This window comes from Cupressus sempervirens, chromosome 2, assembly GCF_028749045.1.
Source record: "Cupressus sempervirens isolate cs-2001-9-10 chromosome 2, ASM2874904v1, whole genome shotgun sequence".
NCBI classification, from domain to species: Eukaryota; Viridiplantae; Streptophyta; class Pinopsida; order Cupressales; family Cupressaceae; genus Cupressus; species Cupressus sempervirens.
Window position 1 is genome coordinate 250956421 of NC_143119.1, and position 144179 is coordinate 251100599.

Here is a 144179-nt window from a genome sequence, read left to right on the forward strand (position 1 = left end):
TACACAAATCTCCACAATCTTTGCATTGATTTTTGATACATTTTACTTTGAACTCATCCAAATCTTCTAATTTATCACATAATATAGACTTCACAAATTATGTCGTACTACTAGGTATTATCATATTAGATTTAGTACTGCCCTAATGTTTTTATATGATTGCAAGTATAGACCACATTCAACATGCTTTCAACAACAAGTTTGACGTATCTTATTTATAGGTACAAAGAAAGGACACAAGGTCTTAAAAATTATGTGACATATTTTCACATTTGAAAATTCTTGCTTGAATGTTTGAATAGTTCACTTTGTCTTATATCTATAAAATGTTTTGAATGTTCAATTTTTGCCCCTGTCTCTTGATCTTAAATTTGTATAGTATCATTTCTATTGGAAGAAACACAAGATGATGTGGAACAAAATTCACTAACCTCTCTTTTTACTTCTTCAAAAAAAATTTCTTTTCGAGGAATTCTACAAATGTTCACCCAATTATTTCAATGTTTTCATCTAACATATTTCTTCTCCTAATATATCTTCAAATAGTTCTTCTAGATATTTATAGTAAATTAGAAATTGCAGATACTTGTATTCTCTATATCAACTTTCTACTAGATATTGTAGTCATCAATGCTCTATGTACAATGCTTAAATCGTCTCCTCGAGTTGTGTTTTCAATTTTGTAGTTTGCAAATTTTCAACTATTGTTTTATTAAAATTACATGCATAGTTTTTCCTATTATCAACACTCAACAACTCCAAAATAGGACTCATCTCTTTTCTTCCAAATAACTTGACAAATAATTGTGTCTTTCCGAATATACTTTTATTTTTGAAATATTCATAGCACATTTTTTTGTAATACTTTTTAATAGTGTTCTCAAATACCATATGCTTGGATGGAATTTGACTAATGGGTAGATCCTCAACCATATCTATCAAATTTCCTGCACGAAATAATATGTTTCTATTGTTAGAACTACTAATTTGTTCCTCTTCATGAATCTTATCCTCTTCATGGATTTCAATAGGTTGGTTTTGATTAAGTTTGTTCAACCTTTCATTTTGTCATCTCTTATTCTATCATATTTCCTTGATCTAGCCTTTTTATGCCCCATTGAATACTTTGATCTATAGATTTTTTAATTTTTTTGATTTAACTAAATACAATTTATTGGTTCAATTTAGAGCATATAAAAACTACGTGAAAAAAAAAACCTTAATGACGATCCTTCATAATTGTCTTTCCAACTCCACACAAAATCCAATAAATAATTGCTTCAAAAAATATTTATTTTCTAATAATATACATTGCTTTTCGCTAATTACTTGATTAGAAAATCAATGAAAACAATTTTTTTTTTTTATATGAGGTCACCATGTGACTGGAAGTGTGTTGAGTTGGCCTAGGTTACAACCAAAACACTTTTGGGCCATAACTGTTTTGGACATAATGGTTTTGGCCGAAACTATCTATGTGACATCCTATGTGGTAGCCACACAAACAAAAAGTTCATTTTGAAAACTTCTCACTTTTAAGGCTAATTTCTCCATCAAAAAATGAAGTTTTTTCAAAAATTATAAATACCCTTTTGTAAGTCTCAGAGTCAAGATTATGGTTATTTAAATTTTATAGTGTTTTGAATAGTTATAATATGTTATAATTTTAAAATATTTGTAGTAGGTATTTTAAGATTTAATAAGATGTCACTTCAAAAAAAGGCAAAAAATAGTAAATCATGTAAAATTTTTAAAACTTTATATGTACCTCTAGAGGAGAGAGTCTTCTAAGAGAATATGTAATTTATTTTAGAAAATATGTAGATTTGATAGGAAAAGTTTGGTGGAAAAATTTATTTCAATTTCTGATAAGTTTGACTTTGAACACTTATAATAGAAAAATAATACATTGATTTATTTTAACCACTAGCTATAGATGTAAACTATAACATATTGCAAAATTAGAGAAAAAAATGATAATTTGCATATATTTGTTTGGCGGGAATGAAACTCTATATTTTTAGCATTTAAAAAAAATTAAAAGTAGACTTAAAAAATAAAAAAAATGCTAAAATTATTACTTAGTTTTTAAAAAAGAATTACAGGCACAAACTTCATCAAATTTTACACATTTTATCAATTTACATCATCTTTAAATTCTAAACACAAATGCCACTTTTATGTCATTACAATGAACAATTTAAGTTGTGAGATCTTTTTTATTTATAAAAGGTGACATAGGTTTGTGCTTTTACCCTAATGCAATCTTGCATCAACTATTCTAAATTAGGTTAGGTCTTAACCCCAATTATGCCTCTCAAGTACTCAAAGGTGCCCTTAGCTAAAGGTTTTATGAAAATGTCTGCAATATGCTCCTTTGTACTAACATACTCTAATCAAGAAATAAAACTTTACTGCAATGTTCTTAGTCTTTGAATGTAACATTGGATTATTTGACATATTAATTGTGCTTGTGTTATCACAATTAATGTTAATAGGTTCATTAAACTCAATATCAATTTCTTGGAACATCCTCTTCAACCAAATGATCTAATTACAATTGTTTACTACTACTACATACTCTACTTCTACTATAGATTTTGATATGCAATTTTGTTTCTTATTTAGCCATGAAATCAATGTTCCCCTAAAGAAGAATTCTTCACCACTTGTTCTTTTCCTATCATAGTATTTACACATAAGATAAAGTTATGTGATATGTCATACCATAAGCCATAATTAGGTGTACCCTTCAAATATTTGAATATCCTCTTTAGTGCTACCAAATGTGTCTCTTTAGGATTTTCTTGGAATCTTGCTACAATCCCAATTGCATTAGATATACATGGTCTTCTGTGAGTCAAATACTACAATCCTCTTATCATAAATATGTATCTTGTTTGTTTTGCACTAGGAGATTCATCTTTATTAGACAATTTACATTTTGTAACCATAGGTCTCCTAACCGGTTTTCAATTCTCTAAACCAAACTTTGTCAACAAATCCTTAATATATTTAGTTTATGATATGAAAAATCCATCCTCATTTTGATTTATTTGCAAACCCAATAAATATTTTATCTCTTCAATAATGGGTGAACCCACAATAATGGGTTCCACTTTAGTGGGACGAACAAAAATGAAAAAAATTTCAAAATTTCAAAATTGAGTTTACCATATGTTCTTTATTGTGTTCGCGCGAACTTTTTTTTTAATCATGTTCACGTGAACATATTTCGTATGTTTGCACGAACATATGTGATATATATGTTCACGCAAACATGATTTGCATGTTCGCATGAACATAGGTTCACACGAACATGGTAAACGTGTTCGCGCGAACGCCATGTTCGCACGAACATGCAAAATCACAAAAATTTTAACCTTTTTTTCTTTTTTTCTTTTTTTTGCTCTTTTGACTGCCATAATTGTAGGAGAATGATCTCCTACTGTAAAATAAAAAAATTTCAAAATGTGCTTCTTGGAGCAAGCTTTCCAACGACTATAATTTTATTACATAATTTAATCATTAAGACTTTCAAATATGAGTTTAACTCATTATAGGTTCATTACCGATTGAACATCAACCGACTTTGACACCTCGGGAAAATTAGTAAATTAGTTCAATTTTTTTTTGAAAAATATGGAGGCACTGGCTTATTGAGATACATTTCTATTCAAAAAAGAAAAAATGGTTTATGATAAATTGACTTCAAATTATCTGTGTCAAACGGAATGTATGTCTGAATTACGATTCATGTCACTTCAAAACTTCATAAACTATACAATATTCAACAAAAATAAATCAAACCAAATGCAGACACTGGATATTGATGCTACAAATCCAACGCAGAAAGAATTACTTCATTATCATTTCTAGAAAAAAAAGTTGTGTGAAACGGACTGTCACTTTTGAAAATATTGAATTTTATTATGTACCACTTTTTGGAGGAGATAAAAAAAATTGACATAAATAATTATTATTTTTAGATTAAAAAATATGGTTACAAAGTAGGAACAAAGTACTCAAAATCACTAGTTTATGTCATCTTGAAATTATTTATAGTTTTGGAGATATAGTCACTTGAACGTGACGTTTGCTGCAAAAATATTGATTTCAGAGTCAAAATTGGTCAAAAAATGGAACCCATTATTGTGGGATCACCCTAATAGTCATCTCAAATTCATTCTTCATTTCTTTTGAGTATTTCTTACTAGCTTCACCATTTCCTCCAAGAATAATGTCATAAAAAAATACAACAATAATTAGTAATCCATCATCATTCTTTCTCAAGTACATGTTATTGTCTGCATTACCTTTCTTCAAGTCAAAATTTCATAAATATTTGTCCAATCTTTCTTACCAAGCTATAGGTGCTTTTTTAAAGCCATACACTGCTTTCTTCAATCTGCAAACCATATCCTTATCCTTATCTTTTGTCAGGGAAAATCCATTAGATTGTTCAATGCAGTCTTCTTCCTCAAGATCTCCATTAAGAAAAGATGACTTAACATCCATTTGACAAACTTTAAAATTCTTGTTAGCTATTATATAGTCATAAATTGGAAGCACTCCAATTTAATGAAGGTTTAACACCTATTTAATGTGAGATTGTCAATCTCCTTTCACCTTCCCTTCTTTCTTCCATTTTTTGTCCTTTCTCCTAGGTGGACTTGGGGTAAAACCTAATAGATCCTCCTTAATTCTCCTATTTTCATTGCATTAAGCTTGAGGTCGGGTCTACCCTTCTAGGTCCTCCCTTCCTTTCATTTAATCACTTAGAATCTTCTCTCTACATTGAAACAACTATATCTCAAACTTTGTGCCTAATTTCTAGTATTTGAGACATGTTTTGGGATCCCAAAGAGATCCTCTAGGTTTTGGGCCCTAGTTGTTAGGCGTATAGTATGATTATGATTAGAGAATCAAGGAGCAACCCTTGATGGGCCAATCAGGACTGTAATGTGTCCTTGATTGGGCCCTATTTTGGGTCCTCTTTTTGGATATCTATGGGGTGTTAATTCCTAGTAGGTCAGCCTGTAGGAGTTATTCTATTTTGATATGTATATAAGCCTTTCTATTTTCTCCATTTCCTATCTGATACCATATCATGCATCCACAATCTACAAGGGCATACACACAAAAGAACTCTAACACTCTAGCACTCACATATTCAAGCCTTCAAGTCTTTAAGAATTCTTCAAGCATTCCTCCATTGAAGATCAAGGATTCAAGCATTCAAGAAATTGTGGGAGTCATCTTCAAGTTCTCGTTCAATCTATTCAAGACCCTTTGTTGCATCTTCTACATCCATTCATCTTCATATTCTTTATCCAATTCAATTGGTGAAATAAGCACATTGCATTCAATTCAAGAGATCCTACTATTATACATTTACTTTACATTCATGTTATTTTACTTTTTTCAATTCAAGGTAAATTCATAAATTGAGACTTGACTAAGGAAAACCCCCCATCAACAACAAAAACCCTTTCTTATTATAGGTTGAGGATGTCTAATCGATGAAAAAGTTGTTGATCTCAATACCATTTTTGTATTTTTTCAGAATTGTGAAATTAGAATCAACATCATACTCATTTTGTTAGGGCCAATTGGGTTACCCCTAATGCATCAATGGTGAATGGGTCACCCCTGATCATCTAGTTCAGCCCTGTCAAACCGTTGAGTGATTTTTGGGTTTTGTCTATGATTTGATCCATTATGATCATTATGAGAAACATAAAAATAGGATTCTAAAGGTTTTTCTATACCTTCTTTGTATTTTTTACATATTCTCTTGTATCTAGTTGTATCTTATCATATCATCTAGGGTTTTCAAGGATTTAGTTATCTTTCTCCTTATTCTTCCTAGGTCTAGTTTGCAGTAGCGCTCCTTACTTTTTTGGTTGGCATTGATATTTCTATATCTAGTTCTTTAAATTTGGGATTGAAAGGGCATATCTCCTTGCCTCTCCTCTCTCTATTTATGTGTATGTGTGGCTATGTGATGATTCTAGGTTTTGTATCCTTGATTCACATTTCCAACACCACAACTTCATATGCCAAAAATGTTCTTACCGCTTCTAATTTAGCAATGAGGGAAAAAGTTTCCTCAAAATAAATTCCTTCTTGTTGTGAATAACCTTTTCATACTAAATTTTATTTGTCCCCTACCACTTGTCCTTTCTCATTCATCTTATTTCTAAGATCCCACTTACTTCTAATAACATTCTTATCTTGAGGTCTAGGAACTAATTCCCAAGTCTTATTATTTTCAATCTACTCACATTCCTCTTTCATAACATTTATCCAAAATTCAACTTTACAAGCTTCATATGCAGTTTTAGGTTCAACTTGAGATATAGAACAAATTTCTTCACTAGCCTTATTTCTTGTCATCACTATTTTTTTTTTCACTTCCAATGATTTGATTCACAGGGTGATTCCTTCCAACATAGCTAGGTGTTCCTTACTTTATTCTGATTTATGATCTAGGTTTCTCTCTCTCTATTTCTCTTTGTATTTGACTATGCAAATCAATGTCAGTCTCATAAAATAACTCCTACTCAACATTTGGATTATTAATCCTTTTATTAGTATTTTCATCATAATCATAATCAAGTAGCCTTTCTTAAATTCTAAGATTTTCATATCCAATGGCCTATAACACAATGTAAATCACAAGCCTCTCATCTGGGAGGTCTTGGGTTTGTCTGCACATAAGCTCAACACATAATAATAATTAATATCAATAAAAAATAATTATAAAATAACAAATAATCCATGCTTTGACCTATTACCTAAAAAAAAAAGCCTATGAGTTTTTCATCAACATTCATATTAGCACTCTCAACAATAGTCTTCAATCTCTGATTAAAACACCTATATGCCTTACTCTTCAAATAATATCCAAGGAACATACCTTCATCACTTCTAGAGTTAAATTTCCCAATATCATCATCTCTTTTGATGTAACACATACTTCCAAAGATTCTAAAGTACTTCATAGTAGGTGTATGTAAAAACCAAAGTTCATTATATTTCTTACCCATACCTTATCTAATCTACACTTTGTTCATTGTGAATACTGACATGTTCATTGCTTCTCTCCAATAGATATGTGAAACATCATTGCTCTAGTTGCTTCTCCAACTAACCTATTTCTCTTTTCTACTATCCCATATTGTTGTCGTGTCTTGGGGGATGATAGATATCTCTTTATTCCATTATCTTCACAAAAGATGTTAAACTCAATTGAAATGAATTATTCTCCTCTATTTGATCTCAAACACTTAATCTTCAAGCTAGATTCATTCTTTACCCCACTCTTACATAACTTGAACTCCTCAAAAGCTTCATATTTTTCTCTAAGAAATGCTAACAATATCATCCTTGTAAAATCATCAATAAAAGGCATAAAATACCTTTCTCCATAGAATACTCTTGCTCTTGTAGGACCACTCAAATCTGTGTGCATAATCTCCAACTTCACTGATGTAGCAAATAATTTGTTTATAATTGAACTCTTCTTCTATTTAGCCATCACACATTCCTTTCAAATCATGTTATAAGGTTTCATAATATTAGGAAAATCTCTAAGTGCATGTGTAGCGTTAATCTTCACAATGTTATCAAAGTTAATGTGATAAATCACTTATGCCATAACCAAATTTCATCCAATTTTGCAACCAAACATGTCATCTTAGTAGGATTCAATTCAAATACATTACCTCTTGTCCTTGTACCAGTACCAATAAGCTCACCATATTTATCCTTGATTACAGAAGTCTTTTATGTGAATTGCAATTGATATCCCTTGTCCACAAGCTATCCAACACTCAAAAGATTATGTTTCAATCCATCAGAAAATTGAACATCCTTAGTGTTAGTCTTTCCATCAAGTGTAATATATCCTTTTCCTTCAATATGACATGGTCCATTATTCCATCTCTAACTATTCCTCCATCATAAATGTTAAACTCAACAAACTTATTCATATCTCCTGTCATATGGTGAGAACAACCACTATCTATTATCCAATCAAACTTGTTTTTTCAATATGTGATGCTAAGATTTTCTCTTCTACTACTTCTTCGTTCATTGAATTTTTAGGACTTTCTTCTTTGATAGAAACAAATCCAATTTTATCATCCTCATCATAAACTTCTAATAAATTTATCACCTTAAAATTGAATTCATCATCTTCATCATAATAGAAGCAATCTTGTGTAATCTTTGACTTATAAGGTTCCCTAGGTCTTTTCTTCTTTACTACCTTAGGACATTGTGATGAAAAATGACCAAGTTATTTGCAAGTCTAACAAACACAAATTTTCTTACCTTTAGGGGCTCTCTTCATAATCAATGCAAGTCTATCAATCTTCTTATCGTCCTCTTGTTTGATTGTCCATTCTCTAGCATAATCTCCACTTGTGCTCACACTCTTTGTAATTTTAGCTCTATCTTTATGTACACTAAAGGTTGTCTCTATCCTTGTCACTCCTTGGTTCTACTTCAAATATTGTCTCTATCTTAGTATCTGACAACATGCTTAATCTATTGGACCAAATCCCGTTGGTGCAAGAAAATTCTTGAAGGAAAATGCAACGAAGGCATATAGGCAAAGTGTAAAGGAGATTTTTAATAAGTCCTCAAATAAATGTGACTGGTCACGATGATGCCAACATCTACCACTGTTGCACATTTTCCTTGTATATCCTCAACATACAAATAGAAATGACATGGAAAGTTTGAAGATGAGAAGCCACGACATATTTTCCTGCAATGACTAGACATTCCACATGGTCAATGAGTGTTTGAAGGATGAAACTGGTAAGGAGAAAATTGCGCATGATATGTCTTTCACAATGTCCAGGCATAGATGGAATAATCAAAGCATTTGCAGGAGGATTTCAAAGTCTTGGAGAGGACACATTAGTTGGGAGATTAATAACACAAATACTATCTATGGAAGTTGGCATTCTATGTGAGTTGAAGGTTGTCTTGAATGTTAAGATGGATAGAATGACAAGGCACTTAAACCGTTTGTCAAATGCCTCACTGGAGTGCGACAGAGGGTGATGTATTAGCAAGATCATGTAGAGGCATCTTTCATTACTAACCAAATATTCATCAAAAATTAGAAACAACTTGCATCTAGACAAAGTACTTGATATTTGTGAAACAATGTCTCAAGGTAAATATGTGCCAGACATAGAGAGTGCAGACTATCGAGTATCCACAATGAGATCAATCTTTCTTCATATGCAATAAATCATGCTAAGTTTACGAGTATGCGAGTAAGGAGAGAATTCTCGAACACATCAATAGTGAGATGACTGCATTCGATTACACATAAAGTTGACTCACATGGAAATGTATTCCGAAGTTAGTAATTGATTTCTATAGTTAAAATGTATCAATGCTAATTACAAGTTTGCGAATAGTGATCGCTTTTGGTCAAAGGTAAGGATTTGATAATTTTTTGGTTAATTTTGTGGAGGTTAATTAATTTTTTCTAAAATACGTAAATGAGAGTTGGTTATTAACTCAAATGAAAGGGTAGTTATCTCACAAAGTCTATAAATACAAGGCTATTTGTATTGTAAAAAGGGGAAGACTTTTTGGACTTGGTTGAATTAGGGAACACTTATGTTGGAGTTTTGGTAGCAAGGAAATTTTTGAAAAGTATTTATAGATCTTGTTCTTGTAATTAGAAATTTCTCTTATGTTCTTGGTATGAGGAAATAAAGGGAAACACATTTTTGGTTCTCTTTCTTCAAATCTGAACTATTGAAGTGTTGATTCTTCTTGTAATGGATGTTTTCACGATATTATGTAAATGTTTAACTACTATTGGATCAACATTGTGCTAATGATAATCTTTTAGCGTAATCCTTGATTGTTCTTTTTAGCGGTTTAAGTTAACCAAGGAAAGCTTTGACATCGTTTGGTGCATTGGTTATAAGTAGCTTTCTTTCTATATTTCAAAGTTTGAATACCTTTTTGTTGAAAAATGAAATTTCATATCTTACAAGGAAGCTTCCCCTTTTAACATAGAGGAAGGTCATGTACCAAAGGCCTATCCAACTATTGGAGAAATTAATTTTCCACACACATTCCATTGGGAAAGCTACATATTTTAAAGTGACAAATTTGTTTACCAACACAACCAAGGAAACATCTTTCCTTTATAGAAAGTCCTAATAGCTAATCGAGTCAGCCTTGAAGCTTTCCTAATGTACAATGAATAATATAGGACCATCATAAGATATTACAATTAGGTTCCACATGTTACAAAACATATTACATCAATTACATAATAGAATCGACCTCCAATGAATAACCCACATGTTATCCTTCACAAGTCTTCATATAATGAAAACTACATAACACCATCTTAAACATAGCATCACAAACATCTTTTTGACCAAAATCCAAGCTCATTAAACAAGCTACAACCTTGCCAAAAAGATACAACATGAACAACATCATACAATTTCTTGCAAATTGTCCTACAACTAGACTCCTATAAATCTTCCATAACTCATTAAAAAAATCATAACTCTTTCTGTGAACATAGACATAGCATCTATGAACATCCAAGAACACTCTGCTAGCCCCACTGAGAGCAATTTAGTAACCTCCAACCTCACTAAATAAAACTGTTTAGAAAGTTAATATGTTGATATCAATGACAAACTAAGTCATAAAGACAACACATAAGCACTCATTCATCTCCAAAACACTTCTAAAAATCTCCCTAAGGCATTCATGACAATAGTCATGATGCAAATTGACAATATTGGTGCAATAGCATATTTTTCAACATCTTTCTAAAATAAAATAAGCAAAAATAAAATGGAAAAAATAAATCTATAACACTTGTATTTGAAAAGGGGCTTACCAATGATTCTTATTCCAAGTGAAGCCTTTGAGACCTATGTCCACTTCTATTTTTCAAACATAAAATATGGAAATGATAAAAATGAAAAGAGGAAGAGAAAGGGGTCCACCTCTTTAAATGAGAGAAACACATTAGTACAATTGATTTTTGTTTTCTTTTGTGAATGGAAACAAATCAAAATGTATTATTTTACTCAATCAACTTATTAAACCATTAGGTAATGATTTCCATTCTTTATTAACTAAATATGCTAAAATGTTATCTTTTGATTGTTTTCAAAAGGAAACATGATGAGATTCATGCTAATCCATATATAAATGATGCAAGTGGCAGAAAACCTATATTAATTTTAGTTAATCACAAATAGATTCAATTTACCTTGTATACCTATATTAATTTTAATTAATCATAAAATGATTCAATTTACCATGTATATATTAAAAAATATATTAATGCACTAAATTTGAATTTCTTTAAATCTTTTGAATTTGTAGTCAAAACATGTACTTGTGATCAAATTAAAATAAAAGACCACATTTCAAAACTATTAATTTATAGGTGATGGAAATTATTAATGGATATCCCAAAACATAGGCCCAAAAATATGAACCAATAATGTGTCGACTAGTTCAAGTTAGATTCATGTGGCTCTCTTAAAGAGTGAAAAAAATAATTAACTCCCTAATAAAGATTTTTGACCCTTATGAAAAAGGGGGTGATTGCAACTCCAAATGCTCTATGTAAGAGCTCTAATGATGTATATCACTTACACATGTCTATATTTTGTTGGTCAAAAATGCTACTCCTGGTCCATTGGGTGGTTTAGTGTGCTAAGTAATCAATTTCTAGTTTTTTTCAATAAGTGATACTTTCATTTAATGAGTGATCAACATCACAACACTTTACAACAACTAAATAATGATTAACATTGTTAGGAATTTTGAGGCTTGCAACATTTTATTTTAACAATTGAGTTTTTATTGTGTACTTTGAATTTGTAGTTGGAAGAGAAAATGTACAACCTTTCTTGCTTATCGAATTAATTGTGCCATCAAATGAATTAAAAACACAACCATTATTATACCTTCTTTTGTATATGCATCTATAAGTTTTTGTATGTCCACCATGTGACACATGATAAGTTGTTGGTGCCATATAAAATATCTTAACTGACACAAATGTATTCAATGACTTTTGTCTTCAATATAATCATCATTACATGAGACAAGAAAATAAGAACTAATTATTGAACTAGCTTACATCTCAAGGAAATTTTAAAACAATGGTAGACTTTTTAAGTCTCTCCAATCTTTCTCTTGACATATGTATCATAATTGTAAAATATCAATAAAGCCTTTAAAGTCTCCAAGCATATACGTATTTGTAAAAATATTTTTTTTATCAATAAAGCCTTCAAAATCTCCAAGAATACACATAATGACAAAAAAGATCAAAGATCTCCTAATTTTGTCTCAAATTATTTTTGTTCATAAAAATAAATTATTTTTCAAACTCTAAAGTTGATGTCATATATAGATTTGAAAAATATATTGATTTAATAGTGGTGCATGTAAATCATAGGGAGCAAGGGAAAACTTGCATCAACCTATAATGGTAGAAGCCATTTTATTTTGTTGTAATTTGTATTTAAGAGTCATTCATTTTAGAAATTCTCTTACAATAGTAGAAGAATAAATTATATCCACTTATGGTGATAAATAGATGCATACAATATCATAATTTAGTTTATGGACTTATACTAGTTTGAAAAATTATAAATATAATGGACCTAAGGGAATAACATTGAGAACTAAACTTTTTTTTTCATTGTTAAACACCTCTAGATGCTGAGAGGGGAGAGGGTAGATCAACATGCAATAATACAATATTCATTTCCCTTCAAAAACACTTATAATTCATTCTAGTGAATAAATATTTTTGTTAGACATAGCATATTGGTGCTCACATTGATTGTCATTGATCTCAAAACATCAATTGTTAGGGTCCGTTTGGTTGTAGGAAGATGACGAGAATTGGCTTTTACATAACCCAATTTTGGAAAAAAATGTGTTTGTTTCAAAATTGGCAAAATGGAATTAGAATGCCTAACTTCTAATTTTTCCTCAAAACCAAGTTATGTGACTTCCCTTTCAAGACTAGGAATTGAGTTTTGAAACTCGGTTTCACTTTTTGAAGAGTCAATCAAAATGAAATTGGAAGATTTTTGGTTTCTGCTCATATTTTTTTGGTGCCCACCCCATGAATATATTTTTACTTAGTTGACCTAATATTCTTACCATTTTGTTGTCTCTGCATTTTTGAATGCTTCACTCTGCATTTTCATTGGTTTGAGTTCAGATTCTCTTTGTTTTTCTTGTGTCTGACATTGTTTTAGCATTTTAATTTTAGAGGGTTTTAATTGTGTCAGCATTTTAGTTTTATAGGGTCAGAGTTTTCAGCATTTCCAGCTTGGAGCTCTGTACATCTTCATTGAACATTCCTAGGTGCTCAATAAGGTGCGTGTGTTTTTTTTGGGTTCACCTTTTCTGGGCATGTAAGAGTTGGGGAAGTTGCTTTTAAGTAGATTTGTGATATTTTCCTCCTTCCATATTTTCTATTCTATATCGTGTATTTTTAAATACAAATCGAACTATATGTTGGTGATTTCATTTTTATGCTCTTGAACTATATTCCCATATATATGTTTTGATATGCTGGAGCCATCGATGAAGTTTGTGAGTCTTCAAAATTTTGGTGTCATAATCATCGTGTGTTGTTCTAATCCTTCAAACCCTTCAATATCGTTTCTGTAGGCTTCTATGTCATTACACGATGTAGAAATTTAGTATTTTGTGCTCACATATTTCATATCTACATATTATTGAAATAGAGGTATGTAAACAAGCTCTTGTTTCCAATGAATGACCACAATGTCTCTTTTCAATATTTTATACCTCATAGTTCACATAGATTTGGATCACTAGATTCTTCACATCAGTAATGTCCTCAAGAAGGTTAGAGAGGGTAATTAAATGGAGGTTATAATTTGCCAAATTTAGGGCTTCATCAAATAGTTTGTGAACTCCATTGCATTACAATGTCTAATTTCAAGGGCGGGGGCCCTAGCTCGGTTGGCTAAATCTTTCCTGTTGCAGGGGGTTGGTCATGGGTTCTAGTCTCCCCCGTCCTCGTGGTACCGGTGGGCGTGTCGCGCCAGCGCTACCGGTCACGTTAAAAAAGTTTACCAGGCGCACTGCAGTTTATAGGGGAGCCGTGTTGCACTGATTCCTGTAGTCTGAAAAAAAAAAAAAAATGTCTAATTTCATACTCCACTTAACTATACCATTATTGTTCTATTGTTGTGATTTTCACCATGTTTTGTATTTAAGAAATCGCTGTACAATTTATCAAAAAAACCCTTGTTCTATCACAAAACTCCCCATCATATCATTGCATCTGGATATCAATGGAAAATTAAGCTCTTTAAGCTATGTAAATTCTTCTCCTTCTGCAATCTATTTCATCTCGACGATTCAAATTAAGCTCTTTAAGCTATGTAAATTCTTCTCCTTCTGCAATCTATTTCATCTCGACGATTCATTTTTATTACTGTGCTTTGAGTAAATGCTTCACATTCCAATAGATTTTTATCATCATGGCCAAAAAGATAAATAAATAAACAAAGTTTGTATATAGATGAATGTTTGTACGCCATCTCAAATGCATCTTATCAGCCATTTTTGTGATTTTGGGCGAATTTTTTCCCAAAATTTAGGTTGCTACATAGGGTTTCGAGCCCTGCAATTATTCTACCCAATTTTTAAATAAATTTTAGGCTGGTCAATTGGATTTCAAATCAAGAATTAGTATGTGTATTCTTTAATGATTTAATTATCCAGATTACCAATAATCTCCTAAATTCTTTCGAGATTTGCCCTGGTAAATTGGAGTGCAAAACTCTCATTTTAATTTTCACTCTATATTATTCTCATCACGCTCCTATTTCTGTGTTAATCATTCAGTGTGTTATGAAATCTCACTATAAACATACAAACCATCTTTTTTTATCACAGAGCTCCCCATCATATCATTGCATCTGGAATTCAATGGAAAATTCAAAGAGGATTCAAGTACGAGGATATCAAGTATGTACAATTTATCAAAAAACCCTTGTTCTATCACAGAGCTCCCCATCATATCATTGCTAGAAAAAATTATTCAATTGGATATGAAATGGACACTCTATTTTTTATAATAAGTTTTAGTATTTTTTTGACAAGCAAGAATTTGTAACACTGCTTTAACTTGCAACTACTTTTCATTGACATTTTCTTGGAATATATCTATTGCATTTCCCAACATTCTACGTGTTGTTCTTTGTTTCTAGATCTCTCCATGACATGGCTTTATCCCTATCACATTCATTGAAGCTTTGTTTTTCCCTAATTTTTGTTTGCATTTATGATAGCTAGACAGATTTGTGACAGTTATACAACTCTAGAGAAATCATGAAGTTAACAGAGCTCTTGATAAAAGCGAATATATCTATGTCAAAAAAAATAGTGATCTCTTCTCTATGAAATGTCCAATGCCCTTTTCATCCAATAATGAACTTCATCTCTATCGAAACAATTAAGTTAGACCTCTAAACTAAACCTCACCAAAACTAGTAATAAAATATTGTCAAGCAATGATATTTTCTCTAGAACACAATGAGCACATATTCTTTCAAAAATCATGATATGCAAAGGAAAGCATCGTTTCCATCAGTTTGTGATTCTCTATATTTTAACTATTATTACTTCATTAAACATTATTTACAAAGAATATGCCAAATGGCACTAATGTAGATGAATAATGTAGTACTAGCTAGAAATAGCTATGATGAGAAAGGTAGACAGTCAGAGGAACTATTTATCTTGACTTAGCTCTTTGCACAATTGCTTAGTATTATAGTTCAAGTCTTTTCATGGATAAATTCCTTTGACAACACATGCTAGTTCCTCAATCCTTCTTTCATTTTTACTCATTTAATCAAATCTAGATCTTGTAATATCTACCTTTTTTTTTATAGCAATTTTAAGAATGAGACAAGAGCTATGTTGATGGAAATTTCTTTTGTTTTTTAATTTGGGAGAGTCTAGTCAAATATGTTTATCTATATTCTTAAACAACACATAATTCTCACTCCACAATATTTGTCTCATCACTTGTTATCCACACCAAACTTGTATGGAACCTCCCAACCATTTAAAATGCATAAAATAGATATTTCTTGGGACTCTTACTAAAAGTTTGATAAAAAACATTATTGTCTAGATAAGATGATTATATATTAGAAAAAGTTCATATATTATTGATGTTTGGATCATAGTTTGCAAACTCTCTGAGAATTTCCCATGTAGTCAAATACTATATTCTCATGTATAACTACAACCTTTTTAAAGATTACCAATGACTCCTATTAGAGATAAAAGATTCTTGGTTGTCATTGTTAGGAAGACCAGATTAATTCATGTTGTTTTTGCTATTCTTGCTTTCCTTGCGACATCTATAACTAGGGATAACTTTAAGTAACCCCCCCCTCCCAAAATTTATAAAATTGTGGCAAATCACATGTCATTTGGGTGAAAAAAAATTAATAGTGTTGGCAAATTATGCGTCAATGGATGGATATTTGGTGGCGATTTTTTTAATAGTTTAGACAATTTTTATAAAATAATGGCGATTATAATTTTTGTTTTTAATAAAATTATTAATATTGATGGCGAATTATGTTTTGAAATATGGATATTGGTTGGCGAATATTTTAATAACCGATACCTTTTTTATAAAAAGGTGGCAAAATTATTTTCCAAATAATTGAATTAATTTATTTGTTATGGCGAATGGTTTTCAGAAAGTTATAGTTGGTATAGCTATTTTCAAAAGATGGGAAATAAGTAGCCTAACCTAACATACCAACTTACATTAATTATTGGCCACTACTATTGTAATTATGTTAAATGTATTATTTGAGAAATCAGACCGTCTAATGATCCAAGATCAATGGCTAAGGTTTAATTTCGGCCAACATTTCTTGAAGGAAGAAGAATTGTCGAGGTAGTCATCGAAATGTTGACACGTATCAAGGTAAGTTATATGTGGAGTACAGTGCACCCGGAAAGAATTAAATGCCATGTCAGTGATAGCGACATTCTCTCACTAGTATGTGAAGCCTCAACCTTGTTCAAGTGTCTGGAATGGTGACACATTTCTGTCTAGCGTGTATCACTTAAGTTGCAGGAGATAGTATATTGATGTCTTGTCACTATTAATTACAATTTACAATTGGCCTTTTCCATCGGCGAAGCGGCTTCACATGCATTACAGGACATGCCATAGTCCACTAGCAGTAGTACTATTACTATTAGTCTTAATTACAATTGGCCTTTTCCATCGGTTAAGTGGCTTCACACACATTACAGGACAATGGACGGTATTAGTGTTTAATTACAATTGGCCTTTTCGGCACGTACTTGCAATTATGTTCAAGATTTGAGAATATTTGCAAATTTAATGTAATTGAAATGGCAGTCGGACGGAAACAAACAAATAATCCTTGCCATCCTGCCCGCCAAGCTTATTTATAGGCGTTTGAGCTAATTCTTTCATCATTGCTCATCTCATTTTTGGTAGTTGATAGGTCTAGTTTGTTAATTGTTTGTTAATTTTTTAGTGTTAGTTTGAACTTTGCAGTAAAGATGGACAACCCTATTCGCCTGAGATGCATTTTGAAAGAGGAGTAGAAGGCCTTTCTAGGTTGCGTTCCTGAGGAAAATCTCTTGTCAATTTGCAATGAGGTTGTTCCATGCTTTGGTGTGAAGTTTGTTATTGCTGCTGTCAAAATGGTTCTGGGGCATGAGTTTTTGAAGAATGAGAATCAATATCGTGTCAACAGTGACATTACGTCACAATTTCTAACCTCCTTGCTTGACCTCGGAGAAGCAAGGGCCAAAATTTTGCTGCTCCTGAGGAAGATTTTTAAAGTAGTATATTTGGGTAATGACATTGAAATTGTCGCTCATGCAGTTTCAGGAGTGGGGATCCCTTGGGCGGGTGAAGTCCACAAGCTTCTGGAACTTGGCCAGAATGTGGTCCTGCAACCATTTTTACTGGGCTTGATTGCTGGGTAGTTGCAGCACCATAGGAAATGCGTAAGAATTGGGTTGAATTTTATTCGAAAATTGTTTTTCCTGGATGAAGTGGAAGATAGCAACAACTGGCTACAAGAATTCACAACCATGGTTAATTCTGGTGGTTTCTACAACGAATAGTATAGTACTTCTAGAGTCTAGGGTTTTCCCCCAATTTTGTAAATTTGTAAATTTCAAGAAATATCAATGAAATTTCTCAAGTTTCAGTTCCATATAAAATTGTATTTCATTGTTTTAACTTCTTATGCTTACTTATGTAACATTGCAATATTTTGCATTTTTTAATTTTCTATTGAATTGTTTATAAAAGCCTATGTGAATATAAAATATTATTAGTAAACTAATGGAATCACCTAGTTCCATATTAGTTCTATAATCTAAAAATTTCATTGATATACCAATGTTTGCAAAAGGTTTATTAATTTGCATATCAAATATTGGTTAAAATAAATCAAAAAATTTACTAATTTTAACTTCAATTAAAATAAATTCTAATTAGGTACAAAATAATTTAAATATTTTATTAGAATATATATAATTATACAAATATACATTTAAAATAGTTTACTAAATTATTTAATTTTAATTTTTAATAACCAAGTTAGTGAAGAAGGTTCTAACCAATCCTTCTCTAGATTTAAAATTGTATAATTTATAGATTATTGCATATCAAAATGTTATCAGAATCACCTAGCTTAGGATTAACCCAATAAACTCTTTTTTCTTGAATTATTAATTTTTTTAATAATATAATTATTTCTTATTCAATTTACAAATTGTGATATTGAAATCTATGTAAAAGAAAATTTATGTCAAAAAGTATGCGAGAATCTAGCCGAAAATAAATGAACATGGAGGTAGCCTCTGAGAAAAGAGGTCTTATAACACTAAATAAAAAGAACCAATTATCATTCAGATAAATAGTATAGATAATATATGAGAATAATAAATTTATATAAAAACTTTAGAAATATTTGATAAAAAGAAAAATAGTTTATTTTCATTGGTTGGTTGATTCTAAAATAATTTACTTATTGTGCAAACTAAATGCAATAGTACTAGCCTACCGGCAAGTACAATAATATACTAACTATACTCGTAATTTAATGGGAGTAGGACCCACGACCCACGGGGCCACCACACCATTCATCGGTGCCGTTGGATGTTTATAGATCAATGACCGAAGTTGAGTTTTGGGATGAAAGGAAAAAGAAACCCTGTCATTACAAATGCGTCCTAGAAACATGACAGGTGTCACTAAACTCCTCGGTTGACCAAAAAATAACAATGTAGTTTCAATTTGGTGATGACGTGACACTGACATGTTTGACTCGTGATGTGAGTCATCTTGATACCTGACTACCTTAGTTAATGGGAGTGGGACCCACAACCCATGGGGCCACCACACCATTCACCGGTGCCGTTGGATGTTTATAGATCAACGACCGAAGTTGAGTTTCGAGATGAAAGAAAAAAGAAACCCTTCCATTTCAAACGCGTCTCAAAAACATGACACGTGTCACTAAACTTCTTGATCGACCAACAAATAACAATGTAGTTTCAATTTGGTGATGACGTGACACTGACATGTCTAACTCGTGATGTGAGTCATCCTGATACCTAACTACCATAGTTAATGGGAGTGGGACCCACGACCCACGAGGCCACCACACCATTCACCGGTGTCGTTGGATGTTAATAGATCAATGACCAAAGTGGAGTTTCGCGATGAAAAGGAAAAAGAAACCCTGTCATTTCAAACACGTCTCGGAAACATGACACGCGTCACTGCTCAGTTAACACATTGACATAATCACATTCCACTTGCAGTTAATAGTGACGTTATGAATGACATTAATACATTATGACGAGTTAGGTAACACTAGTGGTCCACGATTCCACTCACATTTATACTGAAAGTGTACTGTGTGACAAGTGTATCGACTATAGACTATAGAGTACAGATTGTACAATTTTGGCGCGTTAAGTTTCTTTAATTTTGTAGTTATACGTTGTTTGCAGATTTAGAAATTAGAAAGGGGTTACAAATTACAATTTACAAATTTACAGTGCAACAAAGTTACGTATTCTTAATTTTTGGGTTGAGGATTGTGGTCCGAGGAAAGCAACAAACTACAGTCTCTAGACTCTTAGCTCTCTACAAAAATTGAAACTAAGGGCAACATGAACGTGAACGGGTAAGTGTAACTACTAAAATCCTGAAAAATTATGTCCCGCATTTTAAATTTTACAACTTTACTATTTATATTATATAAAAAAATTTAGTCTGTAAGGTTTTAATTTTGAATCACCCTTGTAGGCTTGTAGTTGTATTTAAATATTTACCACGATGGGCAAAACAAATACCAAGAATAACATGGGAAAAATAACATAATTCCACAATATGCTTAAAACACCAGGTTTCAGTGATTTATTCCATGATATACATGATCCTGTTATTCATGGAAATAAGGGTATAATGGAGATAAGATTTGCACTTGAAAACAAGTGGAACGATCCAAATAAGGCTTCAAAATTTTGTTCATTTAACCCTAGTGTAAATGCAACTGCAAATAAAATTGCATCGTGGCTAGCTAGGTCGGCACACATGGCGTTACCTCAAGTATTCCCTTGCCCAGAAATTGTTATGCTCTGCGCTGAAAATTATGATGAAAATAGAAAAGCAATTGTGAATAAAATTACTCAGGAGGAAATTTTGTCCATAATTGAGAGTGAATTTGCTAGTATGTTGAACCTAGGGTTTCAACAACAACATTCAAACGTACATATTGACTTGGGAAAGCTGGCAGATGATTATGAAAAATTAGATGCAGAACAGAGAGATTCTTATATCAGAGGAATAACAAGCGGTTGTAGGCTGAGTCCAAATCACATGCCTCCTTATGATTTTGAATTTTTTGTGCCATGGGCACAGGACAATATTTCCTTGATAGCAATTTGTTTGGGATTGGATAGTAACAAACAAGTGGATGCTAGCATTCTTGAAATGCTTTATCATATTCATTTTAAAAAAGAACCAGTAAGATATCATTTTATTGAGCACATTGTTCGTTGCATGCAAGATCAATTACTAATGATTCAAAGAGGTTCAGATAAGACATTTAGATTCACAACCTACTTGTGCTATCTTCTCCTAGCAAAGCATCGTGCATTATTTGAGGCAAACAAGCTTTGTAGTCAGACTGAAGACCAAAATCCAATATATGAGTGGACACCTCATATAAGGATGATTGACAACAGAAGGAACTACAACAATTTTGTAGACTTCTTTTTGGCAGCAATGTACCATAAAATTACAGGCACTCCAATGCCTAGATTGCTTGTTACTTGTAGAAATTGCATTCAACTTGAAAGTGAACTACAATTGGCTGACTGGTACTTAATGGAAGAGTACACTGTGTTAAGGTTTTACGGTTCATGGGTAGAACCCTACAAACTTCCAATACATGTAACAGAGATGGTATTTGCATTGGAATATGTACGACAAATGGAGAGCACAGATGTACTCTTTCATGGTCAGCAAAAGAAAATGATATTTCCCTCCTTGCCATTCTCCTTTGGAGGGTTCGCATTTGAGAGAAGAGGATTCAAAGTGGCAAAAGCCTTTTTTTCAATTTTTCGATTTGATGTAGACAGTCACTGGCAGTATGATCCATTGAACATAATTGGAGCAAGGCTTAAGGGCATTGGGACTTCTGCAAGCAAATATCAACATGAAAGTATGCCTTTGATTGAAAATTTTAAAAACATGGACTCCTGGGAGGAGGTCAAAAAATAGATGGAGAAATATGTTGCTGAAAATAATATGTCAATACAAGAATTGTCATCACAAATAATGGCATTGCACAAATAGAAAGGAAAAGTGTAGGGCATGACATCATCCAATTTTACAAGAAAGCTGATAAACCATCTACAAAACCTATTCCAAAAGAGCTAATGAATGATTGTATAGATTCTGGATGGAGTTGAAGAAAATTTATCAATTTTGGGAAATGAGGAAGAATCTCAGCGAGCCAAAGACCTCTTTAGATCATGATGAGGCTGAAGAAGATATAATATTTGATGAATTGTGGAATAAGGAGCATCCAACTGAAGCACATCACAGTGATACTAATGATGATTACAATGACCAAGATTCTTTGAATCCCTCATCCAGTACAAAAATTCAGATAGGAGTTGATGCATCCACCAAACTTATATATAGCAAAGGGGCAGAAATTGTAGAAAAAATGGGCTACCAAGGTTTTGGTGGTCTGGGTCCCAGTGGAGAAGGGGTTTGGTTACTATCTCAATCACCAGCTGTAGCACCAAAAAATGGTCAGAAACCAGGCCTTGGGCATGGAGATCAATCATCAACTCAGTCAATTCCATCCACATTGGATTCATCTCAGTTAATTAAATTTGTTCCTGCTTCATTTACAGTTCCACTTCCAAGCACTCAGATTCAATCCGAATCAACTGTCACTCCCACAGCTGTAGATATCATGGGTACAACTACAACTAGTGGTCCGAAAAGGACATTGTATATAGATGCAAAAAAAATTGGTCCCAGAGATCAAGAAAGTGTAAAGAAGCAGAAGGTTATGACAAGTATTAGTAGTACTACTAGTACAACAACGCCAATGGTGACTGTGAGTCCAACAATTGCCCATCCTTCAGGACAAAACCCTCAAAATAGTCCACAAACCCCACTAATGGGTCTAGGTGTTGGTTATCCTCATGGTATTGGTGGAAGGTCATACATCAGAGCAAGTGCTACTGCTATTTCACCATTCAAACATTCAATTGTCTCACAAAATCCTGATTTTTGTTACAATGAATTTGTAACTAACTATGAAAAATCAAAAAACAAGAAGAGACAAAATAGTAAGGCAATGAAGATGGAAGCAATTGTTGTAGCTCGTGATGCAGAACCTGCAACCAACAGGCTATTTCCCACATATGACCCAGATAAAGATATGATGGAATTCATGGTTGTTATGCCCCTAGCTAGAGACAACAATCCACCAGAGAGTCAGTTAGATCCATCTGAATTTCAAGTTAGCACCCTCGAAATGGATTTATCCAAAATTAAAAATTTGGACAAGATAAATGTGTCCAAAATGACCAACCAAGTGGTCTACAGTTTAGTGATGAATTTGGAGAGAGAGAAAGGAAAGCTTCAGGGCACAATAGATAAGTTAAAGGCGGACCTGGCAAATGTAAAGGCAAGTGAGAAAGCAGCAGTAAAAAGATGCAAAGAATTAGAGAAAAAGATAAAAAATTCATCCTCTGGCTCTAAAGAAGCAATTGAATAGCAAGAAAAAATGGACGCAGAACTGAAAACTCTGAGGGAAAATTTGGAAAAAATGGGAAAAAAACTCCAGGCTGAAAAACAATCTTCAACAAAGTTATATAGAAACTTGGAGAATGCTGCAAAGGTAAACAATAAGTTAAATAAAGAATTGGAAAATGAGAGGGTAAAAACAAAAGAGTGGGAAGAGAAAGCAAAAGGGTGGGAAAATAAAGCAGAGCAAATAAGAAAACATAGTGAACACCAGTACTCAGAAATGAAAGAAGACCTAAAGAAGGAAAATGATACTATTAAAAAATATGAAAATGGCTTGAATGACCATGTAAATAATACATTAAATCAAATAAAAAATTACTTCTGGGGGAACATAAAGACTTCTGCTGATAGGTTGTGTGATTGGTTCAAACTCTACAAAGCTCTTATAGATGTTTTTGGGAAGCTGAAAGAGCAACTTGAGGAGAACAAAAGTTTTGGTCAGAGATAGAAAACTGCAAAGTGGATTATGGAAGAAATCAACAGCACTGCTGACAGGCATTTGGCAAGCAAGGGAATTCAGGACCGCATTGGTTCAATAATAAAGGCGACCTCTGTATTTCATAAATGTCAAAAACTAACAGAAGCAGAAGAATTTCTTGCTTTATTTGGGCCAAAGCTCGCCAAGATGAACAATAAAACAACAAAATTGATATCTCTTGGTTTACCGAGTCCTGGACCTGATTTCTCAACAATGGGTTTCGTTGGAAGAGAAGTTTACAAACAAAAGTTGGAGGACCAAATAACCTCTGATTTAGGCAACCTTCCTCAGGACAGAACTCATGAATGCATTGCAAAGTGCATCAAAACATTCACAAATTTGCATGCACTAGTGGAACAAACATTGCTTGAAACTCGCTCTTCCAAGTATGGAATGCTGAGGAGAATGCAGGGCATTTACCATAACATCATAAAATTTTCCCTTTCAACTGAAGAAGAATGGAGCATACTACAGAAACTTATAGTCTGTATGTGAAAGTACTTTCAGTTTCAATCATCTCTATATCTTTACTATATATGAATATCTTTCATATTATCCTACATACTACAGTCTAGACTCTAGAATTGAGTTTAAAGTAACAAGTTTGAACTTTGTTTTTTGAACAGGATCAATGTTGCAGTCTTGCAGATGCTATTGCCTATGCTAAAATTGCTAATTTACTAAACCGGCCTGTCAAATGCAGAAATGTACAACTAAAGTTGTAGAGATGTTTTAGACTTGTAGATGTCTTACTGATTTAGATTTTGAGACCACATTAGGCAAATCAACCTGAAGCTGTTGTTGCTCCCTTTTTTCTATAAAAGGGAATTCAGGGTCATTGGCTTACAAGAATTGTACCATATTAGCTGAATATTGCAAATGAAAACCATTAATAATTATTAATTGTGGAATTGAATCTATGATTCTATCTAATTTTCATGTTTTCCAATTCAATGTATGTTGAATAAATGAATAAAATAGAAAATAAAATTTCATTCAGGAATTTCAAATTCAAATATGAATGATCATTGATGACATGATATAAACTACACTCTACAGTAATAATACTCTTTGTTCTCAAATTTTAATGATGAAACATAATACATTCTAATTTCTTGCTTTTCTAAAATGAACATTGAATGATAGGATACCATATAGAAGTTAATAAGTTCAAAAAATACCTATTGGTTGCCACTGCTAATTTAGCAGAAATTTCTTAAATTTTCCAATTCATCTCTATGTCATCATCATCATCTAGTTCTGGTAGTCTAGTTGCTTCATTGTTCTCTTCATTTTCGTTTGTGTCTTCTTCAACTTCAAGTTCACTCTAACCTCCACTTCTATGACTCCGACTCCCTATCCCATGGCCAGTGCCACTACCAACTGTACTTGTCCCACTTGGAGTCGCTGTAGGAGATTGGTTAATGGTGTTGCCCAGTCCCACCCTTCTTCTTTTGCATCTTTTCTTCCAGATTTCAATTTCTTTTTGAAAAGGAAAAGTATTGACATTATACCTAGATGTGTATACCCTCAAGCATGATTCCAAATTCTTGTCTAGTTTGTTTCTTAGCTTTGATTTTAGGAAGCCCAAAACAGTGAAAACTCTCTCATCCTCCACTAAACCCAATATCATGGTTTGACATAGATCAACAAGCTTGAAGTGCTCTAAAATTTCTTCACGCAACAATGTGCTCTGTTTTAGTTTTGTCCAAAGCTTTGTTGTCGAGCCCTCTTCATGTGGGTTACGTATTAATTGATATTGATGCTTCATGGTCCTTGCAAAGGTGCCTGATTGCTGTCTAAGAAGATCCTCATCTAATATTGCGTTGATAGTCACTCCATTGAATTCTATAGATTTGCAAAATTCCTTTATCAAAATCAACAGCCTTCTACGATAATCTTCCTTATTGTTGAAGGACCAATATTGAGGAAACACAATTGCCATGGCCTCAAGCAGTTGATCATATGGGAATCATGATATTATATCAGAGGAAACTCTATAGGCTATGTCCCTTGTAGTAGATGCTATAGACTTGAGGATCTTGGTAAACTCTTCCCTTGTAACTCTTGTAGCTCGCTTCTTTGGGGCACTGTAGTACATTGGTATTTGAAATCCCCTTACACAAACACATAAATCTCCATTTTCAACGATCTTTAAATAATTATCAGGATCGTCCAAATTTGTTAGTTTTTGCCAGTGATTAAATCTATCATCGGATAAATTTAGGTCAGTATGATAGAGACTATCGAGGACTCGGCATGACATTTTATGCAACTGAGCATATTCTACAATATACATGGCTCTTTGCTGGGCTTTTTTCATAATTAACCTCATTTCTTCTAGCATGGGAAGAAGAGATGCCAAATTCAAAAGTTTCTCTATATTGCTTAACCTTCGAAGCAGGTCGCCACATCTCTGATTTTTTGCATTGTCCCGATTTTCGTACATCAGTCCAATCAAAGATTGATATTCGGAAAATACTCGATGTGCTAGTCCATCCAAAGAGATCCATCTGGTATCAACATCTTTTAGAAGCTTGTTTCCATCGGTAATTCCATCAGCAAAGTGTTGAAATTCCCTAAAACACTTGGGACTTCGACAAAAATATGCATACAACTCTCTTACTAAATCTTCAACCTTGTTTACTGAAGGAAACTTCTTCACAACTCTAAAAGCAAGATTCATCCTATGGGCCATATAGTGAATGTCAACAACATATGGTGAACAAGAAGCTGACATCTTTGTGCAAAGACCATTCCTTTGACCTTGCATTACTGAAGCTCCATCAGCTCCAACACAGACCAACTTCTTCGCTATTGTCAATTCATCCATAGCTCCATATTCAATTAAATTTCTCTTTACTAACTGCAATAAAGTTTCCGCTATCGCATTGTCTCTCAATTTAGCAACAAATAGTAGATGTGGTTGGCGAACATTATTCTGTACAGTATAAACATGCATGCATACCCATGACGTATTATCTATTGCCTTAACTTCATCTAAGGACAATGCAATAAAGCTTGACTCTTTTATTTTTCTTTGTACATCCTCTATTTCAACCTGCGCAATACAACTTGCCCATTCCCATCCACTGTTTATCGACCAATGATTGACAGGATAGTTAGGAACTTTCAGAAAGTGTAAAAAACCACTCATTTTTGGATAGTCTGTCATTGGACGCCCTCTGCTCAAAATATAGAAAACATTACTTAATTGAACAACTTTTCCACATTCTTCTACTTCACTTGCTTTTGCAAAAATAGCATTAATAGAACCTTGAACTTCACCAGGCTTCATTTGAAATTTTTGAAACATATAATATTCTTCAGCATTCCTTTTATGTTGACATTGCTCCTTTGTTTTATATCTTACCACTTTTATTTCCTTACCATCTACAGTTGAGGTTTTGTAAATCTTACCAACATGTTTCTCTATGGTGTCTATTTTAAGCTGCAACCACTTTTCCTTTTTATACTTCCAACTACAAATTGCACATTTGCATTCTACTGGTGGCTCACCTACAATTGGATTGTCCACGGGCTCAATGAATGGATACTTTGCTGCCCAATCAAATTTAAATCTCTTGGCCATCTCCCACTGACGATCAGTTTTTTCTTTCGATTTTCCTCTCCCTTTAGTGTCACTGTTACTGTTAATTGCACCATCATCATCACCAAAGTTGATTGATTCATCGTGGTACTGGTTATTTACTGGATATTCTTCTTCAAGGTCATCTTCATTAGAGATATCAGGTTCTGCAACTCTGTCACCAGATTAATTAGGCTCCCCAATTTGTTGAATGGACTACTATGTAGGTTGAGATTGTACATGCTCCTCTGATGATGTACCTTCCTTACTTTGACCAACACTGTTGCATCTACCCCTGCCAAAGTATGAAGATATATTTTTGCATTTCGTTGGCCTCTCTTGGACATCTCCACCTTCATTAGTCCTACTCCTCTTCCTATTTAAATTTGACTGTGACATCTCCATCAAATTAAGGCTGCAATAAACTACTATGGACTCGTAGTCGTAGTCATTCCAGTTCTCTACTGATCGCAATACTATGAAGAAGGCTCCTTTCGACATGTTTCAATAATGAAACTCATGTCTTAAATAGAAAACTACAAATAAACCATTTTCATTTTGGCGAATGGGCCGACCGTTACATATGATAAGAACTAATATTTGACGAAGCCCGCGTAATTTCAAGTAATCAAGTGGGCAAATATGGTAGGAATTTGGGACCCCATTGTGTGTGATGCATGGTGAATTGGGTCCTAGGACAAATAAAAATTTCACATAGGAAAATGGAAATTTAGCGAATGATGATCGTTGAAAGAGACACTCAATTAATTCCGTGGCGAATAAGAGTAAACATTAAAGAGAAATATGGGCGAAGAACTCGACTACCAAACTGAAATTATGTAATAATAGTGGCGAACGTTCTGACCACTATATGAGTATTTTATAAAATCTGGGCGAACCGGTGAACTAGTATATGGTGTTTTTTTTTGCCAATTTCTATAGCCCGATCGAGACATATTCGCCATTTGGCGACTAATTGCCACTAAAAAAATCCCTTTCTATAACAATATCTGCTCAAAAAGATAGAAGAGAAAGACGTAAGTGCCAAAGAGACAAAATTCCATTTTATAAGTGAATTGTCCATTCTAATGAGATAGATTGTCATGACCAAATTTGCATGACTAGAGGGACTTTCTTTCATCTAGCTGATATTCTAAGGCAAAAAACCAACATTCAAGATATAGTAAACATAGGGTTGAATGAAAAACTAGTGATGTTCCTCCATACACTTGGCCACAATCTGAGGAATCGTAAGATTGCTCACAACTTTGGTCACTCAAGAGAGACAGTTAGCTGACACTTTCATAAGGTCCTAGGGGCTATCTTATCTCTCCACGTTGATTATCTTGTACCTGCTATTCTAAACACTCCTACTGAGATTATTGGGAATATCATTTTGATTCATACTTCAAGGTATATCTCATAGCTCTACATGCTTGCTTCACATTTAATCATATTAGTTGATATTTACTCATATTATTACACATTTGAATCTCATAGGATTGTATTGGAGCAACTAATGGATCCCACATACTAGTTACTATCAATGTCGAGATATAAGCTAAATATTATGACAAACAAGGCCACTTGTTGCAGAATGTTATTGGTGTTTATTCATTTGATTATAAGTTTCAATACATTCTTGCTGGTTGGGAAGGGTTTGCTACGGATAGCTATGTTCTTGCTTCGGCTCTCTCCAAAGAAGATCCATTGGTAGTTCCCCTAGGTATGTCAAATCTACTTGTAAATGATTTTATAGTGAAGTTTATGAGAAATGAGGCAAAATTTTGACAATATTCATTTCTATACATTTTTTGTGGGAATTTTTTTTTAGTTGATGCTGGGTATCCAAATGTTCTCAAATTTCTTGCCCCTTATCGATGTATACATTATCACCTAAAGGAGTTTTCAAGATAAAACCAATAAACACTACATGTGAGTTATATAACCACCAACACTCCTCGCTTAGGAATACAATAGAGTGTACATTTGGGATTTTGAAGCAACGTTTTCCTATCTTGAGGTATGCAACGTCTTATCTGATAATGACACAAACAATTTCTTTTTTAGCATGTTGCATATTACACAATTTTATAACTATAGAGGATGGTGTTCCATCTCAAATAGAGGTAGAAGAGGATGATGATTGTGATGGGATAAATGTACCATTACTTGAGACATATGGGATGACTCAACAAGATAGGGATGATTGGGGAAAGTTTCAAGATGAGATAGCTAGGAGGACATGGGAAGACTACATATATTGTGCTTAGTTTTAATAAATCAACATGAATAATATATTTGTAGCTTCCTAATGATATGATATTTGTGACGTTGATATGTCCTTATTATAACAAAATTTGATTGTATAAACCAAAAAAGTTATGCTTAATTTCTATTTATGTTTGTTCCTTGTAATCCCATGAAATATTTGACTTCAATTTTCAAGTAGATGGTTAAAATGTATTTTCTCTATTGTTCTACATATATTTGATAAAAATTCTTGCAAATTTTGACTTCATTTCTACACTATGCAATTATGGTTTTGAGTTTTTTTTTTCACAGTTTATACTTTTTAAAACCAAATATATTAACTATTTACACTTATTGGGTTCCATATTGGCTAATGATAGTGCATTGATCTTACCTTTGCTATTATCTACCATGTACACATGTTTTCTTTGAGTGGATCTTTGTTTACCTGGCTATATTTTCCTCTTTTGTTTGGTGTGAGCAATTTGTGGATGATTGAAATGAAATGAACGTTTTATGATGTTATGAATGTTATTGTCGATAGTTGTGAATGGTTTCTGATTTCAGTTAGAATCATTACATGCAATCTTTATATCTGATGAATCTATAATCTCTCTAGCTTCATTTTATAATATCCTTTCAATATTCAAAATTACTGGCTGTTATGTGAAGAAACACTGGCTGCTATTGTAATACTGGTTGTTGTTTCAAGAGGAGGAATTTTGTTATAATGTGAAATATTGGTTGTTGTTGTATGTTTACTGGATTTTTGAGCTTATAAGTGGTATAAATTCAAAATTTCAATCATGGTCATTGAGAAATCTTTTAAAGTGTATGTGTACACCTTATAGAAGTTGTGGTTGAAATTTGAATCATAAAAAGGATAATAGTAATCAAGTCATATAAGAATCTTGGAACTTCCATATCTATCATTTCATATTGAAACATTCTATTCATAAATGCATGATGTTTCAATTTGATAACTTGAATTTAAGACTGTCATGAGAGATCATAGTATCTACTCAAAATAATTATTTATTAGGCTTCGTTAGTAGTATATTCTTCTTGTATTAAGGCTTGTAAAGTTTCCCATGTTCACTTAAAAAATTGACAATAGTTTTGGAACTACTACCAAATGTTGAATACATTTAAAAGCGTTCATTTACTTTATAATTTTGCAAGTTTTGGAAATGGCGGGGTATGTTTGCATCATGCTCAAATAGTTGACAGGTTTTAAATATAGTGTTGAATTAATTTTATTTTACCTCTAAGAAAAGAAGTTGGTGCCTTTAACCTTGGCATCTGTGGTGAAGAACTGGAAAGGGGTCTTAAAAATGCCTTTAACTTTGAAAATATTATTGCATATTGTTTGTTGGAAGACTTGAGCAGGAAAATTAATTTTACTATTGCATTTGTCTCATTATTGAACTTTTTGTCATTTCTTTTGTCACATCTTCAGATGTGTGATAGGTCTACAACCATTTTCTTTATATTTCATGATGTTGCTAGTATAGAATTTTGTTTTTTAATTCTCTATTTCTTAGAGTGTGTTGAAGAAGGTTTAAAACTCTGTTACTAACTGGTTGATATATAATAAATTTAATTTATTATGTTTGTTTTGGTCATATATAGGTTGAAAGTATTTGAAGTTGTTGATTGATTGTGATGATTTTAAAATTTGTTGAATAATGGATATTGGAATTTAGAAAACCCAATTGGCTTCTTCTTCGAAGAAGGTAGTTTGGACTAGAGAAATGGAGCATAAGTTTCTTGACCTTCTCGCATAGTAGGTCCAAATGGGTTGAAAAGGAGAGGTAGGGTTTCAAAAAGAGGCATGGACAACAATTGAAAATAAGTTCGATGCTGATTTGAAACTAAATCTGTCCAATGATAATTTTAAAAACAAGCTCAAAACATGGAAGGTTGGTTATAGGATTATGAAAGAATTGAAAAATGTGAATGGGTTCACGTGGAATGAGACCACTCAATGTATGGATGTTAAGGAGAGGGTTCATGATGAATTGATGAAGGTAATATGATCTTTAAATTATTTTGATTAAGAATAATCTATCTTATTAAGTCATAACTAAAAGATAATAAACTAATTCATTCATGATGCCAACATACAACGAAAAGATTTCAAAGGTGCCAAGGTGTATAAGAGGCAGCCGTTCCAATACTTCAATGAGCTAGCCTTCATTGTGGGAAATGACGTAGCTGAAGGTACAATAGCTACAACAATGCATGAGACTGAAGAAGGGAACCTTATGGATGAGGCCCTTGATCTAGATGATGATGGAGATTTTTCTATGTCGATTGAAACTCATATTGATTTGGATGAGGACATGAACCCTTTCAATCAATCTAGTGCAACCGACAAAGAAAGAGTGTCACCATCATGTTCAAGAAGGGCAAAGAGGAAGAAGGCCAACATGGTTGGTTCGATGGATGCAATATATGAAGCCATCAATAAGTTACATTAGGGTCTTACAAGTACTCAACATATATCCATGGATGAAGGACATATTGATTCAGTTAATGATAAAGTGTATGATGCTCTCAAAGCCATTCCTAATCTCAATGAAGATACAATGCTACAAGAATTTGATTTTTTTTTGATCAAGAGCACAAGAGCCAAAGGGTTCTTGAGAATGAGTGAAGCAAAAAGAGTGAACTATATACAATTAAGGTTTGAAGATGATCTCTAGATAGAACATATCATAAAACTCTTGAGATTTAGTTTTACCATTAGAACTTGAATATTTTGACATGATAGCTCAACATTGGCTATCACACTCTACCAGTTTTTGTTGAGTTTTAACAATCATAGTTTGAGTGTCAAACTCTAGTATTGTCATTGTTTTGGAGTACATTTTATATTTTTTTGTTAAGTTGGTGTTTGCAATTCTGCCAATTTTTCTTAAGCTTATATAGATGAAGGAATCCATTCATCTAGGAAAGTTTGATTACTGCTATTTGAATGTTTGATTGCTATGTATTTGGCAAGAGAGAGTAGGCATAGAGCTACACAATTAAATGTTTTATTTTCTACTTACATTCATTGTCTCTCTCTAAATTGAAGATAAATTTAGTAGTATTCTCTATGATTGAATTAATTATGTGGGTCTCACTATTGACATCATACAATAGGCATGGTGGACTTGAGTGATATACAAAGTCCCCACTCCCTCTACAAATTGAACGCTCATTCCCATTCTACTCAATCACATTCAATTCTACTCCCTCATCTGAGTGAGTGAGTAATCTAAAGACTAAAAGTTAAGGAAACTATATTGCAAACTTCAAGACATAACAAGTAGCAAGAGAGAAACTAGGCTGAATAATGGTTAGGCCCCAAAGATATAGAGGACTTCTCCAAAGGCACTAGGGCTCATGGATCTCTGAAATTTGCCACTCTTACTTGTAAATTACTAACTTCTTTGCTCACTAGAATATCCTTCGAATTCATGGAAGCACTTTTCTATTTTCTATAATTTCTTTCTTTTTATGTTATTGCAGATGTCTACAACATGAAATTCTTCATTAGATGAAGTGATTTTTTTAATGAAATTTGATCTTGATGTGCTTGGTTATTGAATCCACGTATTTTTCTTCTTATATTTTTGCATTATCTCATTCTGATTATGGATCATGGAGTGTGATATGAAATGCTGATGTTAAAAAAAACCTTACACAATCAAGTCCAGAAATAAAATTAATCTGATAATGTCAATTGTCTCTTCCATCTATTTCAAGAATGCAACCCCTCCTCTGTTTTTAGTATTGGTGATTTTGTTGAATTTTTTGTTTAAGGGTGGGTCTCAGCATTTGAATCATAATTTTGTTGTGCTAGTATATTTTTCCTTGCGATTGATTTGGTATATTTGTATTTGACATCCCCCATACTTGTTCTTAATGCCACATTCTGACCAAGTGAGGTATATCCATTGAGATTTTGATGTTGCAGTACTTAATTTTGTGTGTGTGTTGCTACTGTAAAAGAGTGGAGATCCTTGTTATTTCCATATTCTTGGAGATTTTTATTTTGGAATTGCTAAAACCAATTCATCTATCATGTTGTTGAGTATTACATGTTGGCATGATATGATAATTTGAGTTAATTTGAGTTTAGAATGCCCCCATGGTTGGATTTTTTGTAGGACTTCAAGTTCTTGAGTTTCCTGAGCAATTTTGCATCCATTTACATTCCTCTTTATCAAAGAGATCTTTAAATTTCAGAGTTGGGATTTTGATATCTACATTACAACTCCGAAATTCTCCAATGATGATTTCATTTATACAATACCCCATTTTAGGGAGGGTTCATTGTCCTATGTTCCTGATGCAAATACTATACAATGCTAAATTTGCTTCACAAACTTCAACTTGAAACCCCATTGCTACTTAAAATTGTTTGCACACATTCAAAAGCTAAACAATCTCAAAGTTTTATAAAACTTGAAAAGTTAAAAAGTTCCCCTAGTGTTTAATCTTATTCATCCAAAATCTTACACATTTTGTTTGTTGCAGCTTATGTATAATTATGATGATAGTTGTGTAACTCATGATATTTTGCTCCATATAATTTCTATTGCAAGAAGACCCTAATCTGGTTAGGGACATTTGAAACAATAGAGGATGCAATGGGGACATATGATGAAGCTGCAAGACTCATGTGTGGTTGGTCACATTTATTTTAGTGACCACATATATAATCAAATGTGTACTAATACATTTCAATGTCTAGTAATATGATTATATATGTTTGAAAATATATGGCACCAAGATCCATTATAAAGAAAAATCAATTTGTTGGAGATGGAATTAAGTTTATCTAAGAATTTTTTCTATATCTTCATATGGTGAAAAGTATTTCTCTATAATTTAATTCTTTATACAATCATTATCCAATTAGCTTTCACAAATGAAAAATGAACTCTCTTTTTTAGTGGTGATTAGGCCTTTTGTTTGGTTTGTTTCACATTTTATCAGCAACAATGCATTTCCATGACAAATAAAATTTACTAGAACGCAAATATTTTCTTCTATCTCTTAACAATGTTGAACAACCTATTAAGTTTCATGAGTAATGGTAAAATGAACTTTAGAGTGGCACATCAAGCTGACTTTCTCCACATGGTCCTAGGTTTAGCAAAGTGTTAGTTTGGATGATTCACTGTATTCCTAATATAGTTGGCATTAATACTCTTGTTGTCTATATTGTATTTTCTTTTAATCATACTTTCTTCTACTTTTCTAGAAGTGAATCTTGAACGCTGATAGTAAGATAGAAAGGGAAATGTGTTCATTGAAAGGTAGGGTGTTGTTGGTTTGGTTTCTTGCTTATTATTAATGTTCTATTAATAGATTATCAATCTTGCTGAATATTTGTAAAATCAAACATTACTCTTTTTTTGTTATCTTTCCAACTTTTGTTATCACTCCTCAAATTTCTCTTGAGATGAGATTTTATGCATGTGAAATATATTGATTTAATTTCAATTATATAGTTTATTATAATATTCATCTTATTAATGTAATATTTGATGATGCGTTATTTATAATAGGTTGATGGCATTGCTCAATGTGCCAATGTGCCAATGTGGTGTTCCATGCTTGTTAAAGACATCGCACACACCAAATAATCTTGGGTGTCAATTTTGGTGTTGCTCTAATAGGAAGAAGGTTGTTGAAGAATACAAATATATTTTTGTTATAAATTACTATATGGACTGAACATTATAGTATGAACTAAAGAATTTTTTTTTTGTAGGAGAATAATGGATGCAGACACTTGGTTCAAAGGTGCTCCATCTACAAATGTAGTACGGGACGAAGGAACTAAGTGCAAATTTTGTAAGGCTCATGAGGTGGATAGGGCAATGACAAAGGTAAAAATTACTTTTCTATGATGCCTTCTCCGTATTATGTTTGGACTTCCTTGTTGGGACCTTATGCGGAAAATTCATAAAAAATTGAATTTGTGTAAAGATTGACCATATTGACAGATTTTTATAGATAAGACAATTTTTTTGTAGTGAATATTTTGGAGTTTGTAATGTATTTTTATATGGTAAAATATTAAAAAATGTTTTTAACCTTAATGTACACATGGAAATTTTTATAGTAATATCATAATTAATTTGTTATTTTTGACTAGTATTTGTAATTTGGAAAAAATAACCTTATTCACAAATAAATAAAAAATCAATATTCAATAAATTAATTTAAAACAAGAATTAAAAAAAAGTTTTAAAAAATTAATTAATTAATTATTTTTAAATCTATAAAAAAAAAAAATTTAAAAAGAGAAAATTATTAATTAAAATTTTTAAAAATTAATTTTAAAAATCAAATTCCAATTCCATTTTGAAGAACCAAACACATAATAGTGTATCTTCCTACTCATCTTTAGCATGAACCAAATAGTTCAAGTAAAATCTGAAGAAAAAAATGAACCAAGATTTGCAAATCTTTGATTTGGCTAAATCGAAGTTTGTAAAAATCCAGATTTCTACAATTCCACAAACAAAGGGACCCTTAGTGACATATTTTGGCATGGGTCACTTAAATAGGTGATAGCATGGTTATCCTATCAAAAAAAGAAGGAGGTAATGTTTCCATATAGCTCTAGAGGGATAATTGTGAGGGCTTAAGGGTTTGGTAGTTAGAATAGGATGGTAATGTCATAATAAGACCTTTTGAATAATATTTGATCAATATAAACCATCAATGATATAATTTTGCCCAAGTTGACAACTTGGCAACTCAAAAACATATGCAAACTAACCAACAAACCTGTTAGTAATCTGGTTTGTAGGAAGTTTTAGGAAGTTGTTTAGTTTATAGCCAGAGTGACTAGTCTAGGATAACTCAATTCTTAAGGGTTTAGATTCTAGTGAGAGACCAATCTAGGGTAACTCAAGTAGTTTGACTAGGTGTTGAAACTCCCTAGTATGTAGCTTGAGTCTCCTCCATAGATTTTGTATTTTCTTCTGGTGGATGTTAATTATTGTTTGTTGGTTTTATTGTTGGTGGTTGGTACTTGTTGATGATTGTCATTTATTCATGGTTATTATTCTTTTGACATTTGGCATATTACAAGTTGGTGTTTTTTTAGTGGTTATTCATCATTTTTTTGGGTACTTAGTTTGGACTTGATATATGGTTGCGACTTGGGTATGTGGTTTTGATATTGTCATTTCAAATTTTGTTATCTTTCTTTATGAGTAGTTTGTGGTACCCTTGAGATAGAGACAAATTTCAAGATTCCTTGCCTAGGATTTGATATTCTTGTGTGGATCATAAAATATCCCCCTTGCATGAAAAGAGTGGGTAAGTCTAGGTTACCATGAGTTTGGGAGGTAGTGACTTCTTACCATTTGGGTTCCCATATAAATTGACATTAATACTAGATGTTCCGTTGATGTAGTGTACTAATTGTATTCTTACATCTTGGAGACTTCTATTCAATTCATGTATCTATGTATTCATGCAGCTTGAGATCCTCCAAGATGATTTAATATTGTATTCTACCATACTTATGTGATTATTATATACCCTGTGAAATGTGTAGTGGATGTACTTTATTGTATCAATTGTACTTACATATTTGCTTATGAGATTATGTATGTATTATCTCATTATGACTATAGACATTGTACTTAAAGATTAAATTTAAATAATGAAACTTTCATACATGTTATTCAATATGAAGGAACCCTTGAGAAATGGATATTGTATTTACATTGCTTATGTGTATTTGATGTGTATGTGTTATATTGTTTCTACATTATTAACATGATATATAAAATTTAAGAAAATAATGGTTTATTAAATATTGTAACATAATAGGTTAATTTCTCTTGGGTTCCCTTGTGGGGCATTACATAATATGTGCATATTTAGATTCCAAAATTTGTATATATAGACAATACTGAGCTTGATTTGCAAATATGGACATAAAATTTTATTTGTATCCTAATGTGTACGATTTGATAAAAAATACATATAGAACTTGTTTTTGTTACATTTCTATCTTATCATTCATGATGTGATATATGCAAAAATGTTCTCATTAAATTCAAAGTGAAAAATAATACTGTCTTTGTGCTTCCATATCCAATTTTACTAACTACACATTCAAAAATTGAGCAATTGCATAGGTACTTCTATATTTACTATTTACAAAACCCCATAGGTTCAAACAAATATTATAAGGGGGCTTGACATGACCCCATAGATTCAAATGGATCATGTGTAGGTGCTCCAATTCACAAGAAATAATATATCAAAGCTTTGCATTTTTATACCCTTAGTGAACATAAGGGACATTGCTAACAGGGTAAGTCAATGAACATTTTAGGGTGCCCAAAGGCAAAGAAAGACCATGCCTAGGGTAAACATGTCCATTTTCACATGGTGGAAGCAGCGGTTCATGGCCACAATGACATGAATATGAAATGAGTTAGGTGGTCATTATTTACTAAGTGTGTTTGATGACTTTTGCATCAACAAAAACTAGTCGCCCTGCAAAAATAACTTTGAGTCTTCAAATATTGGGACAATATATTATAGAGGGCCCTAACATGAACCCCTAGTCTTGAAAAAATCATGTAGAAGTGTCCTAGTTTGCAAGAAACTGTATGTCAAAGTTTGCAATTTTTTTGCCCTTCCCAAAATGAAGATATATGGATGTGATTTAAGTGAAAAAATTTGCACAATGATGGAAGATTGTAGTTTACTATTTAAGGAGGTATTTATACCATTTTTTGTTGTTGGTGATGTTGATGTTGGTGATAGTTGAAAATGAAAGGAAGAAGAATATAAAAGGTAAATCAAGAAAAAATATGGTGATTAGATCAAGAAAAGGAAGTGGTAAAGTGAAGTTTGAGTGTGTAAATCAGCCACACAGTGATCATAAGGAAGAAGATTGAGCGAAAGAGAGATTTGAACAAGCAAGGTAGTGCTAAAACCATTAGATCATTTGATTTTTACTTTTAGGTTATGTCATCAAGCATTCTAGGGTGCCCAAAGGAAAAAAGAGACCATGCCTAGGGTAAACTTTTCCAATTGGACATGGTGGATGCTTCTTTGTATGCCCACGATGAGAATAACATGGAATGAATTAGTTGGTCACTATTTACTAAGAGTCACTAAGAATCACTGGGATGTGATATTTTTCGGACATAGCTCTAAGCCCATGGGAGGAACTGATGAATGGTTAGGTCATACATGATTATGTTGTGGAGGCCTACAATAACCTATCTCAATTTTGGGATATTCACCTTCAGTTTAATTTGGCATCCCTATCTCAATTAATGTTAGAAGTTGGGATGTTGCTCAGTTGAAAAGAGAAATATTGGATATATTTCAAACCATTCATTATAGGATCAAATATTCTTCTCCATTAACTCTAATTGGTAAGGTAAACACTAGTTCCAACCTCATTTTTTTCATGGAGTCTCTCTAATGTTCTTGAGTACATTGGACAAAATTATCTCTAAGGGTCACTAAGAAACATTGGGATGTGATCTTCGTGCTGACATATCTTTGAGATCTTGCAAGGTATTGGTGAATGGTTAGGTTCTACAAAATTATAGTGTGGAGTCCTACAATAACCTAGTTAGTTTTGGGAGATTCACCTTTATTTTAATTTGGCATCCCTCTCTTTACAATTGTCAATAGTTGTAATGTTGCTTAGTTAAAATGAACAACATTTGACATATTTAAAACCATTCATCATACGATCGAATCATCTTCTCCATTATCTCCAATTGGTTGGGTACATGCTAATGCTAACCTTGTTTCACCCATGGAGTCCATCAAATTTTCTTGAGCACACTAGTCAAAATTGTCCCTAAGGGTCACTAAACAACATTGGGCTACAATCTTTGTGCAAACATATCTCTAATCTTGTGTGAGGTATCAACAAATGGTCATGCACTATAAGATCATATTTTGCATGCTTACAATAAATTATCTCATTTTTAGGACAAACAAGAACTATCCCTAAGGGTCACGAAGAAACATTAGACTATGATATTTGTGTGAACACACCTCTGAGATTGTATGAGGTATTGATGAATGGTCAAGTGCTATATAATTGTGTTGTGGAGGCATACAATAATTCATCTCAATTTTGAGAGATTCCCCTTATTTTAAATATGGCATCCTTATCTCGGTTAATGTTGCTCAGTTGAAATGAGAAACATTGGATATCTTTCAAAGCATTCATCATGTGATTAAATCATCTTCTCCATTAGCTTTGATTGGTTAGGTAAATTCTAGTGCAAACCTAATTTTGCCCACAGATTCCCTCAAAAATTCTCAAGCAATAGCACACTAGACATAACTGTATCTAAGGCTCACTAAGAAACATTTGTCTACAATCTTTGTGTGGACATGTCTTTGATCTTGTAGTAGATATTAATGAATAGTCAATACATGCTACATGATCATGTTGTGGAGTCTACAATAACCTATCTCAATTTTGGTATGTTCCCCTCCTTTTTAATTTGGCATCCCTATCTTAGTTAATGGAAAAAGTTGTACTGTTGCTTAGTTAAAATGAGAAAGATTTGACATCTTTTAATTTGTTCATCATGGGATCAAATTGTCTTCTCTATTAGCTCTGATTGGTCAGATAAAAACTAGTGCAAACCTCATTTCACCCATGGAATCCCTCAAATGTTCTTAAGTACACTAGATTAAACTGTCCCTAAGGGTCATTATGCAACATTGGGTTGTGATATTTGTGTGGATGCATCTTTGAGATCATGGGATGCATTGAATAAAGGTTAGGTTCTACAAAATCATGTTGTGGAGGCCTACAATAATCTATCATAATTTTGGGAAAATCACCTTTTTTTAATTTGGCATCCCTATCTCAATTAAGGTTAAAATTTGCAATATTGCTTCGTTGAACTGAGAAACATTTGATATCTTTGAAACCATTCCTCGTGAGATCAAATCATACTCTCTATCAGCTATGATTTTCTAGGTAAATGCTAGTGCCAACCTCATCTTTTCCATGGAGTCCCTCGAATGTTCTTGAGCACATTAGATAGAATTCTCCCTCAGGGTCACTAAGTAACATTGAGCTATGATATTTGTGTGGACATATCTCGAAGCTCAAGGGAGGTATCAAAAAATAGTTAGGTGCTACAAGATCATGTTTTGGAGGCCTACAATAAGCTATCTATGTTTTGGGATATTCACCTTCATTTTAGTTTGGCATCCCTATCTTAGTTAATGTCAAAAGTTGCAATGTTGCTCAGTTGAAAAGAGAAACATTGTACATCTTTCAAATAGTTCATCATGGGATAGAATTGTCTTTTCCATTAGCTGTAATTTTTTGGGTGATGCCAACCTCATTTTTCCCATAGAGTACATTGAATGTTCTTGAGCACACTAGACATAACTATTCATAAGGGTCACTAAGAAATATTAGGGTTTAATATTTGTACAAATATATCTCCAAGATTATGTGAGGAATTGACAAATGGTCAAGTGCTATATGATCATGTTGTGGATTCCTATGAAAAAGTGGCATTTTGTAGTGTGGCTTCATCTTAGAGTGGTAGATTGCATGGCTCTATCAATACCAAAAAAAATTATTCAATCTTCAAGTCTATCAACATCTCCAATAGAAACAAAAGTGAACCAGACATGATGACCATGCTTCAACAAATGTTTGTAATCTCACATGTATCCATTTCCTTGTAGATAGATGGGTGTGTGGAGTAGAGATAATTAATGGTCAAATTCAGATGATTATGTGTAAGGCATGGGCATGGCCTCCTTATGTGTTTTCCTACCTTTAGCTCATCTTTAAAAAATTGAGTAAAATGCATAGGTCTTTTTTGAGATTTCAAGATGGTTTTGTAGTAGGCTCAAAAGTTATATATGTTTACTAAGGAACCAACTTGAGCTCTAGTATTGAAAAATGCCCAGTTCTGTAGAGGTAGTATCAATGAGCCATGGATTAGAGTTCTATGTCTTGGGATTTCCTCAATAGTTCAAGCTTCACACAAGACATCTATAATCCATTCTTAAGCTTCCAAAATTGAACTTGTCTCATACACACTCAAAAAAAAAAACTTGTTCTAGACATTTGTAATTTTGTTGTCATTTCATCTCCCTTTTTGTGCACTTAGATTTTATATAAATCCACTGAGGTGATTTCTATTTTATTTAAATGGAAGAATGTACATAGCTTCTATTTCCCAAAAATAATTAGTCCTAAGAATATTTAAAACATAATTTTTAGAAGTATTCAATTTGGAAAGACATGGGCTCAGAAGTTGTGTTGTCTATAAATGTATTTCAGAAGAAGTCGTGTTGTCTGTAGATTTATTTTTTTAATAGGTGCTCAATGAAGAAGTTGTTATTTTAATTCCATTAATATTGTTACATAAAATGCTGAATCAATTTATTTTAATATGAAAATTATTCTGCTTCTTAAATCTTGAAATTGGGAGATTCACCTTCATTTTAATTTGGCATCCCTATCGATTAATGTCAAAAGTTACAATGTTGTTCAATTGAAATCTTTCAAACTCTTCATCAATGAGTGAATCATATTCTCCATTAGCCCTAATTAGTTAGGTAAACACTTGTGCCAATATCATTTCACCCATGGAGTCCCTCAGACGTTCTCAAGCACATTGGACAAAATTGTCCTTAAGGGTCACTAAGCAATATTGGGACATGATCTTTGTGCAAACATATATTTGAGCTCGTGGAAGGTATTGATGAATGATTAGGTGATATGAGATCATGTTATAGATTCTTATAATAACTTTTCTTAGTTTTGGGATATCCCCCTTCTTTTTTATTCGACACCCTTATCTAAGTTAATGTCAAAACTCATAATGTTGCTCAGTTGAAATGAGCAACATTGAATATCTTTCAAACCATTCACTATGGAATTGCACCATTTTCTCCATTAGCTCTTATTAGCAAGGTAAACACTAGTGCTAATCTCATTTCACCCACAAAGTCCCTCTATTATTCTTAGGCACACTAGATAGAATTGTCCCCAATGGTCAATTTGTTCAATTTTTATAATTTCACACAATACAAAAAATTGTTACACATTTTTAATTTTATGTCATATTACATAAAAATAAGTAGCATATGAATTTTATTACATTATCCTTGCTACAATAAATTTGATAAACAAGTTACATTTTTATTACATTAAATAATAAACATTCACATGTTTGATTAAGTAAGATGAAGTACAATTTGGTATGCACACAATGAAAAAGTTGGATCGAATTTCAAGTTATACATACATACATACATACATACATATATAAATGAATAATATCATGTACATTAAAAAAAATAGCATACATAGAGTTACAAAAAGATGACATCTCATTGGTCAATGTTGATATATAATACAAATACAAATGTCAAATATATATAAATGTCTTTTGATGACCACAACTACATCTATATATCTCTATCAATATCTATGACTTTATTTGATCATCAAAATTGAGCCTCTTTGAAGCAATAAATGGCTTGTCGGGTGTTTGCACATGAAGAACTAAAATGCTAAATCAAGCATCTTATCTAAAATAATATCAAAATGACTAAATATTGGACTATAATTTGTTGGTAGTTGAATTGTTGATTGCCCATGTTAGACAATTGAGAGTTGGGGGGTGAATCTATTATATTTAGTTATCCTACAACTCCTTCAAACAATTTCAATACCAAACAAAATTCATTAAAATCATAAATAATCACTCACTGTACTCATTCAACTTATCAATTAACTCACTCAATCACTTTACCTAAATTGTTCTATTATAACCCATTGACAGTAATAAAACTTAGTTATTATTGAGATTAACTTAGTTGTTATTGAGTTGAAGTAAAATGAAAATAACATGTAAAACAACTTGAAACATAACAAAAATAACACATTTGACACCTAGATTTTTAACATGGAAACCCTGTAAAGAGAAAAACCATCTTGGTCCGAGAACCCAAAATTATCACTCTCTAAAGTGAGCTTTGTTAGGAGCCAACCTTTTTAAAGGTTTATACACACATTTTTAATGTGACCTTGTTAGAGAATTTGCACCAATAGATTATCTAGACCTTATCACTCCTTGATCCTATATAAAGAGTGGCTTTCTCTCAAGGAACTACAAACACTACTAATCGATGTTACCATATAGGATTTCAAAGACTTGTCAAGTCTACTCAGTCTTCAAGACTTTCTTCTAAAATTATTAGAAAGTAAAAATATACATGATCTACTTAGGTACACCACTACCTTTCTTGTTCAGATCTCCTTTATGCTCAGTGTCTTTTTGAGCTCTCACTGGCTGATTTACGATTACACTTTCTCCAACTTTTCCCTTGTCTTTCCTCTACTTTTCTTAGTTCACTCGGATCTACTCTTCTTCTTAGACTCCTTCAATAATTTGCATTCATAACAAATTCATCAGCATTCAACCAACAACCAAAAACTATCTTGAATATCTCTTTAAATAGTCATCTCTATGTTTCCAAATTATTCCTATTATTGTTTCTTAATCATAATTGTTGATCTTAGATTGATACCTCATGTAATGAATCTAGACAATTGGAAAATAGAACTATCATAGAACTTTGTGTCCATTCCTATCCTTCTTCAATCTCCATCATCATATCTTCATTGAATTTTCCTTGGCATTGATCTTGTAAAAAACTTTAACTCATGCCTTTGAACATATTGAACATTTCATATTTTCATCAAGAGTCAGCCGTAGATTCCATCTTCCCAATATTATTCTTCCACATGTTACTTGGTAAATATAACCTTTCACTCAGGTAATATAGCACTCCGTTAATACTTTAAGCTCATTTGAGCACTAGTGAATTTCCAACTGTTTAGTGAGCATTGCAATCACTCGATGGATAATATCTTCCTTCTTTCACCTTTTTACTTAGTTAAGCTTGTGTAGCTCAATACAATACAATATTACATGATTGTAAAATAATCAAACCAACATTACATTATCACTATCCAAATCATTCAAGTGCCCATTGAATACAATACTCATCAACTCTATCTTCAACACACTTTATTCAAATCCTCTTCATCAATCAACTTGATATGACACTCTACTAAGTTAGCATAATGTCTAGCCAACTAAGAGTTGACATCAATTACAACATAACAACTGATATGACTCTTTTATAGACATTCATAGCATCATTAATTGCATTATCAGTCAGGGCCAATGATCTCCCCCTTTTTCATTGATGACAACACATTGTTTGAAATGTAATGCACACTAGGTGACTGAGAGTGGGGGGGGGGGGAGGATTGACTTAAGAACCACTTAAAAATACATCCACTTAATTATTTTTATTTAATCTACTTTCATGCATGAAACATAAATTAATAAAGTAACAACACCATAACACTTTGACACAAAAATTGGTAACCTAGAAACCCTCCAAGTAGAAGGTAAAAATGGGGTGGTGATGACACCCACAATGCTTCACTACTGCAGTAATAAAGTTCTCTTGTTAAGACTTACAATTGATCACTTCTGGTGATCTACTTAGTTAAGAGTAAGTAGGACTATTAGGTCCACCTTGTTAAAGGATTTAGGAATGATGCACCAATTAGGATGAATTAGTGGATTGATCTCTAATATGCAACTCTGATTTTTGATGAAGATTCTTTGAAGTAAATTGATCACTTGATTATGATAGATGATCTCTTCCTTTCCTTATGTTGCCTGTAGCCTTCTAAATATTTTTCTCTTCCATATTCACTTGAACATAATGTTCTTCAACTTATATTGCTTCATTTGGATTAAAAAAATACCTTATACTTATATCCATCCAAATAATTCCATTACAGGTCAACTACAACATAAATAGTTCCAAAAATAATTACCAAGTCAGCTCAGTGTTGTAACTTAGGTCCAATGGCTTACATGGGTGATACAGAAGATATTCAGGCAACACTTTCACCTTGGCTAACTCTAGCACTCAATCAATATTGGATGCTCAATTCATATTGATCACTTAGTAGACTCTGCTAACTCGATTCACACTATTTTGCCTGCTTGATTATCATCTGGGAACAAGAATACTCTGCTAACTTGGTTTACACTAGAGCCTTGTAGATACTGTCAACTTGGTTAACACTACATCTTGGTGGGAACTATCAACTAGGTTAACATTGTAACTCAGTTGACACTACATCCTTCATGTTATGTTAACATTGTTGACTTGATTCATTCAGGAGCTCAATAAACACTATTTTCTGGTAGCTCAGTCACTACTGACTTCCCATGACGACTAAGTATTTTGGCACTAATTGACAACATATATTTCCATTAGATTAACAAAAATAATATGTAATTTTACATTACATTAGATAATCAAAGGTATTCATTGACAACAATACAAATTTGTAGTTATTTGTCTTCATCAATAGGTTTTCTATACTTCAATATGTATCATTACTAGCAACAATCTTCATCAACATTTGTCTCCCTTGGGGTATGATATTTTCTTAGTTCATCTTCATATTTATGTTTACTAATTCTCTCTCCCTTTTTATTCTATTGATATTCTCTTGCTTTGATAGAAATGCCAAAGGTCATTATAAATTTCAATATGAAACTTATAAAACCTTGTAGTTATCCTTATACCTTGCATGTACAAGTTAAATCAATTTCATCACAACCATCTTCACAACTTTAGGAAATTCCTAAAGAGTGAACTCTTGCATCAATTCCATAAATATATTTTAGTTCATCCATGAATTGATGCAACATGCATCTTCACCTAGTGAATTTTAGATAGGGGCAGGATCCCTAATTTACCTCTTAGATACTCAAAAGCATCCTTAGGAAATGATTTAGTAAATATGTCAGCAATTTTCTCTTTAGATTTCACATATTCAAGCCTTACTCATTTCTCTTGTACTTGCTCCTCAAATAATGATAATTGATTGATATGTGCTTTGTTTTTGCATGCATCACCAGATTTTTTGAAATATTTGTTGCACTAGAATTATCACAATAAATAATAACAAACTAGATTATCTCTTATTACATACATTCTAATAAATACCTAATCCATACAATATTTGAACAATTAATTGTAGCAAAAACATATTTAGCTTCAATAGACGTAGATTGTGAAATACAACTCGATTTCTTATTTATCCATGTTATCAATATTTCTCCTAAAAAGAAAGCTCCACCACGTGTTTTTTCTATCATAAATTTTTTTAACCCAATCAACATTTGTGTAGACCTTAAGATTAATATCATCATCTTGTTTATTCCATAAGCCATAATCTTCATCCCCTTTTAGGTATATGAATATCCTTTTTATAGCAGTCATGTGTGTCTCCTTTGAATTAGATAAAAAGCTTGCAACAATTCTAACAACATGTGCAATATCTGGTCTACTATGTACAACATACTATAACTTACCAATCATGGATCTATATTGTGTCTCATTTACATCTCCTATAATTTCTTCTTTAGATAGTTCCACTCCAGTCACCATAGGTGTACTAAGTGGCTTAGACTCATCCATCTCAAATGTCTTCAATATTTCTTGCACATTAGATTGAGTCACATATATATATTTCCCTATTTGATGAACTTATAAACCAATTTTATTTTATTTTAATCTCACCAAACATTATTATCTCAAATTCTAAGCTCATTTGATCAATACATATCTTACATAACATGTCATTTCCTCCAAATATAAATATCACCAACAAATATTTCAAAAATCAATGCCATATCATAATATTTGCATTTAAAATATAGATTAGTATTCTCACTTAGTCTAGAAAATCCAATCTTAATCAAATAAAAATGTAGCTTTTCATACCATGATCTCAATGCTTGCTTCAATCGATACAATGCCTTGTTCAACTTGCAAACCATGTGCCTTTGATAAGGTTCAATGAATCCTTCAAGTTATTAAATAGAAACTTCCCCTTCAAGTATTTCATTCAAAAATGTACATTTGACATCTATTTGATAAACTTTTAACTTTTTCTAGGTAGCATAAACCAACAATGTTCTTACTCCTAGTCTAACCATAGGTGCAAAAGTCTCTCCATAATTTATTCCTTCTTCTTGTGCATAACCTTTGCAAACCAATTTTTCCTTGCTTCTTACCACTTCTCCATTCTCATTCATATTATTCCTGAAAAATCCATTTGGTTTGAATCACATTCTTGTCAGCATGTCTCAGTACTAATATCCATGTATTATTCTTCTCAATCCGATCAATCTCTTCATTCATAGCATTTATCCAATCCTCATTATTCAATGCAGCCTTAACTATTCTTGGTTCAAAATCATCAATCAAATAGGTACAATCTCTTAACCTAATTCTTGTCTGTACTCCAGGATTTCTATCATCGATAATTTATTTAGGGGAGTGGTTCTTTCTCACATAATTTTCCATGCAGGTTCATTTCTCCAATTGTCAACATTTTCTCCACTCCATAAGGGTTCAAGTTCTTGGTCGGGGTGTACTATTTGATGCTTGGGTAAATAATTTATTAATTTGTGTGATATTGTTGGATACTTAGTGTATCTCTATTAGAAATCAGGTAGTGTATCAGGTGCCTCTTCATACACATACACAAACTTGTTATAATATTCAAGTTCCTTCTTGTTTTCTACATCATTCTTCTCTGCAAACTCATCAATTCTTATATTTTCACTTTCAACCATCTTGTTAGTAACTTTTTTCAAATATTTATAAAATTTTCTCTTAGATGAATAACTAAGGAATATATCTTCATCTCCTTTATAATCAAATTTAACATTCCTTGCATCCTTTTGAATATAACACCTACTTCCAAAGAGTTTTAAATAACTTATATTCAGTGTATCACCACACCAAAGTTCATATGGTGTCTTGTTTGTTGTTTTCTTTAATTGAACTCAGTTGAGAGTGTAGACAACAATACTAATTGCTTGTCTCAAGATTATATGAGAAACCTCCTTTTTCAATCATCAATGTCCTTTCACAATCCACATTCGACCTATTTCTTCTCTCAAAAATTCAATTTTTTTGTGGTGTCCTCAGTGTAGATTACTATCTCGTAATATAATTCTCAACATAAAAGTTAGTGAACTCAACAAACATAAAATCACCACTCTATCAAACCTTAAGCCTTTCAAAGATTTTCTAGTTTCTTTCTCAAATCTAGCTTTATACCATTTGAACATATCAAAACCATGTGATTTCACCTTCATGAACATAACAATCATCATCCTAGAGTAGTCATCAAAGAAATATATGAAATATGTCTCTATAGTAAGTGTTAACACCTATTAGTCCACATAGATTAGTATGCACCAATTCTAGGTTATCATTAGAGGTATGTGTCTTTCTTGAAAAATTAGATTTTATCATCATACTGAGATTACATTCTTTACACTTAACATTCTCTGGGTTTTGCAAATTTTTTAAGCCTCTTATTCTTTTCTTTCCACTAACTTTTACCATGTTCTCAAAGTTTACATGACATAGCCTTTTATGCTATAACCATACATCCTCAACTTTAGAAAATAAAAATGTCTCAAGAGTAGGGTCAAGATAAAATAAGTTACCTCTTGTTTCCATTCCAGTTCAAATCATATTTCCTTCATCATCAAAGATCTTGACTTTTCTATTATGAAATTCTACCTTAGAATGACCTGAATTATTCAATTGAGCAACACTCAAAAGATTGTACTTTAGTCTTTATACTAGCATGAATCATCACATATGATCTTATCATTCAACATTAGTGATCCTCTACCTTTCACTGAACATGGAACATCATTACCTATCTTAACAATCTACCATCATCAATTTCTTCAAATTTATCTAAATTACTTAGATCACCAGTCATGTGATGTGAGCAACTACTATCTATGATCCATGAATCATTCTTGCTAATATGTGAAATAACAAAAGTTTCACTTTCATACCTTCCTCCATTGGGATCTTCCTTGATTGCAACATATACCATCTCAATTACTTCCTTTTCTTCATTAGTATTGGGCTCGGTGTATTATTCTTCAACAATGTAGTATGATTTCTTCCCCTTGTCTTTTTTGTCCTTGTTCTTCTTGTACTTGTAGTCTTGCTTATCATTTTTGTCACTCTTACTTCAGTTGGAACATTTAGCATCCAAATCACCACCCTCATTATCTTGGAAACAAATCAGGGGAAGTTTACCTTTGTATATACCTTTACCTCCTGAAAACCTTCTTGCAAGAAATAGTTCATCCAGGTCATCTTCATAATTTGATTCATTTTGTTCCTCACTTTTCTTTTCTTTTTAGGAACTTCCAATTGTAACCATACTATTGTCATTATTGGTCAATTCAAATGTAGTCAACTAACCAACTAAACTATTAAGTATCAATACATTGGTAGGCATAGCTCTCACTTCTTGAATTGAACAAACTTTGATAGCATAAATAGGTAGAAGAGTCTTGAGAACTCCTCTGATAGCTTTGATAGCCATTGATAACTCCTTTGATAGCTTTGATTGTGCTCACAACTTCTTTGATTTAGTTTACATGTCCAACATTATCACCTTCTTTCATTCTCATTTTATCATACCTTCCTCTACAACTTTCAACTTTAGTGCTCCTTACATTATCATCTCCTCTATGTACAAGTGTCAATTAACCCCACATTTGTTTGGAAATATTGTGATTCTTTATATTATCAAACTTGGCATCATTGAGTACAAAATTAATCTCAATCATCAAGATATTTTGTTTCCTCTTCTCATTAATTTTCTTCATAGTTAGAGGGCCAATAGGGGTAGCGTATTCATTTTTCAGCCAATATGTGACATTGTCTCCAATTCTAGATAGATGCAACTTCATTATGTCTTTCCATGATGAGAATTTCTCCTTGTTCAACCTTGGCACCTCTCTCTTATACGTCTTGTCATCTTTAGCTCAAGTTCCTTTAATATTATTTCTCCAGGAACTATTCTCTAATACAAATTATTAGATACTTAAGAACGGGGGTGAGTCAGTTATGTTCAGTTATCCTAGAACCCCTTCACACAATTTTAGTACCAAAGAAAATTCATTAACATTATAAACAATCACTTGGTGTACTCATTCAACTTATCAATTAACTCACTCAATCACTTTACTCCAAATTGTTCATTCATTGTTTTGTTATAACTGATTAACAACAATAAAACTTAGTTATTACTAACCATTTACTTAGTTGTTACTGATTTGTAGTAAAATTAAAATAACATGTCAAGCAATTTGCAATACAACAACAATATCACATTTGACACCAAGATCTTTTACATGGAAACCCTATATAGGGAAAAACCACCAGGGGCCGACCACCCTAAATTTTCACTCTTATGAAGTGAGCTCTATTAGGAGTCAACCTTGTTAAAGGTTTACATACACATTGTTAATGTGACCTTATTAGAGGATTTATACCAAAAGATCATCTAGATCTTTTCTCTTCTTGATCATGTCTAAAGAGTGACCTCTAAATGACTTTAAAACACCACTAATTGATGTTACCATATAGGATTTTAGAGACTTGTTAGGTCCACTCAGTTTTTGAGATTTTATGCTACACTAATTAGAAAGAAACAATGTAAATTATCTATTTAGGTATAACACTACCTTTCTTGTTTAGATCTCCTTTTTGCTCAATCTATTTCTAATCTCTTATTGGCTAATTCACACTTATACTTTCACCAACTCCACTCTTATATTTTCTCTACTTTGGTTAATTCCTCTGGCTCTACTCTTCTTTTGAAAATCCTTCAATAATTTTCATTCTCAACAACTTCATCAGTATTCAACCAGAAACCAAAGACTATCTTGAACATCTTCTTAAATAGTCATTTATGTGCTTCCACATTCTTCCTATTATCATTTCTTAATTATAACCACCGATCTTAGATTAATACCTCATGTCATGAATCTAGACACTCAAAAAATAGAACTTTCATAGAGCTTTGTGTCCATCCTTATTGTTCTTTAATATCCATCATCAGATCTTCATTGAATTTTTCTAGTCATTGATCTTACAAAAAACTGACTCGTGCCTTTGAACATCTCAAAAATTTCATATGTTCACCAAAATTCCACCTAATATTCCATCTTCTCAATCTTATACTCAGTGAACATAACCTTTCACTTAGGTAATATAGCACTAAGTAAATACTGAACTTGCTTGGGCAATACTAAATTTCCAACTAAGCTTTCCAAATTGCTCGGTGAACACTGTAGTCACTTGGAGAATACTATTGTCCTTCTTTCACCTTGTTACTTGATTAAGATTGTGTAGCTCAATAAAATACAATATTACATGATTGTAAAATAATAAAACCAACATTACATTATCATTTTCCAATTCATTCAAGTGCCCATTGAATACCATACTTATCAACTCTGTCTTCAACACACTTTCTTCAAATCCTCTTCATCAATTAGCTTGATATGGAACTCTACAAGTTAGCATAATGTCTAACCAACTAAGACTTGATATCAATGTCAACATAACAATTGACATTACTCTTTTGTCGAAATTCATAGCATCATCAATTATATTATAAGTTGAGATAACAACCTGATCTCTTCTACTACACTTGGGTTCTATGATAAGAGTAATAGGCTCCATCATGGGTGAGCAAGACTCCTAACAAAATAAAGAGGTATAGGGATGATGGGTAGTCTTAAAGGTGCATATAAGAGGAAATACAAAAATAATACAAAAGGTGTTATATTCAACATATACTAATAACAAAAAAATGCATGGATTAAAAATTGAATGCGTACCCAAGCCTTGACTAGATTATGTGCTGCTAGAAGGCGCAACGACTAACATATTGAGATTTCCCATGTTGCTAGTAGGAGAAAAAACTTGTGATGAATCAATTATTATATTTTTTTGCATGGTCAAATACAAAATATGTTATAGTCAATAAATACAAGAAAAATAAAATGCATGAACTAAAACACAAATATGTATTGGAGCCGCAGTTGGATCTCATGGGCTGGTAGGAGGCACAAATAGTGATGAATTTTGTTAGTAGGAGACACAAATTATATGGTAAGTGATAAAAAAATGTTAGCATTATAGATATAGGTATTAGTGATTTCTTAAAAATACAAAAGCAATCCAAAATGAGATCACAAGAGGGTTTAAACTATGAATATACATGCATACCTCTAGCCTTTGTTGTGATCGACCTCGTATTGATCGAGACTCCTAATAAAATGAAATGGTAAATGATTTGTATGAATTTTTGAATGGATTTGTAATATGTAAAAGACACTTATTACAAGTTAATAACCTAAGTTGTTGACAATCACTAAAAAAATAAAAAATATATGTACTCATCTGTAAATGCATATGTTTAACATGTGTATAGAACAGATGCATACCATAACCTCACATGGTTTTCCTATAATCTTAGGAGGTAGTGTCATTGATGAGGAAAAGATGACCATTTCTTGTATGAAAAAACATAACATGTTATGATTCAATGCTAGAATTCAATTTACTTCTTCCCTTTCCTGAACATCAGTGGTGTCAGGTGCATTCATCAGCTCTATAAAATGCAATTATTTTTGCATATATACACTAAAAAGGTTGGGTATATTTAAAATTATTGACTACATGTATATGTTCATTCATAATACATTTCAAATTATAAAATTAACTTGTACTAAATACATTTTTGCATTTGGGTGTGCTCATTGATTTATTTCTCTTTTCAAGTAAACTCAAGCTACATTGGGTACCCTAATGTAGAAACAAAAATAACATAAGAGGAATCAATATGATACAACAAGAATTTAATTAAACTAATGAATAATATTTGTGCAAAATATGATACCACAAACATCTCTAGGCCAAATTCAATGACAAAAAGTGTGACATCATCTATTTGGGAAATTTGAGCCCTTAACAAGCCCTATAAAATAGTTAAGAACATTGTAAGAAATCAAAGGGAATGTTATTTGTGTTGATGAGAAGTATGTGATAGTTATAGAGTGTCAAGGCCTAGTACAAGGAGGCCTGACCCTTGGGGTTGCTTCGAGACTACAGAGTATGTTGTTTGAATGACATGTTATTTAACTCAGTTTTAAGGGAGATATTTTGTTTTCTTGTTGATTGTACAAACCCTTAAATTGGGGTAAATAAAGAACAAATAAGATGTAAATTACTACATTTATCCACATGAAAAATGACATGTAAGGTACACCAAGGTCACAAGGTGATCCTAAATGAATTAGAGGAGAAAACAAAGACCACCATGGCCATTTTTGCATGTAATAAGACTTAAAATGTAATATAGTGATGTAATAGGGGTTAAGTGCATGTAATCATTTCAATATTGAAAATATAGGCATATATGACCTTAAGGGATAAATTTAAGGTTTTGGTTTGATAGAATGAATATTTGGATAATGAGTCATATTGTAAAGTCCATGGAGGACCAATGGATACAATAAGATCCATTTTAGGGGTTGATGAGGCATATAAATGTCTCAATTTTGATATATTTTTATATAGTTTGAACTCACTCTTTGAGCCTTGTGAAAAACATTTCTGACATATTTGTTTTAAATACCTTATGAACTTATGCCAAGTATGGCTAGAACCTATTAAACTTATGGACAATGGATATGACATACCTTTCTTGATATTATACATAATGTGTAGTATTTCATATAAATATTTTAAGCTATGTTCTAATATCTGAGTAAGAGTAGGAATTTTGTTGTGCATATGCTTCAAATGTTTCTAATTTTTAGGAAATGGAGAAGTGGTGTGAAGTGTGGTGATGACCAACAGACCATATTAAAGAAAGGAGTAATGAAGAGTGGTCATGGCACAAGAAGCGCATATTAGTTCTGAACGATGAGCCATGTCTATGAGGAGAGTAATTAGAGGAACTAGGGAAGACTTTAATTGCTATCTTTCCTATGAACTATTATTTCTGCTACTCAATCAATGTTTAATGTCATGGTTGACATTCTGCCTTCTTTTCTGGTGATGTTTTTTTGTAGCTTTTATGTTATGTTTGTAATAAGTACCCAATCCTCTATATAATTGATTTGGGGGGGATTGTTGAGATAGATAGATAGATGGATAGAGAATGATACAATGTTAGTTTGAGATTTAGAGTTATCTTCTTCTTGTTGTTGTTCATGCATTATTTAGTCATGTAATCAAAGAAGAATTTCAATGAGAAAGTGATTTTGGAATACTTGTTGTGTTCTTAGTTAGTTGAAGCCAACCAAGGGGGCCCACTTGGGAGGTGGAACAGATTTAGGTAGAGTAGATTTATTTCTTACAAATTACTATATTAGTTCCTATAGCATTGTTACTGTGAAAGTTCCTACAACACTTGTGGAAAATAGTCATAGTGGATGTTTGAATTATTATCTAGCTATAAATTTCTCTTTTGAAGTTTTCTACAGTTATCTATTGTTAATCCTAGCATGTTTACTATTTTGTAGCTGTAGTATAGTTTCCTTTCATGCATTTTTCTCTTCGGCAGCATAGGTGTTAAGACTATTAAAGGAACTTAGTGCACATATTGTGCTAACCCATTTCAAGTCCTATGTCCCTGGGTTGACAATTCAAATGTATTTTCATAAATGGAATAGATAGTTCTTAAAGTGGATATGTTATCCTTGAGAGAGGAATAATGGTGTGATTATCTTGACCTATTGTGGAAGCCATACATTTTTGGTGCCATTGCCAGGGATGGTGTCAAACTAGGAACCTTCATGAGTCCTCTATTTTTAGATTAGTCTATTAGAAACCACAAGATTGTGTGCTTGATTAACAAGTCACCAATTCAATTGCATGCATCGAAGAGGAAGACAATGAGATGAATATGGGAGATTTCTTCCACGGGTGTTTGTGAATCTAAACCAAGAAATTGAAGAAGAAGCCGAGTTTCCTTTTGAGGATGCAAGCCCTATTTTTCCTACAAAATCATCCTCAAGAGAAGAACCTCTAGATACAAGTGGTCTTCAACCTTTTGCTGAAATTTTGGCTAGTTTCCTTGATAGTACTATTCCAAATCCACCACTTGTTAACAATCTAGTACCCAATGTTCCTTTTCAGCAGCAACCTCATAATCTAATGCCTCTAGTAATGGCACAACCTACTTTTCCATTTCCTCTTCCAAGCCTCATAACTAATGCTAATCTCAAAAATATACCTGCAACTTCTCTTCCAAAGTTTTATGGCCTTGAAACTGACCCTGATACTTTCTTGTTTGAGTTTGACATACTCTATCATAGCTTTGACTATAAAACTGATTCCCATAAACTCAAGTTGTTTCCAGCAACACTGAAAGAGTCAGCTTTATGATGGTTCATAGGCTTAGGAGCCAATGCAGCAGATACTTGGGATGAAATGTAAACTCTATTTATGGACAAATACAAAGAGTATTGCAAAGTAAATGATTCAAAAGGAGATGATATCTTTAGAATATCACAAAAGGAGGAAGAAACGTTGGAAGACTATGTTTCACATTTCTTGTATACACTACAGAAGAACCCTTAGCATGTGTTGTTCAAAGATTCATGAAACCTAGTCTTCTTGAGAGGTGTGAATGATAATTTTCTAGAAGCATTAGACTTGATGGTTGGTGGAGATGTATATCAATCTTCTTGGGATGACCTTAAGAAAATCTATCTTAACTACTCAAGGTCAACAATAAAGAAAGGAAAAGGACACTGAACTATGGTTACTAAAGAAATCAGTCAGGGTATTTCAAAGCTCGAGATATCTAATCTTCTCTCAAATTTCAAGTAGGACATCATAAATGATGTCACTACATATCTCGACACAATGACTATAAAGAAGAAGCATGCAAAAGCTGAGCTACAAGTAGTTGAGTATTGTCCACACTGTCGGAAGCAAAAGAAAGATTGTGAATGCAAATTGGTCTCTAGCATGCAAAACCAACACCTTTCAACTAAATACATCAAGATAAGTGTAGAGGATGAGCAAGTATTCTTTGTTGCTCAACATTGGCCATGTACCCAACATCAAGGTATGCCTCAAGACCCTTTGCAAAATTCAAATTTCTATGGTAATCAATAGAAAAACCATAATACCCAAAGTCCTTCACAATATAGTCAACCTAATTGGAATAATGCTTGGAAAACTAATCCATAACAACCTCAATGGCCTCAAAATTGCCAACCTTCCTAGACAAACCAACAAAACAATCAGTGGCAGAATCAGTAGAACCAATGGGAACCAACCCAAGGGAATTATTAGTCCACAAACCAATGGAGAGGACCTCAATAATGGGCTAACCAAAATACTGGTAACCCACAATTACGACCTCCTATCCAACAACTTGCCCTAATGCCATGCAGGTGGGACCTCAAAAGAAGACTCAATTACCTTCACAACCTCAGCCAAATCCAAATAACTAGCAACAACAACAACCTATGTATTATACTGATACTCAACAATACTCTACATATGCTCTAAATGTTGTAGATATACACTTCAGATCGGGTACAACCCTACCAGTCCCTAAACCACCTCTTATAATTGAAATACTAGATACCTCTGTAGCATCAGAACCCATAGCTTCTAAAGAGGTTGACCCAAGTAATGCCACTAGCTCAGCTCAAGCTCAACCAACAGTTTAACTTTTTGTTTCTAGAAAATCTTATACAAAATAAACCTGCACAAACAAAGGAAAAGTCTTTTGATATCATTGATCAGTTAAAGAACATGCATGTCCAAATTCCTTTATTCCAAGTCATTAAAGATGTTCCTATTTATGGAAAATCCATCAGAGAAGCCTTTTTGAAGAAGCCTAGGAGGAAGAAAAAGGATCCAACTATAGTCCATGTTGTAGGACAATTGGTTGATATTATGTTAGGAAAATTGGTCATTCCTAAATATTCTAATCTAGGAAGTCTAGTTGTGAATGTAATTATAAATGGTCAGTCTATTAAAAATGTTTTAATTGATCTTGGTGCTGCTATAAACATTATGACTAAAGATACTATGAAAAAGCTGAATATTGAAGGGTTAAGAGCTACCCCAACAATTCTGCAACTTGCAGATAGTTCTATTGTCACTCTTGATGGGATGATAGAGGATATTATAGTAACCCTAGACTCTCTAGAGTACCTTGCAAATTTCATGATCCTATCCTCAAAAGTCAATTTATCTGGTTACCCTATCATTTTAGGATGACCATGGCTAGCTATAGCTGATGCAAATATAAGTTGTAGGTTAGGGAATATGACCATATCTAATGGTCAAACAACAAATAAATTTGATCTATATCCTCCAGTACAACCACAACCAGATTTAAGTACATAAGTATGGCCAAATTTAGGGGATGGAGAAGAAGAGTTAAATTCTATAGCATAGCTTATGATGTTACATAGACAGTCTTTTCTAAAGCTACAAGAAGAAGATTCAGTAATTCAGAGTATTCTTCATAATACTTGTTTGGTAGAAAAAGATGCATCTGACAGTTTTGTCTTAGAATTAACTACATATGAGGAATGTAATGAGAGTTGTTCCTTGCTCAAGGAGCCAAACATTATCTATCAAATTTTACCATGTGAACTAGATACAAGTCCAATCTCTAAAGCTGCTATAGTTGATCTCACAACTACTGTTGAATTGTCAAAAGGTCATAATCTCCATGTCAATCCCATATTATCTTCTACACAGATGAAATAGTTAATAGAGCTTCTACAAAAACATGAAAAGGCTTTTGCATGGGACTATGGGGATATGAAAGGGTTGAGTCCTACATTATGCACTCATAGAATATACATCAATGAAGGGTTCCTACCACTCTATCAACCCTAAAGAAGGATTAATCCAGCCCTTAGAGAAATAGTTAAAACTCAATTGCAAAAATTGCTCGACATTGGTGTTATCTATCCTATATCTGATAGTAGATGGGTGTCACCTTTGGTCATAGTGCCTAAAAAGTGAGGGAACTGGTAGATTTGTGTAGACTATAGAGAACTGAATAAAGCAATAAAAAGGATCACTTTCCTTTACCATTCATTGATCAAGTTATGGACACTCTGGCTGGTAAGAAATATTTTTCTTTTCTAGATGGGTATAGTGGTTATAATCAAATAAGTATAGCTCCTAAAGATCAAGATAAAACCATATTTACATGCCCATGGGGTACCTTTACATATTATTTTTTACCATTTGGCCTATGTAATGACCTTGCAACCTTTCAAAGAACTATCATTAGCATTTTTGTTGATATATCACACAATTGCATGGAAATATACATGGATGATTTCACAAAATTTGGACTCACCTTTGAGGAAGCCTTGATGAATCTTGAAAAGGTTATTGTCTAATGCAAATAACATAATCTATCTCTCAATAGTGAGAAATCTTTCGTGCGCATGTAGGACAGAGTGTTGCTTGGTCATTTTATATCAGCTGTAGGAATACAAGTGGACCCAACTAAGATAGAGGAAATCCTAAAATTGCCCATACCTACAAAATCAAAGGATATAAGATCATTTTTAGGTCATGTTGGATATTATAGGCATTTCATAAAAGACTTCAGTAAAATAACTAGTCCTTTGTATACATTGTTGACTAAGGAAGTTGAATTCATTTGGACAACCAAATGTAATAAAGCCTTCCTGTAGCTCAAGAAACTTCTCACTATGACACCCATTTTGAAAGGACCTGATTGGTTAATTCCATTTCATATCCATATTGATGCATCAGACTATGTTGTAGGTTTTGTATTAGGACAAAAGCCTGCTAATATTGAAAATGCCACCTACTATATTAGTAAAAGTCTTCATGGACCCAACCTGAACTACATAGTAACTGAAAAAGAACTTTTAGCTGTAGTCTATGCATTGAAAAAATTCAAACATTATGTAACTAGATATCCTATTTTTGTTCATACTGATCACTCAGTTATAAGGTACTTAATGAACAAATTTTCTATAACTGGTAGATTGGTAAGATAGCTCTTGTTGTTACAAGAGTTTGATATTACCATTATTGATAAGCCAAGAAAATCCAATGTAATTGCTGATTATTTGTCTAGACTACACATTCCTAATGAAGATCCAACTTAATTGAAGATAATTTTCTAGATGAGCACTTGTTCCACATAGCAACTCATACACCATGGTATGTAGACATAGAAAATTACCTAGCTACAAATAGAATGCCCCTACACTTATCTCAAAAAGAAAGAAGTTAGCAGAGAAAAGTTTTCATTATTCCTGGATATCTCTTCTATGTTGGACTAGATTAGGTCATGAGGAGATGTCTCAAAGAGGATGAGATATATGATATATTGCATGCTTGTCATGATGAACCATATGGAGGCCATTTTTGCAGGGAAAAGAATAGCACTAAAGGTTCTTACAACTAGATATTATTGGCCAACCTTACATAAGGATGCAATGACTTACACAACCAATTATGAAAAATGCTAGAGGATCGGCCAACCATCCAAAATTGATGAGATGCCACTTAATCCATAGATTATAGTCACACCTTTTGATAAGTGGGGTTAGGTCCAATTGATCCACCATCAAATGGAAATTCCTACATCTTAGTATGCATGGATTATCTAACCAAATGGGTGGAGGTTAGAGTAATGAAAAATGTAAGAGATGAGAAAGTAGCTAAATTCCTATATGAAGAAATATTCACTCATTATGGAGTTCCTACATTATGGAGTTCCTAGAGAACTTGTTATAGATCAAGGAGCCCAATTTACATCAAACTTGATCACTGAGGTGATGAAAGAATACAGTGCAATGCACCATAAATCTAGTCCCTATCACCCTCAAGAAAATGGGCAAGTAGAGGTCACTAATAGAGAAATTGAAGCCATTCTGACTAAGATAGTGCACATACACAAGAAGGATTGGACAAGCAGATTAACTGAAGCTATTTGGGCATACAAGACCACATGGAAAACAACAACTAGATTCACTCTATTTGAACTTGTCTATGGTAAAGAAGCAATGTTACCTATTGAATTTGAGCATAAAACACTACACAATGCTTTGGAGTTGAACATTAGTCTTCCTGTAGCACAAGAAGAAAGACTTCTCCACTTGAATTCCCTAGATGAAATAAGGAAAACAACTGTGGAAAGAACAAAAAACCTTCAACAATAGCAGAAGAAGTGGCATGATGCACATATTTGTAATAAATAGTTCAAAGTAGGAGAATGGGATCTATTATACAATTCTCGCTACAAAGAGAATCCAAGGAAGTTGCAGACTTGATGGTTAGGACCTTATGAAATTCAACATGTATTTGATAATGGAGCAGTGCAACTCACACCAATTGATCCTGTCTAATTCAAGTTACTTGTAAATGGCCATAGATTTTGCCTCTATCATAAACCATAAACAAAGGATGAGTTCCTCCAGCAATTCCAATCATCTAGTTTACCAGCTCCTACAAACATAGTTCCTATAGCAGAAGGTGAAAACCTTTTTCTTGCAACCACATCATGATAGACTTTTCACGAGCCCTCATAATAAAACCTCATTTGATATGAGGTCCATTCTTTCATTCAATTTTCTCTTTCTTCATATCAACCCATCTCATTTCTCTATCTACCATCCACTCACACTCCATGTCACCCACACACTCTATTTTATTACTTCCAATAAATCATTCTGTTAGCACCTTTTCTGTGGTCACTAGACTTTGACACATCATCAATCTGTATGCAGTCATACACTCTCAAATTTTCAAGTATAACAATTTCTTTACTCTTTATTCATTTTTAGCACATAGGTTTTTCTATTTATATCCAATACTGCATTATATATATCATATAAAGCCTTATGTCAGTTTCTCATTCCTATGCAATTTTTTTTTGAAAGTGTGGACACTTGTCAAATTTTAGTGGGAGACCAAGAAAGTGTATTAATTCCTAAATTTCATCTCCACATTATCCTAAGTCATGTCCATGTCATGGGATGTACTTTGGTAGTAGTTAGATATCTTTCATTAATTAAACAAAAAACTTTCTATATCTATCATACCTTTTCATTGCGATTTTGGGAAAAGATCACTTGTACTTGGCATGATTGAAAGGACTAAGAATTATTGTGAGAACACCTTCAGATTAAACATTGATGTCCTTAATAATTAATGCATCATTATTTTACATGCTAAATGCAATGGATTCTTGTTAAGGGCAATGGTAACGACATTGCTCAGAAAGATTAGTTTGAAATTCAGAGAAGAAGGAATTTGTAGAGACAAAAAGTAGAAAAAATTCTTAGAGTGGTGAGAGTAGAGGAAATCAAAGTTGGACATTTTGAGATGGTAGGAAAATTAAAGAGGTATTAGCTAGTCATCCATAATATTTTTCTCGCAAATGTTGAAGCAGTCCAACAATTTTATGCTTGTGGATGGCTTGGCTATTTCTTACAATTAACCGAGTACAATGAAGAAGTGGCACTAGAATTTATGACTACATTTGATGAAGGAGAAGCCATAGTATGGGGACTAAGAGTGATTTCTACTAAGGAGTGGATAGCTAAAGTCACAAGATTACCAACAGTTGGGGAATATTACCCAAATGAACATGATGCTAGGTCTTCACAGGCACAATGCACTCAACTAGGCGACCCTCAAATGGACATTACAAAGAAAGGGTGTAAAAGACTTTCTCTTCCAACTCCATACTTAGAATTGGCAACCCACATTATTAGGTATTTGACCTATGAAGCTAGGTTCTCAAACTTGCATGCTCATCATTTTAAATTGTTCAGTTGCATAAGACATAACATGCAAGTTAATGTTCCCAATTTTTTGTGCAACATGTGTATTAGTGCTAAGGAAACTCAAAAAGGAAAGGCAAATTTTGTTTCCCATAATGCCCTCATTAAACTCCTAGTTGAGAGATATCTTAGGGATTCTTCTCCTATTTCATGGGTATAATTTTTTGAATTTAAGACCTTACAACTATAAGCCAACCCTATTCCTCAAAATTTAGGAAATGAGGAAGAGATCATAGAGTTGAGTCAAAATTTAACTATAATGGAAAAAGAACCCTCTCTTGATAAGTTCGTTGAACCTATTTCAAAGTATCCTATACCAAGTTCTTCTACAAATAAGGGAAAGTGTAAGATTAGTGAAGAAAGTCCTACCCTTGAAAAGGAAGCCAAAAATCCCTTTGTTAAGGTAACAAAAAGAAAAAGGTTTGTTCCTGCAAAAACTACTCCTGTCACACCTAAACCAAAGTGGACTCGTAAAATAGTCGAAGCCATAGAGGTTCTTGTGTGTAGAAGCCCTCGTATGTGGGGTAGAGTATCTCCAATTTCTATTGAAAATCCAAATGCCCCAATTTCAAAGTCTCACATAGAATCAGTAATATCCCAAATGATTCTCCTATGCAATTAGAGCCCCAAGATGTAGAAACACATGAAATGTGCCTATCAAGGAGACACCACAAGAGAATTAGGAAATGTGTAAATCGAGCCCTACTACTGATCTAGAAAAATCCCCTGGCAATGATCAACCCACCATGCTACTAGTCCCTAAATATTCCAATATTTCTGTTATACCTTATAAATCTTCTTGGTACACCCAACATTTCTAGCAAGTTTCCAAAGAACAAAAGATGAAATATTAGGCTCAAGAATTTTCATCATCTACAATCCATTTGATATTGTTTGGTCTATACAATCTTTTTTTTTTTCAAAAATCCTTATGGAAGGAGGACAAAGATCAAATGTAGAAGGTAATATTTGATAGAGATAAGGAAATTGAATCATTAAAGAAACAACTTTAGAAATAGAAACATAAGATGAATAAAGCTTTAAAGCTAGCTAATTAGGTTATACCCTGTAGACCACCCCCAATGGTGTATGCTATTTGTTTGAAGGAATAGTTTCTATTATTTTAGTTGATGATGACAATGAGAGACATTGAATGTGAATTTAAAAGTGCTCAAGATTTTTATAATGTGTATTAGAATTTGCCATCATCACAATAGAATTTGTTAGGTGAGCTCTATTTGCATAATTTTATAATACCACAAGGGACAGAGTGGGATTCCCTATTTTACATAGGTGATGTTCACTTAAGAGCTTTCATGTCATGGATGCATAATGAAACAAATTATTATAGGAAGTTGGATACTTATAGGGATCTTGAGAAGTCTGAGCCATTACCACTCTGGGCTGAATCCCATAAGCCTTATGACCTTTCGCAAGATTGGTTCAGATTAACTTGTCGGAGACCAAAATTAGAAATCAGAGTAAAAGTGTTTGAAGAAAGGGAAAAGGTTTATAAAGACTACCAAACACTTCCAAATTTCATACAACTGAGAGCAATTGCAGTGCTAAGAAATAGATGGAGTCGACTGCCAAAATCTTTCAAGAAGATTGAACCATGCAACCCTATTAATTTTGAGGTAGTAGTGAATATAGTGGCTAAATATATGCAATTGGGAAGGCAAATCAGGAAATAACTATGGATGCCACTAAATTTTCAACCTCCTACCCTTTTTTGGTCCTTGTATGAAAGCAATGCTACTAGGTTAGATCCATTACTTGAGGAAAACTTGGGTGAGCATTGGAGATGAACCATAGGATATTTCTACACCTTCAAAAGTGGGAAATAGGGGAAGACTACAATGGGAGATTTTAGAGCAATGGCAAAGAAGTACAATGCTTGAGGATAAGCATCTACATAGTGGGGGGTAGATGATGAGGCATATTAATGTCTCAATTTTGATATAGTTTTTATATAGTTCGAACTCACTCTTTGAGCCTTGCGAAAAACATTTCCAACATATTTGTTTTAAATACCTTGTAAACTTATGCCAAGTATGGTTGGAACCTATTAAACTTATGGATAATGGATATGACATACCTTGCTTGATATTATACATAATGTGCAGTATTTCATATAAATATTTTAAGCCATGTTCTAATATTTGAGTAAGAGTAGGAATGTTGTTGTGTATTTTTTCGAATGTTTCTAATTTTTAGGAAATGGGGAAGTGGCACGAAGAGTGGTGATGACTGATAGACCATACTAAAGAAAGGAGTAATGAAGAGAGATCATGGCACAAGAAGCACATATTAGTTCTGAATGATGAGTTGCATCTACGAGGAGAGTAGTTAGAGAAATTGGGGAAGAATTTAATTTCTATCTTTCCTATGAACTGTTATTTCTGTTGCTCAATCAATGTTTTATGTCATGGTTGACATTTCGCCTTCTTTTTTGGTGATTTTTGTTCATAGCTTTTATGCTATGTTTGTAATAAGTACCCAATCCTCTATATAATGGATTTGGGGGGGATTGTTGAGATAGATAGATAGATGGATAGAGAATGATACAATGTTAGTTTGAGATTCAGAGTTATCTTCTTGTTGTTCTTCATGCATTATTCAGTCATTTAATCAAAGAAAAATTTCAATGAGAAAGTGATTTTGGAATACTTGTTGTGTTCTTAGTTAGTTGAAGCCAACCAAGGGGGCCCACTTGGGAGGTGGAATTGATTTAGGTAGAGTAGATTTATTTCTTGCAATTTACTATATTAGTTCCTATAGCATTGTTATTGTGAAAGTTCTTGCAACACTTGTGGAAAACAATTATAGTGGATGTTTGAATTGTTAGCTAGTTGTGAATTTCTCTTTCGAAGTTTTCTACAATTATCTTCTATTAATCCTAGCATGTTTACTGTTCTGTATCCATAGTATAGTTTCCTTTCATGCATTTTACTTTCCTACACCATGGGCATTAAGACTCTTAAAGGAGCTTAGTGCACATACTGTGCTGACCCATTTCAAGCCCTATGTACTTGGGTTGACAATTCAAATGTATTTTCCTAAATGGAATAGATAGTTCTTAAAGTGGATATAGTATCCTTTAGAGAGGAATAATGGTGTGATTATCTTGACCTATTGTGGAAGCCATATAGGTGTGCCAATGCAACAAAGTTGTAAAATTTGTCAAACTTGAGAGCCATGTTGTCAAGTTGACACTTGACAATATTAGATTAAAAAAAAATCAAACTAAATAAGTGGTTGGGTGGTTTATTTATGAATCTCATAATGGGGGTGTTGGTAACTATCAAAAGCACAATATTAAGACATACTACTACTAATGGGATCACATTGGGAGTGATGTAAAGTGTTGGATTTATTCAAAGTAAAGAGTGAGAGTGTTCTCCTTAATGATAGAGTTTGGGGAAGTCCAAAGATAGTATTGATCCAAGGATAGAGTCTATGAGTGAAAGGATAAAAGTTGCAAGCAGTCATAATAGATGAAAAGTTGATCAACATAGTGACCAACTTTTTGTTGAATCTATGAATGGGATCACTAAATTAGTGGTGATCAAAGGTTGATGGTAATCATTATACGGAGTCCAATTATTATGGAGAGTAGGGAGATAATTTCTAGGTCTTGTGAAAGCATTGAATGATTAGGTGGCTTTGATGATCAGACCTAGGAACTTGGGGTAGATCTAAGAAGATTGAACTAGTTGGTTACTTTGAGGAAAGATGTTTTATGTGAGAATTTATTCTCACAAGTAACTAGATGAATCAATCCTTGTGCATATTAAAAGGAATATCATGGACCACTAGGCTCTACATCATAAAGACTCATTATGAATGAATAGGAAGTGGACATGGGATAACCCAAAGAATTGTGGGAATGGTAAAAGCCTTGCGAATGGTTAAATGATGCCATTAGAAATGTAAGATATTTTGTGGATAGAGATTGTGATCAATCTAGTAGATCAATAGATTGATCCTATGACATAGCATTAAGGGGATGTGATACTTTTGGATGCAATCAATAATTATGGCTTGATATTGGGGTGTGATTACCAAATAGAAATTTTATCAAGGTTTGAATATTTAGGTGTTTCAATGTTGAAAATGAGTTTTGATGCTTGAGGATCATGGCCAAGGTATATGCCCTACATTATTGTTAGACCTTGAAGATGTGGGAAGCTCGATTGGTTAGTTGAATAATAGTGTTGATCCAAGAAGTTAAATTTGAATAATGACTTTGGAAAGGGGAGATGCTATCAAAAGTTGCATCTCCCAACTTGAGGGTTTGGAAACCATTGAGTCACCTTAGTTTGGATTTGACAAGTTTTTAATAAGCATTGTAATCCATAGTCAAAGGTGGAGTTGGGTTTGGATCCTTTGAAGGCATACTTGTGCATTTAGGTACATCTAGGAACCTAAGGAGTTTGACTCATTTAAAAAACCAATAAAAGAGACTTGTTTGGATACCCAAACCTCTACATCATATTAGGAAAGAATATTTAGAAACCAATGTATTCTTGTATTTTAGGAATATTTATACAACTTTACCTCAAGTGTTCGCACCCCCAAGTGCATCTAGCAAAATGAATACTATGTGGTATTCTCCTACTACTTGTTGCACCCTGCATTGCATATTGTTCATGTATCAATATAGAGTATTCTATAAATAAAAAGTTATTCACTTTTCTGATATTTAGGTGACTAATTAATGACATGTCAAAACTTAAATAAACAAACATTTGTCTCCTCTCTAGGAAAGACCAATATCGTCATCAAATCATTTGTGATGGACATATCATTAGTTTTAGATATATAGAATCTACTCCCACAATGTATACACGTATGGGGTATCAATCTATCCTTATTCACCTTAGTATTTACCCCATCACATATACCCTAGTAGTTGGGACAATTATGCTCAATGGGCTGAGATGAGTCTAATGATGAATGTGATGATGATGCAGGTGGTGTAGGTAAAGGATTGATTACTGAGAGGGGTGGGGGGTAAATTATTAATCAAAAAATTCACTCACTTTTAACACTTTTCAATATTATTTACCGATAAGACTTAGTTGATTGAGTTCTAACTATAACACTTTTATCAATTAAGTACATAGACATTCACATACAATGGTAAAAACATTCACACAATAGTAACACTAACATTTATCTGATGTAAACCCAATTTGGGTGAAAAAGACAGTGTGAGAATGGTTTTTACAAATGTTGTACTCTTTTGAAATATACTATGTTAGGAGCTTGATTGGTTAAGGGTTGCAAAACATTTTCAAGTGTACCTTTTTATAGGATTTTCCTCTAGAACTATTAGGATCTTTACTCTACTAGGAGTAACCTTGCCAAAGGATATCAACACTCTAATCTAATTATTCTACCTTGTTATATGTTTTACAATAGACTGATTAAGGCCACCCTATCAAGGGATTTCAACTATTACAATAGTGAGAAGATAACATAAATACAATGATCATGGTTGGAGTGGGTGGAGTTGGGGAAATGAGCAGGAAATTTGGAATTCAAATTTCAAATGGGACTATTGTAGGCCCATTAGGAGAGGGAGGTCAACATGAGGTAACTGTGGGGGGAAGATCAACAAGGGAAGGAACCAAATGGAGGTGGGGTACCTGGGGACCTAGGGGGGAGGGGACCCAGGTCTATTGTTTCTATCCTGATTCTTGTCAAAAAATGGTCAGGTTTGTTCAACATCAAGCTGCCCAGTAAGTCTTCTTTCCCTCCAATTAAGAATGTCTTCATTACTGAGTAAGGCTCGTTTATTTTGGAAATCATGGATCAAATCATTGATATGAATATATCTAGAATGGAAGATACCCTTGTGGGGAGATTCTTGGGAGCCAAACCAAATATTTGAGATAGTTAGAGCCTTTTATAAAAGGAAATCGATTTTGAAGGGACAGGTTGATGTTGGTGCTATGTCAAAAGGAAACCTTTCCTTTTGCTTCTCATGTGATGATGATTGTAGAAATATCTTGTGTAGTGGACCATGGTTACAGGTTAAGCATACCATGATCTTACAAAAGTGGATCCCTAACCTAAGTATTCAAAATGAATCAATTGTTCAAGCCCCTATTTGGGTTAAACTACCAAGAATGCCACTTGAGTTCTGGGTAGAAGACATTTTCCAAGGAATAGCCAATACCTTTGGAGAGCTTCTATCAATGGATCTAGTGATGCTCTCAAGAAGGAGTTTGACTTATGCTAGAATTTGTGTGTGAGTCATTCAAGGGGTTGATATGCCAGATTCCATTACACTTCAATCTAAAGTAGGATCCTGGCAGTAAAATATCAAATATGAATCCATCCCATTTGCTTGTTTCCATTGTAAAAAGTCAGGGCATTGGACAAAGAAATTCCCTAATAATGTCAATATCCCAAAGAAATTTAGAAAAGAATGGGTTCGAAAAGGTATCAAGGAATCTAAGTCTATGGCAAAAAAACTCAAATAGAGAAGGAGGTGAAAGAGGATAATATTATCCCCTAAGCTAAGTCTATTGAGTCGAATAGTAAGGAGAATAAGATCAGAAACTCTTCTTAATGGATCAAATCTTAGTTCTAGAGAAGGACCCAACTAATATCCCTACACATTTAGTGATAAAGGACATCTATGAAGGTGAAGGTCATAGTAGAAGGATAGTAATGGCAGAGGCAAAGGAGATATATGATGTGAGTTTTGTTGAAAGAGAGATGTCAGGTGTTAGTAGCAAGAGTGCTATTAATATAAAGGAAACAAAATATCAAGTTTCCCAAAATTGTATTATTCTTGGACTGGGTCTATTTGAATGCTCTTAACACCGAGGATAATAGGAAATCACCACCCAAGGTTGGAATCTTAAACCCAAAAGAAGATTGAACACCCAAATGGGGGGATGTAGAAGATATTGATATGGCCCTGTAGGGTGGGGAAGAAGGAAATGGAGAAGAATGGATAGATGTGGAGAGAGAGAGAGAGAGAGAGAGAGAGAGAGAGAGAGAGAGAGAGAGAGAGAGAGAGAAGTGAAGAATAAGAAAAAGGAGAATAACCAAAAAAAGAAAAAAAGAAAAAATGGTTATTGGAAGCACAAAGAGCAACAAAACAGGCAATGTTTGTTATACTCATATACCAATAGGGAAGCCTTCAAATAAATAAAAAAATAAATATGGAAGCAAGAAAAAGTATAGAAGATGTTAGTCAAAGGACTATCTTGGACTCAAAAAAATTCCATAAGAAATGAAGATCATCTCATGGAATATCAGAGGATTAAATAATCGTCATAAGCAAGACATGGTGAGGAATATGATAAGAGATAACAAATTGGATATTGTGATTCTTCAAGAAACAAAGATAACAAAGGATAAAATAGAAAGTCTTTTTTCTTTAGTAGTGTAAAATATTAGGTGGTGATGCAAATGGGACCTGTGGTGGTATGGAAATCATATGGAATTGTAAAAATATACACAGGGAACTTATATCTCAGAGTAGGAATATGATCAATGTCAGATTTTCCAATACTAAGGACATCACCTCTTGGGTGCAAACTAATGTCTATGCAACCAATACCAAATGAGGAAGGAAAGCTTGGTGGATAGAAATTTCTAATCATAGGAGGGACTTTGTGGATGAGGACTGGGTTATTATGGGGGACTTCAACACACCTTTGAAAGAAAATGAGAAGGTGGGGGGAAGTCAACCCAATTTGGACACCAGAATGGACTTGATGAAATTCATTTATAATCATATGCTTCATGATACAGACCTGCAAGGAATAGACTATACTTGGACAAACAAAAGAATGGGTAAGGATCTTATACAAATTAGACTTGATAGAGTGCTTATTAGTAATGATTGGTTTCAAAGTTATAATTTCTCCTTAATGGCTCATGTTAGAGTGGGTTCTGATCATTATCCCATTTTTCTTTTGGATGACCCTATCTCTATTAAACGACACTTTCCTTTCTATTTCCAAAAAATGTGGATTTTACACCCTAGTCTAGAAAATCTTATAAAAGAATGGTGGAGGGTTAAGGTTCAAGGAACTGCAATGTTTAAAGTTGCAAACAAGCTGAGAAATGTCAAGGATAACATTAAAAGATGAAATAGAGAAACTTTTGGGAACATCTTCAATAGCAAAAGAAAGATTCTACATGACAACATTCAAGTTGAGGGATATGAGATAGTTACTAGAGAGGAGGACTCAAAGTTGGTCGATTTACATGATATTATCACCAAGGAGGAGATTTACTGGAAGCTGTGATCTAGGAAAGTTTTTCTCAAAGAAGGGGATAGGAACACAAAATATTTTTATATGACCGCTATGAAAGATAGAATGGTTTACAAAATTTCTAGTTTAAAAATTGTTTTTTATTAAGGAAAATAGGTTTTAATGGGGCCCTAAAACCCTACAAAAGTAAAAGAAAAACATAGATAAAGCACTTAAAGTATCATCAACATAAAAGCCACTAACAGAAACAATAACCTCCCACAACAAAACAAGAAAAAATATAAATAAATAGGGAAGCAGAGCAAAAAAACCATGACAGGCCCAAAAAGCCAAGAGAAAGGCTCGGGAAATTTATCTAAGGATATTTGCAACCCAAATCTCTAGCTTAGTCATTCTTCCAACTGCCTCTTTTAGGTTTGAAAGATCTTTCTCAAGTTCCTGGATGTCCTTTTTCTTTGTGTTAGATCTAGTTCTCTTTCTTGAACCATCCTCTTAATTCTTATCCTTCCCACTATTGGGAGATTGGTCATCCTCCTTACTGTCCTTATGTTCGTCAAGTTTATTTATGAGGATCTTTATGTTGTCAGTTGATTCTTTTACAATGTTATAGCTTTCCTCAACAATTCTCTACAAAGTGCCCTCCATAGTCTGAACTCTACTCTTCACTTCCTCCACTTTGTTATCCATTTATCCATTTTTTTCTCCTTTGTTTTCCTATTCTACATGCTAAAATTATCCCTTTCTAGTCTATCCATTCTGTATTTGAGCTCTTGGATTTCATGGAAAGCCCATTTAGTGGTTTGATAACTCTCAATAGAACTATTTTTAGCATTATTAAGCACATCGATCTAAGGGTTTTCCTTTGTGATGTCACTCAAAATAACAAGGGCAGGGTCAATCAGCTCCTCCATTTAAATTTTTCCTTCCTTATTCTCCTTAACCAGAGTTTTGATCATCTCTCTCTTGAGTCCCATCCTTGCAGAAATATTATTAAAATTTCTCTAAACCACTTTCATGTCTTTGCCCGAAATTATACATGTGTACTGGCTAGACCCAAATTATTGTTCATTCTTTTCCCCACTCCTTTTCTTCTCATCTTCCTCATTTCTATCCTTCCCCTCCTCTTGCCTATCCTCCTTACAGTCAATATCTCTCCCTCTTTTCAAACTTCTGTTAGGCTTGCCCTCAAAATCCTCATCTTTGTTGGCAAGCACCTTAATAGTGATGTTTCTCTTTCCACCCATTCTCTCCTTACATTCCTCTCCTCTGAGAATATCTTCCTCCCCATTAGCATTCTCTCCCTTAGTGTCCATGCCCTCTGCCCTCTCATTATAGTCTCTATTAGATGAAATCTCAAAGCACTATTTAGGTTCATTATTATCCTTTTCCCATTTTTTCTCCACTTTGATTCTCTTTTTCTCCTTTTTGTGTTGTGGGGTGGCATCCTCCTCCATATTTGAATGCATGTATTGGCTATCCTCGATATCAAATGGGGTACAGTCCTCTCCAAACTCATCTGAGTCAGCTTTACCATCCTTCCCCATCTACCTATTCTTAATTTCTTTCCCTGTAGTCCTAGCCTTAAAAAAATTATACATTAACAAAAAAAGCCCCTCATGGAAGGAAGGATTACCTATGTTCTTCTCCCTATAGTCATTGATATTCTCATTAATAGAGGAATATAGGAAAAAAGGAATAGAAATCTTTGCCCCATACCTAAAGTGGTTAAGAAGCATGAAATGGTGAGTGCAGAGGCGATTGAATCTCATGTCAAGGGAAATGTACTTGATGATGACCCTTAACACAAACCTCCATTGTGGCTTGGTAGAGCTCAACAAATAGTAGGTGCTTCTCTTTACTAAAGCCTTATTTTCCTCTGCATCCTTAGTCAAATCAATCACCACCTACCTAGAAATCAATCTTTATAGAATTTCTTCCTAATAATGGGTATTCCATTCACCATAGATATAACCTCCTCCATCACCATGAAATCCACTCCATCAATCTTAACACTCCCCTCATTCTAGCTCTTGACCATACTATGCATAACAAAGGGTTTCCACCCATGAAGCCACTCAATGAAAGTGGTAATGTCACATTTTTCAAAATGCTCCACACCTTAGAATGTTGGTGCCACTTCTCTTATTCATCCTTAGGTTCCCTCCTATGTCTTTTCCTCACCATGATTTTGTTCTCTCTACAAGATTTTCTTCTAGTAGTAATGTTCTTCAAAGGATGTTTCCTATTAATATGATTTGTTTTTAGAAAACACCTTTTCACTTTCTGTATTTGATATCCAAAATTGAGCTTCAAAGTGTGATGATGGAAAAAAATGTATTTTGTGCTTTGGCTATCATACTTACACATCATATTTTGGCACAATTCCCATAACATGTAACCTTTCATAAATAACATTTAATGATTCTTGATCTTCCTAGGATCCTCTCCCTTTCTATCAACTCACAAATTTCTGGTAGAATATTGTGCCCTTTCTTCCCCATTTTCAATTCATCATTCTTGATTTCTTACTTCGCCAACCAATCAGCTACTTTATTGGCTTCCCTATACTCATGAGCCAATTATATATTATCAAAAGACTTAATGATTTGAATGCACTCTTTAATAATATTCATAATCGTCCACAAAGGCTCATTCTTCTCAATAAGACAATCTATAATATTCTTAGAGTCTCCTTCAAGCCATAGATTTTTGACTCCCATGTCCCAAGCTAGTTTGAGAGTTTGATGAGCCATAGATGCCTCTACATAATGGTTAGTTTGCATACCCAGAGAAGCCAAGATAGCAGCAATACCTTTTCCATGGGTGTTTCTGATGATTCCACCCACCCCAACCTTGCCAGGGTTGCCTTTGGAAGCCTTGTCAAAGTTAGCTTTACACCAACCCTCTGGAGGGAGTGTCCACCTACAATCCTCCCTCTTAATTTTGTCAATTTCCTTTGTGTTTAGAAGAGGGTTATGACCTTTATTGGTAGTGTAGTTTTCTAACAAAGTGTTAAAGATTTTGTGGAAGATAAATTTAGCATTAGTTTCTTTCTCCCTAAAAATTCTATTGTTATGCTCCTTCCAAACTCCCCAATAGACATGAGGCATATTCCATTCCCACAACCCCTTATTCATGTCCCCATAAGTGCCAATGTTCCATTTTTCAATAAGAGATCTAAAGTGTTATTAGGAAAACACATCATGTCATCTTGAAGAAAGATAGGAAATAGGACCATTAATCTCTAGTGAAGTGATAGTGTATAATGTTATGATCCATACTCTCACTATGGTTTTTATAAAAAATGCATGTATTAGGCATTAGATTCCCCCTCTTGGTGAGGTTTTCCACCATCAAGATACAATTTTGTAGTATTATCTAGAAAAAAATGTTGATTTTGGGAATAAGGCTAGGATACCAAGCTTTAGCCCAAACAAGGGTAGTTTCCTTATTTTGCATAGTTTCATAACCCAAGGCAACAATTTAGTTTCCATCCTTTATCACCCCCAAATAATGGCATCTATGTTGGGCAATAGAGGAATATGCATTATCCTGTTCATTAGTGGCTTTAGCTCTTGGGATAACTTAGTCAGATTCACCCATTCATTGTTATCCCTGTAGTTGCTCACTTTAAAACCATATCTTTCCATACATAAATTTTCACATCTGTTAAATGACTCAATGTTCCATAATGGCCCTTGTTCCATTTTTATTTCTCAATGGCTAAGCCCTTCATCCTTAGAATTCCATTTTAGATGTTAGATCCCCTTGGGTCAAGGTCCCTACTAATGAACTATTTGAAATTAATATTAACTACATACTTGTCCTTCAAAATATCCCTGCATTCTCCTATGGAGTTGAAAATCCTCTATATCTATTTATCTTGAAGCATCCTATTGAACTATTTCAAATTCCAAATCCCCAAGCTTCCTTGCTTTTTGGGTCTACAAATATTCTCCCAAGCCACTAGTGGGTACTTTTTATTTCCTTCAGCACTAGCCCACAAGAAATTCCTCTGAATGGATTCCAAAGAATTAGGCACTTTTGTAGGAATAGAGAAAAGACTTAAAGCATATGTTGGAAAATTTTGTAGGGTAGATTTGATTAGAAGCACTTTCCTTGCCGACTCAGGGTGAGGCCTTTCTAGCCCACCAACTTTCTATTAAACCTATCAATGAGGTTATTCCAAAATAGGTCAGGAGGTTTAGTCCCTAGAGGATGCCCCAAATAAGTAGAAGGAAGAGAACCAATGTCACAACCCAAAATGCTAGCAATTTTCCTTTGCCTATCCACATGGACACTAATAAAGAAGACCAAGCTTTTGCTCCAGTTAATGATTTGACCAGTGGCTTTAGAATATGTGTTGAGAATTCTCTTCACATTTCTAGCTTCCTTCATTGAAACCTCTCCCCCTAAAATGGTGTCATCCATGAATTATTGATGGGAGAAAATCAGTGGAACGGAAGAAGGTTTTAAACCCACAATTTATCCTTTGCTCCTTTGGTCATGAATCAATATTCCCAAGCATTCCACTAGAAAGATAAAAGGGATTGGAGAAAGAGGGTCACCGTACCTAAGACCTCTAAAAGGTTTAAAGAAATCAGAGGGGGTCCCATTAACCATCACTGCAAAAGAGGGGGTGGTGATCAGTTGATAAATAATCTTTCTAGTTTTAATATTAAAGCCAAAATCTTCTAGCACTTTATCCAGGAACATCCAGTCCACCCTATCACAAGCCTTTGAAAGATCAAGTTTAAGAAGAAAGCCTTCTAAGGAATGTATTACCTCATGCACAACAATGATGGAATCAAGGATTTTTCTACCAAGGACAAATCCTGATTACTGAGGTGCAATAATCTCTGACAATAATTTAATAATTCTATTAGTGAAAACCTTTGAAAAGATCTTGTAAAAAGAATTACAGAGACCGATAGGCCTAAAATTATCAAAAGAATCTATACCTAAGACCTTAGGAATTAAAATTAGAAAGGTAGCATTAATCTTTTTTAGCATATTCCTACCTCCAAAAAATTCTTGGACCACTTTAACAAGGTCATTTTTGATGACTTCCCAATACATTTGGAATAAAAAAGTTGGGAACCCATCTGGGCTAGGAGATTTTTTAGTAGGCAAAAAAAAACTGACTCCTTAATTTCCTCTAAAGCTAGAATAGGAACTAATTCCTTATTCTATGTAGCAGTTAGCACACTAGGGATGGTATTAAGAATTTCCTTTTGGTCGTCCTCCCCCATGTTTAACTCTGTGTAAAAGTGAATGCTATTATTATTAAGGATGATGAGGATATCAAAGGGGAAGCTATTAGATTTTTTAGTGGACTTTTGGAAAGAGAACCTCAACTCGATAAGGAAAATAGAAGGATTTCCCGCACTGTATTCCCAAGAGCATAATTGAAGATTAGAACAATGACCTTACTACTATTCCTTCTAAAGAGGAAATTAGAAAGGCTATATTTTCCTTTGATGGAAACAAGGCACTTGGCTTAGACAATTTTTGCTTTCTTTTTTTCCAAACTTATTGGCACATCATATAGGAGGATGCCATCAAAGGGGTTAAAGAGTTCTTTGGTTCAAGAAAACTTCTAAAAGAACTGAATGGAATTTTTATTGCCCTGATTCCAAAAAAGCCAAGGGAAGATAGTATGGATCAGTTCAGACCCATTAGTTTATGTAACTCTTTTTATAAGATCATCTCCAAAGTCCTCTCTCTTAGGATTTTGACCTTTTTACCATCTCTAATTTTGAGACAACATAATGGTTTCGTCCTAGGAAGGAAAATTTTGCACTCTATTATTTCAGTCCATGAAAATATTCACTCTCTCACCAAATCAAACAAAGAAGGGTTTTTTATTGAAGCTAGATTTGTCCAAGGCCTATGACAAGGTGGATCGAGACTTTTTGAGCTATGGTCTAGAAGCCTTTAGTTTCAATAACAAATTCTTGGATATAGTTCACATGCGGATCTAATTTGCCACTTTTTCTATTTTAGTTAATGGGTCATTGACTCCTTTTTTTTGTGCCTCTCGAGGCTTAAGATAAGGAGACCCTTTATCCCCTATCTTATTTGTTTTAATTGCGGAATGTTTGGGAAGATATGTGAAGAAAATGGTTCAAAAGAGGGATTTTTTGGGGTTGAGACCCTCGTCGAAGGATCAAAATTTCTCACACCAACAATTCATGGATGACTTAAATATGATGGGAGAAGCCTCAGTTAAAATTCTAGGAATATTAAAAAGGCACTTGAAGATTATGGGCAGGCCACGAGCTAGACTATAAATTGGAATAAAATCTCTATTTATTTCATTAATGCTAATGTGAAAAGACAAGCTAAAATCCAAAGAATTATGGGGTGTGAGGTGGGTAGCTTTCCAGGGTCTTATCTTGGCTTGCATGTATGCCTTGACTCTCCTAAGTCTTTTTGGAGCTCTTTGATTGATAAAATCCATACTAAGTTGATTGGATGGAAAGGCTCCCTCCTTAACCAGGTTGGTAAGATAATTATGTTGGAAATATAAGAGGAGTAACGGAGAGGGGAGGGGTGAATCAGTTACCACTAAAATAAATCCTAGATCCCTTAGATGTCAGATCAAAACATAAACACTACTAAAAATAATAATACTTGGTAAACCCATAGGCACTCAATTTATGATGTAGCTCGATAAACACTGAAATAACAACTATAACTCAGAAAATGCTTAACATGAAAATCATAAGATGTTTTTTGTGTTTAACCTTAATAAACTTAGTTTCATACACATGAAATAAATAGCATGAACACAAGTGACACCAAGATTTAACGTGGAAACCCAACTTGGGAAAAACCACCAATTGTAACTAGTTACTGATTTTCACTCTTTTGAAGTGAGCCTTGTTAGGAGCCAACCCTATTAAAAGTTACAAAATAAACTAATAGGTGTGACCTTGTTAAAGGATTCAATCACCCTATTAGGAGTGGTCTTGTTAGAGGTCTTTAGATACTTCAATCTACGAATACCACCTTATTAGAGGATTTACAAATAGTTGTTAAGAGAACTCTATTAAGAGATTTAGATAATTGCTACAATGGTTATAGAGTAACAATGAGATGACCTAATTTTTTATGCAACTAAATTGCTGATTATAGATCTCAATTCTAGCTTGTATACTTGATCCTTCCTAATCGAATGTATCTTTGTAGCTCTATAAGGATATTCTACTTATCCTTCTAATTCACTTCCTTTGAGCATCTTCTATTCTTCCATACACTTGCACACATTCAATACTCAACTTGACCTTATATTTATACCTTATGCATTGTCAAGTCAACTTGAATATAACTTAGAATAATTAATATTTATCTCCTCAGTCAGATAGAACCAACAAACAAATCCATTGAACTTAATATGCCAAAACAAGAAAATCCTTCATTAGTCCACCTTGCTCAGTAGGCACTAACTCAGAAATGATTTTCCTATATTAACCAAGTGAACTCGGTTAACATTGCATCTTCACAAAGTTCCTTTGGTAACCAAGTGAGCTCGGTTAACACTAGTTTCATCCAACATTTCATTTGCTACCTGAGTGAACTCGGTTAACACTCAACTTTTGCAATCTTTTCTTTGACACCTAAGTTAACTCATTAGTCACTGTCTTCTAAATTTGGAAAAATTTGGAATGCTCAAAAAACACAGGAAACTATCTTCATTGTCTGAGTGAGCTTGACATATACTGACTAGAAAAGATATAACATTTTGTGTAACATCAAAGAAAATACAAAATTGACCAATTATTTTCAACAAATTGGTATGGAAAAAAATCAGAGAAAATTCTTATGCACTGGTATGGAAAAAAAGAAGAAGAATGGCCCTTCTTTCTTGGGACAATGTCTACAAGCCCATTAAAAAAGATGATCAAGGGTTAAGAAAGATAAATAATATGAATGATTTCCTACTTGCTAAGCTCATTTGGAGACTCTATAATGATGTTGGAGAATGGAAGGACATCTAGAATAAAAAATATAATATAGAGAATAAAAGCTTTCACTATTTCCTTAGTAGTGATGATGTTCAAGGTGGTTTAACTATTTGGAAATAGGGCTAGAAAATTAAGTAGATAATCAATAAAGGGGTGAGATGGAAGATGGGTAATGGTAGGACTATTCACTTTTGGGATGATATTTGGATTCTTGATCATGCCCTTAGTTCTAATCAATAATGGAATGGCTATATGATGTAATGCAAGACTAGGTTTGGGTCATTTGTTGTTGACTACTGGGAAGCTGAAAAATGGGTGGATTTGACTAGAGTGGATGACTCTTTGAAAGACCTTAATAAAATGCTCAATGTTGTCTTTTTAGTCAGCGAGGATGACTCTCCCATTTGGAAGTTTAATCCTAATGGATTATTTTTTATCTCCTCTCTGCATTGTAATACCTTTGATGATTGCTATGAACCTTGCTTAGCTAATGCCTAGTTCAAGGGCATCCCCTAAAGTTAACATCTTCTTTTGGATCTTATTGTAGGACAAAATTCTCACTACTAACAGCTCAAAAAGTAAGGATGTTGTCATGTTAGCAGATGCTATCTCTACAAGAAGGAGGAGGAGTCGGTCAATAACTTGACCATTCATTGTTCCTTCACTAGAAACTTATGGGAAATGATTGTTAGACTATTGGAAATGAAGTTGGTTCTCCATTAAAGTATTTAAGATTTGTTCTTAGTTTGGAAATTGCCTTCCTGTAATGCCTTGATTAACAATTTATGGATTTACATTTTACCTTATTTATGCTAGAGTGTCTAGAAGGAAAGGAATGATAGGATCTTCAGGGGTAAGGAGTTAAATTCCAATCAAATCTTTCATAAGATCAAGAGGATGGTGACTAAAATTTTTATGATAAGTGGTAAATTCCAAGAGCCTAAAGATGAGTGGAAAACCAAAGTCATTAAGAATTGGAATGTGGAAGGGACTAGTTATCCTCAAATTGAGAGAAGTCTGAGAAACTATGCTAGATGGGACTGCTCACCCAAGGACTAGTATAAGATTAATTTTGATGGGGCCTCAAAGGGAAACCCAAGGATTTTGATTTGTGGCATTACTATCAAAAATGATAATGGGTATAGTATTGGTGTAATGGCAATCCCTATTGGACAGAAAACTAATCACATAACAAAAGCTAGTGCTTTGCTTTATGGACTTTTATATGCAAAGAATATGAATATGGATAAAATATGGCTAGAAGGGGATTTTTTAAAGATCATCAATTGTCTTAAAAAGGTCACTATAACCTCATACACTATTCATAATATTATATGCAAAGCTATAAATTTGATCAATGCCTTTGTTGAATGTGTCTAATCATAATTAGAGAGAAGCTAATAAAGTGATTGATTGGGTAACAAATATGGCTTATAAAAGTCACATGAAGATTATATGGAATAATGGTAATGATATCCCAATTGATGGGCTATCTCTGATGGAGTACAATAGGATTGGAAGTAGACAAACTTGTTTTAATGATGAAGGTAATGACAATGAGGAGTAATTATGAGATGTGTTGGAGAGGGGGTTTGGGGATGGTGGTTAAGTATGACGCAACTACTTACTTATTACCACACAAGTTGTGGTTGCTTTTGCAAAAAGGAAAAGCTTTTTGTGACTTGGAAGTCGAGAATCTGAACTTGTTCAACCTCTTTGGGAAGATCAGAAATTTTTACAAAATCAAGAACATAGGAGGTAGGAGAAAGAGGTGTGAGCTCGAGAATTGTCAGGAGTGGAAACAAAAACTAGAGATATGGGACATCTTGGATTAGGGAAATATTATGAGCTATCTAGATAAACTAAAGAGAAGTAACCTGTCTATCACTGGGTAGTTTCTCAAAACTTGGAAGAATGGTACCGTTCTGGTTGGAAATCAAAGAATGGAGTTCATGGAGGAAATCATTGCCAAAGCCTTAGGCCTGGACATGGAAGCGATTAAATTCTATAGGGACAAGAAGATGTCTAACAAAGCTATGGATGAATTTGTAGAGTTGGCTAAGGAGAGAAAAAGGTTGGTTAAAATTAACAATTCCTACTTTTTCCTTAATAATATTTCTAGAACTTGGAGGTTTGTTCTATTTGTTTTGATTGAGTATATTACCCTAGATGGCCATTATACCAAGATTTATAGCCACCATTACATGTTGGTTAATCACTTTAGGCATGGGGTTAGGATAAACTTACCTTTTTATCTTTGGCAATCTCTAGATAGTACCATTTTAATCCTCCAGAATTTACCCAGAAGGGGATCATGCTTGTCATGAAGGTCCGATGGTTCTGATTATGAATTTGTTAAAATCAAAGAAAGTGGATAGACCCCATTTCAATAAAAAGACTTTGGATGGTGAAACTGAAGGGAGTGACTTAGAATAGGCCAATGATGAGGAAACTAAGGAGGAAGAAGCTAAGCTAGTGGAGAAAAAGAGAAAGAATCTAACCCCTTAGGGATCGTCTTCTAAGAATAGGAAAATAAATGAGGGGGGCTATGAGATAGAGACTGGCACTAATGAGGAGAGTGCAAAGGAATAAGAGAAGAAGAGTAAGGGAAAAAATATTATCATGAGAACAATTGGTAGAAGAACAAAAATTAGAAACAAAAAGAAGAAAAATGAAAGAGGCATGAACATCCCCTCTGATGATAATCCCCTAACTCAAAAGAATGAGAAGGATATGAGAGGTAAGAAGAATATGCCTCATGCGGATGTTGAGGACAAAGATAATAATGATGTTGATGTAGAGAAAGATAAACTAGACCTGGATGAGGATAATTTGAATCAGATATCTATTTCAGATGATCATGGATATATGATGGTTGTCTTTGGTAACCCTAGTGTGATGAGGAAGGAAATTAACAATATAAAGGAGCAAATGTAAGATCTTAGAAGGGAGTTTGATCATCTAAGAAAAACCTATAGGGATGATAATACTTTAGGCTCACAAATTCAATTGGGACTATTAAAGATGTCACTAACATAATGAAGAGATTCCCATCTCTTGAAGTTAAAACCAGAGTAGTTGATCAAATGGTGAAGGACATGCATAAAAAGATTGATATTTTGGATAGTAGAGTTGAGGGCACTGAGAATGTTTTGAAAAACATTGTTGATCAGAGCTACTCCATTATGAAAGATATTGTTGATAATATCAAGATTATGCTGGATAAGTTAGAGTGGGGGAGAAAGAACCAGGGCACAAAGGAGATGGAGGATGATCATGGCCCCAATAAATGCACAAGGAAAACTTTAAGAAGACAAAGGTCATGGATGATAAAGAGATCTATGGGATGAGGGCTTTTGCTATGAACATGAACATTTTGGCTGATTAGGCTACTAACCTATTGAAGACCTTATAGTTGTCATGTTGTTCTCCTACTATTTTCTTTCTATTGTTTTTTTGGTGTCTTTGTTTTCTACCTATTATTTTAGGGATTTTGGTTCTGGCTTGTTTATCTTTTTGGTGCTGATGCAAAGTTTCTCTTGGACTTTTATCATTACTTTTCTTTTCTCTTTGTAAAAGGTTTTGAGTCCTTTGAAAACCTATTTCTACTTAATCAAAACAAAAATACAATGATCTATAATTAGCACTTCCTTTCTCTATTAGATCCCTTATATACCATTAACTATTCTTTAATGATCACAACCCACTTTCTGCTTATGATCTTCGACAACTCTATCACCAACCTTCTCCTCTACTTCCTTCTTTCGACCACTTCCTCTAGTCAAGATGCCCTTTCCTGACTTCCTATTTTCCTTAAGTATGTCACAAACCATAAACCTAGATCCAGCGATCACCATAACATCCTTTCATCCTTGTATAAACTTCTCGAAAAATCTTCATTGTCTTCACCTAATGCAAACTTGACTTTACTACTTCTTCAATTAGATATTTACTTATCTAAAAAGTCTTTGTATTTGATAGTCTAATAAGATATTTCACCACTTAATATTGCTTCCATTGATTGTTCTAGTTGTTTCCTGATAAGCCTCCTTCTCACTATTCTTTCTTAGATCCTCAGTTCCTCTAATAATCTATTGCCAAAGATATGGTAACAAGATGAAATAATAACCAAACATTTGACATCAATGAAAAATAGTATAATTGATGAACATACAATACATAAGTTCCCTTTCTTCATCAACAACTTGTAGATCGGTTATACCAAAAATATCTCTTTTTGGCATTAATGGGAAATAATAATAAACAATTTCATTTAGTGCCAAAAAATAGATCTCCCCCATACAATATGATCTTTTTTATTTTCTTCTTGATAATTTCTTCTCCTTTCTCTTTTGTCTTCATATCTTCTCCCCCTTTAACAATAATGCCAGAGGCAGAAATCCTTTACAAAATTGCTTCATATCCTAAGTGTGTTGCTCCTATATTCTCCTTTTAGACTACTCTTTCCTTGAGCAACCCACACTTACATTAGTCCATGCAAAAGATATTCTATTAGGCTCTTCACGAATTGATGCACACCATGTCTATGTATTTGATTTATGATAGGGGTAGGAACCCCAACTTTCTTCTCAAATACTCAAATCGTTCCCTTGGTAGTGGTTTTGTAAATATAGCAACAACTTGTTCCTTTTTGGGAATATGGTCCAGTCTGACTTCTTTATTTTGTATTTTCTCTCTCATAAAATGATATTTATGTTTGGTTTTTTAGTGCATTACTACATTCTTAGATATATTGATGGTATTGGTGTTGTCACAATGTATAAAAAATGGATCTTCAATTATTTCTTGTATTCCTTCCAGTATCTATTTCATCCATGCAACTTGTTCACAATTGATTACAGTTGCCACATATTCAACTTCTACAGTAGATTGTGAAATACAATTCTGCTTCTTACTTGTCCATGAAACTAACTTTTCTCCCAAGAAAAATCCTTCTTCACTTGTGTTGTTTTTGTCATCAATATGTCCTACCCATTCTACATCTATATATAGACTTAAAGGTCAAAGTCTCGTTTCTTCTGATACCATAAACCAAAATCTTGAGTACCTTCAAACTATCAGAATATTCTTTTAACTGTTATCAAGTGTGACTCCTTTGATTGTGATGAAAACCTTGTAACAATTCTCTTAGCTTGAGCTATGTTATGTCTACTATGAACAACATACTACAACTTCACAATCATTGATTTGTACAATGTTTCATCCAATTCCTTAGATTAATTCTCTTTAGATAATTTACAACTGGTAAATATTGGTGTACTTATAGGTTTATACTCTTCCATCCCAAATGTTTTCAATATTTCTTTTATGTAGTTTGACTAAGTGATGTAAATACCCTTCTTCATCTAGTGTACATGAAGTAGATTTATTTATTTATTTCTCTAATCATAGACATCTCAAACTCATTCCTCATTTCTTCCACAAATGACCTACTTAATGCTTCATCTCCTCTAAAGATTATAGCATCCACAAAATTTTTAGCAATTAAGACTCTACTTTCACTTTTAGTCTTAAGATATAGATTATTTTTATTAGTCATTAGATTACGAATCTAATTTTGATCAAATAAGAATGTAACCTCTCATACCATTCTCTCGATGCGTGTTTTAGTCCATATAATTCCTTATGTAATTTTCATACCAAATATTTGTCTTGCTTAGTGACAAACCCTTCAGTTTGTTCAATATATAGTTCCTCTTCCAATAATCTATTCAAAAATGTTGATTTCATATCCATTTGATAGACTTTAAATCCTTCAAAGGCCGCATATGCCAGTATTATTCTTACACCTTCCAATCTAGCAACTAGTGCAAACGATTCTCCATAATCTAATCTTTCTTCTCATGCATAGCCTTTGTAGACCAATCTTGCCTTATTTCTTATTACTTCTCCACTTTCATTCAGTTTGTTTCTAAAAACCCAACTTTTTCCTATAACATTTTTTTCCTTAAGCCTAGGAACTAGTGACCATGTATTATTTGTCTCAATTTTTTCCAATTCTTCCTTTATAGCTTGTTTCTAGTCTTCACCCTTTAATGCATTTTACACCATTTTGAGATCTATTTTTGATATTACACATATCATGCTCCTTTCTCATAGTTGACTTCTGGTTAGCACTCCTTCATTTTTGTCTCCAATTATGTCTGACAAGCCATGGTTGATTCTCATGTGCCTTGGTGTCACAGGTTATGTGTTTTGATTTTGCTCCTCATTTTGTACTCGTTGTGGTGTTTTTGATTGAGTGTTGTCAATATGTTGTGTTTTTGTCATCTCAGGTTCAATGTATATCAACTCATTTTATTCCTTTGGTTTTCTTCTTCTATTTTGTTCAAAGAATTCATCTATCTTCACATTAGCACTTTCAACTAATTTTTTTGTCTTCAAATTTAGACATTTGTGTGCTTTTCTTATGGTTGAATATCCTAGAAATATTTTTTCTTCACTTTTAGTGTCAAACTTTCCATTTCTTTTATCCTTCTTAATGTAACACTTGCTTCCAAACATTCTAAAATAGCATACATTGGGTGTTCGTCCATACCAAATTTCATATGGAATTTTATTTACTCATTTTATGAGTTCTACTTGGTTAAGTGTGTAGACTGTTGTACTAATAACTTCTCTCTAGAATTTGCTTGATACATTGTTCTAACTTAATAAAGTTCTTCGACATTCAACTATGGATATGTTTCTTCTTTCTCCAATATCATTCTATTGGGGTGTCATAAGTATTGTCATAAATATCTTTTGATTCCATTTTCTTCATAGTATTGGTTGAACACATTAGATGTAAACTTATCTGCTTTATTTGATTTGATGTTTTTAAAAGTTCTTCTTGTTTCTTTCTCTACTCTAGCCTTGTACTTTATAAACATCTCAAATGCTTCTGAATTTTTCCTTTAAGAACATGACAAACATCATCGTTGAATATTTGTCAACAAATAATATAAAGAATTTATTTCCATGATAGTTTTTATGACCAATGGGACCACAAAGATCTATGTGTACTAAATCCATTATGTTCTAAGTTGATTCTTTACTTGAAAAACTTGAACAAGTCATTTTTCCAAATTGACATTCTTTACTTACAACATTTTCAGGTTTGTTTACTATCGACATTCCTCTTACACTTTTCCTTTTTCTTACTTTTTCTAGATTATCAAAGGTTACATCACACACTTTTTAATGCCATAACCAATTTTTTTCTATTTTATTAATTAGACAATAACATAGTGAGGTATGTATCTTGAAGAGATTGCCTTTTGTCTATTCACTAGTAGTAAGCAGTTTCCCATTCTTTACAAATATTTTACATTTTCCATTACTAGAATCCAATTTGAAACCTTTTTTATTCAATTGAGAAACACTTAAAAGATTGTATTGTAAACCGTCTATTCAATAAACTTCATCACACAAAATATCATCAGTTAGATTGATTGTGCCTTCTCCTTTGATTATATAGGGTTGTTGAAAACAATTGATTAATTGTGTATTATATTTGATATTATACAAAATATCATATCATTGCCAGTCAATGTATGTCAAGCTCACTCAGGTGATGAAGACAGTGTCCTGTGTTTGCTGAGCTTTCCAGAGTTTACCTAGTTTAGAAGACAGTGTCTACAAAGTTCACTCGGGCAACAAAGAGAAGTTTGCAGAAGATTGAGTGTTAACCAAGCTCACCTGTTTAATGAAGGAAATGTTGGATGGAACCAATGTTAATTGAGCTCACTCAGTTACCAAAGGAACTTTGTGGAAAAATAGTGTTAACGTAGTTCACTTGGTTAAAATAGGAAAATTGTTTTTGAGTTAGTGTCTACTAAGCAGGGTCGGCTAACAAAGGATTTTCTTGTTTTGGCATATTGAGTTTAATAGTTTTGTTTGTTGGTTCTAGCTGATTGAGGAGATGAATATTAAGTATTCGAAGTTGTATTCAAGTCTACTTGACATTGTGTATGATATAAATATAAGGTCAAGTTGAGAATTGAATGTGTGGAAGAGAATGGAAGATTTGAAGATTCTTAGATGAAGTGAACTAGAAGGATAAGCTAAATATCCTTGTTGAGTTGAAAAGATGCATTTGATAAAAAAGGATCAAGTATACAAACTAGAATTGAGATTTGTAATTAGCAATTTAATTGTATCAAAAATTAGGTCATCTCATTGTTACTCTCTAACCATTGTAGCAGTGATCTAAATCTCTTAATAGAGTTGGCTTAACAACTATTTGTAAATCCTCTAACAAGGTGGCATTTCTAGATTGAAGTGTCTAAAGACCTCTAACAAGGCCACTCCTAACAGGGTGATTGAATCATCTAACAGGGTCACACCTAACAGTGTGTTTTGTAACCTTTAATAGGGTTGGCTCCTAATAGGGCTCACTTCAGAAGAGTGAATATCAACAACTAGTTGGAATTGGTGGTTTTTCCCAAATTGGGTTTCCACATTAAATCTTGGTATCACTTGTGTTCATGTTATTTCTTTCATGTGTATACAACTAAGTTAAGTAAGGTAAATCATTGATAATATCTTAAGACTTACACACTAAGCATATGTTGATTTTCAATATTTACTAGTGCAAACTAAGTGCCTATGTGTTTGTCGAGCATCAATATTTTCAGTAAATTTTTTGTGTTGACATCTAAGGGATCTAGGATTTATTTTTTTGTTAACTAATTCACCCCTCCCTTATCAGTTAATCCTCTTATATTTCCAACAATTGGTATCATAGTGTCTTGGTGCTTGTAGAGAAAGGTTTCAAGGATGTAAGGAAAAGATTAGGATATCTTACAGGAGAGAGCTTCCCAAGCTGAACAGAGATAACTCCAAGCATGGCAGGAACTTATGAAGTTTCACTTGGCAACCATCAGTGATTTAGATTTTAAATACTTGGAAAATTCTTATGTGGCTCCTACTAGAACTATGACTGTTGAAGAAATTGCAGATAAAAAGAGTCATAACATCATGATGATTGACATTGCATAAGCTCTCAACTATGTTGAGTTTGATGAGGCCAAAGGATGTGCTATTGCTCATGACATGTGGACCAAACTAAAGGATATCTATGGAGGTGATGATAACATAAAAACAGCCAAAGCAGAAAGCTTGAGAAGTCAGTTTGATTAGATGAAAATGAGAGAGGATGAAAACATTGCAAAATATGTTGAAAGAATCAAAGCCAGTGTCAGTGCTATCAAAGCCTCTAGAGGAAAAACTGAAGATGTAACAGTGGTAAGAAAGGTACTCATAACCCTTCTTCCTATCTATGCAATTAGAGTTTCTTCTATTCAAGAGATGAAATGTGATCCAAATAACAAGATAACTTAGGATGAACTAGTTAGAAGATCAATTGCATTTAAACTAGATAACTGTGATAATTATACTCCTAGTTCTAGCAATCTTGAGTCTACATTTGAAGCCAAGGTATCACTCTAGAAGAAAGCTAAAAATTCTAAAAGAAAACAATCTAAAAGAGAAGAGGAAGATAGTTCTAATAGTGATCTTGAAGCCATTGAAGCATTTCTTGCAAAAAGATATCCCAAAGGAAAAGGAAAGTATAAAGGTAAAATCCCTCTAATATGTGTCTCTTATGAAGAAGTTGGACACATTGTTGTAAGGTGCCCAAACAGAGAAGACAAAGATGAAAAGAAGCACAACAAGTACAAAGGAAAGAAGGATTTCAAGAACTTCAAGGACTACAAGGAAAAAGGTAAGAAATCTTGTTTTATGGCTAATGATTCAAATAGTAGTGAATATGATGAAATGGTTTACATTGTTGTAAAAGATGAATCTGATGATGAAGAAGATAAAATGACACTTATCTCTCATGTTTGCAAAAATGATACATGGATTATTGATAATGGTTGCTCACATCATATGACTAGTGACAAAATAAAGTTTGAACATATGGAAGATTATGATGGTGGAAGTGTGAGATTTGGAAACAATGAACCATGTTGCATAAGGGGGAATAGTTGTATCTCACTAACCAATGAACTTAGATGTGATCATGCTTATTGGGTTGAAGGATTGAAGCATAGTCTACTGAGTGTGGCACAATTGAATAACATTGGATTCAAGGTAGAATTCATGAATGGGAAGGCCAAGCTACTGGATGGAAAACAAAATCTAGTTGGGTCTAGAAAACAAACAAAAGGTAACCTATTCTACCTAGATCTCAGTGAAAGTTCATGTTTTATTGCTCAAGTAGAAGAAAGATGGTTATGGCATAAAAAGGTTATGTCATGTGAAATTTGACAATCTAATCAAGATAAGAAATAAGAAAAGAGTAAGATGTATTCCTAGTCTAAGGAAATCTAATATGGGCCTATGCAAAAATTGTCAAATTGGTAAGATGGAAAAGACAAGTTTCAAAAGCAGGGACTATCATTCTGAAGAAGTCTTAGAGCTAGTTCATATGGACTTATGTGGACATATTAGAATAGAGAGCTATAGTGGAGATATGCATTTTATTCTTTTTTTTGATGATTAATCTAGAATGATGATTGTAATGTATCTAAAAGAAAAGTTTAAAGCATTTCAAAAATATAAGTGGTATTTGGCAAGACTAGAAAAAGAAACTACAAAGAAGCTAAAGTTTTTGAGATTAGATAGAAGTGGTGAATTCATTTTTAATGAGTTCAATGAATTTTGCATTGAAAGAGGAATTAAGAGACAAGTATCAACTCCTGGTACACCTTAGCAAAATGGTATAGCCGAAAAAAGGAATAGATCCATCATGGATTCTACAAGAACTTTAATGATAGAAATGAGTGTTGCAATCAAATACTAGAAGGAAGAAATTAGTATTGTAGTAAATACCTTGAATATACTACATATGAAGAAAGACTCAAATCAAACTCCTTATGAACTATGGTATAGCTACAAACCTAATGTAAGTTACTTGAAAGTATTTGGTAGCAAATGTTATATCTTGAAGGAATCTAGGAAAGGTAAATTTGATGTCAAAGGTGATGAAGGCATATTTCTAGGATACTCCTGCAGAAGCAAAGCATATAAATTTTTGAATTTATCAACTCATAAGATCATAAAAAGTGCACATGTAAGAATTGATGAGTTTGCAGAAAAGAGTGAAGAAGAGAGCAACAAAGAACTTGAGGATTACAAAGAATTTTTCTACTATGAACCTGATACATTGCCAAATCAAACTGGAAGTTAGTAGACTTCATCTCTCGATTCCCCAAAATCTCCAAATGCTATCGAGTTGTAACTAGTGCAACCCGAGTTATAGTCTGAAGGACTTGAGTCACAGTCAGAAGCTACCAAGTTGTTGCCAGAGAAAATTGAGTCTAATGGACTCAAGTTGCTGATAGTGGGACCCAGGCTTGATATAGAAGATCATGGCAAGGTTAGTGGAACAAATTCTAAATCCAAAGTACCTATGTTAGCAAGATATGTCAGAAGGAACCATGCACCGAATTAGATCATTGGAGACAAGTTAGATGGAATAATGACAAGAAACAAATTGAAAGGTACACATTTTCTTGTTGAATTTGAACCTAGATCAGTAAAAGATGCTTTGGATAATGAAATTTGGATTGAAGCTATGAATGAAGAAATAGAACAGATTGAGAGTAATAAGACTTGGACTCGTGTTCGTAGACCCAAGGATAAAAATGTAATTGGCACAAAGTGGGTTTTCAAAAATAAGTTGAATGAAGATGAAGAAGTGTCTAGAAACAAAGCAAGGTTAATATGCAAAGATTATTCTCAAGACGGTATTGACTATGATGAAACCTTTGCTCGTATTGCTAGATTAAAGAAGATGTTATAACTTTACTTGCTTATGATGCACACAAAGGATTTAAAGTTTATCAAATGGATGTAAAATCTACATTCTTGAATGGAATTCTTGAAGAGGAAGTTTACATAAAACAACATGAAGGTTTTGTGGATCTTAGAAAAAGGGATATGGTCTGTAAATTACACAAAATATTGTATGGTCTCAAGCAAGCTCCCAGAGCTAGGTATGAAAGACTTCATAACTACTTGATAAAGATTGGTTTTCAAAGAACAAATGATAACAGCAGCCTATACATCAAAGAAGGACTAGACAAAAAGATTGTGTTGGATGAAATATTTGTGGATGACAATTTACTTATAGGAAATGATGACTTATACAAGACATTTTTAGAAGAGATGAGTAAATAATTTGAGATTTATATGTTTGGAGAGATAAAATTCTTTGTTGGATTGCAGATCCAATAGAAGAAATATGGTATCTATATTACTCAATCCAAATATATCAAGGAGATACTAAAGAAGTTTGGAATGGAAGATTCAAGACTAGTTGGAACACCTATGTCTGTTGGACATAAGCTTTCCAAAAATGATGATTCCAAAGAGCTAGATCAAACCACTTATAGATCAATGATTGAAAAATTGTAATATGTAGTGCACACAAGGCTTAATATTGCATTAGCAGTTGGTATGGTGGCAAGATGCTTAGCAAATCCCAAAGAAAATCATATGCATGAGGTATTTGAAGGGTACTGAAGACTATCAATTATGGTACAAGAAAGGAGGCAATCTGGATTTGAAAGCATTCATAGATGTTGATTGGGTAGGAAGTGTTGATGATAAGAAGAGTACTAGTGGTGGAGCATTCTTTCGTGGTAAAATACTAGTGCCTTGGACAAGCAAGAAGTAGAATTGTATTTCTCAGTCTATAACAGAGGCAGAATATGTGGCAACGACAGTTAATTGTTCCAATGTTGTTTGATTCAAGCAATTGTTGGTAGGTGTGAAGATAGAAATCAAGGATCTAGTGGTTATATTATATGATAACACCAGTGTTATTATAATATCAAATATTCCTGTGATGCATACCAAAACCAAGCACATTGATATAAAATATCAGTTTTTAAGAGAATTGGTGCAAGATAAAGAGGTAAGATTGGAATGTGTGAATATAAAAGAACAAATTGCGGACATATTCACTAAGCCATTACATAAGGATGCCATTTTGTATCTAAGAGGTAAGTTAGGGGTCATTCCCTCATTTGAAGCTCACTAAATGAAGTTTAGTGATGCATCAACCAGAGCATGTTGAAGATCGGTCAGTTGATGTAGTATCAAAAAGGGCATATTGCATATGAATTAGTACATGAGGTACACTGATATTCTCTGAATATTGTCTTTGGCATGAGATGTCAAAGAGGGAGAGTTTTTTTTCATATCTCAAAAATTTTGTTTGAAGATATCAAAGAGGGAGAACTTGGTCTGATATCATAAAGAAGATTTTTTTATTAGAAGAAGATTTTGAAGAAAAAGTTTGTAGATAGAGGGAGAAACTGAAGGCAGAGGGAGTTCTCACTAATAGAGGGAGTTAGAGTAAACTTTAAGAAACTCCCCTCTAGAAAAAGATATAAATTATTGGAAAATCTTTCATTATTTTGAAAAATCAAATTATTTTTATTGGCAAATCTCTCAATTTTTTAATTTTAAATATTATTTACATTGGAGATTATTATGGAATCATAATTTTTGAGTAGAAAATATTGGCAAATCTCAATAATAATAGGAAGTTCGCTAATCGTCATGGAATATTACAAAACAAAATTGAACATGTTTTATCTCATGGAAATTATGAGGATAATTACATTATAATTTAAATCAATAGTGAAAACTAAATATCGGTAATATGTCCCTAAAGTAATTAATAATTATGATAATTATTGGTGAATTAATTTTAATTTCTTTGATAATATATAATATTTAGGTGATTCAAATCTAATAATGTATCGAGTATTGTGGTGAATCTTTGAGTTTAAATTTTTTATTAAAATAAATTATTGAGTGATTTTAAATATTTTAGAACTATATTCAATAAAAAATTTGGTGATTTAGGTTGCATTAAATTTTAAATTATTAATCAAATTACTAGCAAAAAATTTATAAAATTCATAAAATTACGAATATTCACCACTAAAAAATACCCTAGAGGGAGTTCTCATGGATGAGAATCAAAATGAAACTAAGGATATGTTTCCTACTTTATTCTTGCTCTAAAATTTCATTGTATTATGACATGTTGCATTGCCATCAATGCCAAAGAGGGAGATTGTTGAAAACAATTGATTAATTATGTATTATCTTTGATGTTACACAAAATGTCATATCATTTTCAGTCAATGTATGCCAAGCTCACCTGGGCAATGAAGACATTTTCCTATGTTTGTCGAGCTTTCTAGAGTTTACCTAGTTCAAAAGATAGTGTCTACCAATTTCACTCGAGTGACAAAAAGAAGTTCGTAGAATATTGAGTGTTAACCAAGCTAACTTAGTTAATGAAGGAAATGTTGGATGGAACTAGTGTTAACTAAGCTCACTCAGGCAGTATTAACTGTGTTCACTTGGTTAATATGAGAAAATCATTTCTGAGTTAGTGTCTACCAAGTAGGATCGGCTAACGAAGGATTTTCTTGTTTTATCATATTGAGTTTAACAGTTTTGTTTGTTGGTTCTACCCAATTGAGGAGATGAATATTGAGTATTCTAAGTTGTATTCAAGCCAACTTGACATTGTGTATGATATAAATATAAGGTCAAGTTGAGAATTGAATGTGTGGAAGAGAATAGAATATTTGAAGATGCATAGAGGAAGCAAATTAGAAGGATAATCAAAATATCCTTGTTGAGCTACAAAGATACATTAAATCATAAAGGATCAAGTATAAAAGCCAAGATTGAGATCTATAATTAGCAATTCAGTTGCATCAAAAATTACGTCATCTCATTGTTACTCTCTAGCCATTATAGTTGTGATCTAAATCTCTTAACAGAGTTGGTTTAACAACTATTAGTAAATCCTCTAACAAGGTGGAATTTCTAGATTAAAATGTCTAAAGACCTCTAACAAGGCCACTCCTAATAGGGTGACTAAATCCTCTAAAAGGGTCACACCTAACAGTTTTTTTTGTAACCTTTAACAAGGCTTGGTTCCTAACAAGGTTCGCTTTAAAAGAGTGAAAACCAGTAACTAGTTGCAATTGGTGGTTTTTCCCAAATTAGGTTTCCATGTTAAATCTTGGTGTCACTTGTGTTCATGCTATTTCTTTCATGTGTATGAAACTAAGTTAAGTAAGGTTTATTACTGATAATATCTTAAGATTCGCATGTTAAGCATATGCTAAGTTTCAACATTTACTAGTGCAAACTGAGTGCTTGTGTGTTTGTCAAGCATCAATATTTTCAGTAAAATTTTTGTGTTGACATCTAAGTGATCTAGGACTTATTTTTGTGGTAATTGATTCATCCCTCCCCTCTCCATTACTCCTCTTATATTTCCAACAAGGGTGATCCATTTCCAAATTTTACTGAACCTCCATCACACTGCTCCATAGTTAAAATTTGTCCTTGTTTCCAATCATGTGGTGAGAACAACCATTTTCAATTATCCAATCATTATTCTTGTCCATGCTTGAGATCAATGCCTTCTTTTCACTAATAAAATCCTTGTTAGTAGATGGCTCTTCTTTCATGGCAATAAAAACTATTTCTTCATCATCTCCATCAACAACATTTTCATTATCTTCATCCTCAACTATATAACATGCCTTCTTGCCTTTTTGTATGAAGTGTTTGTTCTTTCTTCACTAGATCACCTTTTCTTCCCTTTGGTCTTTCTTTGGTTTGTTAGGACATCTATGTACAAAATGACCAATTTTCCTATAATTCCCACATACAATAGGACTCTTTCCTTTGTATATACCTTTTCCTTTGGGAAATATTTTAGTACTCAAGACTTCCACCTCTTCCAGTTCTTTTTCTTTTGTTGCTAGACCTTTATATACTCCATTATCAAAAATATTCTTCTTCAATGTGATTCTTTACTTGTTGAAGCTTGAAGTGCTAGTTCACCAGTTGGTTGACTATTATCATAGTTGCTTAGTTCAAACACTGTTAGCCTATCAATAAAAAAAAAATGGTAATCTTACTTTCATTAATCATTCTTCACTCTTGTATGGCAAAATATCTAATTGCATATTAGTTAGGTAAGGTTCTTAGCATTTTACTTGCAACTTTACTTTCATCAATAGTTCCTCTAGGTCCTTCGATTGCAACAATGATCTCCTTGATTCTTGTACTTTACTGAGAAATAGTCTCATTTTCATTCATTCTCATGGCATCTAATTTTCCTTTTAATCCCTCTAATTTAGCTTCTATAACATATTCATCTCCACCATTTGCCTTCATTAGTTTGTCCCACATCTCCTTGGCTATCTTTAGATTTTGAATATCAACATACTCTGCATTCTTCAAAGCACTAGTCAATTCTATCATTACTATTTTGTGTACTAGATTTTCTTTTTTCTATGCATTGTCAAGAGTACTACTTGATTCCATATATTTTGTGGTAAGATAGTCTTCTACATTGTCTACAAGTCTTGCTAAGTGCAATTTCATCCTATTGGCCCACACTCCAAAATAATCTCCATACTTGTTAAACTTTGGTGCTTCTTTCCTATACATCTTGAGATCTTTTCCCTAATCAATTAGGGTTCCAAATCAGGGGTCGAAGCTCTGATACCAACTTTAGGTATGGATTGACTACTGAGAGGGTCAGAGAGGGGGGGTGTTGAATCAGTAATCACAAACTTCACTTTCTTTTAATACTATTTACCAATAAGAATCAATAGACTCAGTTCTACCTATAACACTATTATCGGTTAAGTGCATAGACATTAACATACAATAGTAAAAGAATTCACACAATAGTAACAATAATATTTATCTTGTTGAAACCTAATTTGGGTGAAAACCACAGTGTGAGAATGGTACCTACAAATTTTGTAGTCTTCTAGAATACACTCTGTTAGGAGCTTACTTGATTAAGGGTTTCAAAACACTGTCAAGTGTACATTGTTACAAGATTTTCCTCTAGATCTGTTAGGATCTTTACTCTGCTAGGGGTAACCTTGATAAAGGATTTCAACACTCTAATCTAGGAATATTACCTTTTTAGAGGTTTTACAATAGACCAATTAAGGTCACCCTTTCAAGGGATTTCAACTGTTACAATGGTGAGAAGGTAACATAAATAAAATGATTTGTAATTAGCACTACCTTGCTCTACCAGATCCCTTAAATCTCTTCAATACAACAACATACCATTAATCATTCTTCTATGATTACAATCCACTTTCTACTTTTGCACTCTAATAGCTCTAGATCACTAGCCTTCTCCTCTACTTTGTTCTTTCAACCACTTCCTTCAGTCATGATACTCTTTCTTGATTTCATCTTTCCTTAAGTATGTCACAAACCCTAATTCTAGATTCATCGATCATCATAACATCCTTTTGCCCTTGTAGAAACTTCTTGAACAATATTCAAAATTGACTTTATTGCTTCTTCGATAAGAGATTTACTTCTGCAATAAGACTTTGTCTCTGATAGTTGGATAAGGCATTTCACCGCTTAACACTGCTTCCATTTATTATTCTAGTTGTTACCTTATAAGCTTCCTTCTCACTATTCTTTCTCGGTTCCATGGTACCCCTAATAATATATTGCAAAAGATATGACAACAAGATGAAATAATAGCCAAACATTTGACATCAATGACAAGCAATATAATTGATGAGCATACAATACATAAGTCCCCTTTCTTCATCAGCAACTTGTAGATCAGTTATGCCAATAGGTGGCATAGGTAGGGACGATCTTGATGGTGCATGAGATGATGATGGAGTTGATACAGGTTTTGATGACCCTAATGGTGTATCTGATGACAATGGAGGTATTGCAAGTGATTATCCATCCACTCTTCTAGCTTATTGTGTGTCATGTTGAATAATGACATCAATCAATGATGCAACTACATGAAGAGTCTATAATCCCTAGACTCCTTTATGACTATTAGGACTGTAATTTGACCATGGTTTTTCTTGTTGTGTACCTTCTATCTTTTGGTTGTACCACCCTATGAGCCCATGGTCTATCATGTGTAAATCCACTTCCTGTGCCTTGGAATTAGTAGATGTCAAAGTAATTTGGCTTCTCGACAAGGATGAACTCACAATACTGCTTTCTCAAAAGTATAAAGACACCTTGTAATTATTATACATTGTTAGGTCAAATACCATATACCACCTATCCCAAAAAGATAATTTTATCCTATATGAATACACCAATGTATAGGAAAGGTTTTTGTAGTTTCTTCTAGGGGAGTTATTAGTAGTAGGATCATTAAAAAGAGTACATTTATCACTTTTAAGTATTGCCATTGACTTTCACTTGGTCATATCCTATGTGCATAGAATGCACAACACCTATCCCTCCATGAACCCCATTTTGTAACCTCCCTAGACACCTCATTTGCATTATTGGTCATTTGATCTATTGTATTGGTGAGGGTTGAGTGGTGATCAAGACTAGAGGACCTTAACCTATTGACCAATTGTGAAATGTGGGAGCTATTTTGTGTAAGGTGGTTGATGAGGTCCTCTTGTGTAATGTTTACATGATCTAATGGGAAACACAAAAGTTTAGTAGACAATAGGGATTGGTTGAGGGTTCATAGGTGGTAGTAGTTGTTGTGCTTTTTGGGGATTTTATGGCTATGCATTGAGGGTTTTGTGGCTACCCTGCAATGATACGAGGGTTTTTTCCTTCATCATTCGTGGTATCTTCGCAACTTGATTATGTTATTTGTGCATGAGGTGGTTTTTCATCTCTATTACATTTTCTAGGATTCTTTGAAGCATGCTATATAAAAATTTAAACAAAAAAATAAAAATCAATTGCAAACCCTAATTTAATAAGGAATACAAACAAAAATGATTAAAAAATTAAAAACTTACCTTGTTTACGTGGTGTCATTGTTGCAAATGGATGATAATGTTGAAATATGACCTATTTGGGAAAAACCCAATCAAGGTATGACTCTTTCCCACCTCCTTTAGCTACTATCATGCAGTTTTTGACGTTGGAAATGACCAAAATTCAGGCAAGCCAAATAAATATAACTACTATAAAACCTAGTCAAGTTTTAAAGAACATAATAGTTTTTGAAAACCCAATTAGATTTTATTTTTCACATATTTTTCCAAGCCTAGACGCTTTTTAATTTTTACATAACCCAATCGAGTTATTGAATTTATTTTTTTCCATGGGGTGGTTGTCCACCATCTTGGTGCACACAACAATCATGCAAATTGAAGTATAGATATCAAAATTATTAATCATATTCAATTACATACCTAAATGTGTATAAATATTGCTCATTATTAATTATAAGATCATATAAAATAATTTTAAGTAAAAGTTAAACTAGCTCACTAGATTAATAGGGATCCACTCAAATGGATGACCGATTATAATGTCATGTACATAGGATTATCTACTGTAATTTTTTATGAGTCTACTCATTATAGAATGAAACAATTTAAGGTCTAATTGGAGAAGAAGCTTTATCAAAATTCATTTCCATAGATTATTGAAAGTAGCATAGAAAGATGAACCAAAATGTTGCATGTGTATGGGCTCCCTCTCTCTCCCCTCCATATTTACCTCTTTCAATTCGCATCTCTCTCTCTCTCTCTCTCTCTCTCTCTCTCTCTCTCTCTAACATGTAACTTGATTATCTTTTTGATTCAAGATGTTGTATTTTTCATATTTTGACATTTATAAGCGGAATTTTTTTTTATTGACCTTCCACATCTCTCTAGTATATAATGACACTAAGATGTAATTGCTAATTATATTATTTCCCCTTCAATATCATTTCATAACAACTACTAATCTATTCCCACCAAGAAAGATATCCTTCTTATAAGTAAGTGTGAATTGGATTGAATTCTCAATTGTCTCCAACATGAGTTGAAAGCTACTTCATTTATTTGAACCGCCCTTTTTTTAATCTACCAAATTAGTTTTACAGTCAACCACGGACCAAGACATGGTAGGTAGATAAGGAGGAAAGAAAGAAGAGAAGTTGTCTTAATCCCCAGCTGGAATACCAAGGATTCCAATCTTGCCACTTTGATTTCTCAAACTCCCTTCACACTTGTTTCCTGTTAATAATCTATCTTTTGGTTAGATTTTAACTGGACCGAAAAAGGATTTTGACCGAAGTTTTGAATACTCATTTTTGGCATATTTGGAAACAACCAATCTTGACTACATTCAAAGCATTGACTGTAACAAATTCCTTGCAAGATCTTGCTATATAGCCGCACCTTCCTCCCCACTTTCCTCACAACTCATATCCAATCCATTTCTGTCTTCTGACGGAGATCAAATGCCTTACTCACAATCCAATTTCATGCCTCCTTATAATGGAAGGCGTATTCCCAAGAGGGGGAAGGTGAAAGAAGCCATTGCTTCATCCCTTGCTCACTCCATCAAGTCTCTCTTCACATCCCTTTCTACTAATTCTGTCTCTCGACTTGTTTTTCTTCATCTTCAATATCATGCTGTGTTTTACAGAGCATTTTCATGGCAGATAACAGATCAGACATGGTGGCAGAAGGTTTTCAAATCTGTGAGAGCTGAATCAGAGCAGAAGAATGCCTCAAGCTTTGTAAAAAGATCACACTCTCGGGACTAGTAGCTATTTTTGTTCAAATATATATACGAAGTTTGCTGTTAATGTGGATAGTTTTTGTTGTAAAATTTCGTCTTTCTTTCTGCCATTACATGGTTTCCATTGCCCACAAGATGGGCTGATGTTTTTTTCCCCCTTTATAAAGCTTGGCCCAGAACAAGGGACTTCCGAATTCTGGGGAGTTGTAATCAGACAGGGAATGTTCGTGGTTAAAATAAAGTTGTGGGATGGTTTGAAATCATAAAATGGAACCATAGGAGGAATTTTTTCAAGGTACGTGGTAAAATTGACTTAGAATAAGAAACTCTTGAATTTTGAATATATGTAATTGTTATATTGTATTTCTTTCTGTATTTAATATTAAAAAATATATATTTAGCTTGTAATTGAATAGAAAGTAGGGATAGTCTTATACTATTCTTAGATATTATTATTCTTTTTATGGTAAATTTGATTCTTTTATTACTTTGATATGGTTGAAATTCAAATTTCGATTATTAGAATATATGATGTTTAGGTATAGTATTGTTTTTTCTTTTTGTGAAATTAAAGAAAAATAATTTACGCAAGTTTAATTTTTAGGGTAAAAATAACATTTTAAAATAAATTTAGATTGGTCAAATATATGTAGCAAAGAAAACCTATTTTATTTAGGTAGACAAATGTATAAGTGCACAATTAAAAATACTTTAATTTCTATTTTCATTTCAAGAAGGTTTGAAGTTGACTATTTTGACTTGATTCTTTTTCATCTTGTTGTATTTAATTAAATTGGAAAAATGGATTTTTGGGATCATTGCAAGGTGCTTGAATAGTGACAACTTTACTTAGGCACAACAAACGTTAAATGAAGGAGGGGGATTGAATAGGGAATCTATCAAAGGACGAGAGCATGTGATTGTAGTTTCAAGTACTTTTTGATATCTTGATAGTCATCACCGCATATCCACAATTATTTAATGACACCTTTGAAATCCTTAGTGGGATGCAACAATATTGGACTATGTTCTTTGATTACAAACTAGATGTAGGATTTGGTCCCCCTTCTTGTTAGAATAAAACTTGTTTGATATGTGCACATTTGTAAAAAAAACAATATTCGATATTAAATGGATTCTAAGAGGACAATTGATCTAGATGCGTACTTGTCTCTAAGGGAATTTTGTAGATTCTTGACATTAACTACACTCAAAGTTTGCAGTAGTTGCAAAAAATGAATTCTATCACTTTGACACTTGTTATAAACTCATCATTGAGAAATTCATTTTTGGATGACTTGAGTGACTTTCTTCATGGAGATGTTTAGGGTGAAATATACATAGATCATTCAAATTATTTCCTTCAAGATTCTTCAATGGTTTACATACCTCAAAAGTCTATATATGGCTTCAAATAGGTCCCTTACAATTGGTATGCAAAGATGTATTCCCATGTTATTCTAATACACAACGAGACTCTAATATTTTTTGTTCTAAATGTTGATGACCTAAATATTATAGGAAGTTCCTCATTCTTCATTATAGTAGTTACAAATTCTCTTAATTATTTGTTATTCATCATTCATTTTAATTTATGGATCATCAATTTACAATCTAAAAATATCCTTGATTTTCTTGCACACTTTCACATGATAAAATGGAAGCCGACATTCGCTCCCCTTTTTTCTAGGGTCAAGCTAATTTCTCAATATCCTTTTAACATTGATTAATGGTAGATTTTCATTGAAATATTTTAAGTATAATCATTTATGTGTCTCACATTAGACTCAAAATATTGCACATGCCATGGGAATAGTCTCTCAATTTATATACGAGCCTCGTGAGCACATTGGAAGGTAACCAAGTAAATCATCCATCAAAACCAAGGTATGTAAATTTTTGGGGCTCACTATGTATTGTGGATATTGACTAGATAGGAAGTATAAATTTAGAATTTTTTTAGATAGTTCTTAAGATCACAAGTGGACTCTAGCTCCAATTTATTGTCCAAGAAAGAAGTAGTCCTACTATGACTCTATATCCCACTCAATTTGGGTATCAAGAAGCTAGTTTGTCCTAAATTTATGTGACACTAAGTTTTATATCTAATATGTATAATTGTATATTATCTTCTGTGACAATTAGAGTGTCATCTAGGTAGCATGGAATCTAGTCCATTACTAGTGGATTGAACATGTAGAGTCACACATATTATATTCAGGAGATCATCTATGTATAAGTCATTGATATTTGATACTATACAAATTTAAAGAGAATAATCAACATTTGCATAAAATATTCTTATTTAGAGAGGTTTCTTTATCTGTGAGCTTAGTTGGGGTTGTAGGAGGCTTCACCTTGGGGGAAGCTACTTAGCTATCTTTACTTTTTCTTCATGATTTTTTGAGGGATGTTGAGCATGGGAAATCCTATTTGCATTTTAGATAAGATAATCTTGCTTGAGTAGGAGCCTACTTGGGAAGCTGTCACATGTGGCTTATACTGAACTTTATTTGATGGAGATATTGTGCACACATTTCTTTTATGTTATATTTGGTTGTACATTCACACTCTTAATGGTGTATATATATGCCAACCCTCATTTTATACACATTTGAGCATGTTGAATGCATATATTAATTTTCTAATATACATTTACTTAGTTTTAGTTTCATTGTCTTTTGTGGCTATCTCCATAGTGACTCTTAAACATGCATTTTTTCAAAGAAATAAATGTGTGTGTAGTAATGAACCGAATGAAACCAAATAATTATCCACAATATACATGCACACATGTGTGTGCACATACACACAATTACAAGAGTAATTATAATGTGAATGTATACTTGAATAATATATGACCACAAATAACAACACAATTAGTAGTGACAATTTAAAATATGATTGAAACATGCAATTTACTCAATGAAATTGTAGTATCTATTTGCATTCAAATCCCTCTACTATATGTGAAAATATTATAAAAAAAATCCAATAAAAATTCTCTTTGCATATGATTAATTTCTTCTTAATGATGCTACATATATCACCGTGGAAGCAACTAGGAGAAACTAAGAGGTTCCTTTCTGTATTCATAAATATTACTCTTTCTTCAATCACAACTATTTAATTTATGTAATTTTCTTTAGTCAAAACTATTCAAATTCTCCAATCTTCTAATTCTATTGAAATAAGAGTATGGTCATCTCCATTATAGATGGACATATTACAAAATATTTGTAACCTCACATTATGTTTCTCCAATGTGTGTGTGTGTGTGTGTGTAGTGTTACTTTCCAAAAAAAGTACTAAAATATAATTATTTTTATTAAATAAAATAAATAAAATATATTTGAGAAAATAGATTACAACATAGTTGTTAAAGAAGGGCCACCCGTAAACATCACACACTGAGGAAAAAAATAAGTTTGGAAAAAAAGTCAACTTTGACTATTTAACACTTTTAGTCTAGAAATCAAGCCTTGGTGTGTGATGTTTAAGTCGTCCCTTAAAGAATAAGTAACAACAATATGTTAACAAATATAACCAACAAATCCACGGTGAATTCTCATAGAGCTTATAGTAAAGCCACACAAAGTAGCCTTCTCAAAGCCATAACCTATAGAATTGGCACTGAAGAGAATAGTAGCAACCACTCAATGTAAAATATACACCAGGCATAAAGCACCTTGAATTCTTCAAAAGATAACTTCCAGTATTAAAGTATAGAGCAACATGAAACATGATCTTGCAAGGGAAACAACATGAACAACAAAAACTCATTTCATGTTGCCTTGACTTTCTTTTGTCCCAAATTAATGTCTTCAACCAAAGCCAATAGTACTTTTCCTCAAAAGCATTAAATTGCATGTGTACCTCACTAAAGAAGCTTTAGGGTTAGGGTTTATTTTGAGTGTAAGATTGAAGAAGAGTGAGATAGGGGGAGAGGTTAGCACAAATCTAGAAACTCTCCATTTGGATGATATAGTAAGTGAGCAAAAATACTAGCATAGCAAAATTTCCAAACAAACTTTAAGATGATTTGTTTGAACATTTGTGAATTGTGGTGCAGAGAAAGGCCAAGAAGAGTAGCTTTCCAAATCCAAATTTTCTTACAAAGAGGTGGAAACTTGGAGAAGGAATGAGTGCATGAGGATAAAACCAAGAAGTGTGTTTCATTGTCTCCTTTTTGGCACAAAAGGGGCAAGACAAAAAAGGAGAGACAAAAGAGAGGTGTTCATCAATAGGAAGCTTAACATGCAAAATTTTCCGAGTTGTCAATTGAGCTTGGGCATTAGCTCTCGATTTCCAAATGAGAACACTTAGCTTATTCCATTTAGAATGGTTAAATTTGTAGTTCCATTTGACGTTGAGGTGGGTAGACATCGAGATTCTACGCAGTAGCTATTTATAGATGGTTTTAAGGTAGAAAGAATGAAAATTGTGATTTGCAGGCCATTTCCAATTAGAAATGAAATTATCATGGCAAGAGGTAGACAACAACCACATTAGTTCAAGTGGAACAGTTGTCAAATGCATAGGATCAAAGGTTTGCTTGTTATTTGGAGGCCCAATTCATACTATAGGTATTGCCAAGATTTCCAATTAAAACTGATGGGGTCCTAGAAGTCGTAGAATTGTTTTTCCTTAAGAGGTTATGGAGCATTCTCAAATTGAATCGTACAATTCCATCGTATTGAACAAGAAGCAAAACTTAAACCATGCCTCAAAGACTTATCATATCAAACTAACTACTTTGAGGTAATCTACCAAGTTTTCCAACTAGAATTAAATGGAGTTGAACCATTGGAATACTTGGATTCTCTATTTTTATAATTTTTTCTACCTCCCATCAATACATAACTAATATTTTAATTCCTAGCTATGAAATCCGTCTGATTATAAAGTGTGAACTGTATTCCCAACCTTTCATTTGTTCCCACCTGAATCGGAAGCTACTTTTGCTTATTTGACACGCCATTATTAATCAAACGTTGGCAATAGTCCAATCAACCACCGACTCAAATAAAGTGCAATTATCACACTTCAATAAAAGAGCGTCACTAGGAGGGATAGATAAAGTGCAAAAGACAGTACTATCTTAGTCAGAGAGAAGTTGTCTTAATCTCCAGCTGGCCTCACGACACCGTGAAGACTTAGGTCTTGGCCCACGACTCCTTAAACTCCTTTCACACTGTTTTTTGAAATATAGACAGAGGAAAACTGAACAATCATTGACCAGATTTAAATCATACTTTCGTGCACTGAAAAGTATGAAGAGGTCAAAGCACAGTCTAACTTCGTTGTGAGAACGGGTGTTGGAAGAGGCCAGAGGAGGCTTGGGAAGAGAGAATTTGCAGATTTTGCAATTCTAGGAAAGTGGAAACTGAACAGCACTTTATTCTAGAATGTGAGGCCTACAAGGATAGCAGGGATAAGTTTGCGGATATTATATGTGACAGTTCTTGGCATAACCCGTTCAACAAAGAGTACATTGAGCAATTGGGGGGGCTCATCATTAGTCTACATAAGAGGCGAACAGCGCTACTTAAGTCTGCTTGAGTTGTCTTGCTGTCCCATAGGCTATTTTTAGCCTCGTGGACGTTAAATTTTTTATCTATCTTATCTATCTATCTTTCACAACAATATCACTTGTGACACTTTGCGTGTAATCCTCTACTCTACTGGCTATTTCCCACGAGGCGTTTTACCAATGACACGTGGTCATCCATATTAACTAACGCTGCTTGTAATCATGGTTATAGGCTAGCCTTATGTCCATATTTAAGATCATATATCTTAGGGTTGCATGCCTTACAAGCAATCTAAGAGAAGGAAACGAAAATAGAGCTACAAGATTGTAAAGCTGGCTCATGGTTATACGTTTAGCCCCTCTTATTGGTTTCTTTTAGTAGGCTAAATATGTCAAATCTATTTGGGTATATTTTTAAAACATACCTAATACATCATTGAGCACTCTCAAAATTCAAAATGTCTTATTAAAAAGGGAGTCAAGTAAATCTAGCATTTGAAGAAATGGGGTGATTAAGTTAACTATTATTTCAAATAGATTTGATGTTTCAGTAGAACAATTGTGGTGAATGAGAGAGAGTCGAGTAAACTTAGCATTTGAAGAAATGGAGTGATTAAGTTAACCATTATTTCGAATAGATTTGATGTTTTAGTAGAACAATTATAGTGAATGTATGAACCGTTAATTTGAATATTTTGAACTTTAGAAAGGATTGATTTATCATGTATACCTAGTTTACTAATAGAAATATGATAAGATAAATAATTTACTCAAACTAGAGTCACTAAAAGATCGACAATTTTGATGACCATCAATAGATACCTATGTTTAATAAAATCATTAATAACAAACTTTAAATCTATGTGACAGCTAAATTGACATGGGGTCCTCTTCCTTATCCCCTAGCTGGGAAATCCTTGTATCATAAATGTGAATAGGGTTGCATTCGGATAAGTATAAAAGACAGTATTGACTTAAGAGAAGGTGTCTTAGTCCCCAGCTGGACCATCGACTTTAAAACTCGTTTCACACTATTCTTTTCATTTTTGGTACTTTGGACCGCCCGTGGCTATGGACCCACTAAACAAGACAGAGAACTGTGCAATCTTGACCACGTTCAAAGCATTGACAGAAAATTCTTTGAAGGCTGCTGCTATATAAAACCCACCTTCCTCCTTCCTTTCCTCGCAACTCTTTTCCACATTCTGTTTTCTTGAAGAGATCAAATGCCTTCCTCACAAGTCAATTTCCTTCCTCCTTGCAATGGAAGACATATTCCCAAGAGAGGGAAGGTGAAAGAAGCCATTGCTTCTTCCGTTGCTCACTCCATCAAATCTTTCTTCACACCCCCTTCTGCTACTTCTGTCTCTTGACAGTTGATAACTCTCTGCCTCTCACTATTTATTCTTCTTTGCTAGCATCTTGTGTGTTACAGAGCATATGCATCGCAGGACATAGATCAGATATGGTGACTCAATGTTTTCAAGTTTGTGGGAGCTAAATCAGAGGAGTAACTGATGAGACTCGGCGCCTATCTTTGTTACTACATTTTTCAAGCGCATTATCAGTGTGGATAGTTTTTTCTGTAGAGTTTTGTACCTCTTTCTGCCATTACCTGGTTTTCATTGCCCACAATTTGGGCTGAGGTTCTTTGTATTTTGAACTATCTTTAAGAGAAACAGATGAGGAATTTGACAGAATGGGGGGAACCTGCTTTGATTAGAATGCCAGGGATGTATGACTGAAACGAAAAATGAAAAGTGCTTTGACAAAATCCATCCTTGTCCTTGGTTTTTCTAAACTTCAACCCATGTAAAGTACTTAGCAATTAAAGTTCTGTTTTTAGAGGGACCATTGCTTTTGTCATTGATAATCTCTGTTCTTTTATAAGGAGTTTACAACTTTGCCTTAAATGATGTGCTACTCGCATTGAAATTGCTGTTTTGGCTTGATAATTTATAACATCTAGAGTTGTGAGTGAGAAGGAAAGGGAGTTGTGAGACTGTTTGCAAGTCTAAAATGGAATTCTATTTTTTCATAGAGGAATTTGTCAGTACCTGCTTGAAATCTCTAGTAATTATTTTTTTCGATTATACATGCATGGTAATTTGAAGGCATATGAGACTATACAAAATTGTTATACTGGTATGCAAATTTATTGAAAGCGGTGATTGCATCCCGCGAGTCCACATGTTATGCATTTTATCAAACAGTTGGCGTGCAACTTCCACACTTCCACATTTGGCATATGTACGCACAAGGGTGTTTCTCACATAAACTTCCCACTCAAATTCTTTCTTGATTCATAAGCATGAATTGATTTACCCTGTTGCAAAGCTCATAAATACCTACAAGCAGGGAGCATACTCACCACAGCTGTGTGATGGTACAGCTGGCATGCCCATTATGGGTAAATCCACATATCATTGCAGTCCATGTTACAACAACTTCCTTTACCATGTTGTTAAAACATTTTAAGCAGCGCAACACCCACACAAACATTTGAGCCATGTTTATTCTTTATTATGTTATGTGATAATGAATCTGCTTTTTCGACTGCTAAGCCGGGAGTGTTGCAGCAACCTTGGGAACTCATAAATAAAATAAATTGTCTGCAACTAGGCCTGTTTTAAAGCATTCGGTAATAGGATTGGGCTACGAATTTAGTCCGTCATACGAAAGGGACAATTCATTGTTTTCTAATTTTTTTAATAAACTAGCACTTGCACCTTTGATGAAATATATATAAAATATATAAAATGATGATATTATATTTGTGCTTAATGTGAGGGACAAATAAAAATTAGGAAAATCATGAATAATCAAACAAGTCAAAAGACACCTCGCATATGTTTGACAAAACACTGCCATGAGCAATGGCCACTTTCCCGAGCAATTTCCTTGATTCTTCATCATTCCTGACAGCAAGAAGGAAATGTTTGGAAATTATCCTATTTTTTCTTGTTATCCCAGCAAGCTCAAGGACTTTTGTTGCCAAGTACTTCATTATAATGACAATGCAAATAGGGGCACCAGATCCATCTCTCTTAGCATATCTGTCCTTCTTAGATATTTGGCTATTCTTCTCACAAAAAATTGAAGGCCAACCTTGAGCAATTATGATACACTATTCTTATTCACACCACCCTCTGTCTCCCTTTCCCGCCTTGGCTCCTAGCTCCATTGCTGATTGCTAGAGTTGAATTAACCAAGTATTAGGTTTAGAGAAACAATTCCGAGGAAGATGGTAATCTATATAAAATGGTCATATTGTAATATATTTATGGATCTATATCTCTCTGTATTTCTCTATTATATGTCTCTCTCTAACTCACACACTCTTTCTATCCCTACCTCTATATCTTCCTTACTCGTGTATGTAGATACTCCTATTTTCTCCCTCCTATATCTATCTTATCTTATCCCTCTCCTTACCCTTTATCGCTCTCTATTTGTATCCAATTTTGTTTATTTCTCTTTGATCCATTCTATCTATGTATCTATCTATATATCTCCATATCTATATGTCTTTACCTTTCCTTCTACCTCTCCATCTATTTTATTTTCTCTTCCTCATCCCCCTACTCTCTTGTCCCCACTCTATCTTGTTAATATTAGAGCTCCTAGACTTATCTATTTCATACTGATGACATCTCCAAATTGTCTTAAACGACTAGGCTTGTCAAATATATATCTTTCGTATATCCATTTGTCTCTACGTAATGATTTATTTATCTCTTTCCATGTTTGTATAACTCCCTCCAAATTTCTCTTTCTATATCACTTCTTGTCGCTATCTATATCTTTCTATATCCCTCTCTATGATTTCTTAGAAAATATCACTGTTTTGTAAATTTAAAAAATAAACACAATCAAATCTACGATTAACAATGTTTATTGTTCAAACAAATTATTGTTTTTATAGGAAAAAATATTTAAAAATAAAGATAGTTTGAAAAATGTATTGATACTATAGAAAATATTGAATTGCAATGGTACAAATTCACTATTTAGAAAAACTAATTTAAAAATTAAGTATGCATCACATCTACTACATTTTGTTTAAAAAGAAGACCCTCTTTAAAATCAAACTTTTATTCATGTATTTTATTTTATTTAAATTATTACTTTGTATATGCATTTCAAAATTTATTACAATAAATTTAATATCTCAATATTTACATAAAATTGCCATATTGAAAAATCAAATAACATAATATAGATTCTAGTAAAGTCTAGAAAAGAATCATATTATGTCCAAAATTATAAATAAAGATTATTCATATTGGTGTGACAATGGTTCTCATAATTATTATTTCTACGAATTGAATCACCAAGCTTGGACATTTTCGTTGTAAATGGTGGTGTTATCAATTGAGGATCTATTTTTTCATAAAATTGTTGGTAGATATTTTATTTAGTGTTTAGAAATCATGAACCCTCTTTTCATACGTTTAACTCCTATTTTTTCTTTAAAGACAAATGCAATACAAATCTCTAATAACCTAAAATTCATTCCAGTCTCTATAGATAAATGACACGCAAGAGAAACTTATGAAAGCATTGGGGAAATGAGGGAAAGGAAGAAGAACACTGGTTATTTGAAGAAGCCAAGATAAATTTAAAATACCAAGGTCCAGTGTCTATAACAATGTGTATCATTGGTCTTCTAGCATGCATTCCTTGATGATTATTGATCTTGATTATTGCATTGCATTAGAGCTTCTCTGTCCTTTCACCAAATGTAAATGAGCAATGCTCACACTTGCACTACCTATACCTGAGGTAGTGACTTCTTTCTCTTTGTTTGAAATCATTAAAGTGGGAGATTGATTTGATGACATGCTTTGTCTGAAATTAGGAAAACTAATGTGGGATTGTAACCGCATATTTATGCACTATGTATGAAAGTTGTGATTACAGTTGGACAAACCCCTAAATTTCTCATTCTCTACAAAATTAGAGAGACATAGTAAACATTTGAAATCTTCTCTCATATTTTGCGATTTATATTCAGTAATGGATAGAGTGGCGAGATACTCTTTATCCAAAGTGGTGTTTTCAGTAGTTGGGACATCATCGAGCCTTCTTGAGTCACACTTGATTGATTGCAGCAAGAGCACATTAAAAAAGTTGTTATTATATTCGTAAGAGCGGTCCCATTGGACATGATTAAAACATATTCAACTTGGTAAGTGCATGAAGAATCCATTGAGATAGCACTACGCTAACACCTTGGCTGAGTAAGAGGAGGATGAGATGAAAATTCTTTAAAATACCCTTGCAACACCCTCCATATATCCAACCCTCTTGTGGCTATCATAATCACTTTCTCAATATGAGATTTGTCACTCCACGACGTAAGACTGCTGATTGTCCAAACAATCCAACCAAAGTCTTTTGAGGAGAGAAGCCTATCGACTTAATTATACAAAAATAATTAAATTCATAGATAGTCACTGCATATATTTAGAGTTGGGGGCTTGGCCACACATAAGGGAAAACCTCTAATCATTGCATTTCATAAGAAGTATTTAGGCATGCTCTATGTAAATAACCAAATTGGGCAATGACTATAGGTACACATAAGTTTAGAGTTCAATATGTCATTATTAAAAAATGATTTAGAGAAAAAATTAGAGATAAATAAAAGAAGGGAAAAAAAATTATAAAGCCACATGTTCTTTTCCCAATCAGCGATGGCTACTTATTTCCACTCTCCCCTCCTTGCTTTTATGCTTATTTTCATTGTTTAAGTAGTACCTCGTCCACTAAAATAGGAGAACATAAATAGGAGAACATTCCATTTTATCCTTTTCTGTTATTTAAAATATGAATGGTGGCACTTTAGCTTGCTTAAAATTAAGTAGGAATTATAGTAAGGTTGGGGTCCCATTGAGGGGGCTTCCTTAAAAATAGAGCAGGTGACAACTAAGATTTTGTAGGAGTATTCGAAGGTAAGCAGTTTCATTAGTTTTCTAATTTGATTCAGCTTAAAAATTGTAGCTCCTAAAATTAAGAAAGCTAGCAGTCCCATGAAGTTTAGAGTGACAATAAGCTTAAGAATTAAATGTATGGTTGCATTATTTTATTGCTATCAAAACTAATTTTTAAAATAATAAATGAATTGGTGACATGTGGAAAAAATCTCCCTAAGCTAGTGGGGCTAATTCCAGCCCCACCCCATTTTCACCCCCTCAAAATGAGGTGGCTAAAAAGTCGGGGCTCCTATTTTTTAGTAAAAGATTCTAAATAAACATTTAGCCCCAACAAAAAAATTATCATGGGGTCACACGCTCCACCAAAATAGATCCCAAGCCCCCTCCATGGGGTCCCTTGCCTAAGAATTCAAGTAGAGCGACAAAATATAAAATATTAGTATTTAGCTAGTTTCAACAAAATACTTTTTTTCTTTATTAGTTTTTTTGCTATTCTCCACACAAAGGGGTATTGTCATGGCACAATAATACAAGAAAACATGGACAACGAGAAAAATGGTCAAAGGAGTAAGGGAGAACTGACAAAAATTGGAAAAGTGAAATGGAGGATAAGAAGGTTGAGGGTAGTCATTATTTCCTAAGAGATGAGAAAACACTACCATTAATTTTTTAATAAAAAAGAGAGTAAAAAGCATTGGTCACTGTCATGGTGACAAAAAAAAATAATCTTTTAACATTTTAAATGATGCCATAGCCTATATGAAGGCTATTTGTGAGTGAAGGTTGTCCACATAGTTGAACTTGAGCTCCTAAAGGTTGGAGATATATATAGTGGTCACAATAAGGCACCATAGGAAGTGAGGGAAAATATTTTTAAATACAAGTGATCGAAAAAAACCTCTTTTTTAGGGCACTATTTTTTGCAAGTTCTTTATAACATGAGAGACTAATGTGAATATATTTTGTGTAATTGCAATGCATGATGTTTGTGAGTGATGAGGACTCTACCCATGATAGTCTTATTGTCTTTCATACGTATGTATGTCAACACATATAGTCTGCTACTTTTTTATCCTTGTTTAGGACTTCCAAAGAGGATTTTGTATAACGGTTGAATAGTTCAATTGAGCAATGGAAAATGTAGGTTGAAAAAATTACAAGGGTTTTGTATGATGGGTTTTGTAATATTCTTGGGAAAGAGTTTGTAAGGTAATTTATTGGGAAAGGGCTTATAATTTTCAGTATGTTGCATTTAATGTTTAATAGTCACATTGCAGAACATGATGTGTATGCACTTAAAAATATTAGAGTAATTAGATATTTCCTAATTAACTCTAGTCTACTTAAGCTAAACTTTAGGCATCTAATAATTAATTCGTTTATTAATTATTATTATGCAACCTAGGTTAGACCTTTTTAGGGTTTTGATCTCCTTTATAACGACAAGCTCTCTTTGTAATTATTAACCAATTCACTTTTGATGATAGCAATTTCTCGTTTTGCTCATCAAGAATGTTTCCTCTTCTATGGATCTGTGAATTCAAGCAGGTCCATAGCTTTTTGCTTCTCTCTTCTGTGACAGGTGTTTGCATGCAGGTGATTCTTGGGAGCTATGGGGTTGATCTTTCATCAACTTCAATATAGTATTAGAGCTTGCCTCTTTTTGGCGACTGAGTCAATACATGTTCATGCACTGGACCCCATCCTCCATGCAGTGGTGACTCAACACCTTGGGCTCTCCATCATAGTCTAATCCATGCTTTGAATGTGGTTGTGTCAGATTTGTTGTGCCCATACTCTATGGTTTTGTGATCTCGCTTGAGGTGGTTTCTATCATGTATTCAACACCATCTCCAAGACACTTGCAAAATGATTTTTCAAAGTTTGTGGCATCCTTTATTGTATCGTGATATGATTTTTATCTTTCTCACCTCTGCAAGTCCTTTTGGAGCAAACTACCATGTGGTGTCAGCTCACTCTTTTTTGTGCTTGAACACTTGGTAACTTTACACCTACAATTGGAGGGGTGTGATTATTTTTACCATGCCCTTATTGTTTGTTGCATCCAATAGCATATCTACGTGGCTTTACTTTGGATAGAGGGCCCACCAAAAGTAAGTACGCTATTATTGGCAATCCATGGTCAACATTTTTTTTCTTTTGGTTGCATGGAGAGCTTTATGACACGTGTCACCTTTTTGGCCACCGATTTTTTAATCTGATGCTGGCCCTTGGTTTTTTGGCTAGAAATTTTTCCAGAAGGGGTCATTTTTTTGCCTTGATGGTCGTTTGATTGCCAAATTTATGCTCGTCACTTACTGACACCAGCATTGCATCAATGATCATGTCACTTCTTTAGGCTCTGTTTGGACCTACCTTCACCTTTTTGTTCATATCTCGGGCACATAGATTCCATTTTTTGGAAACAAGATATTGTTGGAAATTTGGTTCTGAGCTCGTCACGATAGTATATTTATTTTTTAGTTTTGATATTTTTATGGCATTTTTCTATTGTCAAAGTTAGAGGTATATTTTTTCACTCCAAGAGGCATATCTTGAGCATCTAATCTCTGATTTGGGAATTCTTTATATCGTTAGAAAGGTCTTTCTAGGATCTTTCCAGTGATGTTGGTTATTTTTCCAGATTTTTCTCTAGGAACATTTTATTTAGTCTTTTTCATTTTTGCATTCTGGCAGATATCTTGGTTGTTTCAAGGCCAAGGATCGATTTCATTTCTTTAGGTGATTTGTCATGACTTTTATTATCTAATGTATTAGTCTTATGTCTCTTCTGGTCTATTTAGACACCATTTGTATGCATTCTTGCAAACACACTAAGATAAAGTGTCATACTGCATTTGTATTCTCATGTTAGTTAGTTACCTTATTTTGACTTCTAATTCGAACAGTGTCATCTGAGGACACTCATGCAGATTATTGTATTCTTAGGATTCATTATGTATGTGCCTTATTGTACATGCACTAATCATGATTAAAGTGTCATGGGGGGTTGATGTTTTGTCTTTGTTTGTCATCTTCCTCTTTCTAGTGAGTGTCCCTTCTGTGACATTAGCCTCATGACGTGTCTGAGACTGATCACCTCAATACACACATATGTACTCTTTTGTGCATCTTGATCGTGGTTCCTTGATATATAGTTCTTTTGGCTCACTTTTCTAGTTTCCTGTCACCTTACCCTTGTCAGCATTAGGGGGGGTCTTCTGTTGTTTCTCATGCTTCCTTGGTTTTATTGATCAACACTTTAGGATTTGATGTTTCATGCCATTTGTATCTTTGAGTTCAGTTGTTTGTCTTTGTGTGCCTCCTGGTTCGATGTAGATCATAGTCTTCTCTACCTAGTCAGGTTCTATTTTAGTGGAGGTTCTTCAAATCAGCAGTTACTTTTGACAGAGCTTTGCAACTTCTACATGCCTCACTGGTGTTCTTCACGATCATCTTTTGTTCCTATCTTTTGGGACATTCCCTAGTTTGGAGACTTCTTCAGTCCTTCACTAGTTTCTTTTCAACATGTTTTCCATCTCTTTTTGGAGTAGGGTTTTTCCCATGTGGTTTTCTCTATTTCTCCTCTTTTTAGAGATTTGGTTGTGCTTGGGTACCTCATCAGGCCTTGTTTGTTGAGACCCAAATCTACTTTGTGTAGTAGTTTCTAGATTTTTAGCTACTCCCTAAGTTTATCTTAAGGGGGGGTGTTAGAGTAATGAGATATTTCCTAATTAACTCTAGTCTACTTAAGTTAAACTTTAGGCATCTAATAACTAATTCTTTTATTAATTATTATGATGCAGCCTAGGTTAGACCTTTTAGGGTTTCGATCTCCTTTATAAGGATGATCTCTCTTTGTAATTATTAACCAATTCACTGTTGATAATAGCAATTTCTCTTTTTGCTCATCAATAATGTTTCCTCTTCTATGGATCTATGGATTCAAGCCTCCATAGCTTTTTGCTTCTCTCTTATGTGATAGGTGTTTGCATGCAGGTGATTCTTAGGAGCTGCGAGGTTGATCTTTCATCAGCTTCAACAAAAAAAAAAAAAAAAACTTTGTTTTGAATTTTGTAATTTGTGATATTGATAGGTTATGGGAACAATATTGTAAGACATAAGACATCATGTATGCAATTCTATATATGTAGTAATTTGACTCAAAACTCTTAGATTGGTACCTAAAAAGGGTGAACTATAATGACTAGAAAACATACTCATAATATGGCCAACACAATATCAATTGTAGTTAGTAGTAATACCAAGCTTATTCCCCTAAAATAACTAAAAATCTCAAAATTAATATTCCACATTGTCACACATTCAAACCTTTACAACATGTATATATTTATAACATAAGAAGTTAAAGAACCTAGTACTCTTAAAAGCCCTCTAGTACATGCCAAATAGTCATTTCTAAAGCCCCACACCAAAAATATTGTCAAAAGCCATAGCTATTTTTCAATTGATGAAATGCATTAATAATTCACCACACACCTTCTATAGAACACATTAATGCCTTAACTTTTATAGTTAGTATAGCAATTACATCTTTTCCACATGACCTTGCATAAGGAATCAATATTTTTTTTCTTTAAAAAAAATCATATTTGACAACCTTGAAACTAGATAGTTTACAAAACTTCATCCTTAAAAAATAGCATGCAAAAAATTATCTGATTTTTAAGCCTACCATACACAAAACTTCACATATCTTAATTTGTGTAATGTTGTAGGTAGAACATGGAGGGTTTGCGAGTGGTCTACTTTTTTTTGGCATGTTTTGTGTTGAGGCATGTATTGATATCCCTACTATATATGTAGTTTTCTATTATTGGTCTAGATTATGAAAGAGGTGGTTTCGATATGCTTTCCAAGAACATGAAGGTTTTGCACACTCATATCCAATTTGGGCATGTTAAAAAACACTAAGGATCTGTTTGGTTGTAGGCATAGGAATTAAGAATATGAATGTATATTGAGAATATGAATGACTATTCCAATAACAACTATTTTTTGGAATGGACATAAGCTCATTTTAGGGGTAGAATGAGATTATGTATTCCTATTCCCTATTCCAATTGGCACACCAAACAAAAAATAGAAAACATATTCCTATTCTAGCAACCAAATAGGCCCTAAGGGTTTGGAATGTGCATTATCTACTCTAGGTGTGTTAGAAAACATGTTAGTTTTGTATTATTTTTTTGTACACTTGGAAAAAAATCGATATGTGCATTCTTGAATTAAAATAGATTTCATTTATTAATTGGGATATTTATGTACAAGGGATATTATATAAATAAAAAATTAATTAATTTAATTATGATAAAATGTAGTGTTTAATAATTGACATATTAATTAATTAATTACTAGGTGAATTGTTTGAATTAGAAGGTACTTTTTAGGTGTTACACAATATGAGGAAGATTTGACTATTTGATTTATAATTTAAGGAAAAATTCTAACTAGAGCATCTAGTTTTAGGTTACAAAATATCAGAATATTATTTAATGGTATTAACATTCAGATAGCATCAATAGATATGTTGTAGATGTGCATGCTTGTTTAGATTTCTTTGATCTTGTTTAAAACATTGATTTAGATTTATAGATTAACAGATAGAAGAAATCTTCAATTATCAAGTTGACAGACATGCTAGGATATTAAGGTAAACGTTTATTTAGATGTAGGAAAGATATAACGAGTTCTATTGATTATGTAAAATTGCAATACCTAATAGATGGAAATATGTTCCTATGAAATTATTTGCATGACCAAAGAAAAATTAAAAAATAAGTAATAGATTAAAACATGATATTCCCGACTTCATATATCTTTTTATAATAATACCAAAACAAATAAAAATAGAAATTCTTGATAAAGACTCACCTCCGACTTCTCCTAGTAATGATTCATAAGTTGAGGAATCTTCTCTAAGTTCCTTGATTAACACCTCATTTTGTGTATGAGAAACACTCCTTTCATTATAGGTGATTGTTTAAGTGTTCTATTAAAAACCCAAGAGCAAATGATTGTAAATTCAAGTACTTGCACATACCTTGATCGCTACTACCTTATATTTATATTCATATCATGGGGCCTCTAGCAATAATGAGTAAGATGGAATTAAGTTAGAGTAGCATTCCTCGATTAGGAGTTACGATTAGAGTTTAGTTCCATTTCCAAAGAGGAGAAATCTTCTTTGATGTGATTATATTTAACAAACAAAAACCAATGATGTAGGTTAATATCCAGATAGATATTCATCCCTAAATGATTATTACTAGCACTTGCACCTTGAGGGGTGAGGGGCAAGGGGTATGTTGATAGTGACAAAAAGTGTATGCACATATAAGATGGATACCTAGACATTAGTTTTGATATAATATAAAAGGAAAAGTAAAAGAGAAAAATAAGATAAATATATTAGTAAAATAGATATAGGTAAATAATAATAAATGGTTGGGTGGCATACATGATTTTTTTTCCTGAATTCATTTTTCATTCTTATCTATACCATTAGTTTGTCATAGAAAATATATTAGTTCTTTGCAAAAAATTAGAAACCTTTGATGGGAGAACAAGGATGTCATATGTATGTCATTAATAATATTGTTTGTGTTATTTGTTACTTTGAAGGATAGATGAAATGTCATTTGAAAATAATTGTTGGAATTATGGCCATTTAGTATCCACAACACTAAATATGAAGATAGAGTAGGGGATCCTAGTTGGTTAATCATATTTGAAATCTGACCATGACATTTTCCCCAATACACCTAGGTTCCTAACAAGGAAGATCCAAAATGAATCAATTCTTCAACCAATTGAGTTTTGGGAAATTATTGTATGTGGATGCAAATGTTTTCAACAATGGTTGGGATGCAATCATCTTGATTTTTATTAACACACGCAAAAGAGAATCCTTGATTACAATTTCTCATTATTAGATGCAATACAATAAAGAAAAACCTTGGGTGGTTTTTAGATATTCTATCAAGGAATCTCATTAAGTGTATTACACATTCATGCATTTTAACTTGACAATAGTGAGGTTATATTGGCAATGCAATAGGCATATCCAAGAAGAGTATGGGAAAATCCATATCAAGAAGTCCCTCAATATTATATTCATTTATTGTAAAGAGTTAAGTTCTAACAAATGAATAAGGAGGTCATTTGCATCTAAATTTTCAAGGTTCCTTTAATGATATCTATCTCATGTAATTATCAATATTAATTGATAACAAACATTCACGGTCAATAGGTCAATGTTATGAAGCATGTTTGAAATGTCTATACTTAGTGATGTATCACTAAGTAGTTGTACCTTTTCAACATCTATTTAAACATCCTTATAGTATGGGTCATGTTTGGTTTTATATTTTAATGTGGTCTACATGTTCTACTTACATACAAATCATAATAGTGTTCGTGTGTATGGAGTCTTCAAACTATTATGACTTCAAAATTTGTAATTCTACATGGGAGATATTCTATTTTTTAATTGACTTATGAGAAGATAATTGTGTACTGACAATATTTGTACTGTTTGCCATGAGTTTGGATCACTTGCACTTTAGATTTACTTGTGTGATAAGCATCTCTTCAATTTTGGTTCAATTTTTTAATGTGTCTAGTTATTTCCATGGGTCCATATTATTACACATAAATAATAAAGGCCTTCCTTTTTCATGAGCACGTATATGGTACAAACCATACCAAATCTCATTAAAGTGACATGCATCCCAAGGTAGCATTCGTTGCATACTTTACATGTGAAAAGTTTATATTAGATTGGGGTACAAGATGGTTTGAATGAATAGTCAGTATCTAAGTATTCATCTAATTTTATTTTATTTGAATTGTTCTATAATAAAAAATTGGGAATATGGTCACAATTACCATTTTGGATGCATCTTGCAATCATTGCATTCCATGAGAATATTTTGTGCAAGTGTCTTTGTGATTTTTCTAAGAGCATCATCTATATTCCAACTTTTGTTCTACATATCATTTAGGAAAGTGACAACTATATATCAATCCTATATCCCTAACGAAATAATAAACTCTTAATTTTAGAGTGGAGAATGAGTATATGAAAACTACAGAAAAGTGGGATGCAATAGAAACTAAAAGGATGAATACTATTGAGGTTGTGAGTGAACATTCAATGGTGTTTCTCACTTGTGGGATTTTGTTTTCTATAATTATGTGAACAATGTTCAACGTGACTTTCTCTCTCATGGTCATAGAGAACTTATGCACTAGATATGTTTATGGTTAAGAACAAATGCTATCATCAAGTCTATAAGAATCTAGCTTAAATTCCTCTATTTGATCTTCATTAGACTATAATCACACCTATGACTAAGAAATATACGACAATATTTTCTTGGGCACTATAGCTGATGTTAAAGAGATCATTTAAACTAGTTTTAGCATCGTGCATAAGAAAACACAATAAGCTAATGATAGTGGGAATTGAGTAATTATATAGGGGTAGCAGATGAATACAATGGGGGTTGTTATTGCATAAACGAAGTAGATGTCCACATCAATATATACAATGAAATTCTGATAAACAAAGACATCACAATTGACATGGTGGCATATACAAATCCATAAAATAGTAAATTGCATCTACAAATATATATATATATATATATATATATATATATATATATATATATATATATATATATATATATATATATATATATCAGTGATTAAGTCACCATCAGGAATTTGACGATCAACCCTATATGTCATATCAATTTTTATGACAGTTTGATTATTTTTATGCCTTTCATTTTACATTTGAAAAAAAAAATTTGATTGTCAATTTCTTTTTAAATTATAATATTTCGATAAATGATTTAGATTTAAATATATTATCAATATAATTAATATTAAATTAAAAAATAACTATAAATTAGTAATATGCATAATCTCATGTTAACTATGGAAATTTCTAATTTCATATGCTTTTTTTAAAAAGAGTTCTAATATATTCCATATTAATATAGAAAATTAGTAAAACACAAGCTGCTAAAATTCATATATTCTTTTAAAAAGATTTTAAATCAATATGAATATATAGTAATCAAGATAGAAATATCTATTATTTTATAATATATATTTATATTATTAAATAAAATAGTAAAAATTCAAGTGTCATATTTATGGTTTTATAAAAACATTAGTTGTCATTCATGATGCTCAAAAGTGAAAAAGTCGCCATCACTTATATTAATAGATATACATCAAATACAAATTCCATTGTAATTTTTTTTCCTAGAATATAAGTGTTTTTTTAGGAGGATACTTGGCAACATTTCTAATTTACTAGATTTATAAATAGGTCCCAAAATGAAAATTATAAATATGTTTGTATTCTTTTGTCATTTCCTTTCTTACATATTATATAGTTTGTTAGATTTTTTTAATAATGTTTATTGTAAAAGTTCAACTCTTGTAATTTTAATATTTCTTAGTGTCATATCAAGATATTAAACAAGGTTGCATAGCAATTCAATTGTTGCCAAAAAGTTTTAAATAAAAGTTATTAAAACTTGTTTGCTTTGTTTTGATTTAAGAAAGACAACAATGTTTTATACAATAAACATCAAATAGTAGAGACTATGTGTTTAGATGGTCAAATATTTAAAACTAATAAATATTAATATATATTTTTAATTAAATTTATAATTTTAATAATGCTATAATTTTTAAAATCTTAATTATAATTTTTACATCTTTAAATATAAAATACTTTTTATCAAAAAAAATATTCAAATTTAATAGTAGTAAAACATATCATTGGCCACCACAATAATATTTCCTTTCTCTGGTTTAACTATTATTGTTAAATTTTAGGAGTAAACTTAATAGGTGGCCATTTTCACAAAATTTGTCCTTTATCGCTTTATTTTTAAACCAATAAGATGTAGGTCATATAGCTAGCATTCTTTTGTTACTTTTTTTTTCATACTATTAAAAATACAAATTTATTTCATATTTTTATTTCATTTAGTAATTATTGTTTCTTACTGCTCTATTATAACATTAAAATATATTCAAGCAATAGATTGTTTGAAGAAGAGGAGGAAATATAGAAGAAAATATACTCAAGCAATGGACTGTTTGGAAGAAGAGGAGGAAATTTAGAAGAAAGTTTAACAATAGAAGAGTGATCAAACATGAAGCTTGGGAAGACAAAATAAAAAAATGTTCTCCTTCATCTTTTTATTTAAAAGAGATTATTTTTATTTTTATAAAATCAGTCTAACATGCTATGTAGAACAATAGTCCAAATCAAATTGGAATATGTTAAATATTCACTAGTTATTGCTATGACCAAATCCTAGAGACCCATTACAGAAATGAAGTCCTCGCCTAAGTACATCTGGAAAGCCATGCATCCACAAATTCTACCTGTGCAAATGTGTCGAGCTTTAATGTCTTCCTGTTAACAAAGGTTACGAAGCTTGCTAAGTCAATGCCATGGCCCTACTATGACCCATATACAATGGTTATTTTCTTCTTCAAAGTAACTTTAGTTATCTTATCCCCTAATTGTTTAATTTATTTCTATTTAAATTGCACAAAACATAGATTGGGACAAATAAGGAATCAGCTTCTTCGAAATTGAAAACCCTCACAAAGCTCTTCAAAAGAGTAGGATGTATGGCAACCTCAACTAGAAAACAAATGGCTATTGCAGTGGCTATTCACAAGCTAATCTTCATTATATTTTGTTGGAAGATTGTATAGTTACACATAAATCTTCACATCGCTCTACAATCCTACACCAAAATACCATAACATCATACACAAATTTGAAAAAAAAATAGTACAGATCTCAAAAATATAAAAACACAAATTTGCAAAAAGAATCATAAGATTTTCTAAAATGATACAAATATTACATAAAAATCAATTAAATACACAACAATCCCCTACCAAATGCATGAGAGAAGCAACCAAGGTTGTAGCTCTCTTCCACCACTACACTACCCTAGGTTTGAACTACGTACCTTTGAATCCTCGAACTTTCCTAGGCTTCCAATCAAAGGTAATCCAAGAGTTGTAAACAAAAAGCCACAAAAATATCTAGGTGCTTAATCCAATATACTTGTAACACATCCACTACTGCCCTCTCTCAATCCTCCCATGCTTGAAAAACCTATGTTTACTCAAATCTTCCTCCGCAGTGTTCTACCCAAATTCTTCACCATTTACACCTCCAGAATGACCATACCTACCCAAACCTAAAAAGAATATGCAAAAGGAACAATAAAAATCTATCAAGAACAACTTCCCTACCGCCTTGCGTTCTTCACTAGCAAACCATGAAATTGGACCAACACATTCTCAAAAATTAGTTGATATGGCAGAGGACATTTATAGAGGGCAGGGGAAAATCGAAATCCACTCATCTACTCACTGATGTAGCTAACATTGAATTAATTCTTTGCAAATTTTTGCCCAAATATAATCCTAGTGCAGATTTCATGAACCATAAAAAGATCCGACAGATTTCATGAATCATGAAAAGATTCATTGAGATATTAATAAGATTGCAAAAATCTCAAAAAGAGATTGCAAACAGATTTTCATTTATTATTAGTTGAGCAGTTTTAAACAACATTGAAACAATTGATGGTATTGGCATAAAGGGACAGGTTTTAAGTGAAATCTCCACCTATAATAGCCAATCGGCTAATAAGTTTTTGATGTTGACCATAGTCAAACCATTCCACTAATTGCAAATATGAAGTTTATATGATATGCATTCTCTATCACTAAACTAAAAAAAAATTGGTGGTTCATTCGATGAACATGAAGAATGTATTTCTTAATGGGTATCTTTAGAAGGAAATATGCATAAAGTACCTAAATGGCTTACTTAAATATTCTTCTTGGTGTGCATACCTCAAAAGTCTACCTATATATTCAAATGGGCCCATCAAATTGCTATGCCAAGATGGATTCATGTCTTCATAAGTTATTAGATTCTCTAGATGCTATTTTAATCTAAACATATATATTATATAGTGTAAGACAAGTCATTATTATTTCTATTTCTATGTTTTGATTTGGCCCATTTATGATAGAGAATTCTTCATCTTCAACAACAATAGAGAAAATTACCATTCATTATGGTTGAAATTAGTCAATTTTCTTTAAGGATCAACATTTCACAGTTCATGTATACCATTGATTTTCTTGCATAATTTCACATGGTAGATCGTAAGAGTATCTTAGCTCCCTTTTTCAAGGGGGTCAAGCTAGAAGCTCAATTTTCTTTAGAAGTTATGCTACATTTTATTGGTATCATGTGAAAATCATTATTGATTAGTGGGGCATACATATTCAAATTGGGTTGAAAACTTTTTGGATCAAAAGTTGAAATTATTTTATTATTTCTCCCCTACTCTAGTTTGGATTGTTGGTTTGACAAGAAATTTACTACATTTCTCTACCTTGCACTAAGTTTGAGTAACAAGGAGTTAGTGAAGAGCTAACTAAGGTCAGTTAGCCACAACATGTCCACACTATGTTCCATATCGAATATCAATGCTTGGTAAGTGCATGAAGTTAGGTCTTACTTTTGGGTAAAAAGTGGAAATGTTTTTCCTATTTTTGGAATTTCTTGTCAAATGATGTCAAAATTTGAGGCACTTAGAGTTTGAATATCATAAAATTTTAGTAATAGAAATTGTAGTGTTTAGAGTCTACTTTTTTTAATATGTAATTTATTTGAATACCCATATGACAATTTCTTTTGGGTATGGATCTTTAAAAATCACTTTTTCAAAATGTTTGTTTCGCGACCATACCACACTCATGTATGAAAACCATAACTTGACACGAATAAATAAATTTTTGTGAACTGTTTTAAAGGAAGTTACTTGACACACCAAATTTTGGTGAGAATATTTTTCCTTAACTTTTTATTGAATTTTTTTAAAATTGGCTACTAAGCCAAATTTTAAAATCTCTCATGTACAAAAACCATAATTTGATCAAAATTTCACTTTTTTCAAATATTATTTTTTTCAAATTCAAAAGAATTGTATGTAGATTGATGAAATTTAAATTAATTGAAGAAAAAACCTAAAATAAAAAAAATTATTAATTTTTTACTGAATCTCACTATTTTATGTTTAGGTGACACTTCTGATTAATAAGTAATGTAAAAATAGTAAATAAAATTGTAACATTATTAAATTCACATTTTTAAAATTGAGATTGTGAGAACTCTAGATTGGGTTTTTGTTTTGTCAAAAAATTCAATCGGGAAGACCCTCTAAAAATCATGGTGAGGCCCAAATTCATCAATTAATTTCCTTACACAAATTTTGATAGGTAAATGCCTAGGCCTGGTTTACTAAGCTTATACCATTCCTTGCCTAAGCCAAACCTCATGGCTAAGTGATGGTTCCTACTCATGTCTTCAAAATTGGGTGACCATTTTTTGAAATTCAAAAAATGGGTGCTTGATTTATATTTACCCAATAAGCACAAATTAGGCGCTCATTTTATAAAGCGAGCTCTCGATTGTTTGAATAATGGGTGCCAATTTATAAAATGAATAATTCATTCTAAGATCTAGTTGTTGGGCCCCAAATACTAGACCACATGGTCAAAAATCAATTGTTGTAATCATTGTTCCACAATCCTAAGCTACAACAACACAATTATGTCATTTTATTACATTTTCTTGTCTTCTTTTTCATTTGAAAAGTTTCAATTCATTTAGATTAAAATTTGGTGCAAACATAGGATCAAATCAACTAAGAAAGAAGAAAATGAAGGTTTTGACAGATAAGTAGATTGCAAGAAACAGAGAGAAGAAAGTAGAATATCAACAAGAGAGAAGACAAAGAGTTAGAGAGTTGAACAATGTTGAGGCTTCAAGTTCAACAATTGTTTCACAAGAGAAAAAAAATTGAGGATATTATAATAGATGAAGATATCAAAGAAGAGAACCCAATATGAGGAGATTCAGGTGCACATTCTAATCAAGTATTCAATACAGGTGGGTCTCCACAACCCCAAGTTTTTTCTCATAATGAAATTGGTGATTTTGTAGAAGTAGGCTATGATTTAAATAATTTAGATTTTCTTCATGATAGTAGAGTGACAAATGATCATGCACAATGTAATCCAATCAAAATTCAAACCACAAAAAAAAGAAAATGGTATTCAAATTCCAATTAAACGTTGAAAATAAAACTCCAATTGAAAACAACAATATGAATACAAACATGGAAACACCAACTAATGAAGAAAAATGTTTAAAATATGAAAATGAAGTACATGAACATTTTTAAACTACTAATATTGTGCTAGAAATCTTCATGGATTGGCTTTGTGGAGACAGATTAGGACACATGCTAGTAAATTATTCAAACACTTTTTTTATAATAAGAAATTTATGTTTCAATATCAATTAATGTTGCAACTAATTAAAATGTCTAAAATGCAAAAAGTGATGAAAAAGTTAGGAATTTATGTAAAGAAAAATAATAAAGATAAGTCTTTAAAACAAGTTGTATCCATTGTTTCTAGCATCTTTGATGATAATGGAAAGAAAAGTCGCTCTCAAGATAAGAATACAACATGACGAGAAATAACAACAACTCTAGTTAATAAATCAACTTCTGACAAAATAATAATTAGTGACTTGAGTGGATATCTTAGTGTGAGTCATAAAACTTTAGAATGTAAAGAGAAGGGTAGATTTCTAGTGATAGACTCCAGAGATCTGATATGACGCTTCCTAGTAAAGTCAAAACTTTGATTGAATTTTTTTGACTTGATAATACAAGAGTATCACCTAACTCAAGAGATTTTCTTAAATTGAGAGTTGACTCAAAAATTCATGATCCACATCCTAGACACCTTTTGGATGTGACTCAAATTAAATTGTTCAAAAATAAATTAGACGATAAGGTGTTAACTATTAGGATTATTCAAAGATCTTTGAAAAAGTGTAAACAATTTTATGTAAGGATTAACAAGGAAAGAATCACAAGTTGTTGTGAAAATCATCATGTTCAATTTCGTTACCATTAGGATGTATCTCAATCTATATGTAGTACCATGCATACTAATGAAATATTGCAGGAATGTGGTATAAATATAGCATGTCAAACTATAAAGGATTTCATATAGGGTTTATTTTGCAACCCACCTAATGAGCAATATGTCCTTTCCAATGCATTTCTTTTTGGTGTATGTGATATGCATGGAAATCTTTCTTTGTTAGATGAATGTTTGCATAAAAATCCTTTGAATGATTTTGGACAATAATTAGTTGATGTAAAAAGATTCAAAACTATTGAATATCCATTTAAGGATGGAAAGGTTGGAAGACTGTGTGATCTAATTACAAAAAATGTTAGTTGTTATGCATTTATGAATGAGTTTAAGAGTGAGATCATACTGAAATATGTTAAACACTCTCAATGTGCTAGATGGATTGATGGAAATGTCACATATGCAAGAATAATTTTCCAATTTGTAGTTTACTAAGTCATTGAATTTGTAGAGAACTACACACTTACACTGTAAGATGATGTACAATCACAATATTACAATTTAGTGCAAGTAGCAATTTTTTCTCATATTGTTTATAGGCATGTGCATGATAGTACATAAGAGAATTTTGTTTTTGATAGAGAACCTTTTTTACACAAGTGATAATAAGCCAAACTTGAACATGATTTTGTCTTGTATTGCTTCAAGATATTTTATGAAAATTTAAGGGAGAGAGAAATTAAAATGATACAACATCTAATATGGTCAAATAATTGTACAGGATAATTCAAGAATGCTAGAATGTTCTATTGCTTGATAGGACACATAAGAAAAATAATATCCATCATATGTGGAGATTTTTTTGAGGTTGGGCACAATAAAGGAAAACATGACAGTGTTGTTGCATGTGTTAAGAGAGTCCTTTGCAGAGAACAACTAAAATTTGAGGAAAAAGCCAAATTAAAAAATACACATGACATTGTAGAATGGTGTAACACATATTTATATTTATACATAGGGCCAAGTCAAAACTCTACAATCAAACATTTCTTCTAGCTAGTTCAAGAGAAGAATATCCTTTCAAGATATGACTATGATACAATTAGTGGGTCATCTAAATGATATTTTTTAAGGATTTTTGATTCTAACACTTGGACTATATGGACTAGGGAGCTTGCATGTTCTTGTTATTTTTGTGTTGCTAGTGAATGGGAAGAATGTAACAATACAAAATAGGTTGAAGAATGTCAACATAAATCATTAGCACCTACTGACACACACATTGAAGATGATATAATAAATGAAGACTCAAATCTTGCATTTGCATGAAATGACTCTGATCATGCTTCAGACCTCATAAAACCTGGTAAACAATTTAATTCAATTTTTTGTCATTGTGCTTCAAATTATATTATTTATTTATGTATGTCATATTTAATTCAATTACATGTATGTTTACTTTAACTTATCTTGGAAAACAAGTGTATGTTGTTATTGCACTTAATGATAATTGTGAACAAAATAAGTACTAGCTAGCTAGATGTGTGGAACCTAAGAATAAAATGATATATCATCAAGTAGATGATGATGTTTTTCAGTATCCAATTAGATCTATTTTTGTAGTTGGCACATGGCTACGCAAATACTTAACAAGAAAGAATGGTTTAGCAACATTTGAAGACTACTCTCACTTGGTGTTGGCAACAAATATCAAATTATAAAGATACAAAGGGAGACTGGTCAATAAGATATTATGATATTGAAATATGGGTCAATGAGTTTGACTCAAAAACTACATAGTTGAATCTTGATAGCAATGTCACAATTGTTGGAAATATAAGAGGAGTAACTGAGAGGGGAGGGGTGAATCAATTACTACTAAAATAAATCCCAGATCCCTTAGATGTCACTACAAAACTCTAGAAACTAAATACTGTAGATGCTCAACAAACGAAGAAAATGTTGTAACTCGGTAAACACTATGATTGCTTGATAAACATTAACATGAAGAACATTAGATGTTATCAATGATTTACCATTACTTTAACTTAGTTGCAAACTCATAAAAGTAAATAGCATGAACACATTTGACACCAAGATTTAACATAGAAACCCAATTTGGGAAAAAACACCAATTGCAACTAGTTACTATTTTCATTCTTTTGAAGTGAGCCCTGTTAGGAGCTAACCCTGTTAAAGGTTACAAACACACTATTAGGTGTGACCCTGTTAAAGGATTTAATCACCCTATTAGGAGTGGCCTTGTCAGAGGTCTTGAAACAATTCAAAGGAATTGCCACCTTGTTAGAGGATTTACAATTGGTTGTTAAACCAACTCTATTAAGAGATTTTAGATCGTTGCTACAATGGTTGGAAAGTAACAATGAGATGACCTAAATTGAATGCAATTGAATTGTTGATTATAGATCTCTGTTCTAGCTTGTACTTGATCCTTCCTTATTGAATATGACTTTGTAGCTTCACAAGGATATTCTACCTATCCTTCTCTTCCTCTGCATAGCATTAAATCATCAATTCACTCATGCTCTTTCACATATTCACACACACTTTTCATTCACAACTTGACCTTATACTTATATCATCCTCATTGTCAAGTTGGCTAAGATACAACTTAGAATAAACAATATTTATCACCTTAGTTAGCTAGAGCCAATAGATAAAACAATTAAGCTTAATATGCCAAAACAATAAAAATCCTTCATTAGCCAACCCTTCTCAGTAGATACTAACTCATAAATGATTTCCATTATTAACCAACAGAAGCTTGGTTAACACTGTAAACTTGCAAAAATCCTTTGGCAATCGAGTGAACTCGGTCAACATTGGTTCCATCCAACTTTCCTTAATTAACCGAGTGAGCTCGGTTGACACTCACCTTTAGCATACTTTCCTTCGTCTCCTGAGTGAACTCAGTAGACACTACCTCCTGAAGTTGGCAAACACAGAAATATTTGGTAGACACTATAAACTGTCTTCACTACCCAAGTGAGCTCGACAAATATTGACTGAAACTGATTTAACATTTGTGTAACATCAAAGAAAACACACACTTAAACAATTGTATCCAACAATCTCCCTCTTTGGCATTGATGGCAACAAAACATGTCATAGCACAATAAAATTTCAAAGCAAAAATAAAGTAATGAACATATCCTTAGTTTCATTCTGATTCTCATCCATGAGAACTCCCTCTATGAGTGTGAGCTCTTAAATGTCAAAAAACTTCTGATAACTTCTCTGTCTTATATGATAACTTCTCCCCCACAAAGAAATTTCTTATGATAGTAAACTTCTCCCTTTTTGACAACACATGCCAAAGATAGCTACTTCTCCTATAATATCAATGTACCTCAAGTACTGATTCATTTGCAATATGCCCTTGCCAATTCTGCATCAACTAATGATCTTCAACATGCTCTGGTTGATGCATCACTAAGTTTTATTTAGTGAGCTTCAAATAGGGGAATGACCCCTAGCTTACCTCTTAGATATAGGAATGCATCCCTAGGTAATAGCTTGGTGAGTATGTCTACAATCTGTTCCTTTGAATTTACATATTCCAATATGACTTCTTTATCTTGCACCAATTCTCTTAAGTGATATTTTATAGCAATGTTCTTTGTTTTGGAATGCATCGCTGGGTTCTTTGATATATTGATTGCACTGGTTTTATCATAGTATATAACAATTGGATCATTTATTTCTATCTTCATACCTGCCAACAATTGTTTGAATCAAACAATGTTTGAACAATTAACTATTGCAGCCACATATTCAGCCTCTGTTGTGGATTGAGATGTACAATTTTGTTTCTTGCTTGTCCAAGACACTAGTCTTTTACCAAGAAAGAAAGCTCCACCACTAGTGATCTTTCTATCACCAATACTACCTGCCCAATCAGCATCAGTAAACACCTTCAAGTCCAAATTGTATCCAAGTTTTTACCATAAGCCATAGTCTTCAATACCTTTCAGATATCTCATGATTCTCTTGATTACCATCATGTGATTTTCTCTGGGATTTGCTGAGAATCTTGCCACCATACCAACTACTAATGCAAAATCAGGCCTTGTATGTACTACATATTGTAGTTTTCCAATCATTGATCTGTATGTGGTCTAATCTACTACCTTGGAATCATCATTTTTAGAAAGCTTATGTCTAGTAGATATAGGAGTTCCAATAGGCTTTGAATCTTCCATTCCAAATTTCTTTAGTATCTCCTTGATATACTTTGATTGAGTGATGTAGATACCATTTTTGTTCTATTATATATGCAATCTAACAAAGAATTTTATCTCTCCAAACATAGACATTTCAAATTCTTTACTCATTTCTTCTAAAATTGCCTTGCATAAGTCATCATTTCCTGTGAATAAGGTATCATCAACAAATATTTTTGCCAATACAATCTTCTTGCCTGGTCCTTCTTTGATAGACAAACCACTATTATCATTTATTTTTTGAAAACCACTCTATACCAAATAGTTATGTATTCTTTCATACCAAGCTCTGGGAGCTTGCTTGAGACCATGTAATGCTTTATGCAATTTGTAGACCATGTCTCTTTTGTTAGGATCTACAAAACCTTCTAGTTGTTCAATGTAGACTTCCTCATCGAGAATTCCATTCAATAATGTATATTTAACATCCATTTGATATACTTTAAATCCTCTTTGTGCTACATATGCAAGTAAAGTTCTAACACCTTCTAGTCTTGCAACAGAAGAAAAAGTTTCACCATAATCAATACCTTCTTCTTGGGAATAACCTTTACATACTACTCTTGCTTTGTTTCTAGAAACTTCTCCATCTTCATTAAGCTTATTTCTAAACACCCATTTTGTACCTATTACATTTTTATCCTTGGGTCTAGGAACAAGAAACCAAGTTTTGTTCTTCTCAATCTATTCTATCTCTTCATTCATTGCCTTAACCCAACTCTCATTATCCAATGCATCTTTAACATTTCTAGGTTCAAATTCAACAAGTAAACATGTACCTTTTAATTTACTTCTTGTCATTATTCCATTAGATTTGTCTCCAATAATCTAATCAGGTGCATGATGCCTTCTAACATATCTTGCCAATATAGATGCCTTGGACAACGACTGACTTTCATTGATTTCATCATGAACTTCAATGTCAAGCTTGGGTTCCATTGTATGTGATTCGGGTCCATCTGACTCAGTTTGAACTAGCTCCTAGCCTTTGACTATGACTCAGGTCCTTTAGATTGTGACTCGGGTTGCACTGGTTACAACTCGATAGCTGATGGAGATTTTGGGGACTTGGGAGTTGAAGCTTTATTTCCTTCAGATGTGATTGGTTATGTATTAGGTTCATAGTAAACAAATCTTTTGTAATCCTCTGGCTCTTTACTGCTTTCTTCTTCACTCTTTTCTACAAACTCATCAATTTTCACATGTGCACTTTCTATGATTTTATGAGAAGATAGATTCAAACATCTATACACTTTGCTTCTGCAGGAGTATCCTAGAAATATGTCTTTATCACCTTTTACATTAAATTTACCTTTTCTAGATTCTTTCAGGATATAACATTTGCTGCCAAATACTTTCAAGTAACTTAGATTAGGTTTGTAGCCATACCATAGCTGATAATGTGTTTTATTTTCACTAATACATTTGGCATCGATTTGCAACGGCTAAGTGTCACAATTACGATGGCAATGTGTCACCACTACGACAGTAATAGACGTCATTTTTTTTAGTCACAAATTACGACGTCTATCCTCTGCCGTCACAATTTGGATGCCAGTCCATCGCAAAATAACCACTTAATTCTGACACGAATCTCATTGCAATTCATGTGAAGTACGTTGCAATTTCGACGTCCTCCCCAAGCATTTCGACGGCGTCGTGTCGGCATCTGGCCACGGGGTCGCTGCGGCGGCAGCCGTCCCATTAACTCCCTAGATGTCACAATTGCAACTCCAGTGCAAGAATTGTGACAGTTTTGCTATGGCACCTAGCGGCGGGGTCACTGTTGTGGCCATGCTGCTGGCCGTCGCAATTCTTGCACTGGAGTCACAATTGCGACGTCTAGGCAAGATTTGTCACGGCCACGCTGTGTCTGCGACGCATGTTCCATCACAATGGTTGGGAAGACGTCGCAATTGCAATGTCAGCATTAGCAAAGAGGTGAGGCCACTGTGGTAGCGACAAAAACTATCATCGCCGCCACAATGACCTCACCACAAGCATATTTAGCCTGTTGCGCCTTTAGCCATGGTGTTTTTGGTAATTTTGGCTGAAAATACTACCATTCTCTAGATGCTCACCAGCTAAAAGTTTACCATTTGAATCATTTTGGAAGTTTAGTAGCATGATGTCGAGTAATAATACGTATCAAACCATTTGTAGAATGTTTGACACTCTCATGATCTATTACCATTAATTTTTGAATAAGCTTCAGAATTTCTACCAATATAGTTCTCATTATCATTGCTCACATCACAGTTCCGAGAATGTCTAACAACCATAATATTAAAATTACCCACAGAATCAGTTCCCTTTATTTCAGATTCCTGCTTCTTAACATTATTACTAGACCCATTCGATGTGCATCCATTACTTATGGTATGACTTGAATAGAAGATATTATTTGTTTGAATACCATTGGTTCTCGGAGGCACCATCTGTAATGTAGCATCATGATCTGTTGATGATCTAGATTTACTGCATGACTGGCCAGAACTTGTGTTCTTTTCTAGACTTTCTGAAATAAAATTGGCATTTGACAAATTTTCTACCTATTGGGATATCTTGTTTACACTTGCAACACTAAAAGAGATTGTTGTCGTTTGGAAAGAATGCATGTTTTCTGTCACTTGGGGGGCATATGAATCTTGTAAGTGGTTTTCCTTTGGATATCCAATGTTCAATGACACCCTCTTCTTTAGTTTAGAGCCATTATACTGAGATTCAGACCCACCTGCTGTTTGAATGCTAGTTTTCTTATCTCATATATAGAATAGCATGTAAGCTTTCTGGGAAAGCACACTTTTCTCACTAACTGAATAGACCTAGAGTACAAAATGTCATAAGAATAAATTCAATCAATCTAAACAACTTCAGTATAATTAGTGTTACAATATAAAGAAAATGTTCTACATAAAATTGTAGTTCTTTTGTGTATTCTGTTATACACAAATTATAATGAGCTTGCTCCACAAAATTAAACATGTCTTCACAACTGTAGCAAATGTATACTCGATTATGATCTAAAGCATGTCAAATGCTTGTGGATGAACAAATAAAGCAAAAATAATAACCAGAATGTGTGCTCCAGCCATCATGAACAAGAACACCATAAAGAGTGTTCTTAAAATTGCCCTCTTGTGATTGATCAATAGACAGAGAAACTAGAATATCATTCAAATGTGCAAAATTTATTAAAAAAATAGTAGGTATTATAAAAACTATATTATTAGATTCCACTGAAAATGTGATCCACTGGCAAATAATATTGTAAGGGCTACTTACATGTGAGCTGCTAACAAATGGTTTGAGATCCAACGTACAACCAAAGTCTACTTTTTTGTCAATTTTTCCTCCAGATCCAACTACACTGAAGCGCTTGAGATGAATTGCAAGAACATGTGGTGCTTTATCAATTTTGAGTTGTTCTAGAGCCTTCACTTTTAATTTGCATCGTTCACATTGATCTCTTTTCACACCCCCATCTAACTGCTCCACTTCTGTGTAATGGGATAATGCTTTCAACAAGGAATCTACTCGAATGATCTCTAGGCTCAAATCTAAGAAAGGATCAAATTTATTTGAGCAATAAGAACATTGTGTGCACTTCACCTACAAGCTAGGTTGAAGCAATTGTTAATGCATAAAATACTTTTCTAAGACTATAACCTAGAGTTCCCAGCATAAAAATAATTTTGAAAGGTTTAAGTGACTCAAAAAAGCATAAATAATGACCAGAATGTGTGCTCCAACCATCATGAACAAGAACACCATAATCAATCATGTTCTAACATATTTTTATTTTGTTTATCATGTAGTGCATCATTCTATTTGTGGATGATTCTGATTGGTGAAAACAAAGTGAATATTGTTACCAGTCACAAAAATTGTTTCCAGTGTTGAACTAGAATATACAGCAAACTCTGTGACTTGACTTCTATTAGTATATAAAGCTTTCACATAGCTTCCTCTTATCATATGTAATATGTTAGGATATAGAGCAATCCAGATTAATCATTTAAGAAACAAAATGGCTAAAGAGATGAAATTCAACTGCTTCAAAAATTTAGCTAGGCATATAACAAATGTAATGTTGTAATACAGAATTGAGCCGGCCTGGCATAATGAAAAAAGAATGGGAAAATAATATAAGCTTGTAATTCTTAACAACAAGTGCAATTTTTGGGATATTTCAATAGCCTTTTACTAATTTTAATAAGTACACGCATAAAACTGAAATTATAAAAACAAAAATATGTTAGTTCAACCTGAGGAATGAAATTAACTTGGCATCTGAGTAAATAATTGTTTAGCAAATGTATAAAAATGTAATTCTACATCATGCATCTCATTTTGTAGAAGATCAATATCTCATATTCTGGTGTTGATGGATAGACTTACAGCATTCACTCAATCATGCCTGAATTTCATAAATAAATAATCAGCAAAGTCTATTTCCCCTCCATGAATTTTTTTGACCTGGAACTTTTGATAAATCTGGGTAATGAAAATCTAGAGAAAATAAATGGTGTTTCACATGTAAAAATGAATTCTTAGTGTTATTTTAATAAATTAATATCTTCCATGACCTATATTTACATATTTTGATATCTTAAAAATGTGGCTAACTTTCGTGACTAAAAAACTATATGGACCATATTCATTGTAAACACTGCTTTAAATCAATCAAGAGTAGTGCTCCTCTTTTTGACCATTTTATATTAAAATAGAAAGCAATAACATGGTATTTAGAATTGGTTGATGGCCTGTACATATCATTAAATTCTAAATTCCTACTACACATTCTCATCTTTATTGCATGATGTCTACCCTACGAAGATATAGCTTATTTGACATTTGATAAAATGATGACGACGAATGAAATACAATAAGAAAACATTAAGATTTCTTTAAAAATGAGAACATCCAATGAAAACCTGTACCTAGTAAATTTAGATCAGTCAAAAGTCAGCTTCAAAAAGCATGATAGTTGGCCCAAATAAAACATATATAACAGATGATGAGTAGGCTTACCCTTCCAAAATTTTCTCCATTTCTTGGATTCGCTTCTCAAAGGACAAGAGAGACTCCTGTGCACCAACTAAATTATCAATACTAGACCTTAGAACCTCAAAATGATGCCTAACTTTGTAGAGCTCCTACTCATTTTCTGTTGCACGTTGTCTTTGTCTTGATGTTTCTTGTTCCATATCTTCAAGCTTCTACTGCATTTCCTTGAGGACACCACTGGTACCCCTGGCAACCTTCTCCATTTCTTCTACTCATGCCCACATGCTCTCAATCTGCAATGCCTTTTTCTTCACTTGATCCTGACTAGCAGAAGCTTTTTGCTTCTCTAAAAGCTGAGATGTTCAGGGAGATAAAGTGGGAAAGATAGAGAGGAACAGATAAAGAGATATGGAGGAATAAGGAGAAGGGGTGATAAAGAGATATGGTAAGGAAAGCATACAGTAAGGGTCACATCAAAGTTTTCATTGGTAAGGAGAAACCCAACAAATTACTAACCATATTACATGGGCCTAAGGAAAGCTTTATGCTTGACCAAAGGCAAGGCACCTGCAGCTAAAAGTCAGGATGATCGAACTGGAGTGAACAATGACTTTAGAGAAAACACTTTGAAAACTTGTTAAGAAAATCTATCAACCTGTAATAAGATTGTATTAAAACTAGAATTATATAGATCCATATTATTAAAACTTAAAATACTTGTCAGTATTAAGTGTTCAAAAAAGTACACGCCGGACACCTCTTGGAATGTTCAGGGCCTCCATAACCTTTGCTACAATAAGAATGAAATCCAAATAATATTAAATCTTTTTTGAAACTCCAATTCACAAGGATGTATAGTTATGTTCTAATAATCAAATACTAATAGTCAAAAACACAAAGCTGAAATGGATATGTCGTTAGTTTTTCTCCATTCATTCAGAAAACAAGCTTGATACTAAAATGTAAGTGTTTTCTCTTTAAATTATATCATGTTGATCACAAATACTAATCACAAATTAGTTATTCAAAAGGGTGCAATAATGACAGAGGATCCAAATACTAAAAGATGCAATGAAGAGTTGCAATTCTTCAAATGATATTAAAAAAGCATCAATAACCAGTCCAAGGAGATTATTCAGACAGAAGATTACTTTATATTCTATACAGACATAAGTGGTAGTAATCCACTAGACATCAGAAAGCCAGATCCCATGAGTACAATGATTAAGATCAAGAATAGTGACATATATATCACATAAGTAACAAGAGTTACATCAGAAATTGCAACAGTACAGATCACCCATCATTGGGTCATCACCATTACAAAGATATTATATCAGACAGAGATCAAATAAATATCCAACGTCTTTACAAACCAAACAGAATCTATCATATCACATTTCAATAAGGCAGAAATCAAAAACAGTGAATAACTTCAGACCAGTATGGTACATATCACTTTTACATTATGATAAATCTGTAACAGTGATTACTTGGTCTTGCAAATTGCTCTATAGAAATTCTAATGATACTTATTGCAGATCAGTAATCAACATTAGATCATCAATATCTATGACATTAGGTCATTTAGTTGACTATCACTATACTTCCAACTTCAATATATATAATCCTTGTTTAGTTTTTGATATTGATTGGATTGGGAATTTTCACAAAGTCATTTCCATCATTATTGGAAGTGTTTTTGGTTATCAAAGTTTGATTGAAGATATCAGAACTACTTAAAAAGACATTTGCATATTATTCGTCTATATTCTTTACCAAAGATCAGTTGCATCTCTCTAGCAGTGAATTAAAGAATATATCAGAAGCATGAGTGATATTAATTGTACATAACATCAAGATACATGCACAATTGCACTGATATATCTACCCCGATAAAATATTGTTATTAATACCTAACATTTATTTGTGGCAAAATAAAGAATTGAGTATAAGTAATAATAGAAAGAAGTTTATTGTGATTTAAAATATAAGGATTTAGTCATAGACCCATATAAGGGAACATCAAACATTTTCTCTAACCTCAAATAAGGGATTATTAACAAGCTGAAAGTTATCCTTGTTTCTGAAGTCAAATCTCTCTTCTTCCAAACTTTCCTTGTCTAATTTCTCTAGACAACGTTTCAGGTCATAGGTCTCAGCTAGGTTGTCCACTTTATCATTTCTTCCTTTGTCTTTTGGTTCCTTGAAGTGTTTTGTTCCTACACCTTGATTTTTTTTTTTTAATGTTTTCATGAACATCTATCAACTTATCATTTTTTCGCTTATATCAATCCAAGGTCCTACGATATATAGTTGTTGATCTATTCTTGCTTACTGTCTTGTTACCTCATCCTTAAAGGACTTCAATGTTATATGTTGAGATTTTTGACAAAGTAAATGTGAGTGAAGTTCTTGAAGCAATATTTGAATTACAATACTTAGTCTGAACAATCTCTCCTATTTAATTTTCTGCGGCTTCTCTCTTTCTTGTGAAGCTATCATCTTGGCATGCCTAGATATCATAGAGCTCTTTCAACATCTTCAGCACGATCCCTTAATTTCCCTAGTTCTTCGCTTGCCATAGTTTCATCAAAACATTTTCTCACCTACTTGTTCCTATCCTTCACTATCACATCTCTTTGTCTATCTTCCTCGAGGTGATTAGATTTGACACACAATGTATTTTTTGATTGACTGACATTAGAAATATTACTCTTCTCATGCACAAACACTGACATTCTAGTCAATGCCATGTACTTTTTAAAAGGTGAAGGATAATTTTGATCAACATCCTTATCTCCAAGAAGCTTCACATAATTTGAATGATGACCCCTAGATTCAATCCCTACTATGTCATCCTCAATGTATGACCTTGAGATGCAGTAAGAACAATCTCATAATCATCATCAATCCATGTACTCATTTCATTTGTGACAGAAGGAGGACTAAAAAAATTAACTACTTCTATTCCTTCCAAGTTTCAAAAACTATTTTCTCTCCTTGTAGCTTGTTACCACTATTTTTGGTGGTCTATTAAGGTTAGATTCTGAAAATCTTCCTCCCATTCACTTCCTAACTTGGTTTTTTCTCATTCTTCCTTTTTCAAGTGAGGCTTAAGTTTTTCCTCTTTCTCAGTTGCAAAAAAGAAACACACCATTCAAGAATGGACAATGTTTTATGATACTATAAATGATTTTATTGTTTATAAGATTATGAAGATGAAGATGACTAGGCCTTCCTTCTCAACGGGTACAAGAGTAGATCAATCCCACAAGTAAGGGAAGAGTATCAACAAAGAGAGGGGATGCAAGAATGAGGTGAAGGTCCAAAATGTCATCCAAGAAATAACCCATAACTGAGCATTTGGTCATCAAGTCTTGGGTTGGGATTATTTGCCTCGCTCATCCTTAGTCATGTTGGGTTATTCTTGGTCTCCTTGACCATGGTGGGGAGGTATCCATTTCATTTCTTGACTTGTTATATTATTAAATATTTTCTTGTTAATGTGAATGTTATTGAGACTTAACTCTATTGATTATGGAAGCTGAACTAGTTGGGCTTGCATACATAACACTTCATCTCCTAACGATCAGACTTTCAGTTGCACGCTATGCTAACAAGTAGTGTGTCTTAAAACTACTCCAAAGGATTCACAAGATTATAGCATGGAGTTCTGACATGTTATTCAGCATTCTGCTCTAAGTATCAAGCAAAAAGAACTAAGTTTCAAACTGTGTGCTAATGTGCATGGATGTAAACATGGCACAAAAATCAAAGTTTCCCACAAATCACTATGGCATTATACTTAGCACTATGCAAGTTGCACGTGATGCAAATTGTTGCACTAGAGTTGGGAAGTGTTTTTGGAGTTGCACAACATGATTCCAAGTATTGAGTGAGCAGTACATTAAGAAAGAAGTTAAATGTGGGGATGCCTATGGTTCTTCGAATTTAGCAAGTGGAAAATGAAGGAAGCGGTTACACATAAGGTTGCACAATACTGTGCACGTGACTGAGGTTGGCCTATGGGCTTGCATAGTTGCATATGGACCATTCACCCCTTCTTAGAAGACAATTATTCCAATTGTGTTGAAAGATACTTGTCCTATTTGATTTGGTGGTTGTGCAACATATTTGACTTGTGGAATCACTTTGAACTCTAATATCTTTTACAATTTCCTAATGTGGTGATGCCCAAAGGATTAGCTATGTAAACACCTTGTAGATGATGCAAGTACAGACACCCAAGGATTATGTAACTGGGGTCATTCGACACAACATTACATAATAATTCCTCACAAAAGGGCAAGTAATATATGAGAAACAACATTGACATTTGACACGTTCAACGCTAGTGAAATAGAAACTAATTCATCTTAAATTATAAGGCTATGGATGAGGCATGGTCAATAAATTTAGGTACACAAAGGTAACTTCAAAAATGAGGTTCTTATGCTAGCGCCATTGACCAAATAACTGACGATTACCCTTGCACCTATATAACCTACTTCTACATTAGTCCAAATGTTGTGGTTGTTGTATGGAGACAAGTAGCTTTACGATTTAAATTCTCCACCTCTAGCTCATGGAAATCCTTTGCTTCTACATATGTACGAATCAGTCTTTTGTACATAGCACTATGCATTGGAGTGGCAGTTAGATTTGTACTTTTTCAACCACTTACCAATATTTGGCATGAGTAAATTTGTCTTGTTTGCCCAAAAGTGTTGACTCCTCAATGATAATCTATAACATAGCTTTAATTTTAATTGAATGAATGGGAACAAGCAGCTAGAACATTTGAGAACTACCAACTGCTCTAACTCAAATGCACCCAACTTCACACACAGGTCAGCTAGTAATGTTCTTATTGCAGTTGCACCATTGAATGTACCAATCATCATAGACATCTTTAAGATATCATTCATCCTTGACAGCTTGCAATAAGTTCTCCAAATTGGCAAAGAAATTCCTTTTGTCTAGTCCTCTCACAAATCATGGGCTCTCCACCACTTCTCAACAAGTGAAGAGACATTTAGAGGAGCAATCATTTCATCAAAAAGGTCATTTGTAGATACATATGAATTGAACTAACTTGACTTATTATCTGCTATGTCTACATATATTTACCATCAAATAATAGGAATGTCTAAATTCACTTGGAATCTAGGAGAAACTCAATGACTAAAGGTTTTCCATGACAATGAAGCCAATAAAACCACCCATTTATCCTCATCACTGCCCGCATCAGAATTCACCTCAATAAGGTATGCCTTACCCTTACCAAGAGAGCTATGTTTGGTTTCCAATTTTCTTTGCAATGAAAACAAAGATTTGTTCTTCTTAACTCATTACTTGATTCTTTTCCTAACTTAAGAGATGTGACTTTAGGCTGATTAGGAGCCTTCACATCTGATTCATCATCTGATTTTTGATTCCTGAAGTTCTTATTGTATTGCTCAGAAGGAGGTGTGACTTCAACATCAAGAGCATGGTAGAAAATTGTATTGCCTTCTCTTCTATAGGCTTGAGTGCCAAGAAAGATTCTTATTTATGAACCCACGGCCTGGCTGATATTTCTTTAGTTCCATTGAAAATTGGTATATTATTTGTTCAAGGCATCTTTATACTCAATTAGCTGTAAGCTTTGTCTAGCTTGTCAAAGCATGAAGCCTTAGATGCATAGGACAACAGTCTAAACATAGGACAAAATAGAGAAATATTTAGTATCTTATTGAGCTTCACTTTGTTTCGAGAATAGTTTAATATTCTCTACTAAACAGGGCCAACCACATGAAGGTGGAAGCTCATTTGGCCCCACCCCCCTCCCCCTAACATCACTCTACATTCCCCATTAACATCTAACATTCATTCATTCTTTCAACCATTAATAAAATGTAACATTCAATCAATATCACATGATAACATTCATTAACACATTAGATTCGTTGACATGCAACATTCATCAATATTCTGCATCAACACATAATTCATGAACATTCATTAGCACATAATTAAATTCATTGAGACATAAAATTCAGTCATTATCAATTAAGGTATGTAGATGACAATCATTTCTTTTTTTTCTTTCTATTTCTTTTTTCTATGTAAGCTCCAAGAGGAGCATTAGTGTCATCATCAATTCCCCCCTCATCAGTTGTTCTATTCTTTGATCTTGATGATCTCAAATTCCTATGCTGTTGCAAAGGGGGGTCCTCTACAATAACAAATAAAAGAGTTAAATTAAAAATAATTTATTATAATTGTTACAAGTATTTAATTATTTTAAATAACATAACTATGGCGCTCTTTACCTGATTTGACCACATCATTTTGTCTAGACTCAACGTCAACATGGTCATGAACATCGACCCCTCGATCCTCTACAGCTGCTATACAAAATGTTATGTTAATCCAAACACCAATTGCAATTACATATAGAAAATTTAATAGAAAATGTATACCTCCACCACTGGGATGCACATCATGCAAACCTTCGGCATCCACAGATTGTGTAGAAGGATTGTCAGGCTGCATTCCAACATCCTACGCATTGTTATCATTGCTTGCTTAAAACAGATATACTCACTTTATATTGGAACTTAACATCAAATAGACTAATTGGTAAAGTATTCAATTTGAAATAAATTTCATTTGGCTTATTTACTTGTGGCTCAGATGCAACATTATTAGAACCTTCCACACTGATTTCAACTTGTAGCTGTTCAACCACGACTCTATAGCCTCGTTGGAAGCCAATTCTCTTATCCTCTTCTATGAGGCATCTGTCGAACTTTGAGCCCTGCATTTTTGCGTGGTATGGTCACTTTTACTTGCATTGTTTTATCAACCAATGGAGGGTAGTTAAAATATCAAAAGGAAATGGTAAATAGTTAGCAGGGTTTCCAACCCTTGTTACACCTTATTTTGGTCATGTTGGAGTTGTTCTAAACTGTCTTTGGTCTTTGGGAGCCCTAGAGGATCCAATTTCACTCTTGGTTGGGTATGTAGAATAAAGGTCAAGTGCTACAATCTACCTTGTCACTGGTAACAACAAGTTTGCCTTAGACCTGATTTGTTTTGGGTTGTGTTGATGTTTGTTTTGGTTTCCATTTATGTTAGAGGGTTGGAGTTGTCAAAAACACTTGGTGTCAAGGTTGGGTGTATGAGGCCTTGAATGGTACAAGGGAGAAGTAACTAGTATGCAGCCTTATGTGATGAGTTGGGTCCATGAATTAAAGGAGCAGACGTTGTAACAGCAGATTAGTTCTTAGGCCTAAGAATGGTTAATGGTTATTAAATTAATATGATGATCATGAATGATCTTGGATCCTCAAAATATGTGAGGATAACAAGCCTATAATATAGGATTAAGGCATCTATCAAAGTTGCCAAGTGTTGTAAGAATGTTGTCATAACAACATTTTGCACTTATTGCAAATATTCCATGCAACATGGATAGCCTTGGATTCCTTTGATTGTGGGAGGTTATTCTCAACCAAATAGGCCCTAGAATGGTGGAGAAGAAACCTAATGGAGTGATTTCTTGAATCTCCAAGCATTGGTTGCATATTGTAAAAAGTTTGAGTTAATGAAGTGGCTGGAAAACTCTATTTTTGAAGTGATATTTCAGTTTTTGAAGGAACATTCATACTTGAAGCCTAAAATGTGTTGATACAGTGGTTGAGATGTGTTCTATAGTCATTTTGAAGACTTTTTCATGTTATGTGTTTTCCAAGGTGGAGTTTTCAAGGTGTGACTCTTGTAGTAAAGAGTGAATAGGATTTAGTTAATGATCTAATCCTATTAGGAGATCCTATAGAAGCATAGGATACTAGGAGATAAGAGAAATCTCTTGGTGGAAGTGGAAAACTAAGCCTAGGAGTTTTATCTTACACCAGTGCTTCCAAAGCATGTTACTCTGCATCATATATTGGTATGGAGGAACACTGAGATCCAAGTTGAGGATCAGGAGCATAGACAAGCTAGTCTATCCTAGCATTTCCCATCACATTATATAAAAAATTTGATACAATTTTTCATTTACTAATACTTACAACTCTTTCTTGAAGTTTCGAAAAACCACTAGAGCCAAGCTTGTGTGTCCCGTGCTTTTCTAGTCTTGCCTTTGTTGCCTTTGATGTGTCAGGCAATCTATGAAAAGTTTGAAATATGTTAGATAGTATAAATATAGAGGTTAATTAGTACATAATTAGATTCTCAACAGTATCACATACCTTGTTGTACTCTCCACTGGTGTAATATTATTTTTCTTGTCAACTTTATACTTTCCATCCAAAATCAGAGCCTGCCACTCAGCCTTAGGAACATAGGGCGGACGCTCGTACCTGGGGTTATCCCGTAAATTTTTTCTATACTATTCCCTAATATACTTCAAACATAAACTAGCTTTTTCAAGGAGCTTGTTTCTCTCGAATGCATGAGGTCCAAAGAGTTGGGTCATGCTCTCTATAAGATCATCCTTCAACGGTTTGCGTTGGTTATTCCAACTTTTAAGTAAAAAAAAACATGTTAGACTCATAAATTAAGTGAAGCTACCTTTAATATAGTTCAAAAAATGGATGAAAAGGAAAACTATTATAGCAATGATATGAAATCAAAATAGTGGCTTGGGGTTTTAGTTAGGATATGATGTTCCACCAAGTACGCAGGGTGGGCCCGAATATTCACAAACACTCATCACCAAATTTTCTCCAAAAAAGATCATTCCCTACAAAACAATCATGGGATCATTAGTTGATGAAGAGTGATCACAAACTAAATTACTATTATATCACTATAGAATAATAATAACTTTAAAGTACCTGGAACTTTGGCTACTTTTAATGGAATGCCTTCATCGTCGCTGATGATCAATATGACATCCTTCACCATTCTCGTACTAGGAACATCCAGGAAATGATACTACAACTCCTATTGCAAAAAGTTTCATAAGTTTCATAAGTCTTTGTCATGAAGTATAAAAGAACAAATGATAATTGATGT